This window comes from Schistocerca gregaria, chromosome 2 (assembly GCF_023897955.1).
Source record: "Schistocerca gregaria isolate iqSchGreg1 chromosome 2, iqSchGreg1.2, whole genome shotgun sequence".
Lineage (NCBI taxonomy): Eukaryota > Metazoa > Arthropoda > Insecta > Orthoptera > Acrididae > Schistocerca > Schistocerca gregaria.
Window position 1 is genome coordinate 381,890,691 of NC_064921.1, and position 109,192 is coordinate 381,999,882.

General features: G+C 41.3%; 1 protein-coding gene across 1 annotated transcript; it reads right to left on the reverse strand.

Annotated features, from left to right (window-relative positions):
- Window positions 1–36,756: 36,756 nt before the first annotated feature.
- LOC126320681 (esterase FE4-like) lies at window positions 36,757–105,164 on the reverse strand. The gene is made up of 11 exons (XM_049994087.1): window positions 105,076–105,164; window positions 102,722–102,859; window positions 95,415–95,534; window positions 94,445–94,595; window positions 93,545–93,730; window positions 77,563–77,762; window positions 66,793–66,958; window positions 56,793–56,974; window positions 53,853–53,982; window positions 41,393–41,513; window positions 36,757–36,949 (listed from the first exon to the last, which is right to left on the reverse strand). The coding sequence occupies exons 1-11, from the start codon at window positions 105,142–105,144 to the stop codon at window positions 36,793–36,795; spliced, it is 1,620 nt and encodes a 539-aa protein (XP_049850044.1). The 5' UTR covers window positions 105,145–105,164; the 3' UTR covers window positions 36,757–36,792.
- Window positions 105,165–109,192: the final 4,028 nt, after the last annotated feature.

The following is a 109,192-nucleotide window of genomic DNA, read 5'->3' on the forward strand; positions in this document are numbered from 1 at the left end:
TAAGAGTGAGATATGGTGACTAATGTGGCCAGGATAGATGCGACAACTCATCCTCAGTCTCAAAAAACCAATCCTGAACGATGCGAGCTGTGTACCAGGGGCCATGTTGCTTGGGAGACAACATCGACATCGGAGAACAAATATTGTAGCAGGCGATGGGCCTGATTATCCAAAATGGTCACATAAGCCTTGACAGTAAAATATCCTTTCAGAGTACCCACGGGGAGCCACAGAATACCACGATATTTCTGTCACAACAATCACCAAACTCACGCCATGTTTCACTCTTCGTACGTTAACTCTGACTGATCTTGGGAATAGTGTGCAGCAGATCTCATCCAAATGATTTTCTTCCATTGCTTCATAGTACTGGGGTTATGACTTCAGCACCATGCTTTCCTATTCAGGGCATTTTCATATCACTGATATTTTGTTTTGGAATTACATCTCGCACTGCAATTACCGCTTATGGAACTATATTCGCGTTGTTTTTGTGCTGACAAGGTTCTTAAGTGTGACATTCAATTCTACGATGACTTTTGCAGTTGCGGTCCTCTTAGTTTTCGTCACAATGCTCTTAATTGACTGTATGTCAGAATAGCTCAACAAATATTTTCGTCTGCGTTATGACTTAGTGGTTGATGTTTTTCTACTTCTCTGTATGTTGTAAAAATCTTCGAACTAATCTCTGTTGAAACACAAAACTCTTTGGCTCCTTTGGTTACCGAATCATCCTCACACGAGCACCACGTTTGCCCAAATTCTCACTTACCCCGACATAATGCAATCACAGCTACACAGATCACTGTTGTGACCACGGCTGACATTTACATCGTTCTAAGGGCATTGCACAGGTGCCATTCGTGGTCAAATACAATAGTGCAACCTGCAAGCTTGTCTAACACCGGCATTTGTGTTCAAGCAAGCATTTCTCGTTTTGTTTCCATATTTTTGTATAACCCCTAAACAGCTTTCCTAAACAGTAAATACATGTATGTTCGCTTGAGTACGATATCTAACTCTGTTCTATTCTTCTGGGTCTTGAACCATATTTCGCTCATCAATCTAGTGGTCACCATTAAGGTTTTTTCACTATTGGGACAATGTAAACTAATTCTTGTATATTATCTAGTCTTGTCGCAACAAGTCCTTCAAATGAGTACTTCTTTTTAATTGTTATTTCCTCCACCTTGCCCCAGAAGGGTTGAGGCAAGGCTGTCAGTGGTTACAATTCAACACTATTCAGTGAAACAGTTTGCAGAAATTTAGAAGATATTAAAATTGTTACATGACATTAGAAAAATGAGTGATTTCACAAAATTAAATACTTACGTTGAGTTGCGCTAGTTAAAATACAAACGGTTGATTTGTTGATTATTTAAAATATTTATGTAGATGAAATAAGTGGAGAGTGTATGTAGACTGCCAGTAGTTGGGGTATTATGAGGTTTGTAGGATTTTGGGTCGTGTTTAGGATTGGTTTTATGTGGGTTGATGTTCCGTTGAGAGGTTAGGGATGAGAGATGGTGATGGGGGAACAGTGGCCGAAACCAGCCTTTTGATGGGGTTGGTGAAGATGTTACGACGGGAATATCTCTGGGCATATTTTAGAATTGGATTAGGAGATATGGGGACGAGTATGGAGAGTGTATAGGTGTGATGTTGGAGAAATGTTTTGGTACAGGCGCGACATATCGTTACGACTGGAGGGCGTATGGTAAACTAAAGGGTGTTTAGTCTCAAATTTTCGGATAATATAGGATATAGTCCATAAAATCTCGGGCATGCAGTCTCGCAAATAAAATTTTATTTGCGCGGCTGCATGCTCAAAATTTTGTAGACTATTCATTACGGCGCGAGAAGTTGAAAATGCATATAATGTAGGATATATTCGGATATATGCAATATGGAAGAGAAGGGTGGGGGTATGTTACAAGCTGTGATAGGATTCGAGGAGAGTAAGTAGATCCGAAAGGCTATCAGAAGTCCGTACATCCTAGAATCTGTAGCGTGTGATAGAAATGATTATGTGCAGAACCTCATGCCATATTTGATAACAGAGCATGGATCGACTCAGGGGCTAATAAGTATGAAATCTGGTGGGAGGATGCAATGCTCACGTTCAGCCGGTTAGTGGCGTCAGTAATTTAAGACTGTTGTGGCCTTCCTGTTTAATGGTTAGTAGACAGATTTTCCGTGCCAACTGGCAGTCAAGATTTTTTTTTTCTCAGTAATCAGTCTTCAGACTGGTTTGATGTGACCCATCATGAATTCCTCTTATGTGTCAAATTCTTCACCTCAGAGTAGCACTTGCAACCTACATCCTCAGTTTTTTGCTGGATTATTCTAATCTCTGTCTTTCTCTGAACTTTCTGTACAGTGTTTACCTTCCGCAGCTCCCTGTAGTTCTATGGAAGTTGTTCCGTGATGTCTTAGCGGATGTCCCACCACCCTGTCCCCTGTTCTTGTCAGTATTTTCTACACATTTCTTTCCTTGCCGATTCTGCGGAGAACATCCTCATTCCTTACCTTATCGAATTTTCAACATTATTCTGTAGCACCACATCTCAAGTGCTTCCGTTCTCTTCTGCTCAGGTTTTCCCACAGTCAATGTTCTGTGCCTCAAATGTACATTGTCAGAAATTTATTCCTCAAATTACGGCCTATGTTTGATACCATTACACCTCTCTTAGCCAGTAATGCCCTTTTTGCCAGTCCTAGTCTGCTATTGGTGTCATCCTTCCGTCGCCGGCATCGGTTACAGAATCCTGAACATCATCTATTTCGAGATCACCAGTCCTGATGTTAAGCTCCTCGTTGTCCTCATTACTGTGGTCTTTCTTCGATTTACTCTCAATCCATACTGTGTACTCCTTCAGATTACTCATTCCACTCAGAAGATCCTGCAATTCTTCTTTACTCTCATGAGCACTTCGTTCTTGGTCTTCTACTCTTATTGTTCCCTGTTGGCCCCTGGACATATTGTATGTTACCCGTCTTTCCCTGTAGTTTATCACTATCTTTTTCGGAATTTCGAAAATCTTGCTCCACTTTCCAAGTCTACGAAACTTATGAAAGTTTCTTGATTTTTCTTTAGTCATGCTTCGATTATCAACTGCAACGTTAGAACTTTACCTTTTCTAAAGCGAAACTGATCGTCATTCTCAATTTACTTTTTCATTCTTCTGTATATTATTCCTGTAAGCAAGTTGCATGAGCTGTTAAGCAGTTGTCGGCTCTTGCAATCTTCGGGACTGTGTGGATGATGTTTTCCGAAAGTCAGATGGTATATCGCCAGACTCATACAGTCCACAAACCAACGTGAATAGTTGCTTTGTTACCATTTCTCCCAATGATTTTAGAGATTCTGATGGTACGTTATCTAACGCTTCTGCCTTATTCGACCTTAAGCCTTACGTAGCTCTTTTAAATTCTAACACTGGATCCCCTCTCTCTTCTATATCGAATCCTGTTTCTCCTTCTAGCATGTCATCGGTAAGTTCTTCCGCTCGTATATGCCTTCAGTGTACTCTTTCCACCTATCCGCGCTCTTCTCTGCATTATCATTGTTCTCTTAATGTTACCACTCTTGTTTTTAAATTCACTGCAGACTGTTTGACTTTTCTGTATTCTATGTCACTTTTTCCGAAAATAATTTCTTTTACGATTTCTTCACATTCTTCGTGAAGCAATTTCGCCGGAGCTCCCCTGCGCTTTCTACACAGATCACAAAAAGTTTTGCATCACCCCGCTTCCCACAACTCCTGAAGATAGTCGTTGACTGTGGATATTGTATCACAGACGCAGTCCCTTAGACTGTTCGGAGATGTCACTAAACCCGCCAAAAGATGTAAACAACCATGCATGAGCAGCGCCTATTAGAGCGAGGGGGGTTCGACAGCCGATCAGTTCCAGTCATTGCAGCGGGAAGGAGGTACACGGCTCGTATTTTATGTAGTTCAACCATTCCTAGACCGTCAATACTGCGGTTCGATCACGTCGCATTGTTACTTTATGCCAGGAAGGGCTCTCATCAAGGGAAGAGTCCAGACGTCTCGGAGTGAACCAAAGCGATGTTGTTCGGACATGGAGGAGATACAGAGAGTCAGGAACTGCCTATGGCATGCTTCCCTCAGACCGCCCAAGGGCTACTACTGCGGTGGATGACCACTACCTGCGAATTATGGCTCGGAGGAACCCTTCAGCAATAATGCTTTTCGTGCAGTCGCAGGACTTCGTGTTACGGCTCAAACTGTGCGCAGTAAGCTGCATGACGCGCAAATTCACTCCCGACGCCCATGGCGAGGTCCATCTTTGCAACCAAGACAACATGTAGAGCGAAACAAATGGGCCCAACTACATGCCAAATGGAATGCTCAGGATTGGCATTACGTTCTCTTCACCGATGAGCGTCGCACATGCCTTTAACCAGACAATCATCGGAGACGTGTTTGGAGGCAACCCGGTCAGGCTGAACTGCTTAGACACACTGTCCAGCGAGTGCAGCAAGGTGGTGGTTCCCTGATGTTTTGGGGAGGCTTTATATGGGGCAGACGTACGCCGCTGGTCGTCATGGAAGGCGCCGTAACGGCTTTACAATACGTGAATGCCGTCCTTCGACAGATAGTGCAACCATATCGGCAGAAGATTGGCGACCATTCGCGTCCCCATCGTGCTCTTCTTGTGAATGACTTCCTTCAGGATAACGACATCGCTCGACTAGAGGGGCCAGCAAGTTCTCCAGACGTGAAACCTATTGCACATGCCTGGGGTAGATTGAAAAGGGCTGTTTATGGACGACGTGCCCCACCAACCACTCTGAGGGATCTACGCCGAATCTCCGTTGAGGAGTGGGACAATCTGGACCATCAGTGCCTTGATGAAGTTGTGGATGGTATGCCACGACAAATACAGGCATGCATCAATGCAAGACGACATTCTACTGGGTATTAGATGTACCGGTGTGTACAGCAATTTGTACCTCTGAAGGTCTCGCTGTATTGTGGTGCAACATGCAATGTGTGGTTTTCATGAGCAATAAAAAGGGAGAAAATGATGGTTATGTTGATCTCTATTCCAATTTTCTTTCATGTTCCGGAAGTCTCGGAACCGAGGTGATGCAAAACTTTTTTGATGTATCTGTTTATTTCTCTCCTAAGTGACTTGTAATTCCATATTCCAGAAATTCCTCGAACATTTTTGTACTTTCTTCTTTCATTATTAAACTGAAGTATTTCTTCAGTCACCCATGATTTCTTCCCAGATACCTTCTTTGTTCTCGTATCTGTGTTTTCCTCTCCAACTTCTGTGATTGCTGTTTTTAGAGATGTCCGTGCATCGTCAACTGAATTGCCTACTGAACTATTATTTATTGCAGTATCTATAGCCTCCGAGAACTTCAACCGTATGTCTTCATTCCTTAGGACTTCCGTATCCCACTTCTTTGATTCTTACTGGCTAGTTTCTCAAACTTCAAACTGCTCTTTATCACTACTAAATGAGGATCTGAGTCTATATCTACTCCTGAGTACACCTTACAATTCAGTATTTGATTTCGAAGACTCTGCCTAATCATGACGTAATCTAACTGAAATCCTTTTCCAAGTCTACCTATTCCCCTCGTGATTCCGTAAGAGGGTGTTTGTTATTACTAGTTAAAATTTATTTCAGAACTCAGTTAGCCTTTATCCTCGCTCATTTCTAGAACCAAGCCCATATTCTCCCATAATCCTTTCTGCTACTCCTTTCCCTACCATCGGATCCCAATCATCCATAACTATTAAATTTTCGTCTGCCTCCTGTTATTGAATTACCAGTCAAATATCCTCATACATGTTCCTTTATCTTCCGCTTGCGACATCGAACTATCGTTGTCGGCGTTGGTTTGCTGTCGATTCTGATGAGAACAATCCTATCACTGAACTGGTCACAGTAACTCTGCCCTACCTTCCTACTCACGGTGTACCGTTTTCTGCTGTTGTTAATATTACCCTCTACTCTTCTGTCCAGAAACCCTTATCTTCTTTACATTTTGCTTCACTGACCCCAACTACATACAGATTGAGCCTTAGCACTTCTCTTTTCAGATTTTCCAGCTTTTCTACCACGTTCAAACTTCTGACATTCCATGTCCCAACTCGTAAAACGTTATCCTTTCGTTCGTTATTGAATCTTTTTCTCATGGTCACCTCCCCCTTGGCGGTTCCCACCCACAGATCCGAATGGGGGCTATTCCGGAATCTTTCGTCGTTGGAGAGATCATCATGACACTTTTCTACTATGGGCCACATCTCCTGTGGATTCACTTTATGTGTTCGTAAAGCAGTGGTTTCCATTGACTTCTGATTAATCATGCCGTTAATGATTGCTTCAAGTATAAGTCCAAATTATTTTAGTGTGCTAGTTAATGGGACAGGATGATCGCAAACGGTAAGATAAAAGTTGTGTGGCGTAAGTTGTGGGCGGTTCGCCCTATAATTACTACCCGATTTTGGAATGGTTTATTTTAAAGATTTGGTGGTTGCACTAGGTGGTGAACTGGTTGATAAGGATCTGGTGGGACCGTTGAGAGTTTTGGAGGGTATGAGAGAGGTCAAAGTAGACAATCTCATCGACATATGGAAATAACTGTCTTAAGCATATTGGCTGCATATATATCTACATCTACATCGACATGGATACTCTGCAAATCACATTTAAGTGCCTGGCAGAGGGTTCATCGAACCACCTTCACAATTCTCTACTATTCCAATCTCGTAAAGCGCGCGGAAGGAATAAACACCTATAACTTTCAGTATGCGCTCTTATTTCCCTTATTTTATCGTGATGATCGCTCGGTGTAAACAAAATATTTTCGCATCCGGAGGAGAAAGTTGGTGATTGGAATTTCGTGAGAAGATTCCGTTGCAACGAAAACTTTTTTCTTTTAACCATTTCAAGCCCAAATCCTGTATTATGTCTGTGACACTCTTTCCCATATTTCGCGATAATACAAAACGTGCTGCCTTTCTTTGAACTTTTTCGATATACTCCGTCAGTCCTGTCCGGTAAGAAACCCACACCGCTCAGCGGTGTTTATAAGAGGACGGACAAGCGTAGTGTAGGCAGTCTCCTTGGTAGGTCTGTTACATTTTCTAAGTGTCCTGCCAATCAAACGCAGTCTTTACTTAGCCTTCCCCACATTTTCTATGTGTTCCTTCCAATTTCAGTTGTTCGTAATTGTAATACCTGGGTATTTAGTTGAATTTACGGCTTTTAGATTAGACTGATTTATCGTGTAACCGAAGTTGAAAGAGTTCCTTTTAGCACTCATGTGGATGACCTCACAATTTTCGTTATTCAGGGTTACCTGCCACTTTTCGCACTATTCAGATAATTTTTTCTAAATCGTTTTGCAGTTTGTTTTGATCTTCTGATGACTCGATTAGTCGATAAACGACAGCGTCATCTGCAAAACAACCGAAGACAGCTCCTCAGATTGTCTCGCATATACATAAATAAGGAACATCAAAGGGCCTATAACACTACCTTGGGGAACGCCAGAAACCACTTCTGTTTTACACAATAACTTTCCGTCAGTTACTTCGAACTGTGACCTTTCTGACAGGAATTCACAAATCCAGTCACATAACTGAGACGATATTCCCAAAGCACGCAATTTCAATACGAGCCGTTTGTGTGGTACAGTGTCAAAAGCCTTCCGGAAATCCAGAAATACGGAATCGATCTGAAATCCCTTGTCAATAGCACTCAACACTTCATGTGAATAAAGAGCTAGTTGTGTTTCACAGGAACGATGTTTTCTAAACCCATGTTGACTGTGTGTCAATAGACTGTTTTCTTCGAGGTAATGCATAATGTTCGAACACAATATATGTTCCAAAATCCTGCTACATACCGACGTTAACGATATGGCCCTGTGATTTAGTGGATTACTCATACTACCTTTCTTGAATATTGGTGTGACCTGTGCAACTTTCCAGTCTTTGGGTACGGATCTTTCGTCGAGAGAACGGTTAAGTATGGAGCTAATGCATCAGCATACTCCGAAAGGAACCTAACTGGTATACAGTCTGGACCAGAAGACTTAGTTTTATTGGGTGATTTAAGTTGCTTCATTATTCCGAGGATATTTACTTCTACGTTACTCATGTTAGCCGCTGTTGTTGATTCAAATTCTGTAATATTTACTTCGTCTTCTTTTGTTAAGGCATTTCGGAAGTGCTTTGGCAGCACTGTCTTCGATAGTATCTCCATTGCTATCGCGCAAAGAAGGCATTTATTGTTTCTTGCCGCTAACGTACTTCACATACGACCAGAATCTCTTTGGATTTTCTGTCAGGACTCGAGGCAATGTTTCACTGTAGAAACTGTTATAGGCATCTCGCATTGAAGTCAGCGCTAATTTTCGAGCTTCTGTAAAACATGGCCGATCTTGGGGATTTTTCGTCTTTTTAAATTTAGCTTGTTTATTTCGTTGTTTCTGCAACAGTGTTCTAACGCGTTTTGTGTACCAAGGAGGGTCAGCTCCGTCGTTTGTTAATTTATTTGGTTTAAATCTCTCAATTGCTCCCCACACTATTTCTTTGAATCCAAGCCACATCTGTTCTACACTTACATTATTAATTTGAAATGAGTGGAGATTGTCTCTCAGGAAGGCGTCAAGTGAATTTTTATCTGCTTTCTTGAACAGGTATATTTTTTACTTATTTTTCGGGGATTTGGGGATTACAATATTCAGTCTCGCTACGACAACCCTGCGTACACTAATCCCTGAATCGGTTTTGATGCTCGTTATTAACTCAGGCTTATTTGTTGGTAAGAGATCAAGTGTGTTTTCACAACAATTAGCTATTCGCGTGTGCTCATGAACTAACTGCTCGAAATGTTTAGCACAATTTCGGATGATATTTTATGCATACCTCCGGAATTAAACATGTATTTCCACCAACACGTCGAGGGTAATTTAAAGTCACCACCAACTATTATTGTATGAGTCGGGTACTTGTTTGAAATCAAAATCAAGTTTTCTTTGAACCTTTCAGCAACTGTATCATCTGAATTTGGAGGTCGGTAAAAGGATCCAATTATTATTTTATTCCGGTTGCCAACAATGGCCTCTGTCGATAGTAACTCACAGGAAGTATCTACTTCAATTTCGCGAGATGTTAAACTACTTCGGACAGCAACAAACACGCCACCGCCAACCGTGTTTAGCCTATCCTTTCGGAACACCGTTAGGTTCTTCGCAGAAATTTCGGCTGAGCATATGTCCGGCTTTACCCAGCTTTCAATACCTATAACGATTTGAGCATCAGTGCTTTCTATTAGCGCTTGGAGCTCTGGTTCTTTCCCAACACAGCTACGACAATTTACAACTGTTATACCAATGGTTCCTTTATCTACTTTCTTCCTGTATTCAGCCTGCTCCCTTTGGGACTGAAGCCCTTCTTGTGTTTTCCCGAGACCCTCTAACCTAAAAAGCCGCCCAGTCCACGCCTCACAGCCCACAGCCCCTGCTACCCGTGTAGCCGCCTCCTGCGTATAATGGACATCTGACCTGTTCAGCGGAACCCGAAACCCAACTACCCTTTGGCGCAAGGCGAGGAATCTGCAGCCTACGCGGTCGCAGAACCGTCGGAGCCTCTAATTCAGACCCTCCACTCGGCTCTGTACCAGAGGTCCGCAATCGATCCTGTCGACTATGCTGCAAATGGTCAGCTCTGCTTTCATCTTGCAAGCAAGACTGGCAGCGTTTATCACTTGTGTTAGCCGCTCGAAACCAGAGAGAATCTTTTCTGATACAGAGTGACACACATCATTGATACCGACGTGAGCCATCACCTGCAGTTGGCTGCACTGTGTGCTCTTAGTGGCATCCTGGAGGACCCATTCCACATCTGGAATGAGTCCACCCGGTATGCACACGGAGTGCACATTGGATTTATTACCCTTCTTGTCAGTCAAGTCCCTAAGGGGCCCAATAACGCGCCTAACGTTGGAGCTCCGAAACACCAATAGTCCCACCCTCTGCGTTTGCCCGGACCTTGCAGGCTGAGTGGTTTCCCCTGAAACAGGAAAGGCGACAGCATCTTGCTTAGCGACAGTGTCAGCCACAGACAGCACCTGGAACCTGTTTGTCAAACCGGGGAGGCCCTACATGCGGCCGCCTGGAAAGTCTTTCGCCACCTGCTTCACCGCGGGGCGAACTCCCACTCCACCACAGTTGAGGGGTCAGCCTCAGTGCGAGCAGTAATAGGGCTGGCCACCGGTGAGGACCGATCAGAGGACTCTGACCTTTATGACGTCCGTTGGATCTCCATAGCCAGCCCACAGCAGTGGTGCCCATCCACTGTAGCCTCAAACTGTGTAACAGAAGCCATCACAGCCTGAAGCTGAGAGCGAAGTGTCACCATCTCGGCTCGCATCTGCACACAACAATCGCAGTGCCTGTCCATACGAAATGCCGTGGAACACTAAGCTGTGCAGGTAAACGGACTATCGACTCGCGCTACGGGAATCTATCCTAGAACCTGACGAAAACGCACGAACTGTGTCTAGTAATACGCAAATATTCAAAAACCTAACTACCAAAGCACTCAGGCAAATGAAAACGCGAGAACTGTGGCGACTTAACATCAGTCGCCACATACATCCATGCCCGAGGCAGGATTCGAACCTGCGACCGTAGCAGTTGCGCGGTTCCGGACTGAGCGCCTAGAACCGCGAGACCACCGCGGCCGGCAGAGGCTTATCTCATGAGTGGTAAGATAGATACTGCCTACAGGAAAATGAAAGAGATCTTTGGAGAAAAGAGAACCATTTGCATTAATATCAAGAGCTCAGATGGAAACCCAGTTCTAAGCAAAGAACGGAAAGTAGAGAGGTGGAAGGAGTATATAGAGGGTCTATACAGGGGCGCTGTTCTTGAGGACAATTTTATGGAAATGGAAGAGGAGGTAGATGAAGATGAAATGGGAGATATGATACTGCGTGAAGAGTTCGACAGAGCACTGAAAGACCTAAGTCGAAACAAGGCCCCGGGAGTAGACAACATTCCATTAGAAGTGCTGACAGCCTTGGGAGAGCCAGTCCTGACAAAACTCTACCATCTGGTTAGCAAAATGTATGAGACAGGCGATATTCCCTCCGACATCAAGAATAATATAATAATTCCAATCCCAAAGAAAGCAGGTATTGACAGGTGTGTAAATCACCGAACTGTCAGTTTAATAAGTCACAGCTGCAAAATACTAACGCGAATTCTTTACAGACGAATGGAATAAGTTGTAGAAGCCGACCAGCTGAAACCTCTCAGGACAGAAACTTTAGATCTGGAGACGTATGGAACTTATACTATAGGTATACCCCTTTCAAGGCGTGAAACGGGGAGAAAAGGTTATTTTGAAAATATGTAGTATTAAGGCAATTTTGAAGATAGAGCTACGAAAATTGGTGTTTTCTGGCAGAAATTAAAAAAAGAAATCGAGGTTCAGCAGTTTTTGAAATTCAGCCGTGAAGTGGATAAAACACTGTGTGGAAACGTTTTTGGAAATAAATCATTATTAAAGAAGTATTAAAGACATCTGTTGCTATTACACGCAAATATTACAAGGTAGAATGCAAGTATGCTTCTGCTATTTTTGGATTCGTTTGACGTTCAATTTAATGCATTTTTGATGCAAGTTATTAATTGATTAATAAAGATTATTTACTATTGAATGACATTTCTATCGTTCTTCGTAATCATTAATCTTTTCAATCTACAATCTAAAGTGACACCTTGAAAATGCATATCCATAAGTAGAAAATATAGTGTTTGTACTAAAACGAGTATATTGCAAATGAACCATAAGAGACGCATACGTGCTAAACTGTCGTTAAGTGATCTTCGGCACAACCTTTGTGTTTGTAGGAGCAGTGTTTATGCTCTTAAGGCACATCTCGTACTCATTTGCGCGATCCTAAATCTCTTCACAGATTGCGAGGCGTAGGTGCTTCTGGTCTGGACTCATGAGCCGTGGGACGAAATTGGAGGCAGCACGATGCATTCCAAGACACTGTGTCAAGCCTTAATGAGATGATCGAAATGAAATGTTACGTTCTTCTCGTTGTCGGTAGACGTCGAAGGGTGTACTGAACCAGGGTCATCTTTAACTTCCGTCCGGCCATTTTTAAACCGTGTGAACCATCGTAACAGCGAGTACGGCTTAAGCATTCATCACATTAGGCTTCCAGCATCATTCGATGTGTCTCTGTAAAGGTTTTCCTGAACTTCACGCACAGTTTAACGCAGACACGCTGCACCTTTAACTCTGCCAACTCGAAAGTCGCAAACTGTACGTCACAACGTTCTACTTACAACAGCACTGAACAATAACTAACATAGATACAACAATGAAACTTTCGGAAGTTACACGTTAAACACAGGCGTGTACAGGGATGCCAAATGCACTTGGCCCCAACACACCATTAAAGCGAAATTACAAATGTTCTGGAATTTTTTGAACAGACCTCGTATGGTGTATCAAATAACAGTAAACATAAATATGATACCGAACGAAGTATTAAATACTGTGCGAAATTTATAATAAAAGCCTATGTAAACAGTTTATACGACGTAGATGAATTTACTATACGACCCTGGTACATAGATAAACTTGCTTATTATATTGCAAGGTGAGCGATTCTTACAACAAAGAATAAACCGTTGAAAAGCATACTTATTGCTTTCATCTATTGTCTTAAAATTCTTGTCACTGTTTATGTAAGGTATGCAATAATAAAAACTGAAATTTAAGAAACTGTCTGTAGAGAAACTCATGTGAATAATTTTGGTGTGAAATGTTGGAACAATCGATCCCAATAAACTATGAATTTGATTGGCTGACATAAGGATAAGAACTGCGAAACAACGTATGCCGACGAATACAATCTACTTTTCAATCCTGTATGAAAACTGCAGCGTAGTAGCTTATTAAGAAAACAGAGGGAAACATTTTCTTTTGCTTAGAAATAAGGTGACCATTTTTTACAGTAATTCTGGGGTTAGCTTAATTTTACTGCGTGGTTGTCGATAAAGATCTATCTGATCAGGCTGGCAGTATATCATTTTGTACAGGTCTGGGCATAGTTCTCGTTTAAGACACGCATTTTTCGCACATCCAAAGATTTTTATATGATTTTAAGCCACTGGTGAATAAAATCTTTAACGTATAAACAACGAAACGATAATCAACTGTAATTCCCAGTCTTCAATATCAAAATGTAGCCCTTGAAGTGCAACGCATTTCTACGCAACATAGTTTCATGTGCAAACAAGTCATTTTTTGGATGTAAAACTCGAACGATGAAAGATTTTTGCGAACACTTCATATAATTACAGTAAGAATACATTTTTATTATCATCAAATAGAACAATTTGCCTGGGCACTAGTTCCTGTTCGTCGTTCAACCTTTGCTTAATATACTAGAACAAAGCTACAGTAAGACAGATGTTGGAATGGCTATACAATTGGCCACGGGTCCGGGCTAAACTAAAAAAAAAATTTCCCGTGTTCCCTGCTCAAACAGGAACAGAGTAACGAGTCCCATCGAAACTACGATTCTGCGCGAGGCCGTTTCACACATACCAGTTACAGCGCTTCCGCGAAGTCATCTTTACCAAACTGGGCTATTATTTCTACCAAAAATCAAAACTATAAGGCCTTGCGACCAAAATCTTTGTATATAAAATATAAAATTTGTTTCTATGAAAGAAATGAAAGACGAAAAAGATATAATGGAGACTGCTGCAGTATTTGTACACAACGTCAACGCGTTAATCGCAAGCGACGGTTTGGTGGAAACAGTATTTTCGGTACAGTCAATAAATATTTGGATATTAGATGGCAAGTGGACGGTGTAACATTACAGGACATATTGGGACATATTGAATTATTCGATACTGTAGACTTTTAGGGGATGTCGATAGAGATATGCAAAATGTAAAGGGAAACTTTGGTGATGTTTAAATATTGTACTGTGTCAATATTAGGACATTTTGCACAGAAAGAACAAAAATAGAATTAATGTAAATATATATTAGTGTTAGTAACCTATTTTCATTCAATTTTGTAATTATATTTCATTTTGTAAAAGAAAGACTCACTGTTTGCTGTAGCTCTGATTAATTGTATAAATTATCAGTTTTGAGCTAAATTATTTCGTATAATATGGACAAGATACTTTTAAAAACTCACCAGCTAAAGAGAAAGTCTGTAAATGAACGTTTAATGCACACTTCTGGAACTTTCTATGGAGAAATTCTATATTATGATCGCAAAAATACGAAAACTTGTGAAAACGGTTTCATAACCTAATTTCGAAAGACGATTTGTATTAAGAAATATTGCTAAAAAGATTTATTTACGTTTTGAAACACGATTTAAATCATTTTACATATAAATAGTTGTCCTAAATCACTCAAGAAATATCCAGAATCAAACGTCAATATATTTCTGGAAACATCGTTACAAATCTGGTGAAGGTTATCCAGAAGCTGGTAGAAAAATGTTATAAAATCTATTTGGAAATTATGCTTGTAAGAATTTATATGTACTGATCCTTTTACTTACTTTAATCTGTACTAAAATTCTGTAATGTCTAATTTAGTTTTAAGTCGTGAATTTCTATCGTATTGTAAACAAAACATTGTCAAAGACTCTCATTGTTTGGAAAGATATTAATACACCTAGGAGTTGTCAGTTGCCAGTTCGGATATGCAGTGCGGTTAGCTCGGAGAGTCAGTTGTTGAGTCTGTGAAGTCTGTCAGTTCTGTTTGTAAATAAACGTCTGTAATGAAGAATTACTTGTTGTCGTCAATATGAACTCAAGACCTTTTGCACGAAGCAGACACCTCCTAATGCAACGTTTTAATTTGGTGTTGAGGAGCTGAAATGTTATAACGGGCTTTATCGAAAAGCACACGTATGCTGTGGTGAGATCCCTTTCATCTGCAACAGATACTTATACCGTCCAACTTCTAATGTCATTTCCTGGATTTATTGTCGCAAAGATTTGTTTGCAAGAACAAAATAGGCAGTTCGGAGCAATAGTGAGACAGCTAACACACTGGAAAGATAAAGAGCTTCACTGCTTGAGCTAGTCAATAAAGCGTTGGTCCTTATCTGGTCCCTAAGCAAGCAGTTATTCGGTTTGACAGAGTTGCTGGATGTTCTCCTGAGGCATATCATCCCAAATTCTGTCCAACTGTCGCGTTATATCGTCAAAAATCCCGAGAAAGTAGGAGTGTGCTGCCCATAATTCTCCAAACGTTCTCAGTTGGAGAGAGATCCGGCAACATTGTTGGCCAAGGAAGGGTTAGCAAAGCTCGAACTCGAGCAGTAGAAACTCTCGCCGTATGCGAGTCTGCATTATCTCGGTGAAATGTCAACTAACGGTGGCTTGCTTGAAGGCAGAAAAACGGGTCGCGTAGAATATCATCGACGTGACGCTGTGTTGCAAGGATGCTGTGGATGACAACCAAAGGGAACCTGGCACCACTGACCATAATTCCTCGTTGTTGGGCCGTACTGTGGGCGAACCAGCTGCGGGCGGACCATCTTCAGACACAATTTCACCTGTTGTCGGGAATCAGTTCAAAGGGACTCATCAACGAAGACAATTCTGACCCAGTCAATGACATTCCTGGCCGAATGTGCCCGTCACTGCTGCAGACTGGCTTGTTGGTGAAGAGAGGTCAATGGCAGTAGGGGCAAGGGACACCGTGAGCTCAGCTCCGTTTCTGTGAGCCACCTATTGATGATCCTTGTGGTCAAGAAGCACCACGCGCGCATCAGATCTATGACAAGGCTCTGAGTGCCTCTATGACGATGGCTCGGTCCTCACGTCCTGTCGTCTCTGTAGGTCGACCGCTTCCTTCTTGACGCTGTGATAGGACATGGTTTGTCCACGTCTGCCAACAACGTCGAATAATGGCATCGGTTCTATTCAAATGTAGAGCTATTACTCCAACTGGTTTCTTTGAGCGTAACTGCACGTCCTCTCTCAAATGTTGACATCTGTGTATAATTTTCACGCGCCTCTCTACGAGCCGTAGCTATCGTCCAACTGACCACACGAAAAGCAGACTTTATGCCCTGGTATCGACGTATCACCTGGACGGTGAAATTGAGCTGTAGTGTCACATATTTATCCATCGACAGCCGAAGTTTGCCGATAACTGTATGAATATCGAATGGCGACCAATTTGCTTAACTTCTTCGTCGTACGGCAACGGATTGCTAACGGATGTTCAACTGACTGTAACGAATATTCAAATGTAATATCAGCGCACACTCCGCTGCAGAGTGAAATTCTCATTCTGGAAACATCCCCCAGGCTGTGGCTAAGCCATGTCTCCGCAATATCCTTTCTTTCAGGAGTGCTAGTCCTGCAATGTTCGCAGGAGAGCTTCTGTAAAGTTTGGAAGGTAGGAGACGGGGTACTGGCGGAAGTAAAGCTGTGAGATCGGGGCATGAGTCGTTCTTGGGTAGCTCAGTTGGTAGAGCACTTGCCCGCGAAAGGCAAAGGTCTCGAGTTCGAGTCTCGGTCCGGCACACAGTTTTAATCTGCCAGGAAGTTTCATATCAGCGCACACTCTGCTGCAGAGTGAAATTCTCGTTCTGGAAACATCCCTCAGGCTGTGGCTAAGCCATGTCTCCGCAATATCCTTTCTTTCAGGAGTGCTAGTCCTGCAAGTTTCGTAGGAAAGCTTCTGTAAAGTTTGGAAGGTAAGAGACGAGGTACTGGCGGAAGTAAAGGTGTGAGGACGGGGCGTGAGTCGTGCTTGGGTAGCTCAGTTGGTAGAGCACTTGCCCACGAAAGGCATAGGTCCCGAGCTCGAGTCTCGTTCCGGCACATTTTTAATCTCCAAGGAAGATTCGTAGTGGAATTATTTTACCATTGAAATAAAAATATACACGCGGATAATGTTTCTGACTGCACGAGACCACCATCCTAGCTCCTCTATTGTTCTGTACCCAACCACAATTTAAACATTCTAGGAGCCCTTTGAATTTATGCATAGGTATCTACTTAATTGTGATCTTGATCGCAGTGTGCTTCATGTCAGAACAGGAAACTGAAAAAATCGGTGCTGTGCTACGTCTTGTAACCAGAAATCGTACGAAGGACTAACTTCGTCTATAATTTTTGAGCACGATAGCGACGATAAACTTGAGGAAAGACATCATTTCACAGGGCTATCCAATTTTACTCCATTCAGCACTTCTAGTTACTAGCAAGGTCAACTTTCAAAAGTATTTGCCACAGATGATGATGTGAAAAGGACTATGTATCCACATTTGTGCAAATGAAAATGAATCATGCGTAAAGCTAGTATGTCTGAATAGAGTACAATATTAAAATACAGCCCGAGGAAATTATATACAGGGTGTCTCAAAAGCTACGCTACAGTTTCAGTGGTAAATGACTCGACTTTCATTGATAGTCTACAGTAGCTCCACTTTTTTTTATTCGTTTCCAAACCTGTTTTGTACTGTAATGTACATTTGGCGGAAGTGTTTATCGCATGTAACAAACCCCTCGAGTACTTTGGAATATCATCGACATTACTGCTTCATGTCTCTTTACATTATTCCTCAGTTTCAAATATGTCATCTAAAAGCTCACATGTTATTGTTTTTACTAGGCCTACCACTGTTGCAGGTGTGAGGAAAGACATAAGTGGTCAAAGGATTGATATCTGATTCATTGTAACAATGACCTTCGGTTAAGTGGACTACTCTTTCTTTACCTACACCGAAAAGAATGTAGCTACGTTTGATGCATACGGTCTCTGAAATTCAAAAAAGACATTTTTGAGAAAATAGACAACCTGCACTTAGTACATTGAAAACTGATGAACTGGAAACTTGTAACTGTACTTTGAAGATTTTTCAACATTAATTTCACGTTCTTCGTTCATTTCTTTACGTACAAGTTACACTGTCCTGATTTTAGCATATGTGCTTAAACAGCGATGAAAGTGGTGAAGTACTGCTGAAATCAGTTTATGGATTTATGACAACCAATAAACTCGTCCTTTTTCTAGAAAGATCAAATGTGGGCCAGGGTACTTCTTTGGTGCGGAGAGACTGCGATCTGTCCCCCTTCCCGTAAAATCCATAGTCTCAAATGGTTCATTATTACCAGGTGTTGTTTTATAGAAGAGTAGTCCACAGACGTCGTTAGTGGATCTTAACCCTTTCACATTGCTCTGTTTGAGTGGTTTAGAACGACAGTCTACTTCACGTTGCTGTTGATGATTTATCATTAGCGATGCAAAGTCTAGAAAGTTTTCTTGAACCGGTTTCAAAACAAGGAACTTCTAGGGGTTAAAATCGTCTGGGTTATAAGGCCGCGTCATATTTCTACTAAAATGATCGACGTTTCGACCTCTGTCTTGGGATCTTCTTCAGGGTCTTATGGTGTCCACTACTGCGAGCAAAGATTTTAACTTCAATGACAACTGCCACGAAAGCCTGCAGAATTACGTAAGAAACTTCTTAACATTACCACACTGTCGAATCAGTTGCGTCCAATCATTGCGATATTCGCAGCAGAACCGTCGAATCATTTCTTTTTACTTTCATCAAACAGTGTGATACTTCAAACTCCATAAGTGTGCTTGCCGGCTATAAAAAGGTGTGATAAAATAGTTCCAGCAATCTTCTACGATAGTGATAAACGGAGAACTTGTATGTCTATAGTTCCCGCTTGCAGAAATCCGATGAATTCTGTAGAAGAAACGAGGGTAGACACTGCCGTAAATCAAACGTTGTTATATGTATTTATGCATTACCTTTCTCTGGCGAATTCTTACCTTTCATCTTCACATGTTAACGATGTCGGCAAGTCTGTGATCCTGGTCATGTTCTTTCTTTAACGAGTTTACAATGTGCAGTAGCACCTTGTCGCAAGTTGCATATATATAAACTTTTTAATAGTTTAATCATGTGGATTCATTACAGAAGAACATGTAAAATAAAGTGGTGATATCCTCGCAGCATTATATATCGCAGTGATACATACCAGCCCGGAGCAGTGATGTGTGTCCTTACGGGGTTGTTATTCTTATTTTGCATGTGGTGAGATATATAGAGGGGAAGAGAGTAAATACTTGCTCGGACGCCGTAACAAACTTTCCGTCATTGACGGTCTTCGTTGGAGACGCGCCGTTCCGAAGGAGAGCTGTATTAGCAATGGAGGTCAGCTAACGAAAGGCGTTAAAATGATCTTTGTTATCCATTATAATTCGGTACACTGAACGTAGGTTGATGTAATCTGATTAATGCAGATTTTGTAAAGACAATACACAAGTTGTTAAATGAACTGGAATATCTGAACTTATTTGCTAAAAATGTAGAGATGTGAAATAACCCTTTTAATGTGTAATGCTTCAGAGGTGGAGAAGATGTTCGAGATACACGCGCAACGATCAGTAGTAAAGGTAAAGAGGTTCTAAACTAAGTTAAACGTTACTCCTCACTATTCTTCATACGGCACAGCTATCGTTAGATGAGGCGATAACAACTGTTCACGGAACTTCTTCAGTAATAATGTACTTCTTATCGAAGATATCAGCAAAAAAAAAGGTTATTCTTGTAGTGTTCATTACATTTTATCTGAAACTTTTGCTGTGGACTGATTAATATTGTACATGTAACCCACTAGGAAAGGTCATGTGTTGAACGGTTACTCAATCGTGACCCTTGATGAATTTCCTTGGTGGATTTTACAAGAACTGTTACCTAACGTCTTCCTGTCGACGTATAAAGATGCATGTAGTGATCTTCAGTCGTGAGACTGGTTTGATGCAGCTCTTCATACTACTCTATCTTGTGCAAGCTTCTTCATCTCCCACTACTTACTGCAACCTACATCCTTCTGAATCTGCTTAGTGTATTCATCTCTTGGTCTCCCTCTACGACCTTTACCCTCCACGGTGCCCTCCAGTACTAAATTGGTGATCCCTTGATGCCTCTGAATATGTCCTACCAACCGATCCCTTCTGCTAGTCAAGTTGTACTACGAATTTCTCTTCTCCCCAATTCTATTCAATACCTCCTCATTAGTTATGTGATCTACCCATCTAATCTTCAGCATTCTTCTGTAGCACCACATATCGAAAGCTTCTATTCTCTTTTTGTCTAAACTATTTATCGTCCATGTTTCACTTCCGTACATGGCTACGCTCCATACAAATACTGTCAGAAACGACTTCCTTACACTTAAGTCTATTTCTCGATCGAAACAAATTTCTCTTCTTCAGAAACGCTTCCTTGCCATTGCCAGACTACATTTTATATCCTCTCTACTTCGACCATCATCAGTTATTTTCCTCCCCTAACAGCAAAACTCATTTACTACTTTAACTGTCTCATTTCCTAATCTAATTCCTGCAGCATCACCCGACTTAATTTGACTATGTTCCATTATCCTCGTTTTGCTTTTGTTGATGTTCATCTTATATCCTCCTTTCAAGACACTGTCCATTCCGTTCAACTGCTCTTCCAAGACCTTTGCTATCTCTGACAGAATCACAATGTCACCGTCGAACCTCAAAGTTTTTATTTCTTCTCCATGGATTTTAATTTCTTCTACGAATTTTCCTTTTATTTCCTTTACTGCTTGCTCAATATACAGATTGAATAACATCGGGGAGTGGCTACAACCCTGTCTCACTCCCTTCCCTTTCATGTCCCTCGACTCTTATAACTGGCATCTGGTTTCTGTACAAATTGTAAATAGCCTTTCGCTCCCTGTATTTTACCATTGCCACTATCAGAATTTGAAAGAGAGTATTCCAGTCAACATTGTCAAAAGCTTTCTCTAAGTCTACAAATGCTAGAAACGTACGTTTGCCTATCCTTAATCTAGCTTCTAAGATAAGTCGTAGGGTCAGTATTGCCTCACGTGTTCCAACATTTCTAGAGAATCCAAACTGATCTTCCCCGAGGTCGGCTTCCACCAGTTTTTCCATTCGTCTGTAAAGAATTCTCGTTAGTTTCACATCTATCAACACATGCTTTCTTTGGGATTGGAATTATTAGATTCTTTTTGAAGTCTGAGGGTATTTCGCCTGTCTTATACATCTTGCTCACCAGACGGTAGAGATTTGTCAGGACTGGCTCTCCCAAATCTGTCAGTAGTTCTAATGGAATGTTGTCTACGCCCGGGGCCTTCTTTCGACTTAGGTCTTTCAGTGCTCTGTTAAACTCTTCGCGCATTATCATATCTCCCATTACATCTTCATGTACATTCTCTTCCATTTCCATAATATTGTCCTCCAGTACATCGCCCTTGTATAGACCCTCTATATACTCCTTCCACCTTACTGCTTTCCCTTCTTTGCTTAGAATAGGATTTCCATCCGAGTTCTTGATATTCATACAAGTGGTTTCTCTTTTCTCCAAAGATCTCTTTAATTCTCCTGTAGGCAATATATATCTTATCCCTAGTGAGATAAGCCTCTACATCCTTAAATTTGTCCTCTAGCCATCCCTGCCTAGCCATTTTGTACTTCCTGTCGATCTCAGTTTTGTGACGTTCGTATTCCTTTTTGCCTGCTTCATTTACTACATTTTCATATTTTCTCCTTTCATCGATTAAATTCGATATTTCTTCTGTTACCCAAAGATTTCTACTAGCCCTTTTTACCTTTTTGATCCTCTGTTGCCTTCACTACTTCATCCCTCTGAGCTACCCATTCTTCTTCTACTGTATTTCTTTCCCCCATTCCTGCCAATTCTTCCCTTATGATCTCCCTGAATCTCTGCACAACCTCTGCGTTAGTCAGTTTATCCCACCTTTTTGCAGATTCTTCAGTTTTAATCTAAGTTCATAACCAACAGATTATGTTGAGAATCCACATCTGCCCCTGGAAATATCTTACAATTTAAAAACTGGTTCCTAAATCTCTGTCTTACCATTATATAATCTATCTGAAACCTTATAGTATCTCCAGGCTTCTTCTATGTATACAACCTTCTTTTATGATTCTTTAACCAAGTGTTAGCTATGATAAAGTTATGCTCTATGCAAAATCCTACCAGGCGGGTTCCTCTTTCTTACTCCCAATCCATATTCACCTACTACGTTTCCATCTCGTCCTTTTCCTACTATCGTATTCCGGTCACCCATGACAATTACATTTTCGTCTCCCTTCACTATCTCAGTAATTTCTTTTATCTCATCAAACATTTCACCAATTCCTTCGTTATATGCAGAGCTAGTTGGCATATAAACTTCTACTGCTGTAGTAGGCCTAGGCTTCGTATCTTGGCCACAATAGTGCGTTCGGTAAGCTGTTTGTAGTAGCTTACCCGCACTCCTGTTTTTTTATTCATTATTAAACCTACTCCTGCATTACCGCTATTCGATTTTCTATTTATAACCCTGTATTCACGTGACCAAAAGTCTTGTTCCTCCTGCTACCGAACTTCACTAATTCCCACTTTATCTAACTTCAACCTATCCATTTCCCTTTTTAAATTTTCTAACCTACCTGTCCGATTAAGGGATCTGACATTCCACGTTCAGATCCGTAGAACGCCAGTTTTCTTTTTCCTGATGACGACGTCCTCTTGAGTAGTCCCCGCCCGGAGATCCGAATGGGGGACTATTTTACCTTCGGAATATTTTACCCAAGAGGACGCCATTATTATTTAACCATACAGTAAAGCTGCATGCCCTCGGGAAAAATGACGGCTGTAGTTTCCCAATGGTTTCAACAGTTCGCAGTACCAGCACAGCAAGGCCGTTTTGGTTAGTGTTGCAGGGCCAGATCAGTCAATCATCCAGACTGTTGCCTCTGCAACTACTAAAAAGGCTGCTGCCCCTCTTCAGGAACCACGCGTTTGTCTGTCCTCTCAACAGATACCCCTCCGTTGTGGTCGCACCTACGGTACGGCTATCTGTATCGCTGGGGCACGCAAGCCTCCCCACAAACGGCAAGGTCCATGGTGTATGGGGGGGGGAGGGACATATAAATATATTGTACATGAATTACCTGGAAAGATCAAGTGTTATACGATAATTGAAAGGTGTTTGTTTTTAACCTATAGCCTAGCCGGTAATCTTGATGCGAATAACTTACTACTTCATAATTTTTTTGCTAACTCTTAATCTCAGATATCATATAAGGGCACCAGTTAAGGCTGTTAGTACAGCAACTGGATAAATTATATTAAAAATGTGAAACATTGAACCGGTAAAGAGATACATGCATGGTTTCACGATGTGAAATAATGGTAAGTGGGACGGAGATACAAACTTCTATAAGTTACAGATCATTTAAGTTTTACAATAGCTGTACAGGTTTGTCAACTAATACCATTGGGGTTCTAGAAAATGGTTATGTGAAAACTACAAGACATACAGGAAGCAGGCACACATCAGTGGACAGAGTAGATATCCAGCATTTTAATTTACACAACAGGTGCTGAATACGGGCACCGTTTGTGACGCGTCAAACGCTAATACTCGCATAGAGTTCATCGAAATCGGTTGTGCGAATTAACCTGACGCCGGACAGCAGCCCGTTTCGGAAATATGTTTATTGGGATGCCTACGAGCAAGGCGCAGACTAATTCGATTCGGTAACACGCAGCAGATAATTTGTGTATATGTTCTGATCCGGCTGTGTCCTAGTGCAGCTACACCACGGCACGTACTGCGATTCTAAACTTGCAGAGATGCTCTAGCCACTGATAGGTGTAATTTTCTGCACATTTTATAGTTTTCACACACTCATCTTGTGGAACGCCGGGAGCACTTACGAATAACCCTCAGTTGTATAATGGGTGTAGATACGCCAGATATACTGAGAAATAAATTCTGAGTTTACCCAGTCAATAACTGTAGAATGGAAAAGATTATTCAAATCTTACTCAATAGTGAAAGAACATTTCAAACAAGGAGGTGTCACCACTTAAAACAAAAGTATCCTTACAAAGTGTGTGCTTTGTTTGCTATGTGTTTTGCGTAAAAATATTTGAAACCTATCATGACCCCTTAGCACCTAGCAACAGACGTTTGACTAGGAAACGGTGCTTGCGCGAAGAGCAGTTTACTTAGGAGTTGTAAGATAGCTCTCGTTAGAGAAAATTACAAAAAGGAAAAATCCTCCAGCTAAGCGACATTCAAAAATACGAATCATTTAAAACATTCGCGTGTGTTATTAGCCACTTTGTGAAAACACATTCCAGCAGTTCGAAGTGCATTCTACAACAAATATTGAATTACTTCAAATTTTAAAAAAATCAGCATATCCCCATCGCCCATTATCTATATTTCATCGATGAGCAGGTCAGTGTATCGTGGAAAGCTTAAGCCATTTTAGTGACTTTTTGGCGTGTAACTTAAGTGAAATTCTTACACCTCAAAAAAAGTGAGATTAATGTATTTGGACTTCGGTTTGTAACACCATAGCTCTAAAGATGTACTGATTTACTTAGCTTTTTTGTTTTGGTTTAATGTTATAACATTGAGTATCTGCAAATTTGTTTGAATCGCTAACACAAAATTGTATACTCCTTTCTTTGTAAAAACTTTGGATGTCATGATTTTATTCTAGGCAATGTAGTATATCTGGCATTTAAATTCTTTGTCCAATGTGGAGGGATCAAAATTTACTATATATAATTGTAATTTCTGTGTGAATAATTTTTTGTAGAAATGTCAGTATGTGCAAATGTTCTGTGTTATTTAATACGTTTCGTTGCTGTTATGTAAATTGCTCACCTTCACTTAGGGTTCTTAGTTATTCTGTATGTAAAAGATGTTGTGGTTCCCCTTGGGGACGGAACTGTGTAGCGCGCGCAAATTGTGGTTGGCCTAAGTAGAAAAGGTGGAACCAAGAGTCAGTACGGGACGAGCTACCAAACTGTGCACTGCCAAGTGAAAGTGGCATATTGTCATGGTTCCGAGAGAGGCTTTTCCTGCTACTTTCCAATGCCTTGGATGGATGGATAAATAGCTGGAACGATTCTGGAATTGGTATTCATCCTCGTCACCAAGAAGGGCCAAAGTCCAGCAACTCTGTCTGCAAATCCGCCTACCACATGCAGTTGCCACCACATTGCGCAATCACTGAAAAGAACACTATAATAATGTACAGTGAGGGATCAGCTTATTGGGCGATTTAGTGTGCACAAATATAAGGTAACTTATAACTGAATTTATGTACCTACCTTGATTTTTTCGTATCACAACACCTCTCAGGTTCTTCTCCATTAGAATTATGATTGCCACGTGTTCTATTTTGTGGAAAAAAATGAAAGCCTCGAAGTTATACAGTTAATTACATAATGTTATTTGATCTTTGATGAGAAGGGCATATTCATATTTACTGTGGATTTAGTGAAATTGTGGGAGGCAGTAAATGTAGTTTTGTGAAGTTTCAAAGTCACCTATTTAATCATTTACTTGAGAGTAAAATTTGCTGTTCCTTCTATAAATTAAAGTTCTTAAAATTGAGGCTTATAAAGTTTTGCTTAGTTAATGATCATAGTGCTACCGGTAGTAAATTTTAAAAGGTGAGCCAGTTTCTTGCAATTTTGTCAACATTGTGTTTCACTGTAGTAAAAGTGGGAAACTGCAATAGTAGAAAATTGTATGTTCATGATTGCTAAGTGTTTGCCTGTCTTGTGTGTTGGAAGTGCATATTAATAGTACAACAGGATCCACAGTTTGTCTATTATGCTCGTGGTAGGTAACAAGTAATGGGAAGACCACTACTTATGAAAACCATAATTTCTTTATTCAGAAGATAATGAGAAGCAACCTGTTAGTGGATTACAATTAACTTCCATTTCAAATAGTAGAGTATTTAACTGAGAGAGACTTAACCTATGTCCAATTTATGATCCGGCAGTGAATGTTAATAGTAATGTTATAAAGACCATTCAGTTTGAACAAGTCCTGAAAGTAATAGAGTGTTTTGGTATCTGTTATATTTTTGCAAATAGTTGGTGCTGCTCTAGCTGCTAGCTTCAATCTTACCGTAAACATATGAATGTGTCAGAGTTCATTGCACTCGCGTGTGGTCAAGTATAGGTTGTGTTTATCCATTAAAGTTACTCATACCTACTTTCTTAAACAAGAACGTTAATCTTTCTCTTGCCTAATTAGGCTGGTGACCGTTTTCCTTATTCTTTAAACAGTATAGCTAGGCAGAAATATTGTTTGTTACTGTTAGAATATTTACGTAATTCTGACTTTCATTTCCGATAAGCCATTTCCGTTAGGTACAACACGGTCAACCTAGCAAAAATCCCCTCAGAGGGTAACACTGTTCTGTTGCGTTATACCATAATTGCTTTAATAAGATTGTTTTATTTCACAACCTGCCTCGAGCTTCGAGGTTATGGTATAGCAGTAGCAGACAATAGTGTTATAGGTTCTGATGGTAGGTTCATTCTCTAATACCGGCAAGGTTATGGACAGAATCGACATAAGCGTCAAATCGGTTGGTCATTGAACAATTACAGTTGCGATCCTATTGAAGATGGCCTCGTGTATAATAGTAACATACACTTCTGATTAATTAATCACATGATGCAAGGTAGTTTTAAATACTTCTGCTGAATGTAACATCGTTATTTAAATAATTTTTGGTCATTGGTCGATAAGCAGGGTACATAACACAACTCACATCATGCTTCCTCATAGTACGAGATTGAACAAGAGACTGAATTAAACTTGAAGTCACAATTTACAAATACCTGAAAGATCGCATAGGCTGATTTATAATATACAAAGAAAAACTTTGCTTAATTAATTACTTCTATAGCTTCAAAATATGCAAAGGAAAATTTTACTTACTTAAATAATTTAATATACTTTGGGCATTAGAAGTATAAATCTGCGTTTCGAATTTAAAAAACCTAATACTATAAGAAGCAGTTCCCAAACTAATAGTGAGATCAGTTTGTGACGACAGGTGGCGAGAGGATTTCAGTGAGCAACTAACACTACCATTTAGCAATTACAGGACCGTGATAGTTTAAAAAGAAATTTGGGTGTCTGGAAACCGAAATAACAAAATTAAGTCGTCATCTACGTATGTCAAAAGGCAGCGGATACACCATTTTCAAGGTCTCAGAAAGGAACTAAATTCTATTAAAAGAGATATGTTGTGCAATGAATGGATAAAGAGCTAAAGTAACTAGAGTAATTAATTACAATTCGATTAAATTAGTAACGCTTCTGGATGCTACAGAGCAGTCGCATAATAATAATGTTCATTTCGACAGTCTCACAGAACAACTAAAACTTCCACCTAATTATTCCGAGAAAAATAAAGTCACAAGAGTGAACTAACGTTGACTTATGCTTTACCAGACAGATTGTAATACGGCAGTACGCAATAAGAAATGACAGTGAACTATTGCTTATTATAGAGCAATTTCAAGTAAAAATCACCAATCTGGAATGCTTGGTATTACCCACTGCAAGGAATACGCCGCTAACAGATGTGTCATTTCCTCCTTATAAAGCTGTGATGCGTTTCCTCAATTTTAATCAAAGTACACAGACGAATGTAACTTTAGTGCACGTACTAGTCCACATAATTAGAGCCCTAACTTTGCTGACCAGACTTTTTGGAGGTTGTTGGTGTAGAGCTCCACATAGTTCAATCCAAGACTTTATTGACTGGACTTTCTGGAGGTGGTTGTTGTAGAGATTCGGCATCGTAATACGAGTGGACTGACTGTTTAACGTGTAACGCTGGCTTTCATGGCCGTTATTTACACTCTTTGGTGATTTATGTTTCATGGGCTTTATTTAGACCGTGGTCTGAGGCATTTTTCAGTGTCTAACGTTTCGTGTCCTAATGACGTAGGAGACATGTCCTGAGGTTCTGCATATGCCTCCATCATTATGAGACCAAACTTTAGGCAGTCAAACATGTCTTAGATCACGACATAATTTCCAGAATCAAGAAATCAGCAACTGCTTAACAACTAGGATTTGCTTTTTATTCAATGGACTTTGATGCAAAGTGCACGATGAACCATGGAAAGGGCAAAGACAATGCAGGTACTGCAAAATCAGCAGCGACATTTGCGTAAAAACAGGCTATTCCTTCACAGCGACTAATGTAATTTTCTTTGATACAAGAGAGGCAAATCTCCATTTTGAATGTTAATAACTAGTTTTAGACATTCTGCCCAGAATATTTTAAATGTCCCATAGCGACAGGTAAGCAGCGTGATAGAAGGCGCAAACCTGTTCGCTGTCAACCATAAACTCTTGCATCCCTATTTAGGAAGCAGGAACGTTTTAAACGACAACCAGTCTACACTCAGTTCTACGCGCGTTTGTCGATCTGGGAATTCTTCTTTCTATAGTGATGCGTTATCACCAAATATAAGTGATACCGATATTCTGAGAAAACATTTGTCAGCAACCGTCAACTTCGTCTTATCAGCTATGGATAAGTTGTTCCTGAAAAACACAACTGTTTTTAGGTGCCACAAGTGTCAATTCACGAAATTATCTAGAATCAGAAAAACAGTTTGAAGTGGCATGAGAAAAGCTCTTTTAACCTTTTCATACTTTACTCTAGTTACGTTATCTACTTCTTACGGTGTGAGTCTAGTACTGTGAGTTACAAACGCAGAAACGAGTTTTTTCCTGTTGTTGCTATGTCGTCATATTTAATAGCGAGCCTACTTATTTCCTTTTCTTTTTTTCTTTTGTAAGACTGTTGAAGGATTTTCGCTCAGCTTAATTGACGAAGAGACATTCATATAAGACTTGTTCTTCATTTGTAGTGTTGTGGGTGCATGTAACTTGTCACAAAACTATACTCTTCTTTTTTTCCCTTAAACTGACTAACATAATTAAAATATGAATTTTTACTGTGTTTTTTGCTACACCAATTTCAAAAAAGCTTAACGTGAAACACAAAATTCATACAATTAGTGCATTATCTGAACGTAGAGAAAAATTAAATGAGAGCTATTTATTCCATTCAACAAATTAAAAGCAATTTCAGAAATCCCTAGATCTGGGCAACAAATTAAAGGAATGTAAATCTTCTAGCTGTGATGATGAAGATACATTCACATAAGACTTGTTCTTCATTGGTAGTGTTGAGGGTGCATGTAATTTGTCACAAAGGTACACTCTTCTCCTTTTGACATTAAACTGACTACAATATTAAAAATATGAATTTATAATGTTCGTATGTTACACCAGTTTAAAAAAAGCTTAATGTAAAAAACAAAATTCATACAATTACTGCATTATCTGAATATAATTAGAACTATTTATTCCATTTGACAAATTAAAAGCAATTTCAGAAATTCCTAAATCTGGGCAACAAATTTAAAGGAAATTATATATTGAATATCTGCCTCCATATCTAAGCTTCGGATGTCACCTGACTGTTTGGTTGAAGGGTATTTCACGTACCACCACTCTCATTCTCTCCCTTTCTTTCCCACTGGTAGCAAAAAAAAATTTCTATCTAATTTTCCCATCATGATAAATTTATGATATGCATGTGCCAGAAAGTAAATGATTGAATGACTATTTTCAACATCTGCTATGGTTAGATCAGTACTGTACATCCTTTCTCCTGTGGTTTTTTGGGCTATCCTGTAACTCTGTTCTACAGGGCAGATTTCGTGTTAATAACACGTAATTACCTAGAAAGTGACTGTAAATCTCAGAATGTCAGATACTGTACATTTTTTCAGTCGTATTCTAGTTCTCCATCACTAATCCTTGTTACCGGCTTAGCATAACAGTTTCGGAAACAGCACGATTTGTCGGCTCCGAGGAGTGCTACGGAGAGTGTCTTCAACATGGGGCGTAACCAAGATGAAACCATGTTCAGACGTAGTGGGGTTGAACGTCTGCTCCTTTGAGATGTCGTAGGCTGGACAGACTGGTAAAACAGGACAGACAGCGAGCTGAGGCGGAACTAACATCAGACTTTAATACCGGCCAGAGCACAAGACACAGTGCACCGAACACTCCTAACGATGGCCCTCACAGTCGACGACCCACACATGTGCCAATGTTAAGGTCACATCGGTAACTGTGACTCAAATCGACGTGTTACCATCGACACTGGACATAGATGTACTGTTAAAGCGTTGCATGGTATGATAAATCCCGATACCTTCTTCATCATGCCTTTGGGAGGGCGCGAATCTGTCGTCTTCCAGGGGAGCAATCCTTGACACCTGTACTGTGGGACAGAGACAAGCTGGCGGTGGCTCCATTATGCTCTGGGGAACAATCACGTGGGAAATCTTGGGTCCAGTGGAGCTCGTGCAAGGGATCATGATGGTCAAGGTGTATCGTGTAATGGTTCCAGACTAACCCTTCTTGAGAATTACGTTTCCCGACGGCAGTGTCATTTTTCAGCAAGATAATGCGCCATATCACACGACTATAAGTGTGATCGAGTAGTCTGAGGAACAACGATGCGAGTCACAATTGACGTACTGGCCCCCCAACTTTCCAGATCTGAACCCAATCACACATATATGGGAGGTGATGAATGTGGCGTTAGTACTCATCACCCCATCACCCCGCTCCACGGAATTTACGAGCATTAGCTGAACTGTGTGTGCAGAAGTGCTGCCAAATCCCTCCAGCGATCTACCAAGGCCGCATTGCTTCCGTGCCACGTGACGTTCCTGTCCAAAGGTGGAAATACAGGCTATAAGCTAGGGGGTCTTAATGTTCAAGATGATCAGTGCACATGTGAAACCATGTCAGGAAACGGTTCGTTTCCATGTTAGAAGGAAAACAATAGCTACTCAATCGCGCTGTAAGTTTCTTACACAGTTCACCTGTTACACTAGGCTACCCACATTCATTAATGGTACGTTGACGTGATGGTACGTGATGTCCTGTTTCCATCTGCCTTGTGATAATGCCTCATCGTGATGTGTCAATTCTACTTCGACATCTACATCTACATCATACTTCCCAAACTACGGTACGGTGCATGGCGGAGGGTACCCTGTATCACTACTAGTCATTTCCATTCCTGTTCCACTCGCAAATCGAACGAGGGAAAACGACTGTCTATATGCCTCCTCATAAGCCCTAACTTCTCGTACCTACTTTATCTTCGTGGTCCTTACGCACAATGTATGTTGGCAGCAGTAGAATCGTTCGCCAGTCAGCTTCAGATACTAGTTCTCTAAACCTTCTCAATAGTGTTACTCCAAAATTAAGTCTCTTTGCCTCCAGGGATTCCAATTTGAACTCCTAAAGCATCTCCGTAATAGTTACATGTCATTCGGACCTACCGGTAAGAAATCTACCAGCCAGCCTCTGAATCGCTTCTATGTCTTTCTTCAGTTCCACCTGATATGGATCCCAAATACTCGAGCTATACTAAAAAATGGGTCGCACCAGTGTCCTATAGGAGATCTCCTTTATAGGTGAACCACTCTTTCCTAAAATCTCCCAATAAACCGAAGTAAACCATTCGCCTTCCGTATCACAGTTCTCTCATGCTCCTTCCATTTCATGTCGCTTTGCAACGTTACGCCCAGTTATTTAAACCACTTGACTGTATCAAGCATGACACTGGTAATACTGTAATCGAACATTACAGGTTTGTTCTTCCTACTCATCCGTATTAACTTATATTTTTACACATTTAGAGCTAACTGCCATTCTTTGCACCAAGCAGAATTTTGTCTGTTTCGTCTTGTATGTTCCTACAGTCACTCAACTTCGGCACCTTGACGTACACCAGAGTATCATAGCAAGCAACAGCAGATTGCTTTCCACCCTGTCCGCCAAATCATTTGTGTATATAGAGAACAACAGCGGGTTTATAACTCTTATCTGCGAGAATTCTGACGATACCCTTGTCTCTGATGAACATTCACCGTCGAGGACAACATACAGGGTTCTATTGCTTTAGAAATCTTCGAGTCACTCGCATATCTCTGAACCTATTCCACATACTCGTGACTTAATTAACATTCTGGAATGGGGCACGTGCCAATAGCTTTCCGTAAATCTTGAAATATGGAATCTGCCTGCTGACCTTATCCATAGATTGCAGTGAATCATATGAAAAAAGGGCAAGCAGAGTTTCGCTCGAGCAACGCTTTCTGAAACCTTGACATAAACGTCTCAGTCTCAAGAAAGTTTGTTATATTGGAACTGAGAATATGTTCAAAGTGCTTGCAGCAAACTGAAGTTGGGGATACATGTCTGTATTTTTACGGGTCCGTTCTTTTTCACTTCTTATATACTGGAGCCACTTGCGCTTTTTTCCAGCAGCGAGATATTAACGATAATTGCAAATCAGGCAGGGGGCCAGTGTCCTAGAGCACTCTTTGCAAAACCGAATTGGTATTCCATGCGGACCTGGCGATTTATTTGCTTTCATAACTTTCAATCGACACTATACGTTGACTAGTACTGGAGCACACGCTCGCAGCGTACACAGATACGGTGCAGCTCGCCGCAGTCGGAGACTAGCTCGACGTCTGTACCACGATTATTTTCCAAATCGTGTGATGTCATCTCATCCCATGTTTGAAGAGTAGACTAACAGCTCCGGGTAAAGTGGGAACGTCACAAGCGATAGAACGAACTTTGGTTTTAAGTTTTAGTTATGTTATGTTCCGTAGATCATTTTCCCGATTATTTTATCGATATTATGTAGAACAAGTCAGATCACAATATATATATAAACACATGAATAGTGCTAATATTAATATTACTGAAATTTTTACTTCTACACATGCAACTACATTTAGAGGAACACTGTCTTTGTTTTTTTTTCCAGTTCTGAAATAGAAACTCGTCCATAGAATAGAAGGAGTTGTCCAAAAGAAATGATTTTAAGCTAGATTTAAAGCTTGATCTGCTACCTGCCAGACACTTTATGTTGTTGCTGAATAATGTACTCCTTTTTGAGCTGTAGTCCTTTTTCAGCAACTGACTGCTTCAATAACGGATAGGAAAGGTCATTTTCCCCTCTAGTGTTGTACGTATGAACATCACTGTTCTTCGCAAATTGAGATGGATTATTTGTAACGAATTTCATTAGCGAATATATGTACTCCGATGCTGCAGTTAAAATACGTAACTCCTTGAAAAGATGCCTACATGGCGTCCTTGGGTGAACACCACAAATTATTCTCACTGCTCTGTTTTGTGCAATCAATACTTTATGTCTAAGAGGTGAGTTGCCCCAGAAGACTATTCCATAAGACTTTATTGAGGGAAAATATGCAAAGTAGGTTACAAAGCTGATCTGTTTATTACCAATACTAGGGATTATACGAAGAGCGAAACAAGCTGAACTTAATTGTTTAAGAAGCTCAGTAATATGCTTCTTTCAGTTGAAGTTGTCATCAATGTGAACACCCAAAAATTTGTTAACTGAGCCTTGTTCATATGCTACATCAATTGTCGGTATGACTCTATTCGCTGTACAGAACTGGATATAGTGAGTTTTTTCAAAACTAAGGGAGAGTCCATTTTCTGAAAACCACATAATAATTCTTTGAAAGACATCCTTAAAAATATCTTCAGCTGCTTTTCCTGTAATGGGATTTATTATAACGCTCGTGTCAACTGCAAAAAGTACTAGTTCCGCTTGCTGAACCTTAACTAAGAGATCATTCACATGAATAAGGAACAGCAGAGGACATAAAATTGAACTCTGTGGGACTCCCTTTGTGATAACTCCCCATTAACCAGAATTTATCACCCTCCCACCATTATTTGTGCTACTCAACACAACTCTTTGCTTTATGGTCCTCCAAGAAGGCGGTGCCCTGTCGTATCGGAAGAGGAACTGCTTTTTCAAGTTGAAGACAACCCATCGACAAGTACTCGAGCCATTTCAAGTGACTTACATGTGTCTCACTCTTCTGTCTGGCGTGTTCTGCATGAACACCAACATCACCCATACCACCTTCAGAAGCTACACGCCATGCTCCCGACGTATTTTGTGCCACATCTCAAATTCAGTACTTGGTTTTTACACCTTTGTATAGGTTTTCCTGTTGCCAATTCGTATTTTGTTCACTGACCAAGTGCATTTCAATAGGAAACATGTCCTGAACGCTCTAAATAGCTAAATTTGATATCAAGAAAGCCCTAAAGCCACTTGTACAAATTTCAGCACACCTAAGATATCAGTTCTGGGTAGGTATCTGTGATGATCATGTGACTGGGCCGTATGTCCTTCCTCCACACCTAACGTGTGCCAGCTACTTGATTTTCCTACATCAAGTGCTGATGGAGAATTTGGAAGATGTGCTGTTGGACATTCGGCACGAAATGTGGTTCCATCATGATGGCATTTCACAGGTCGCGTCCGAAACCACACGTATGCAGTCTATGGGGACAATTGGATCGACTGAGGTGGACCACATGCTTGGCCACCAATATCCCCAAATTTAATCTTGTAGGGTCACCTGAAGAGTCTTGTTTACGTGACCCCTGTCCAGTCGGAGGAAGATCTAATTGCACGGATCATGGCTCCTGCAGCAGTGATTAAATATGCATCATGCATAATGTACCGAGTTTATGCCAACTTGCTATGCAGGTGCACCAAACATCGTGGTTGTCATATCGAACTGCTCTTGCAATATTACAGAAAATAGGAATGAAATCTGGACACATTGTTTTCCTTGTAAAGTGGAACCTTTCCGGACATGGCTTCCTTCGTAAAACTTGATTTACTAAGTCCCCTCCCCAACCTCTTGAAGCGTGTAACATGATTTGTGAAACACTCTGTATATAAATCTATGAATAAGTTGAGAAAATCTGCGAACTATTTGCAGTTATAATATTAACAACCCTCGAGGTTGATTTCAACAGTTATAAAATTATCCTCTTCAGACGTACATGGATATGTACAATCACGACAACAATCTAAGAATTTGAGCAATTAGAGATTGTTGTTGCGCAAGTAAATACAATGAGAGAAGAAATCGGAATACCAATAGATGATTAATGTACAGTAATGTCATTTCAGGAATACATTTGTCTATGTAACATATTTAAGAAATTAACTTTGCAAGATGACATGTTAATGTAGCTGTGAAATAAGCCACTGCAAATGTGAAATGCTGGTACATTAATATCCCATGTGCCATAACCACCAGACTGTTGAAAGCAAGCATGCAAAGATGCATTCATTGTGTTGTACAAGTGTCGGATGTTAGTTTGTGGGATGGAGTTCCATGTGTTTTCCATTTCGGTCAGTCAATAAAGGGACGGTTAACTCTGTTTCTGGATGGCGCAGAAGTGTCATCCGATGGCGTCCCATATGTGTTGTATTCGAGACAGAGAGGTGTTCGACCATTCCGAGGTAATATGTGGGGCTCCAACTGTGGTATGTGGCCAAGCATTATCCTATTGGAAAAAGCCCTCTGGAAAGCTATTCATGAACGGCAGCACAACAGATTGAATCACCAGTTAGACATACTGATTTTCAGTCAGAGTGACTGTACGAGAGTGCTTCTGCTGTCGTTCAAAGTCGTTCAAAGTCGGACCTCATACTTTAACCCCAACTGTAGGTCCAGTGTGCAGTGTGTCTAGCACGCAGACAGGTTGTTTGCAAGTCATCAACTGGCCTCCTCCTGGCCAGCACACGACCATCATTGGCATCAATGTACAATCAGCTTTCACCAGGAAACACAACAGACCACCAACTTTCCCTCCGGTGAGCTTTCACTTGACACCACTGAAGCGACAAATGGCGGTGGTTTGGGGTCAGTGGGATGTACGCTACAGGGCGTCTGGTCGGGCTGTCCTTGCAGTAAGCGATTTGCAACAGTTCGTTGTGTCACTGTGCTGCCAAGTGCTGCTCAAATTGCTGTTGCAGGTGCAGTACGATGCGCCAGAGTCATACTCGAACACGATGGTCTTCCCTATCGGTAGTTCTACGTGGCCGTTCGGAGCCCGGTCTTCTTACAGCCGTTCATTTTAGTGACCACCGCTGCCAGCAGTCATGTACATTCCTGCCAAGTCTTTCTGCAATGTCGTAGAAGGAACGTTCAAATTCTTATAGCCCTATTACACAATCTCGTTCAAACTCAGTGTCGCATTAAAGACATTCTTGACGAGACCTAGTCACCACGTTCAATCTCAAAGGTGACTAACGCTCATAACCGCTACACCATGTAACTGAAGCAAATCTGATTTGTGTTTTCATAGTGACACTATTAGAATATAATCTGACTATACATCGTCTGTAGAAGCTATCCTAGCAACATTCGTTCATGTCTCGCAATTCCTTCTTGGTGTTGAGATTTTTTTCCGTCGGTGTATGAGTGCCTGAATTCTCTTTATGTTAACGATCCTCGTGTAAAGATACTTACATAAGCGCTTATATACTTCTACAAACATATGCATCTGAACGGAAGGAAACATTTTCGCGTGAAACGGTACTTACTTGAGCACTTATATTTCTAGAAATATGTTTATGTGAACGCAAGGAATTAATCCTTATATTATTATGTGGATCAGAGACAAAGATATTTGAGGAATTAATCTGTTCTGCTCATTTCATGTTTATCTTACTGCAATTGTTGTATGACAGGGTTTTAGTTCAAATAAGCAGTGGAAGAATAAGTGTGTCTTCTATAATGCTTTAATAGTAAGAAAATGGAGTATTACACTGGGTGATGGTGAACCAAACGTGTACACTGTAGCACAGTGTTCGGTGGTTATCACAGATGATCAATTCAGAATGAGTAATGTACCACAAAATTTTTATTCAAGTTGTTGCACCTATTGTGGCAATAGACTGTGCCAGAAGTTCATATAGGACTCAAATAATCTCATTCGTGGCTTCAGAGGAGCTGCTAGTTCTAAGTAGAAAGCCGACGATTCGTTGTAAGTCTCCCATTTTTCCGTCAGAAGTGAGTTCAGCTCTGGAGTCGGATCACTGGAACAAAAGCAATAACATTAACGAATCGTGAAGTTATGTTTCGCATCGGATGTACGCGGTGTATCTGAAATACACCGCCCGACAAAATAGTTAAGTATAGAAAAGAAATCAATGGATTTCAAAGTAACTTCAAACACATCTACACCATCGGCGAATATGTAAATTCTCTGTTACACGTAGAATGACCACCAGGGTGCATTAGTTTTGATCGTAGTCAGTGTTGTCACCAATTCAGACAGGGTATACGCAGAGATTGCAAACGTCATAAGCGATAAGCACTAATACAAATGGCAGTAGTATCGCGAACAGAGGGTATAAAAGGGCAGTGCATTGGCGGAGCGGGAATTAACGGACTTTGAGCGCAGAGTGGTAGTTGGGGCTTTACGCTAGAGACACTCCATTTCGAAAATCGTTTGTGAATTCAATATTCCGAGATTTACAGCGCTAAGAGTGTGCCGAGAATACTATATTTCAGGCATTACCTCTCACCATGGACAACACAGTGGCCCATGGCCTTCACTTAACGACCGAGAGCAACAGTGCTTGAGTAGAGCTATCACTGCTAACAGAGAAGCAACACTGCCTGAAATAACGGAGAAATCAGTGTGAGACGTACAATGAACGTATCCGTTAGGACAATGCGGCAAAATTTGTCTTTAACGGGCTGAGGCAGCAGACGATCTCCCCTAATACCTGCGCTAACAGCGTGACATCGCCTGCAGCGCCTCTCGCTTGTTGACCACAATACTGGTTGGACCAGAAACGACTGAAAGACCATAGCCTGGATAAATGAGTCTCGATCTAATTTGGTAAGAGTTGATGGTAGATATCGAATGTGAAGCAGACTCTACGAAGCCATGGAATCAAGTTGTCGACAAGGCACTGTACAAGAAGATAGTTGCTCCATAATGTTGTGGGCTGTGTTAACATAGTGCAACTGAACCAATCATTGACTGGAAATGGTTATGTTCCGCTACCTGGAGACCATGTGTATTCACGCACTTCATATTCCCAAACAACGATTTAACTGGGCAACATTTCGCCATTGATTTGAAGGACATTCTGGACATATCGAGTGAACGATTTGGCCACCTTGATCTCCCAACATGAATCTCACTGAACTTTTAAGAGACATAATCGAGAGGTCAGTTCTTGCACAAAATAGTGCACTGTTAACACCTTCGCAATTATGGATGGCTATAGAACCAATATGGCTCATTATTTCTGAACGGGAGTTCCAACGACTTTTTGAGTCGATGCAACGTCGAGTTGCGGCATTATGCCTGAAAGAGAAGGTGCTACACAATATTAGGAGGTATCACATCTCTTTTGCCTCTTCAGTGCATGAGCGACGTTAAAGTCACATGTTGAGTGATCACTGTGAAAACTCAGAGATGTGGTGCACTCGAGCAAGCAGCTTTATGATCAGTCAGAGCTTGAAAGGAGCTTCACTGTGGGTCTCCATTTGGACAGCTGGTAGAATCATCCAATATCGAAATTTGTGGGGCGTTCCGATGTAACAATTGCCAGAGGTTGGAGTGCTTAGGAAGGTGGGGATAGGCAAACTCGTCGTAAAAGTTGCGGTCGCCTATGTCTCATCACCACGAGTGAGCATAGGTGTATAGGTGTATTGGGTGCCGAAGATGTCGTAACTTCCTCACGGCTGCGTATTCCATCCGATAGCATTCTGTGTCAGTCCGTACCATTGGTCAAAATCTAACAGCAGCCGGTCCTGGGAAGCACTGCCCCATGTGTACGTCACTGTTAACGCCACAAGCCAAACGGCTGCGTTTGCAGTGTGCCGTGACTGCCATGTATGGACTGCCGATTAATCGCGTCCCCTTACGTTCTACAATGAACGGCGGATGAGATTCATCGGCGGGTAGCGCGGTGACCTGGGGGAAAGTCCCAATCTTCCAGTGTTTTATGTTATTCCTGACTTCATGGCTTGAGAAGCATCCGGTACGACGGTAATGATTGAGGGAATCTGGACGACAGAAATGTGCTTTATGGACATCTTGTATGCTCACGTGTTACCTCTCATGCGATAAATCATGATGCTAGTTTTCAACAGGGCGTTGCGCACCTTCTCATGGCACGTTTCTCTAAGAACTGTATGCGTTATGCTGAGCTGCTGCCGTGACCAGCAAGATCTCCACATCTAATTCAGACGGAGCATGCGTGGGATAATACCGGACGTCAACTCCGTCTCAACGCCAGTATCCAGGATGTCTGTGAGCAGATACATCAGTTGTGGGCGACCTATGTCTCAGGAGGGGGTTCAACGACTTCATGACTCTCTTCCCAACAGAATCAGTGAATGCTTTCACGTTAAATGGGGTAGGTCGTCATACTGACAAGTGGGCTCATACTGCATTCGTTCTAAATTTGACTCGATGTTCAAATCAGCGAAGCATTATCACCCTCTGAACCCGTGGAGTTGCATTTCATTTCCTCCTCACGTTCTTTTATCAGGCAGCGTATAGTTTCTTACTTTACAGTCAAATTCCTCATGCCAAAATAAGAAAAGTCTTCAGTATAAGCATACGTGGAAATATTCCTTGTTTTTAAGTGTTTTTAGGAAGAAAATATTACAATGTTCTGTAGATAACAAATGTTCAAGATATCCTTTGTTCCCATCTACACTCATATGCCCTTACAGACCATGCGCTGATGGACTCTTTGAATGCCGCGCAAACGGTGTCAAATGGTTTCTAGGGCTTCCTCCGTAAGTTGAAGTGTCTCTTACTTAGAAGTGTACTCCGTTAGTCCAAAAAGTTTCAAGACTGGATTAACGAAAAACACAGAATAGGTAAGCAGCAACTCTAACACTTTAAATGTTCTAAATAGTGTCCCTCTTCTTGAGTATAGCGCACAGAACGTTCACACAACCATGTGAAGCTCTCAGAAAAGAACACTCTTGACATGCTGTTCAACTCGCACTTCACAACTGGCTCAAATGTCGCTTACGTCGCCAAATTGTTGATCCTTCATGTGAATTTCTGCATAACGTCGTTTTGTGGTAGGTTTGTACTGACTACTAAAAGTCTATCCACCCGTGATTGTAATTGTCCAGAAAAAATTGTCTGCATTTTGAATTTGATTCAAGTCGCAGCACGCATCTGCACGTCGTTGTTTTTGTTCTGGAGTCAACTTTCCACACACTTTTCTCGTCTTCCAAAGATTCTGAAGAATGTCTTGAAGTCCTGTTTTGCAGATGTTGCTCCATTCTGAATAATGAGAAACAGTGTTCACACTCTATGGTCACACGTCCGCTACTTACCTTTGCCTTGTCATAAGCGACTGATCGATTGCACGCCTGTTGTTTGTACTTATTAGTTCAAGCTGCCAATGCAGTTACTAGGCTGACGCCGATCATACTCCAGGAATGATGTCAGCCTCAAAAATTTGTGGACAGAAAGTATATTTTTAACGTAACTCCACAGTTAACAATCTAAACGGCTGATTTCAAGTTCAGTGCAGCCAATGGGACTGGTTCCCTCATCCGTATCCATTAGTCACGGCACATGGAGCCTAACGGATATGTTCCTCGCACGTTTCACATTCATTTCTGCGATTATTTCACACATGACTGTTACCACTGACAACTCTATGCAAACGCCGCTGCTCTCGGTCATTAATTGAAGGCCATCGGCCACTGTGTTGCCCGTGCCTTGAGGTAATGCCTGAAATCTGGTATTCCCAGGATATTCTTGACACTATGGATATCGAAATATTGGATTCCGTAACGATTTCCGAAGCAGAATGTTCCATGCATTTAGCTCCAACTACCATTCCGCCGTTCAAACTCTGTTAAAATTACCATCGTGCGGCCATAATCAAGTCGGAAACTTTTTCATATGAATCACTTGACTACAAATGACAGCTCTACCAATACGCTGCCCTTTTATACATTGTGTATGCGAAACTGCCGCCAATTGTGTATGTGTACACCGTTGTCCTACGACTTGTGTCACCTCAGTTTAGTTGTTATGCAATGAACGTGAACCAGCGGTATATGTTCCTACAGATTTTTAGAAATTCTTATCAAAACTGACATTAGTACTATAGAATACGGTATTTGTGCCCTTCTGGAGCTTGTGTCCTCGGATTCATACTTGCCGAAGAACGCAACTATAGCATGCTGATGTTTATGGTGCAGAAATGGTTCAAACGGCTCTAAGCACTATGGGACTGAGGTCATCAGTCCCCTAGACTAAGAACTACTTAAAACTATCTAACCTAAGGACATCACACACATCCATGCCCAAGGCAGGATTCGAGCCTGAACCTGCGACCGTAGCAGCCGCGTGGTTCCGGACTGAGGCGCCTAGAGCCACTCGATCACAACGGCCGGCTATGGTACAGATACCTATTTGTTAATGACATATTCATAGTATTGCAAGATGCTAAAAATAGACCAAAGAAACTTATACTTACTCGTACTTCGCAAAATTAGACCACATTGCAGTCATCTGGTCCCTGAGAACAGCCGCATCCGATGTAGGATCAAGTATAGTCGTAAAGAACATGGTCACTAAGTCGGCAAGATGGCCTGCACCTGGAGGATATTAACATAAAACATAAAAGTTAGATATCTTTTTATAATCTCTTCGGAACAAAGTGTACCGTGTAGTCGAAATTTCGTTTCGGTTAATTGTAATAAATCGCACCCTCAGATAAGAGTTTCCACTCACAAATGCGTATATTTTAGCAGATGTAATAAAACGGACAGCACTATTTAAAAATAAATACGGAGGTCTTTGTAAAGCCGCTTGGCAATGAATTTATTTAGAAGTGTTATATAGCTGGTGTATGAATAAGTAGCGTGTGATGCATTACACTCATGGGCATAGTTATCTAATGTAACTGTGGATAACGAGTTAAGACTGAAAATCACAACATTTACAGTTGTGAGTTAGAAATGATGGGAGGACAGCCAATACAAGTGATACAGTTACTGTTTGCGATGAGGTGTTCGAGAATATGGTCGTTGGCTACATGCACTGACTGCCTTTGCAACATATATTAATTGTGGTTCGACTATATTCTCACTTGTAAATGGAGTGTGTAGCTAGTAGAAGAAACTTTTATCGGTGTTATATAAAATTTTGATGTTATTTACGAGATGTGTGATGAAAGTAAGGAGACTTATTTTTTTATCTACCAATTTTTCTATTTTTTTCGAAGAACCGTGTTGTCACCTTCAAAGTCGCTCGCTTCGGCACATATGTACCGGTGGATTTGTTGTTCCCAGTCTTGGTAGCAGCACTGAAAGGTATCAGCTTTTAGGACATTTAACATGTCGGTCACATTCCTTTGAATATCCTCCAGAGGCCAAAAACGACGTTCTTTTAAAACATTTTCCCATTTCGGGAGAAGAAAAAAAGTCACAAGATCACAGATCAGGTGAATAGGGCGGTGTGGGGGTGAAGGGGGAAGGGGCTGTGCGACAACATGAACACCTTTGAACGTCAAAAATTCCGTGACTGAAGTAGAAGTGTGACATGAGGCGTCGTCATAAGGCAGCAATATCCGATCTCACTCGATTCACCCTTTTCCTAAGTCTTTTAAGGATGACTTTGTATAATACTTGGATTATAGTTTGTCCACGAGAAACAAATTCTTTTTGCACGATACCCCTACTGTCAAAAAAGCAAATCAGCATTGTTTAGTTCCTTGATTTGCTCATTCGAGGTATTTTCGTTCGAGAGGATGTCTCAGAATGCCACTCCTCATTTTGTTGCTTTGTCTCAGGATCGTAGACAATAATCCAGGATTCATCAAATGTCATCACACGACTGAACCATTTTCGGTCATTAGCAATCCGCTCAAGATCAACGCACAGGTGTCTTCGACTGTCCTCCTCTACAATTGTGAGGTTTTTCGGCAGCATTTTTGCTCAAACGTTTCTCATGTACAATACTTCTGTTGGGAGTTGATGTATACGGTAAAGTGTTTAAGTTTAATAGATCACTTGTCATCGTTATTATTAAATGTATGTCTGATCTCACAAAAGCATATACACGTCCGATCGCAAGGATTCTCTGGGCGAGGTATATCTTCAACGGGTTCTCGGCCTTCCAAAAATGAGTTGTGCAAGTGAAAAATTTGCACTCTTCATGAGGAATATTCTCCGTAGGCCTGTTTCGACTTACCAAAGGTAGCAATGTTGTCAGTATCATTAATGTTCTCTCACACATCGTGTAATTAGGGAGACTACGGACAGCATGCTTATTACTGATTTATTTTGCTTTTCCCGCTCGTAATACCCTGCGGCTGAAGGATGAAAGAAAGACGAACATTTAACATACAGTCAACGACGAGGGCTTCAGAGGCAAAATGTGGAAGTGTGGGTTTGAAATCGACATTGTAATTTCAAAGAAACCATCTCGATGTTTAGGGACATCACTGAGAACTTAAATCTAGATTACTGCGGTGGGACTTCTAGGATGCGTTTTTGTGTGCCACCGCACCATCTCGCCAGATACTAACAATGGTATGTGTGAATGAGGTCTCTATGACAGGACAGCATCATAACAATCCAGAATGAGATTTTCACTCTTCAGCTGAGTGTGCGCTGATATGAAACTTCCTGGCAGATTAAAACTGTGTGCCGGACCGAACCTCGAAATCGGGACCTTTGCCTTTCGCGGGCAAGTGCTCTACCAACTGAGCTACCCAAGCACGACTCACACACCGTCCTCACAGTTTTACTTCTGACAGTATCTCGTCTCCTACCTTCCAAACTTTACAGAAGCTCTCCTGCGAGCCTTGCAGAACTAACACTCCTGAAAGAAAGGGTATTGTGGAGACATGGCTTAGGCACAGGCTGGGGGATGTTTCCAGAATGAGATTTTCACTCTGCAGCGGAGTGTGCGCTGATATGAAACTTCCTGGCAGATTAAAATTGTGTGCCGGACCGAGAGTCGAACTCGGGACCTTTGTCTTTCGCGGGCTTTCGCGGCTCTACCAAGTTTCAATCATAACAGTCGTATTTATCTTAGGTGCTGACAGACAATCTACTTGTTACTTGCTATTACTGAAATAAGGAGATACGTCCATGAAATTGAGCGAAAATGTCAATTTTCAATTTATTTTTTATATGTTAATAGAATTCGTGGACTGTAAGTTCCCAAAGTTCCATTGATGAAAGCACATCCAAAGTGAATGAAAAGCAATTGTGTGACGCGACATTCCTGCCACGCACACTTTTTGAAGCAACAATTCAATACTAGCTCGGTGAAGAACGATTCCGTGGATTACTTTGAAGGAAACTTGGACAGGTACTTCTATAAGGAGATGGCCAATTGGGGTTCCAGGGGTCTGAAATTCCCCCCCCCCCCCCCCGTATCATCTAAATGAAATTACACACGACCTACTTTCCATGTACTGAAGCTGGAAGATATTTTGATTCTTAATCATACTACGAAAAGGGATACTCAAAATCCATAGTCAGCAAGGGCAACAACATATATAAACTGTCTATTCATCCGTAGCACTATCGGCTATCGCCAACCCTATATCAACCAAGATCACTTGTTGGCCTTGCTTGAATTCTGCTGCTTTTTTTTAATTAGTTCAGTTCTTACTTGCAGCTGATTTTTTATGTAAGTGCTACCATTTACTGTTTTTGTGCTGTGTGCTGTTGTGATAGTTTCTAATCTTGTATAAGTTTGTAACAAGAACGCAGAAGAAAACCAATGTTGATCCGTCTGCTTGCGTTATGGTATGTTAAAACTATGTATGCACTACTATAACTGCCTAATTATCGGTCTCTAGGAGTTTAATGTTAACACTGAATTTGTTATGTGGGAGCTGGTAGAATTTTAGGGTTGCAATATTTCAGTATTTCACAAGACAGCGTAGCGGTAAATATCATACAAAAAGCATTAAATTAAAACCACTGCATAAAAAAAGTCTATATTTGCCTGCTTCGTTCAAAAATCACGTTGATCAGGGAAAATATTGCCCATACAGCAATAGTTGAATTTCTTTAAGAAAATTGCTCTATATTTTGTCATTAGTAGCCCACATGCCAAAATATCACCCAACCTGGTCCATAGTGATGGATGTGTTCAGTTGTGAAAACTAGTTGCGACACGTAACAGTGGCGAGGTATTTGTAGAGAGCAGAAGCAGTATGTGACGACAGCACATTGTATAGTTCGTTCGATTCTAAAAGATTTTTTTTTTTCAGCGGACGGCTAGAATTCGTCTGAGCCAACTGCACTCTGCATCCCTCCCTCGACCTTCCGCCCAAAATCTATTTAGGCTCTAGTGATACTGTAATAACTGAACAAATCAATTCCCAGCACAATTAAATATTTAAATATGCATACATTCATGTACTGTCAAATAATGATTGAACATGCACAATTACAGGAAAAACGTGCAGTGTCAGAATGCAATCTTTCGTTGTAATACATTTTATTTTATTTTAAAATAATATACAACAACCAGTTTTTTTCAAATTCCCCACCGAGTTGTGGTAGTCTGCATGCCGAGGCACTGACCTAGCAATCCCTTGATGGGGAAGGCGACATAGTTTGAATCCGTCGGCTGACAACCTTGAAAATGTTTTTCTGTGGTTTCCCATTTTCAGTTTATGCAAGTGCTCAGTTTACGCAAATTTCACGGCATGTACCTTACTCTACGGCACAACCAATTCCTTCCAAGTACCTTTCTTTCCTGAAGATTCCAGTACATTTAAAGATGCAGCTTCTCTGCTTAAATGAAGAAAGATATATCGAAGGGGAGCCGAACATCACTTCAGAGGCTGCCGCCACTAAAAACCACGTGATAAATAACTAATAGTCCAAATTGTTCTCATTTAGGATCAAACATTAGTCTGTCGTGACATTCTGAAAATGATCTTTGTTACATTACAAGAATTAACAGATGCATACTTAAATGAGGAAATCTGGGAAAGCGTAAGATTGAATAATTACAGATCCTCTGCATTTTCGCCTCTAAAAATTGTTCTAGCTCGTCTATCGAACAGATATCTCTTTATCCCAAAATCCCTGCCGGTAACAACCACGGTCTTCCAAAAAATTAGCGCTGTTTCATTCCTAATCATTTCATCTCAGACTGGGAATGAAAGAATAAAAGTGTAAAATGACATTGGAATGTGAAGGTAGATCAGAACTTGACTGATTCTTAGTGGGTTCCCAAAATGTAGCATTCCCAAGTAACGAGACTATATTTTCGCTTGGTGAAAACTCTGAGATCATTGTCGAATAAAATAATTTATCATTCCTTACGGAAATTTACAGAATAAATGAAAAACATGAGTCTTTTTAAGGTCCTCTTTAACGAATCGGACCCCCGCCCCCTCCCGCTTTCGTAAATTCCTGGCTATGTCCTTGATATCTAGAAGGTTATGATTTACACACTTTGGTTTTAAGGATGCTGTGTGACTCTGTTCCTTGTCTTAAAGAGGATAACAATCCAGTTGCTTTGTTTATGAATAAGCTGTTCTTCTTTTGCAATTTTTTCATCTGCTATAGCTGTTAGGATTGCGAGGTATGATTCAGTTCTTGTATTTAATGATGGAAACGTAAGAAGGATCAAGGCATTAGAGACAATGGGCTGAAAGATATGAAATTTCACACAAGAATCTTGAGAAAAATTGATTTACAGCGCCTCTCTGCAGCAGAAAAATCAGTTGAAGACCCGGTAAAGGAAAGAAGGCAGTAAACAAGAAACCAGAACAGAAGCCTTGAAGGGAAAGAGGACCCTAAGTACAAATCTTGGGCCTTCTGAAGAAGTGACAGAAGAATAAAACATTAGTTGGCTTTAAACTGCATCCCCTGAAAATTATTATTATTTTCTTTTTACCTCAGATACTATGAAGGCTAGAATTAAGAAGTTTATACAGTTCTTCTATAAACTCAATAAACGTTGTCTCAATAGTAAATTCTGAAATTATGAGGGTAAGATGAGATATGGGGCAAAGTGTTTCGAATTTTGCATGAATTTTGTATTATACTTAAGTAATTTTAATTAAAAATTTGTTAAAATTCTCCTACTCGATATAATCAGAAAAACATGATGAGAGATTATTACGATAAGCAAACAGACTAAAGAGAGAAAATTTTGACGAAATCTCTTGAATAGTTATCGATGAAAAGGAAAATATATTATTTTTTAAAATAAAATTTTTAAATTTCATAAAAATGTTAAATATCTTATAAACAGTTAAATATCTTTTAAGTTGCGTGTGCTTTTCAGGAACAATCCTCTGTAACAGCTAACTGTTTTCGTTGTTTATTTAATTATTCGATTACAGAATAACAATTGATAAACTATATTTGTATCTTATCTCACACTGAAAAGGTCTTGTTTGCACAGAATCACTCATAATAACAGGGCTACGAAAATCAACTGAAGGAAGCGCCCATTACAGTGTAATGGAACAGTACGGCGGTAACTGCAGTAAATCGTTCAAGTGTTGGTTTGGCAATGCCTTTTCAGATTTGTCAATGATGAATAAAGCGACGAATAAATATTTTGAGATACATGGTTCAAATGTCTCTGAGCACTATGGGACTTATCATCTATGGTCATCAGTCCCCTAGAACTCAGAACTACTTAATCCTAACTAACCTAAGGACATCACACAACACCCAGTCATCACGAGACAGAGAAAATCCCTGACCCCACCGGGAATCGAACCCGGGAACCCAGGATGAGACACATATTAGTGGTCTGAATACTGTACAATGATTTCTACACACATATGTGGTTCTATATTTCCGTCCTCTGAAACTGCGTACTTATTGCTACAATAATTTGTTCTTGGTGGATTTCTGATAAACACTTATGCTCATCAAGAGAGTAGAAGGTTTCTGTCAGCTTTATTGCCAGGGTTAAACTCTTAATAAAATCGATCATATTCCTGCATGTCTTGAGTATAAAAGGTCACATTAACATTATAAGAGTGAATTATATATGCTACAATTGTGGCTTTCACCTTTTTAGCTCAGACATTTTCTTCTACTTTCAATTTTCTTTTATTTAAATTGAGAAAAAAATGTAGGGTGATTTTGCTAAATGGAGAAGAAAGGAGGAAACGATTCCGGAGAGTATCAGGTGTACAAAAAGGTCATACGGGCATATGACCGTAAGTGCTTTCCGATGAAGGTTCACCCACTTGGAGTTGAGATAAGAGATCTTTTACAGCAGGGCCGGTCACGGTGTTCCAAATCGCAGACGCGCCGGATGCGCGAACGACATGCGCAGCTCGGCTCGGCATTGCTCATACATTCTCGGAAATACCCGGTACAGCAAGACATATCATTCAGTATTGCTGTAAGGTATATTTCACTCGGCGAAACTCTCTTTAGTTTGGCTGAATCGTGGTGTCAGCACTTTTTTACCCATCGCTATTTGTTCACGGTATCAAGGACGTTCAAAAGTCCATTGGCTGTCGACACATAAGAAGGCAGTCTAGCGATCTATCATCAAGAACCTTTAAAAATGAATGGGAATGACAGGAGGGTGGACTCAGTATCTGTTACTCAGTTGCATAATCGACGGATACTTCAAATTTGCTGTGATAAAAAGCATTACAATACTATGCTAAAAGAATTTGCAGCTTCAGTTGATAACGAAAGAGCAAAAAATTACAAACACCGACAGACAGGATTTATTGTTCTGTACATCACAAAGCACTTTGTACTAAATTTGGAGTCAGGGATTTTCTCTGCCTTATGATGACTGGGTGTTGTGAGGTGTCCTTAGGTTAGTTGGGTTTAAGTAGTTCTAAGTTCTAGGGGACTAATGACCATAATGTTAAGTCCCATAGTGCTCAGAGCCATTTGAACTAAATCTGGAGGCATGTAGCACGTGAAGAAATTGATGGTGCGAAGAGAAAAATTTACGAAGTCACACGCATTATTCCTCTGTTAGCTGCAACAGTTTCCGATGGAAATGAGCGAGGGGTGTGAAGACTTTATATATTACTCCAAAGTACCTCGGTTAAATCAAGGGGCATGCTTGGAACGTTTTTCCAGTTTAAAAACCCGAAATTCTAGAATTTATGAATGTGACAAGAAATCAGACAAAAAAAAAATAGAACATCCAGAATGGATTGCCGGCCCGTTATTTTAAGTGGACTTTATTGAACACTGCCCACCGTAAGACATTCCAAGGTAAGAAGTAACTTATTTGTGATCTGATGCGGATGCGTTTCAAAAGAAAATCGCGTTATAGAAAGATCAAATTCAGACAAAAACCGCCAATCTTACATCTGCCTGGCCTGAAGGGCCACTGTGCATGTGCATATGCAGGTGTAACTGACTGATCTGCAATTTGATACCTGTCTTAAAGACAAATCCTTGTACGCTAAAACTATCCGATACCTCTACATTGCTTCCTTCTTGGAGAGTTCATGCATTTTCATAACGAGTTTGCAAATGTGATGAAATATTTCGATCAGCATATGTGCATGAAAAACCTTTTTCCAACTAAACGAATCAGGGTTATGTGGCAAACTGAGTGCGAAACTCTGTGAAATCGTCTGTAACTGTTTGTATGCCGTCACTTTGTACCAGATAAAAATTGTTATATGTCTTCAGCGTGCCAAAAATAATTAAGTAATAATAAAATTTTGTTTTGATTGTGATCTATGTTGAGAAATACGAAACCAAGTTGCAAGCAGTGCGGCTGCATTGCCATCTAAATAAGGCAGATTCACAGTTTCCGCCTCCTCGAGCTCACACAGTGTGGCATGGTAGTGGGGGAAGTGTGCAGCCGGGCTGAGCACTACGGCACACGAGACAGGGCATAGCTCGCTAGCCGAATTCTTGGCTGCCCTTGTTTTACAGTGACTCCAGTATCAACAGCAGACAGGTTGCTAACAGCAAAGGGTAGGCTAGATGACCATATTGAACATTATCCGTGTAAACTCCTACTACCCAGATCACTTACAATGTGTGCTGGTCTTACCACCTATGGACTTCCCTTGTGGCGATGGTTTTGTCACTGACTCGTCGCACAGGCAATCACAGTGCTGGAATTGCTGTCTCGCATCATATTCTCAGACGAGGTTATCTTTATGAGAAGCAGTATTCTCAACATTCACCAGTGCTCTATGCAGAATCCTCATGCAATGGTGGCGGCGACCGTCAGCACCGGTTCAGCCTCGATGTGTGGGCACAGAAAATTACCGATTGCCATGTGGGACTGGTCATCCTTCCACAACGCCCGGCAGACACTTCCATCAGGCCACTCTGCACCCACTGTTGGCAGACATACCTTTGGTGGTACAGAGGGCAATATTGCTCTTACGTGATCGTGTTCCAAATCAGTACCACCTTAAGCTTGGACGTAAGAAGCTAGAACAGACAGCACATTCCCACTTACGTGTCGCGTTGCTCTGCATCTGTATCCACAACCATGCATATTTCGCATACCAGCGTACGGTGCATGGCGGAAGGTACCTTATACCACCACTTACCATTTTCCTTCCTGTTCCACTAGCAAGTAGAGAAAGGGAAAAACGACTGTTTATGAGCCCCTGTATGATCATTAATTTCTATTACCTTATCTTTGTGGTCCTTAGGCGAAATGTACGTTGGTGGCAGTAGAATAGTTGTGCAGTCAACATCAAATCCCGATTCTCTAATTTTCTCAAAAGTACGAGGATTGGAACTTTAATAGCGGCAACTATTTATTTACAGCTCGTACAAAATAGATGGGTGTTTCAAAGTTTTACTGACCTTCAGAGTAGTAACCAGCATTGCGTATAATCCGTTGTCAGCGTTGTGGAAGTCGTAGGATACTCTTAGCAGTGCCAGTTGTGTTGACAGTTCGAGCAGCACTCTCTATTGCCAGACGAATTTGTAGCGGTACTGAAGCGAATACCGTGAAGTGTTTCCTTCAGTTTGGAAATCGAGTTGAACTCTAAGCTGGTCGTAGGTTATGTTCCAAAAATGAACAGCATAGAGACAGAAGTGATGACACTTTCTGCAGGACCTGACCATTACTTTGCAGGAGAATGCTCAAGCACGTACAGTGCAAACTGTAACTGATTTGTTTCACTGATAGGCCTGCTAAGTGCTATATCACCTACTGCACTCCCCTAACTTGAGCCCTCGTGAGTTCTACTCGATTTCTAATGTGAAGGAAACAGTTCACGGCATTCGCTTCAGAACTGCTACAAATTCGTCTGGCAATAAACCGCGCCGCTCAAACTATCAACACAACTGGCACTGCTAAGAGTATCCTACGACTTCCACCTCGCTGGCAACGGGTTATACACAAAGCTGGTGACTACTTTGAAGGTCAATAAAACTTTGAAACACCTATCTATTTTGTATGAGCTGGCCGGGCGCTGTGGCCGAGCGATTCTAGGCGCTTCAGTATGGAACCCCGCTGCTGCTACGGTCGCAGGTTCGAATCCTGCATCGGGCCTGGATGTGTGTGACGTCCTTAGGTTAGTTAGGTTTAAGTAGTTCTAAGTCTAGAGGACTGATGACATCAGATGTTAAGTCGCATAGTGCTTAGAGCCATTTGACCCTTTTTGTACAACCTGTAAACAAATAGTTCCTACTATTAAAGTTCCAGCCCTTGTATTTAGCATAAAGAACGTCGCCTTTCCCCCCTGGATTCCCATTTTAGTCCACGAATCACATCTGTAATACTCGATCGCTGACCAATCTTACCAGTAACAAGCATGGGAGCCCATCTCTGAATTTCTTTAATATCTCCCTTTAATCCGACCTGGTAGAGATACCAAACACTCGTAAAATAATCAATACTGGATCGCAGTAATGTTCTATACGCGGTTTCCTTTAGAGCTGAACCACACTTTCCGAAAATTCTCCCAATAAATCGAAGTCAACCATTAGCTTTCCCTACTACTATCCTTGCGTGCCCGTTCTACTTCATATCTATCCTTGCGTGCCAGTTCTACTTCATATCTATCCCTGCGTGCCCGTTCTACTTCATATCGCTTTGCAACGTTATGCTTAGGTATTCGTATTTAATCGGTGTGACTTTGTCAAGCAACACGCACGGGATTGTTTTTCCTACTCATCTGCATCAGCATACTTTTTCTACATTTATAACAAGCCGTGATTCCTCACAGCAACTATAAATTTTGTCTAAGTTACCTTGTATCCTTCTGCAGTCATTGGAAGGAACCTTCCCGTGCACCACGATGCCGTTAGCCGACAGCCGCAGATTGCTGCTCACCCTCTCCGTCACATCATTTGTGTATATACAGAATAACGGCGGTCCCATCACATTTCCCTGGGACACTTCTGACGAGACGCTTGTCCTTGATGAACATTTGCCGTCGCTGACAAAGTGCTGAGTTTTATTACAGATAAATTCGTCTAGCCACACACATATCTGAGAACCTATTCCGTACACTTGTATTTTCCTTAACAGTCTGCAGTGAGACACCGCGTCAAACGCTTTCTGGAAATCTAGGGATATGGAATCTGCCTCTTGCACTTCGTCCATGGTTCGAGGGTATCGTGCGAGGAAAGAGCAAGCTGAGTTTCGCACGAGGGATGCTTTCCAAAAACGTGCTGACTTGCAGATAGAAACTTTCCGTCTCTAGAAAACTTCTTGTAATCGAAGTGACAATATGTTCAAGAATTCTGCACCAGATCAATGCTAAGGATATTGATCTGTAATTCTACGGGTCAGTTCTTACAATCTTCTTATCTACAGGAGTCATTTGTAGTTTTTCCAGTCGCTTGGGACTTTGCTTTCAGTTGCTGAAACCTAAAATTTCAACATTCTTTTATAACCACATTCAAATGGGTGTACTTCACTCGGAGCGCATTTCTGGCCACATGTCCAGAGGACCATTTCTCTCCTTATCTTCGCAGAGATCGCTTCCTGTAGTTTGCTTCCATTTAGCAAAATCACCCAACATTTTTTTAAAAAAATGTGTACTGCAAGCCTGTAATGCTGTTAAAAATTTGGAGAGAAAAGACGCCATTCACACGTTTCATTGAAACTGCTCATCGAAGTGGCTGCGCTTATCAAGAAAATTATTGTCTCAAAACAAGTTAAAAAATCACGTACTTGTTAGTGTCTAGAAGTATACAGTCCAATCCCTGTACACTTGTTGAGTACATACCAAACGTATTAATCAGCTCATATGACACTTTCGCTCATTCTCTCTGCGTCTTTCAATGGAATCACACAGGTTACTTCTTCGTTTCACAGGCCACCTTACTGAGAAAATATTTTCTTATTTTAATATTTTCTTGAAATTTCTTGTGAGCAGAGATCAAAAGGGCTGATCTGTATTTGCTTTAAAGACAGTTTTAAGAGATATGATTTTATTCAATACTCATTGTTCATGATGACCTGTTGCATGCGTCCTGTTCCATTACGACCGTACAATACGTGCCATGTTGATGTCACAGTGAATGGTATGTAGAACATTACACAAAAGTTTGTTAAAAATAAAAACAGGTCTGTTACAAATAAAACAGCACAGTTAAAAAGCGCATTATGTAACTAGGTATGTCCAAATACATAACAACAAGATTTTTGAAGTTCAGAATAAGACTGTCTTCAGAGTTAAAATCGTCCATTAAAAATAAGTAGCACTGAATGCAACCTTGGCTGTTAAAGGTTTCTTCAAAGTTAATATATTATGTACTGTTCTCCCCTTACACCTTTTCTTGCCATTGCAAAAATCTTCTTATTTTGAGGGTGTAACATTGAACTCAATTAGGCCGTAAGTGACTTATGTTACGGAAAATGCCACTTTCTTCACATTTGATCGTGTTCTTTACATTATTACATTTGATGTTCTAAATTGTTTGTGGGACAAATTTCGAGATTGTTTGTTTCTTCTTTTAACAGACCTGCATCCTATACAGACATTCAAGATGTTCATTTGGTATAAGGAGTATTTCTCATACCTTCAGGAAATAGACTGAGAGGTCCGTCGTTGTAACTATATTCATAGTAGTATACGGGCTCTGAAGAATATCTGCCCATACTTCTTACGACAGCGTCAACTCCCTCGACGAAAGACAGATGAGAAGCAAACTGAAAATTATAATTAAAAATATGAGGATGTTAAACCTGGTGCCAGTCCAAATGCGAGTTCCTTTACATGAAAACTAAACAAAAGAGCAAACGCTTTATCCACAATTACATTACCTTTAATAATAAATGAAAAAGAAAAAGTGCTACTCAACTGTGAATTGAAAATTTTATACGGTAATCTGGAACAATATCTGTACAAAATGAATCGAATATTTAAACTACGCAATAATGCAAAATACGTGTACAGTTCTTCTTTAACTGTATAATATGCATAAGGTACATATTTTGTGTTAGTATATATTTACACATAACATAGTGGTGTGAGTAACTAGGTGTTGGACGCAGTTCCCGTTTGATAATATTTAGTGCACAACAAGTTCTACTTCACATCTGAAATATATTTAAGACAGTTGTTGTAATAGGAACCCTCTGATTTGGATAGGTGTAGCCAGCAGATTTGTTTTAATAGTCATTTTCGACTATGTTCAGCTCTGTTACATATTGTGTGTAGCTGTATGACAAACAAATCATGTCGTTTTCATTTCTCTTCGTGCGTGGTCGTGAACATTTGCATGCACGATGAGGAAAATCCCTGAAATGCTTGGTGCCGTCAGTATACAGAACATTTTAATGATATTAATACCACAGTTATCTGCTACTCAACTTAAAGTACCTGTTCAGAGTGTAGCAAAAACGTTGACCATTACATTTTGCTATCCTATAAGCTGGACGTCAGAAAAAAATGTGAAAACTTGTGAAATGCCTCAGCATTCGTTTCATCACTTTTGTTATCAATTTCAGGCAGTTTCTAATATATCAAGAGATAACAGAGAAAATCTACACGTGTCTCATGTGCTAGTTAATAGGAAGTTTAACGTTTATTTATCAGCAATGCCACATTTTTTACATCAAATGTCCGTTCTTGCAGTTGTCATTGTCCCTGTAAGTTCGCAATAGGTGGCCTGCAGCCCTTGCACATACATTTCAGTCTCCCGGCGGGTCGAGGTCAGAAAACTGATTCAGAACTGTTTGTACGAGTATCATCTTAAAAACTGGGCAAGGACTACACGACGGTACGAGTGAGAACATCATGAGAGTTTGGAGAAACGTAGGAGCCAAATAAATACCATGTCAGACTGGAGCCAGTCCGTTGTTTCATTTTTGTTACTATTAATTTCTAGGCGCTTCAGTCTGGAACTGCGTGACAGCTACGGTCGCAGGTTCGAATCCTGCCTCGGACATGGATGTGTGTGATGTCCTTAGGTTAGCTAGGTTTAAGTAGTTCTAAATTCTAGGGGACTGATGACCCCATATGTTAAGTACCATAGTGCTCAGAGCCATTTGAACCACCATCGGATTTGTTTTTATTTTCCTTCTTAAAGTGCTGCAAGAATTTACGTGCAATTTGGATACAGATGATTCTAGCGGACACAACATTCCTCTAATAATGTAACTCCGATTAATTTTGTATTGTGTCTACGTGTTGTATTAAGCTGGTAAAATATCAGTGTCAAGGCAGCCATTGCAGCAAAGGATATCTGTTAGCTGGAGCCCTAGCGACAGAATTTCTCGTGTTAATAAGAGCTTTGTCGCAGCCACAGGGAAGCCCCACCTACATCTGTCGGTCACCACCCCACCGACCATTTGTGCACTGGACGTTACTTTGGGAAAGCCGCGTGACTCTAATGCAGACGATACACAGGTATCTGACACTCTACACAAAATAGCTTGCAGCATTATGGAATAAGAAAATTTCTGGAAGCGCAGGAGACATTCACACTTCTGTACTCTGTGTCCTATTCAACAAAATTACCCCCTGTTGTGTCTGGTGACACAAAGGCCGGATGCTGGTGATAAGTGAACGGAGTGCGGGACGTCTGGATCAGCAGATAACATCTTGCCAGGCTGCGAGAGAATAAAAACTTGCGTGATGTTCATCCTGGTTATGAAAAAAATCCAGAGTGACTTGGTGTCACCAGTACATGGAGATTGTTGATCGAATACTGATGGAGAGATTATCACATATAATGATTGAATGGTACTTAAAAATGTAAACTGAGTGAGAGATCAGGCACAGTTTACCAAGAAAAAGAAGAGGCGGTTTCGTCGCATCGATGTAGGCCATATATTTTTCAAAAGTGAGAGTCCGCTAGCAATTGTTAGCAATTTTTTAACTTGGAAAAATCTTTTAGGAGGGGAGAGGGCAAGGTTTGTTACGTAGCACCTCATGAGCAGCGCTTCCCGTTTTGCCAACCGGTGTTTCATAGTGAGCTTCTCCACGGAGTACTTGGGGAAGTTTCAGTTGTGAGGTACTTCTGTTTTGTCTGCAGTCTGCATTTTTGCAACAATAAACTATGGTCAAAGCAGAGCTATCTTTGATTTCAGTAGACAGATGAACCCAACAACTCCATTTTTGGCAAGGAATACACCCCCGACGTTACGTGGGAGAACATCATGAGAGTTTGGAGAAACGTACGAGCCAAATCAATACCAGTCCCTACTTGTTAAACGACCTCTAGAGTAATTGTAAGCACACACTTTCCCACTATGCAGCAGAAAATAAATATACCAGAGATAGAAATGTCGCTACTTTATTATTGATTTTATGTAATCGTACTGAAGTAATCAGTATATCTTTCATATAAACTGCTTTTAATACCTATGTCGGTACTAAAAATTAAACTTCACGTAAACAGGCCATATTAGTGTATTTTTCAATTACATTTATGCATTAAGCCATTGTCAGAGCTGATGTCTTTGCACAGACGTTCCATAGCTCAGGAGCTGAGCCTAGTACCCCTGCTACTTACCAGAGCTGTGGTGTAGTTGTCCTGCACCGTGATCTCGCTGTCGTTGTAGTAAAACAGTCTCAGCGAATGAGCACCACTCAGCTGTTCCTCTCTGGTTGGAAGTCTCAGATCACACCCAACAATTTCATCGAAGTTTGCGTTCAGATTACTAATATCTTCTTCTGTAGCCAGTGATCCGATAGCTGCAACGACAATCAAACGGGCTTTCTTTGATATAGTAACATTCATAGTTAATAAGAAAAAAGAAACAAGCACAACATTTCAGATATGATTTTTGTTACGAAAATGAAATACACATCAGCAGTAGGAGATCTTATGTTAATCAGTTTTGAGCAAAATACGAACTAGTATCTGTGGCCTTGTCACAATTACGTGTGAACGACATGTTAAAGTGTCTTTCAAAATCTACCGCAAATTAGTACTCTTAAATCAAATATGAGTTACCTTACCCAACTCAGAAGTGCGTAGCCATGAATTTAACAGGAGTCAGTAACTCTTCTAGAAATTTCATTCACACTAGTGTTCTGCAAGCCATTAACATTCAAATTATCTTGATTCATCCACTACAGAATTACATCTCTTCACACAAATCACAAAATTTCTCTTTAGTATTACCCAGGTTGATAGTAATTTTACCACCAGAAGAAATCCAAGGTTAGTGTTATGACACATGCTGATGTATAATTACGAAAGTCATCGAGTTGGTGGTTGTTTCTCACTATTGTAACCCGCAGATACTAAGCAAAACGGGGAAAATGAGAGGAAAAAGGAATATATGAAGTACCACAGGAGTGAAAATAACTTGAAGGCAATGATATAGAAGGGAAAGAGGAAGCAGATAAAAGTGACTGTGGAAGTGTCATATTGCGAGAAGAATTTGACAGAACGCTGACGAGGAACCCCTTGAGCGCTACGTCGCAATAGGAAAACGATAAATGATATTTACGGCATTCGAAGCCACATATGTTGTCTACCATTGAACCACAATGTTGGCTGCTAATGGTGACATGGAGTGGGACTGGAGGTAGCCAGTGGTGAGCAGTTGAGCTGCGTAGTCGGTGAGTAGCTCACTATAGTGCTACACTGCTGGTGGTGTTGACAGAAAGCAGAATAATGACAACTACAAACAAAGCAAGCATTCAATCATATCTGCACCCGAAGATGAAATTTCGTCAGAAAGGAACTGAGGAAATTCCGCAGAATGAGAAAGAAGTGGCAGATGAAATCTTAGTGTTTCTGCAAGATGAGTCAGTGGAATGTGTGGTGTCGTACAGTCTCTATAGTGCAGGCAACGTACATGAGTAGTGGAATGATGACGATACGTGCTCAACAAGTAAAGGTGGTACTGAAACGGGTGCGGAGCCGTGTAGTTCATCATGCTTCTCGGACAGGGAGCCACAAATCCCGTCTCTAGTGAAACGTATTAAACGTCAATGGTTGTCCAAGGAGTGGGTACTGAACATAATCACGGGTATGATGCAAGACCATCCGCAAAATACACTCCTGGAAATGGAAAAAAGAACACACTGACACCGGTGTGTCAGACCCACCATACTTGCTCCGGACACTGCGAGAGGGCTGTACAAGCAATGATCACACGCCCGGCACAGCGGACACACCAAGAACCGCGGTGTTGGCCGTCGAATGGCGCTAGCTGCGCAGCATTTGTGCACCGCCGCCGTCGGTGTCAGCCAGTTTGCCGTGGCATACGGAGCTCCATTGCAGTCTTTAACACTGGTAGCATGCCGCGATAGCGTGGACGTGAACCGTATGTGCAGTTGACGGACTTTGAGCGAGGGCGTATAGTGGGCATGCGGGAGGCTGGGTGGACGTACCGCCGAATTGCTCAACACGTGGGGCGTGAGGTCTCCACAGTACATCGATGTTGTCGCCAGTGGTCTGCGGAAGGTGCACGTGCCCGTCGACCTGGGACCGGACCGCAGTGACGCACGGATGCACGCCAAGACCGTAGGATCCTACGCAGTGCCGTAGGGGACCGCACCGCCACTTCCCAGCAAATTAGGGACACTGTTGCTCCTGGGGTATCGGCGAGGACCATTCGCAACCGTCTCCATGAAGCTGGGCTACGGTCCCGCACACCGTTAGGCCGTCTTCCGCTCACGCCTCAACATCGTGCAGCCCGCCTCCAGTGGTGTCGCAACAGGCGTGAATGGAGGGACGAATGGAGACATGTCGTCTTCAGCGATGAGAGTCGCTTCTGCCTTGGTGCCAATGATGGTAGTATGTGTGTTTGGCGCCGTGCAGGTAAGCGCCACAATCAGGACTGCATACGACCGAGGCACACAGGGCCAACACCCGGCGATCTCCTACACTGGCCGTACACCTCTGGTGATCGTCGAGGGGACACTGAATAGTGCACGGTACATCCAAACCGTCATCGAACCCATCGTTCTACCATTCCTAGACCGGCAAGGGAACTTGCTGTTCCAACAGGACAATGCACGTCCGCATGTATCCCGTGCCACCCAACGTGCTCTAGAAGGTGTAAGTCAACTACCCTGGCCAGCAAGTTCTCCGGATCTGTCCCCCGTTGAGCATGTTTGGGACTGGATGAAGCGTCCTCTCACGCGGTTTCTTCACGTCCAGAACGAACGCTGCTCCAGCTGAGGCGCCAGGTGGAAATGGCATGGCAAGCCGTTCCACAGGACTACATCCAGCATCTCTACGATCGTCTCCATGGGAGAATAGCAGCCTGTATTGCTGCGAAAGGTGGATATACACTGTACTAGTGCCGACATTGTGCATGCTCTGTTGCCTGTGTCTATGTGACTGTGGTTCTGTCAGTGTGATCATGTGATGTATCTGACCCCAGGAATGTGTCAATAAAGTTTCCCCTTCCTGGGACAATGAATTCACGGTGTTCTTATTTCAATTTCCAGGAGTGTAGTACAAAAACGACTACCAACAGACTTCGAATAAATTCGCAGCAGTATGGCTGTGTAGTGGTTAAGAAAAACTACGAATATTCAAGGGAGGACAAAGAGAACTTGTTAAAAAATCTTGTATCTGCACGTTTCAAGGATGCTCGATAGAATTTATAGAATGCGCATTATAGTAACCTACTAGGTTATGCACATAAGATTGCGAGAGACATAAATTACAATGATTTCAAGGGAAACAGCAGATGGTTGCATAACTTCAAACTGCTACAGAATTGTAAGACGTGAAATAACGAAATTTCAAAGAAGCATCAACTCGACGATGCACGGCGAACTGCGAAATTGGCTAGAAAATTTGTTGATGAGATAAACAAACTTATCTCATTGTTCAGTAAGGAATTTATTTTCAACTCCGAATCATCGGGATTTGAAGGGGAAATATATTTTAAAGGAACCCTGAAAATTGCAGGTACCAACAGAATTGTATCAAGATCAACCAACATCGATGTCTAACGCATTTGAATACAGTTATCACCATTGTTAAGCTGGATGGTAAGATGGCTGGAATGTTTTTATTGTGCGAAAAGTTGGAGGTGTTCTGTCCCCTACGATTTTCTGGCGTGTCTGACCTTGCAAAGACAGTGGGGTACATTTACGTCACAGTAAGCAAGCGTGCGAAGATGGACGTAAGAGAACTACAGCTATAGTATGATCACATCTGTTAGCCAATACCTGTTCAAAATAACTTGCTTTTTCTCGATTCATAGTGTGTGTATAAAAATCATGCTCCTTTAGAGCAAATTATCACTCCTGAAAAGTGTGTGCTATTGCAGTTCATATCACCTGGAACCACCAGACAAATTCAGTCTCTGGATGTTTGTTTTCTGTGCCTATAAAACATATTATCGCACTATCTGCAGCTACGCCCTAAAGGATAGCCATGAAAAAATGTTTCGCATTCCATTGCATGTCATCACTTCCATCAGTTCTCATCACATCGTTTCACCAATACGATTCTATGCGCATTATTTTTGAATGGATACCTAGCTGAACATCCTGCAGGCATTGTGACTCCCAAAGGGTTCCCTTCGATGTTGATGGTGCGAACGTTTGTGATCACTGTGGTGCGACATTTTTCATTCAGTGTTAATAGTGTAAGTTAATGGTTTGTTTTTAACATATCTTGAATGTCGACTATGTCCATTATATGAAGTGTAATACATACATCCCATAGAAAATTGATCTCTACACTTCCCGGACACTCATTTTCTGTCAGTCTCCTGATGCACATGTTGAGTCATTAGCGGCTAATACTTTTCTTGTCATAATTGTTAACACAACATTACCAATCGAGCCTTATTAAAGACTGAACTTGCGAGCTCTTACTTAAAGTGTTCATTGTAACCAAAAGGGGAAAAAATGAAAGCTGAAAGCAATGTACAGACGTACTTACAGGGGAAAAGAACTTAAAGGCATCGTTATAAAAGCGAATAGCAAATTATTGAAGATGAGAGCACTGAGAGACTTGAGTTGCAACTCGCCCCCTGGAGTAGACGACATTTTCTCAGAATTATTGCGTTAATCATGACAAAACTGTTTCACCTAGTGTGCAAGATACATAGAACGGGGGAAATACCCTCAGACATCAAGAATAATGTAATAATTCCAATTCCAAAGGAAGTTAATCTCTAGAAGGGTGAATATTACGCAGTTATCAGTTCTGTAAGTCATGCCTGGAAAATACTGACATGAATTATTTACAGAAGATTGAAAAACTGGTAGAAGTTGAAATAAAGTAAGATGAGTTCAGGTTCCAAAGAAATACTGAAACACACTAGGCATCACTGACCCACTGTTGGAAGGTCGGTTAAAGAAAAGTAAGTCTACGGTTACATCATTTGTACATTTACAGCAGGAATTTGACAATTTTAACAAATACAGGGAGTGAAAAGTTGTTTATAACTTGTACCGAAACAAGACTGCAGATACGAATTGATTGGGATGAGACAGTAGAAGGGACCGAAAAGGGAATGAGAGAATGTTCTAGCCTAACCCTAATGTTATTCGATCTGTACTATGAGTAAGCTGTAAAAGAAATCATGGATTAATTTGGAAACAGAATTAAAGTTCAGAGACAAGATATAAAAATTGAAAAAATTACCGATGACATCGTGTTTTTGTCAGACACAGCAAAACAGTTGAAGAACAGTTGAATAAATTGGGTAGTGTCTTGAAAAGATGCATAAAACGCATATTTGAACCATAAACTGTTTTTATTTTACACCCAGTCATTTACCAGTCTCGGTCTTAGACCATCTTTGCGAATGAAGGGTTAAAATCTGTATAATGATGTAGGTTTATATTTCGAGCCTGTCGCGTAAGACTCGCTAGTAGCGCCTATTTGAGGATGCTGATCAGATTCGATTTATATACATTCTGTAATGGTTGTAAGCGCTAGTTACATTTAAAATTGTATGTGGTGAGGTGATGCTAGCCGAGAATGCCTCTAACGCGACAAAAACTCCATTTCGAGCACCTCACTGAGTTTGAACAAGATCGTGTAAAAGTGCTATGAGAAGCTGGATGTTCCTTCTGCGGTCCTCCAGAAAGACTTGGCAGGCATGTAGCCACTGTACACGACTGCTGGAAGCGGTGGTGAAGAAAGCAGGCTCGCAAGAAGACTGAGGTCCAGACGGCCATGTGGTACTACGGAAAGAAAAAGGCCATCGTGTTCGGCGTATGGCTCTGGTGCATCGTACTGCAATTCGAGAAGCAGTTGGTATCACACAGACACAAGGAAGCGTTCCAAGTTGGTCACTTCTAGGACAGCTCCAATCTAGTCGCCTTGTAATGTGAATTCAACTGAAACCCTAACTTCATTGGTGTCAAGGAGAGCACATTGGATGGCAGGTTGGAAGTCTGTTGTGTTTTCTGATGAAAGCTGGTTCTGCCTCGATCCCAGTGATGGCCATATGTTGGTCAGATGAAGTCCAGGTGAGGACCTTCAACCAACCTGTATGCGTCCTAGACACACTTGGACCTACAAAAAATTGCTCTGAGCACTATGGGACTTAATTTCTGACGTCATCACTCCCCTAGAACTTAGAAATACTCAAACCTAACTAACCTAAGGACATCACACAGATCCATGTCCGAGGCAGGATTCGAACCTGCGACCGTAGCGGTCGCGTGGTTCTAGACTGTAGCGCCTAGAACCGCTCGGCCACCCTGGCCGGCACTTGGACCTACAACTGGAGCTGTGGTCTCAGGTACGATTTCGCACGACAACAGGAGCAACCAACATCGATGTCTAACGCATTTGAATACAGTTATCACCATTGTTAAGCTGGATGGTAAGATGGCTGGAATGTTTTTATTGTGCGAAAAGTTGGAGGTGTTCTGTCCCCTACGATTTTCTGGCGTGTCTGACCTTGCAAAGACAGTGGGGTACATTTACGTCACAGTAAGCAAGCGTGCGAAGATGGACGTAAGAGAACTACAGCTATAGTATGATCACATCTGTTAGCCAATACCTGTTCAAAATAACTTGCTTTTTCTCGATTCATAGTGTGTGTATAAAAATCATGCTCCTTTAGAGCAAATTATCACTCCTGAAAAGTGTGTGCTATTGCAGTTCATATCACCTGGAACCACCAGACAAATTCAGTCTCTGGATGTTTGTTTTCTGTGCCTATAAAACATATTATCGCACTATCTGCAGCTACGCCCTAAAGGATAGCCATGAAAAAATGTTTCGCATTCCATTGCATGTCATCACTTCCATCAGTTCTCATCACATCGTTTCACCAATACGATTCTATGCGCATTATTTTTGAATGGATACCTAGCTGAACATCCTGCAGGCATTGTGACTCCCAAAGGGTTCCCTTCGATGTTGATGGTGCGAACGTTTGTGATCACTGTGGTGCGACATTTTTCATTCAGTGTTAATAGTGTAAGTTAATGGTTTGTTTTTAACATATCTTGAATGTCGACTATGTCCATTATATGAAGTGTAATACATACATCCCATAGAAAATTGATCTCTACACTTCCCGGACACTCATTTTCTGTCAGTCTCCTGATGCACATGTTGAGTCATTAGCGGCTAATACTTTTCTTGTCATAATTGTTAACACAACATTACCAATCGAGCCTTATTAAAGACTGAACTTGCGAGCTCTTACTTAAAGTGTTCATTGTAACCAAAAGGGGAAAAAATGAAAGCTGAAAGCAATGTACAGACGTACTTACAGGGGAAAAGAACTTAAAGGCATCGTTATAAAAGCGAATAGCAAATTATTGAAGATGAGAGCACTGAGAGACTTGAGTTGCAACTCGCCCCCTGGAGTAGACGACATTTTCTCAGAATTATTGCGTTAATCATGACAAAACTGTTTCACCTAGTGTGCAAGATACATAGAACGGGGGAAATACCCTCAGACATCAAGAATAATGTAATAATTCCAATTCCAAAGGAAGTTAATCTCTAGAAGGGTGAATATTACGCAGTTATCAGTTCTGTAAGTCATGCCTGGAAAATACTGACATGAATTATTTACAGAAGATTGAAAAACTGGTAGAAGTTGAAATAAAGTAAGATGAGTTCAGGTTCCAAAGAAATACTGAAACACACTAGGCATCACTGACCCACTGTTGGAAGGTCGGTTAAAGAAAAGTAAGTCTACGGTTACATCATTTGTACATTTACAGCAGGAATTTGACAATTTTAACAAATACAGGGAGTGAAAAGTTGTTTATAACTTGTACCGAAACAAGACTGCAGATACGAATTGATTGGGATGAGACAGTAGAAGGGACCGAAAAGGGAATGAGAGAATGTTCTAGCCTAACCCTAATGTTATTCGATCTGTACTATGAGTAAGCTGTAAAAGAAATCATGGATTAATTTGGAAACAGAATTAAAGTTCAGAGACAAGATATAAAAATTGAAAAAATTACCGATGACATCGTGTTTTTGTCAGACACAGCAAAACAGTTGAAGAACAGTTGAATAAATTGGGTAGTGTCTTGAAAAGATGCATAAAACGCATATTTGAACCATAAACTGTTTTTATTTTACACCCAGTCATTTACCAGTCTCGGTCTTAGACCATCTTTGCGAATGAAGGGTTAAAATCTGTATAATGATGTAGGTTTATATTTCGAGCCTGTCGCGTAAGACTCGCTAGTAGCGCCTATTTGAGGATGCTGATCAGATTCGATTTATATACATTCTGTAATGGTTGTAAGCGCTAGTTACATTTAAAATTGTATGTGGTGAGGTGATGCTAGCCGAGAATGCCTCTAACGCGACAAAAACTCCATTTCGAGCACCTCACTGAGTTTGAACAAGATCGTGTAAAAGTGCTATGAGAAGCTGGATGTTCCTTCTGCGGTCCTCCAGAAAGACTTGGCAGGCATGTAGCCACTGTACACGACTGCTGGAAGCGGTGGTGAAGAAAGCAGGCTCGCAAGAAGACTGAGGTCCAGACGGCCATGTGGTACTACGGAAAGAAAAAGGCCATCGTGTTCGGCGTATGGCTCTGGTGCATCGTACTGCAATTCGAGAAGCAGTTGGTATCACACAGACACAAGGAAGCGTTCCAAGTTGGTCACTTCTAGGACAGCTCCAATCTAGTCGCCTTGTAATGTGAATTCAACTGAAACCCTAACTTCATTGGTGTCAAGGAGAGCACATTGGATGGCAGGTTGGAAGTCTGTTGTGTTTTCTGATGAAAGCTGGTTCTGCCTCGATCCCAGTGATGGCCATATGTTGGTCAGATGAAGTCCAGGTGAGGACCTTCAACCAACCTGTATGCGTCCTAGACACACTTGGACCTACAAAAAATTGCTCTGAGCACTATGGGACTTAATTTCTGACGTCATCACTCCCCTAGAACTTAGAAATACTCAAACCTAACTAACCTAAGGACATCACACAGATCCATGTCCGAGGCAGGATTCGAACCTGCGACCGTAGCGGTCGCGTGGTTCTAGACTGTAGCGCCTAGAACCGCTCGGCCACCCTGGCCGGCACTTGGACCTACAACTGGAGCTGTGGTCTCAGGTACGATTTCGCACGACAACAGGAGCATTCTCTTAGTTATTCTGACAGCAAATTGTACGTCAGTCTGGTGACCCGACATGTTGTGCTGCATGCCAGGTTGTTTTTTCCAATGGGATAACGCTTTCCCACATAACGCTGTTGTAACGCAACATGCTCAGCAGAGTGTCCAAATGTTGCCTTGACCTGCTGCTCGATCACCTGATCTGTCTCCAATCGAGCACATATACGACATGTTCCTTCACTCCTGCGTCGTCCGCAAACAGCAATAACCGTTCCTGTACTGACCGACCAAGTGCAACATGCACGGAAGACCATCTCACAAACTGACATCTGGCACATGTACAACACAATGCATGCACGTTTGCATTCTCGGATTCAATATATTGGCGTTTACTACCTTTATTGATGTATCAGCATTTCACATTTGCAACGGTTTATCTCACGATTACATCTCTGTGATCTTTAAATGTTAATCACTTAAATATGCCACCTAGACGTATGTATTCCCGAAATTTCATTACTCTATATTAGTTACTTTTTGGTGTTGCAAATTGTTTTTGTCAGTGTATTTTCCACGAGTGTAGCCTCTTATCGAAGTGAACAGTGGATGATAAACACTTGCAACATGAAGAGAATAGATGGTTTTGAAACGTGGCGCTGTAAAATAATGCGAAATAAAATGGAGGAACGAGTGGGAAACGGAAAAAGCGAGTTATGGCATACATCGAATAAAAGAAGGGTTTAGTTGGTTGGACACATCCTGATGCACGAAGGAGTCGTCGATTTAGTAACAGAGGTAAGTGTGGGAGGTAAAAATTGTAGAAGGGACGAATACAGGATGCTGATTCAAATGTGTGTGGGTTGCAATAGCTATGTGGAGATGAAGAAGCTTGCCCAGGATACAGAATTGTGGAGAGCTGCATCCGACCAGTCCTCCGACTGAAGACTATAAGAAAAACAATGCTTCCAATTTGTATAAGTAATTGGTGTTGTCATATAAAAGAAATATGTGAATCCTTATCATACAAACCGTGAATCTGGGCAACTCTTTCGAGGTCCGTAACTCCTGACATGTACGGGACGGGATTGAAGCGACCTTCAGCCATCAGCCGCCATGGTTCCTCAGTGAGAAACGCTGATTCGTGATCCGGTTCGACACTGGGTACCCAGACGCATGAGAGTAAACTCTGGCTGTCCTGTCATTGAAGAAAGATAAATTATTTTCACGTCAGTACAGTTTCGAAGCAAATTTCAAAGATTACCTGAAAATATAGACGACCAAGGCGTTGTAAAGAGGTTAAGGCCACACTAAGGAAGAAACGAAGTTCTAAACTTCTTGACCACAGGATGTCAAGATCTCAAAAGATTATGGTCACGTTTCATTTGCTTCCAATTAAGTTGATTTTGATTCAGTGATGAACATTAGATGTAATGCTTCTACTGCTATACGGCTGCTCATTGCTTGCTATTAATATTTTTATAGGCGAACATTCTATCGTCAAAAGTAACCTTTGGATATTGGTAGAACCATAATTTTGTAATCTGTACAGCAAAGTTTAATAATAGATGTACTTTACTTCACTTGTATAGTACGTGAAATGGTAATTGAACTGAGTCCTGCGGAAAGATTCGTGGTACATGTAACCCTGTATCTTTCAGTTCTCCCAACTGAAATAAATGGATAAACAAACGAAAAAAAAGATACAGATGTTTATTTCTCTCAGTTTCTTATCGCATGCTCTACTGCTTCTTTGATCCCATGCTTCAAGACTTCTTCCGGTCTCATCTAGACGTCCCACTAGCGTGGCTTGAGTTAATAGTTGGGTTCTATTGCCACCTTCTGTTAAGTCATCTGTCACGTCAAATCAGCTCTTCGTATATTGGGTCCAAGCTACCATTTTCACTGCAGCATTCCCCAAACGTACGGGACAAATGTTCCTCCAGGAACCATCAAGAACATCTAAGGAAAAGGTTACCTCCTTATCTCTGGGGTCGGTATCCACCAGGGTCACTGTCCTGAGGTAGTTGTCCTCTTTAACTTCAAGGCCAAGGGTTAATGACCTCTCTGAGGCAAATGGAACAAGTCGGCCAGTTTTTCTTATTGCTTTTATTAATGACCTGTCATAATTTTTTTTTAATCTGTGTAGTTAATAACATATCACATTTATCACCATTATTAATGATTTGTCCCTTTTATTATCATTATTGATAAACCAGTTACAACGATTTATCAACCAAAAATAATTTTCCCCACCCACCCAAAAAAAACCTCACTACTCTGGTCCTACTAACCATCATACTAACTCATCACTGATGTTCTGTTCACTACAATGGAAGGTTCATGATTAACCGTCAGATAGTACCCTCACTTGCCTCCTGTCGTGTGCTCCAACCATTTACACAATTCCGTTTTTCTGCAGTCAGCAGAAGAGTATACTGCCCACTGATATTTCAAAAAGATACATCCAGAATAGTGTTTGGAGGTGGATCACTCAGCATTAGTTCCAGAGTGGGGTCTGACGATGCCCACGAGTAAGATAAACATCCACACACAAACACACACACACACACACACACACACACACACACACACAACAGCACAATTGTGGTATGTGTAAAGAATAAAGCCTTGTTTCCAACGAACATTATTTCCACCTGTTACAGACATCTGGTATCTTTAGAGTATAAACGTTGCCTCAACAGCTCTGGCAGCACTGTATGTTATTAACAATGAGTAAGTACAAATGGATGTCATCATTGTTATGTGGCCTTGGAGCGAGATACAGTAAGAATAAATAGGCATAAAGCTGTATTTAAGATATGAACAGCGAGCATGCCACCTCCTCTGCAATCTATGTGTGTCTTACTACATATACATGAGGATTGACTTTTTCAGTTAGCATTGGGTGTTGGCAGAAGTAGTTCCTTGATTGACATTTGGAAGAAGAGGAACAAGTGGTCTTGAAGACATTTTGTAGATTGTCTCTGGCTTGCTGGAGGAATCCTATGCTGGACGCTAAAGAAATATGGTAGTGTGAGCAACAAGAGCACAAATGTACTTGCATATTTAGGCACAGAATACGAAAAAATTGGAAAATATGGGAAAAATATGCAAAATATGGGAAAAAATGTGGAAAAAATGTGGGTACGAAATGGGAATACAGGGTATCTGTGTTTAGTGTACATACTAAAGGAGAGTGCTCGTATGTTGAGATACTTACAGAAAATCATATGTCAACAAGTGCTTTACAGTGTGAGAATAGCATGTCAGAGGTATCTCGTTCTGCACACTCCACTATACTACTAGGGAATTAAATATATCTGAGTCTGCTACCACACAGACCATCTGTAACATTTAAATTAGAATTCCTTCCGCACACTGGCCACCGTTAAGGAATCGTGATTTTAGTGATAGAATGTGCACCATCCACTTTCTATGTAGGCACTCGTCCGTAGGGTTCAAAACAACATTTTACTCTCCGTAGAGTACTATTAGGACCAGCTGTAAGATCTGTTAAAAGGTTCTTTGTGAAATGGTAATGGCACTCCACAGGCCAATTGCACACTACCTTAAGCTGTATATGTGTGTGTATTGGTGGGAAGAAAAATATGTACCATTCCGTTAACAAATACCGTTTATAATTCGTTGCCTACACTAATTTGTAAACACACTTTAAAAAAAGCATTACGCCATGGAAGCAATGGTGATTTGCGGCTGAAGCTGTAAACATTACACTAAACAAACGAGAGAGATTGTAATATTATTCTAAACAAGTAGAAAAGTTCAAATACAGGATAAATATAAATAACAAATACATACGTTAAATCACAAGGCTCGGAGTAAACGAAGTTAATGTAGCAACATTTTCGACTTTATATTCTGCCCTAATACACGTGTGGCAGACACTTTTACATCAACTGCGACTAAATAATATTGTTTTAAGCGGTAATTTGTTGTTATTGTGGTCTTCAGTCCCGAGACTGGTTTGATGCAGCTCTCCATGCTACTCTATCTTGTGCAAGCTTCTTCATCTCCCAGTACCTACTGCAACCTACATCCTTCTGAATCTGCTTGGTGTAGTCATCTCTTGGTCTCCCACTACGATTTTTACCCTCCACGCTGCCCTCCAATACTAAATTGGTGATCCCTTGATGCCTCAGAACATGTCCTACCAACCGATCCCTTCTTCTGGTCAAGTTGTGCCACAAACTTCTCTTCTCCCCAATCCTGTTCAATACTTCCTCATTAGTTATGTGATCTACCCGTCTAATCTTCAGCATTCTTCTGTAGCACCACATTTCGAAAGCTTCTATTCTCTTCTTGTCCAAACTATTTATCGTCCATGTTTGACTTCCATACATGGCTACACTCCATATAAATACTTTCAGAAATGACTTCCTGACACTTAAATCTATACTCGATGTTAACAAATTTCTCTTCTTCAGAAACGCTTTCCTTGCATTGCCAGTCTACATTTTATATCCTCTCTACTTCGACCATCATCAGTTATTTTGCTCGCCAAATAGCAAAACTCCTTTACTACTTTAAGTGTCTCATTTCCTAATCTAATTCCCTCAGCATCACCCGACTTAATTCGACTACATTCCATTATCCCCGTTTTGCTATTGTTGATGTTCATCTTATATCCTCCTTTCAAAACACTGTCCATTCCCTTAAACTGCTCTTCCAAGTCCTTTGCCGTCTCTGACAGAATTACGATGTCATCGGCGAACCTCAACATCTTGATTCCTTCTCCATGGATTTTAATACCTGCTCCGAATTTTTCTTTTGTTTCCTTCACTGCTTGCTCAATATATAGATTGAATAACATCGGGGAGAGACTACAACCCTGTCTCACCCCCTGCCCAACCACTGCTTCCCTTGCATGTCCCTCGACTCTTATAACTGCCATCTGGTTTCTGTACAAACTGTAAAAAGCCTTTCGCTCCCTGTATTTTACCCCTGCTACCTTCAGCATTTTAAAGAGAGTATTCCAATCAACATTGTCAAAATCTTTCTCTAAGTCTACAAATTCTAGAATTGTAAGTTTGCCCTTCCTTAATCTAGCTTCTAAGATAAGTCGTAGGGTCAGTATTGCCTCACGTGTTCCAACATTTCTACGGAATCCAAGCTGATCTTCCCCGAGGTCGGCTTCTACTAGTTTTTCCATTCGTCTGTAAAGAATTCGCGTTAGTATTTTGCAGCTCTGACTTATTAAACTGATATTTCGGTAATTTTACATCTGACAACACCTGCTTTCTTAGGGATTGGAATTAGTATATTCTTCTTGAGGTCTGAGGGTATTTCGGCTGTCTCATACATCTTGCTCACCAGATGGAGAGTTTTGTCAGGACTGGCTCTCCCAAGGCCTTCAGTAGTTCCAATGGAATGTTGTCTACTCCGGGGGCCTTGTTTCGACTCAGGTCTTTCAGTGCTCTGTCAAACTCTTCACGCAGTATCGTATCTCCCATTTCATCTTCATCTACATCCTCTTCCATTTCCATAATATTGTCCTCAAGTACATCGCCATCTATATACTCCTTCCACCTTTCTGCTTTCCCTTCTTTGCTTAGAACTGGGTTTCCATCTGAGCCCTTGATGTTCATACAAGTGGTTCTCTTCTCTCCAAAGGTCTCTTTAATTTTCCTGTAGGCAGTATCTACCATACCCCTAGTGAGATAAGCCTCTACATCCTTACATTTGTCCTCTAGCCGTCCCTGCTAAGCCATTTTGCACTTCCTGCCGATCTCATTTTTGAGAAGTCTGTATTCCTTTTTGCCTGCTTCATTCACTGCATTTTTATATTTTCTCCTTTCATCAATTAAATTCAATATTTCTGCTGTTACCCAAGGATTTATACTAGCCCTCGTCTTTTTACCTACTTGATCCTCTGCTGCCTTCACTACTTCATCCCTCAAAGCTACACATTCTTCTTCCACCGTATTTATTTCCCCCATTCCTGTCAATTGCTCCCTTATGCTCTCCCTGAAACTCTGTACAACTTCTGATTCTTTTATTTTATCCAGGTCCCATCTCCTTAAAGTCCCACCTTTTTGCAGTTTCTTCAGTTTTAATCTACAGGTCATAACCAATAGATTGTTGTCAGAGTCCACATCTGCCCCTGGAAATGTCTTACAGTTTAAAACCTGGTTCCTAAATTTCTGTCTTACCATTATATAATCTATCTGAAACCTGTCAGTATCTCCAGGTTTCTTCCATGTATACAGCCTTCTTTTATGATTCTTGAACCAAGTGTTAGCTATGATTAAGTTGTGCTCTCTGCAAAATTCTACCAGGCGGCTTCCTCTTTCATTTCTTTGCCCCTGTCCATATTCACCTACTACGTTTCCTTCTATCCCTTTTCCTACTACCGAATTCCAATCACCCATGGCTATTAAATTTTCGTCACCCTTCACTATCTGAATAATTTCTTTTATTTGATCATACATTTCTTCAATTTCTTCGTCATCTGCACAGCTAGTTCGCATATAAATTGTACTACTGAAGTAGGTGTGGACTTCATATCTATCTTGGCTACAAGAATGCGTTCACTATGCTGTTGGTAGTAGCTTACCCGTATTCCTATTTTCCTATTCATTATTAAACCTACTCCTGCATTACCCCTATTTGATTTTGTGTTTATAACCCTGTAGCCACCTGACCAAAAGTCTTGTTCCTCCTGCCACCGAACTTCACTAATTCCCACTATATCTAACTTTAACCTATCCATTTCCCTTTTTAAATTTTCTAACTTACCTGCCCGATTAAGGGATCTGACATTCCACTCTCCGATTCGTAGAACGCCAGTTTTCTTTCTCCTGATAACGACATCCTCTTGAGTAGTCCCCGCCCGGAGATCCGAATGGGGGACTATTTTACCTCCAGAATATTTAATCATACAGTAAAGCTGCATGCCCTCGGGAAAAATTACGGCCGTAGTTTCCCCTTGCTTTCAGCCGTTCGCAGTACCAGCACAGCAAGGCCGTTTTGGTTATTGTTACAAGGCCAGATCAGTCAATCATCTAGACTGTTGTCCCTGCAACTACTGAAAAGGCTGCTGCCCATCTTCAGGAACCACACGTTTGTCTGGCCTCTCAACAGATACCCCTCCGTTGTGGTTGCACCTACGGTACGGCTATCTGTATCGCTGAGGCACGCAAGCCTCCCCACCAACGGCAAGGCCCAAGGTTCATGGGGGGGGGGGGGGAGCTGTAATTTATAACTATGGGATCGACTGCATGTGTTTGTGGAGGACAGCCTAACTGTATTACACTTTAGCAAAACAGAAGGACTAATTAAAGGAGATGGAACGTTTCTGACATATCAGCATCAAATATAGAGATATTATCAAACTAATATTAGGGCCTACTAACTGTGTCATTCCATACAACAATACAACGGATATCGTTTTTGGTTTAGCATGCAAGGGACTGAGAGTTCGATTCCGGGTAGGGGGATATTTGTGTTTATCTGCCAGCCTCATCTTTTCGTGTAATACCTTAGTAGTATACACCATTTCTTAAACCACATGCGTCATGCATTTTCGTAGTATATGCGTCTGCATTCCTGTTTCTCTGCTACTTCTTTCATGAATTCTTTCTTAATAACTGACCAGAAGGGTTTATAAAATTCGAAGCGAATTTTTTTTTTAATTGGAAGTTTGTGTAAAGTCTTATGGGACCAAACTGCTGAGGTTATCGGTCCCTAAGCTTACACACTATTTAATCTAACTTAAACTAACTTACGCTATGGACAACAAACACACCCATGCCGGAGGGAGGATTCGAACCTTCGACGCGGGGAGCCGTGCGAAAATTCGAAGGAAATATTGTCCCCTACACCAACTGTACAGCACTATTTCTAAATGCTGATAGCTGTAGTTATAGTACATGTGTTACAGTGTTGCCAGACTGATAGTCTTTAACTTCCATTTACTGCTGGAAATATGCATAGGACGAAATTTTGCGACAGACATATTTTATTCGTAGTATGTGAGGAATCGCGTTGCGCGAATGTTTCATCACAGGGTGTTTCAAAACTGACTGGACTTTTTCAAACGGCAATACAAACTAAACGAGCAGCGATAGAAATACACCGTTTGTTGCAATATGCTTGGGACAATAGTACATCTCCAGGCAGACAAACTTTCGAAATTACAGTAGTTACAATTGTCAACAACAGATGGCGCTGCGGTCTGGGAAACTCTATAGTACGATATTTTCCACATATCCACCATGTGTAGCAATAACATGGCGTAGTCTCTGGATGAAATTACCCGAAACCTTTGATAACGTGTCTGGCGGAATGGCTTCACATGCAGATGAGATGTACTGCTTCAGCTGTTCAATTGTTTCTGGATTCTGGCGGCACACCTGGTCTTCCAAGTGTCCCCACAGAAAGAAGTCACAGGGGTTCATGTCTGGCGAATAGGGAGGCCAATCCACGCCGCCTCCTGTATGTTTCGGATTGCCCAAAGCAATCACACGATCAACGAAATATTCATTCAGGAAATTAAAGACGTCGGCCGTGCGATGTGGCCGGGCACCATCTTGCGTAAACCACGAGGTGTTCGCAGTGTCGTCTAAGGCAGTTTGTACCGCCACAAATTCACGAAGAATGTCCAGATATCGTGATGCAGTAATCGTTTCGGATCTGAAAAATGGGCCAGTGATTAATTTGGAAGAAATGGCGGCCCAGACCAGTACTTTTTGAGGATGCAGGGACGATGGGACTGCAACATGGGGCTTTTCGGTTCCCCATATGCGCCAGTTATGTTTATTGACGAAGCCGTCCAGGTAAAAAAAAGCTTCGTCAGTAAACCAAATGCTACCCACATGCATATCGCCGTCATCAATCCTGTGCACTATATCGTTAGCGAATGTCTCTCGTGCAGCAATGGTAGCGGCGCTGAGGGGTTGCCGCGTTTGAATTTTGTATGGATAGAGGTGTACACTCTGGCGCATGAGACGATACGTGGACGTTGGCGTCATTTGGACAGCAGCTGCAACATGGCGAACGGAAACCCGAGGCCGCTGTTGGATCACCTGCTGCACTAGCTGCGCTTTGCCCTCTGTGGTTGCCGTACGCGGTCGCCCTACCTTTCCAGCACGTTCATCCGTCACGTTCCAAGTCCGTTCAAATTTTTCAAACAGATCCTTTATTGTATCGCTTTTCGGTCCTTTGGATACATTAAACCTCCGTTGAAAACTTCGACTTGTTGCAACAACACTTTGTTCTAGGCGGTGGAATTTCAACACCAGAAAAATCCTCTGTTCTAAGGAATAAACCATAATGTCCACAGCACACTTGCACGTTGTGAACAGCACACGGTTACAGCAGAAAAGCGACGTACAGAATGGCGCACCCACAGACTGCGTTGTCTTCTATATCTTTCACATCACTTGCACCGCCATCTGTTGTTGAAAATTGTAACTACTGTAATTTCGAAAGTTTGTCCGCCTGAAAATGTACTGTTGTCCCAAGCATATTGCAACAAACGGTGTATTTCTATCGCTGCTCGTTTAGTTTCTATTGCCGTTTCAAATATACCGGTCATTTTTGAAACACTCTATATATATATATATATATATATATATATATATATATATATATATATATATATATATATAAGTTCCGTTCTTTGTAGTTTTTAGGTTTGACGCTTATTTCGTGACCTATTTGGCCCGATCACGATCCAACTACAAAGAACGGAACTTGTCTAGCTGGAAGGGGGAAACCAGATGGCGCTATGGTTGGTCCGATAGATGGCGCTCCCATAGCTCAAACGGATATCAATTGCGTTTTTTAAAAATAGGAATCCCCATTTATTATTACATATTCGTGTAGTACGTAAACAAATATGAATGTTTTAGTTGGACCACTTTTTTTCGCTTTGTGATAGATGGCGCTGTAATAGTCCCAAACATATGGCTCATAACTATGACGAACAGTTGGTAACAAGTAGGTTTTTTAAATTAAAATACAAAACGTAGGTACGTTTGAATATTTTATTTCGGTTGTTACAATGTGATATTGTACCTTTGTGAACTTATCATTTCTGATAACACATGCTGTTACAGCGTGATTACCTGTAAATACCACATTAATGCAATAAATGCTGAAAATGATGTCCGTCAACCTCAGTGCATCTGGCAATACGTGTAACGACATTCCTCTCAACAGCGAGTGGTTCGCCTTCCGTAATGTTCGCACATGCATTGACAGTGCGCTGATGCATGTTGTCAGTCGTTGCCGGTGGATCTCGATAGCAAATATCCTTCAACTTTCCCCACAGAAAGAAATCCGGGGACGTCAGATCCGGTGAACATGCGTCCCATGGTATGATGCTTCGACGACCAATCCACTTGTCATGAAATATGTTATTCAATACCGCTTCAACCGCATGCGAGCTATGTGCCAGACATCCATCATGTTGGAAGTACATGCCATTCTGTCATGCAGTGAAACATCTTGTAGTAACATCGGTAGAACATTACTTAGGAAATCAGCATACGTTGCACCTTTTAGACTGCCATCGATAAAATGGGGGCCAATTATCCTTCCTCCCATAATGCCGCTCATACATTAACCCACAAAGGTCGCTGATGTTCCAATTGTCGCAGTCATCGTGGATTTTCCGTTGCCCAATAGTGCTTATTATGCCGGTTTACGTTACCGTTGTTGGTGAATGACGCTTCGTCGCTAAATACAACGAGTGCAAAAATCTGTCATCGTCCCTTAACTTCTCTTGTGCCCAGTGGCAGAACTGTACACGAATTCATGCAATTCCTGATGCATAGAAATATGGTACGGGTGCAATCGATGTTGATGTAGCATTCTCAACATTTTTGAGATTCCCGATACTCACGCAATTTGTCTGTTACTGATGTGCGGATTAGCTGCGACAGCAGTTGAAACCCCTACTTGGGAACCATCGTTTGTTGCAGGTCGTGGTTGACGTTTCACATGTGGCTGAACACTCCCTGTTTCCTTAAATAACGTAACTATCCGGCGAACGGTCCGGACACTTGGATGGTGTCGTCCAGGACACCGAGCAGCATACATAGCACACACCCGTTCGGCATTTTGATCACAATGGCCATACATCAACACGATATCGAATTTTTCCGCAATTGCCAAACAGTCAATTTTAACAGGGGTAATGTATCACGAAGCAAATACCGTCATCACTGGCGGAATGTTACGTGATACCACGTACTTATAAGTTTGTGACTATTACAGCGCCATCTATCACAAAGTGATAAAAGTTGTCCATGGTCCAACTAAAGCATTCATATTTCTTCACGTTATACAAGAATATGTAATAAAAATGGGGGTTCCTATATTAAAAACGCAGTTGATATCCGTTTGACCCATGGCAGCGCCTTCTAGTGTGCCAACCATAGCGTCATCTGGTTTCCTCCTTCAAGCTAGGCGAGTTTCGTTCTTTGTAGTTGGAGAGAGACATAGCAGTGCTAGATGCCTTCTCGGCCCTATATCGACGACTTGTTATTCTTATCAACAATGACAACAGTGAGTGCCATGTGCGTAGAAAGCTAGCAGATCTTCTAACACAAGTGTTCCGCCTGGACACGTCACGTGATGCACACCTTGAACTTAGCGCTGTGGGTGTCACGGCTATGGGTTAACCCAGGTGCTCGATAGTGTATTAGCTGCTAATAAAAAGTGTTCAACCTAATGCTAATAGCAGGAGTACTTTTTCATTGCGGTTACACTACGGCGCTCAATAGATACGTTCGTTTCTGACGTAAGTGCATGTAACTGACTGTAAGTACATACCTCCTCTGACAGTGCTTTGTCACTGTCTTTGGCTAGAGTGCGTGCATCCACGGTTTTCAAAAAGCCTACTAGATCTGTGGAGTTCTGTCCCGTATATCCCAAGTAGTTAGCGAAGCGTATTGCTCTGTCTGTGGCGTTTTTGGAGAATGCCCAGGGGTTCAGAGCTGACCCGCTCATTGCTATGCCGTTATTGTAGAGACCTGTCAAGGAGTTAAGAGTTGTATTAGTCATAGTGAAAACTTAACGCTAAATCATAGATACCATTAGTCTAATATAAATGAAATTTATGTTATTACGATTCTAAAGGAATGATATTATATGCATTATCTAGGAATTCCGTACTTCATATGTAGTGGAATTGTTTATTTTAATTTGATTTAATTTTTTATTAACGTAAGTCAGCGAGTAACCTCTGTGCTCTGATATATTATCAAGTTTCAAAATGTCGCTCTTACCTTAAAGTGCCGTATGGAGTTAACCAAATTATCTGCTAGCGTATGTATCAATATACTGTATGTATGGAGAACACAAACAGCCTTAACCTCTGTCAGTGGATTAAACAGGTATCATATTAAATATGACTATGGGGCAAGAAGTCTGTATAAAGCAGTACAGTAAGTGTGGGACGTGTTTCAAGGCATTTAATACCAGTTAGGAAACCATCAAATTACAGAAGCTGTTTTTCCTGCTGTCCATTAAATTCAAACATCATGAAATTGGAGTGCAACAAAAGTGAAGCTGAATGTTCAAATGATTAGTTCTTCAGCGCATTTGCATGAAGTATTTCGCAGGAAAGTCATCTACATTTTGTGCATATATATTTTTACTGCTCATTACAATATTTTAATACTACATGATTGGATTTAATTTTGATTCAAGATACATATGAAACGCTTCTAATTATAACGAATTACAATAGTATGAAAGAAAAGTATACAGTTAATAATATTCACAATACTAAATTTATGTAGATATAAGGTTTTCAGATAGAACATTTTTATTCTGATTTTGATGAAATTTTGCACAATTCACATTCAAAACAAGGGAAGATCATCGTCTACATAAGTTTCGTAATACTGAAAGGTGGACATATATAGGCGGACTGGACATTTACTTGCGGATAGTTTCAGAATGAATGGAAATTTCATATTACGAGAGCGAAACAGCCGCGAGTGGTATCTGTGGAATCGTTGACTTACGGCATTGACACTAGTATCTATGAACTTGTTTATCTTTGGCTCAGTTGTAGAGCGGAGAGAAGTCGATTGTTGAACATGGAGTAAGCTGGCAGAACTTTTAGCGTAGTGCATTTGGAGGAGGATTTTGCTGAAGAAAATTGCTAGGAATTATTAATCCGATGGAAACTCACAGACGCTTCATTTACGAAACGCAGAGAATGGATTTGCATTATGGATATGTTTTTACGGTAATAATTTTTGCTGACACGTTAGTGTTTTTTGCAACAGAACAGTTCATCTCCCCACCACAGTTTAGGTCATACCAATTTAATTCATTTCAATTTGCAATATCGTAAAAGCATTGCCTTGTAAGACTTTGTGAAGAAAGTAAAGTTTTTGGTTTTCTGGGCGTGTTATGTTCTTGTGAAGTAAGACTTTAAAATACAGCCATTGTCGTTACAGTGAACGGATTAGTATTTTCATTTCAAGTAAGGGCTTCTTTTTACTATGAGAAAATCACACCAGTCTTTCTCTCAGTAGTTTAGTTTTACTTTAGCATATTTTTTAGCTGACACGATTTCTCCATGCTGTGCTGTTGATGCTGTAATTTTTCAGGTGAGATTCTTTTCATATTTTGTTGGTTCCTTCGTTTCTCATCTCACGTTTCCACTGCGCAAATTTAAGCGTTTTCATTGGTATCCAGGTTTTTAATGGGCCAATGAGCAATGTGTGTTTCACAGTGTTCTAAATATTTGCAGTGTTTCAATTTTTTGGGCAGTGCACAGTTTTCTTTTGGTAGCGGTTTTTGAGTAACAATTTTGATTTAAGTTCTTGCACAACCAACACTAGTTAGTTTTGTTTTTATGTAAATATGTGCACTGAGACCGCTGTTCGCAATAGTAATTTCAGTTCAAACTCTTTATAACAGAGGACAGTACATTCAGATTTGATAAAAAAGCAGACAAACATTTTAATGCATGAACGAACGAACGATAGAGTCAGAGCAAATAACTTCCGAAATGACTTGAAACATATATTTATGTAATATATAAAGTACATACAGCATATAAAGGTTGTTACCAACAATCTCTAAAAGTTCTTCTCCCATTTGCTTCAGATTTCTACACGACACCCTAATGAACATTTGGGTGGACTAAACCTATATAGGAGAAACGTTGTTACCAAATATCTCGAAAAGCACTTGACCAATTTATTTCAAAGTTCTTGGCCGTTTTATTTCAGGTTCTAGGCGCGCAGTCCGGAACCGTGCGACTGCTACGGTCGCAGGTTCGAATCCTGCCTCGGGCATGGATGTGTGTGATGTCCTTAGGTTAGTTAGGTTTAAGTAGTTCTATGTTCTAGGGGACTGATGACCACAGCTGTTAAGTCCCATAGTGCTCAGAGCCATTTGAACCATTTTTTTTTATTTCAAATTTCTGTCCTCAGGTGAAACAATGAAGAAATTAATGAAAAATTAAATGCGTGACGAGCGAGACATATAGCGGCAAACTGAATGTAACTCCTATTGTGAAAATAAATTACAGTGACATGACCAGTCTCGCGGGTAGCACTAGATCGCGGGACGAGCGACAGCTCGAGAATTTGACAGAAACGTGATCGCAAACTCTTATTTATTGATTAGTTGCCATTTTTACGTATTACATGTACTCTAGAAGACATTTTCGACCGTGTTTCACAGTTATCTTTATTGCGAAAATCCAGTGCCATGGAAACGTTATAACATGTTGTGGGTATAGTAACAAAAAAAGTCACTAGATCGCGGACCGATTTAAGATCGAACAGAAGACGAGATATCCCGAACTATGACGTATACTGTTCGAACAGTTCGAGTCGTGTTCAAACTGCTTGAAATAGTGAAAACTGAGCTGAAACAACAGGAGACGAAATCCCGAACAGATAATGAGATATTTACCGCAAACTGTAACAACACATGGCCCAACAATCGCTTTCTGTGGCACATATTAAACACCTCGTGCAACTCTGGACACTGGAGCTACTTATTCATAAGATGAGAAACGTAGCTGCATTCCAACAGTTGTGAAGATCATTCAAGTATAGCTTTACTGAAATTGGTTTATCGGCGGGATAGCTGCATTCCTTTCCTGTAATATTCTGCCTTAATGCACGTCTCTCATTAATAAGTTCACGATACGCTCATTAGAGATGATCGACTGTTTGACCAACCAATGTGCGATATTCATTTTCCACATCCGGCTAACATAGTTGTAAGGTTTGGTGCCTACGATAACTTTATGATATGACGATATCGAACCGTCGGAAAATTTGTAGTTTCAGCCATTCTTCTTCCCATTTTTCTTTTGTTGAGCATCATAATTTGATCACAGACGGAGGAATCCGCTTGAAACTTTCTGTTGCGTTTTCTCTAACTGTTTGATTGGCAAGGGCGTTTGTCAGTTCATTCTCAGGAGTCCCTATACTGGCTTCTGTCCATTCGAAATTAATATGCCATGTCATCTGATGCAATACCTTAATTTTGGTCTTGATCTCTTCTGTCAAACTGTAATGATTCCTGGAAAATTTTAACGGATGTAATGCAGTAAATAGTCTTCAAGGATTTGCACCGGATTACCTTGTGCAAATTCTGCAATATTTCCTTGGAGCAATTGCCCGACATCTTCAGGTGATTCAACTTTGCTGGTAGCTAGGTACGACTGACGGTATCCGTGCATCGACGCCCCGTTTCTAGAACACGCCCGCGAAGAATGGGCAGGAGCGCAAATTATTCATGCTCAATGATTTCCAAATAGGTGGTGTCATACGCAAACGGCCTCTCCGAAAATCGCAGAGCGGCTCTCCTCCGCGTGCGCTATACGTTGTGTTTACTAAAAGTGCGACCAAACTCACTAGAGACTCTACTAGACCAATGTTATCGAAAAATCTTGATTTTCGCGTCGTGATTGAGTAACAGCCAATGCAGGGTTCCACGCTGTCCTCAGTTGAAATCACGCATCCCTGATGATGACATTATCGGCTGTACAAATATGTGTTGCTTCATTAACGACGCAATCCCAGAAAGATAATGCCGGGGATAAAACTTCCGTCTTTTCATAAATCATACGATGTCCTGTAATCACATAGTGTTCCGCAATTGCCAACTTTTCCAGTTGACGAAGGCGTGTGTGACGCTGATGTTCATCGCAGCACTCTTGTACTGTGCGGCATGAGTGGCTTATATATGCTGCCCCACACTGACAAGAAATCGTGTACACACCACATTTCCTCAGTCCAAGATCATTATTAGCCGAACAGGTTTCCCAGTTTTGCAGATGGTTGAAAAACACACTTAATGCCATATCTTTTGAGGACTCTTCCGATTCTTGACGACATGGCACCAAAATACGGCAAAAAGGCCATAGTGGTCGGCGTCTTCGTATCTTCATACCGCTCCATGGACTGAACTCACTTGGGCCTGAAAGCATTACGTATCTGCCTCTCAGTATAACCGTTTTGTCGGAACAGTCTTCAAATGTTGTATTTCCCTCGACATGCTTTCAGGATCTGATACCACATATGCTCCATTAACTAATGTACGTAATGAACTATCGCACTGTGCAGGATGATGGCAGCTTGAGGCCTGCAGATATAGATCTGTATGCGTTGGCTTGTGGTAGACGCTGTCCCAACGTTCCATCTGCTTTTCTTCGTGCCAAAACATCAAGAAAAGGTAAAGAACCATTTTTCCACTTCCATTGTGCAGTTTATATTCGGATGGAGCGAATTCAGATGCTGAAGAAACGTAAGTAGAGTGTCAAGTCCATGTGACCGCACCACAAATGTATCATCCACATAACGCAGAAAACAAGGGGGGGGGGGGGGGTAGAGAGTGGCTGACTGTAGTGCTTTTTCTTCAAAGATCTCCATAAAGTAATTGACCACCAGGCCACCAAAGCAGACAGAGGGCTTCCAATGGCGACACCGTCGATTTGTCAAAAAAAAAAAATGGTCATGAAATTAAAGGGTTGTTGAAGTAAGCACATGTTTAAATAATGGTACCATGTCCTCCACAAACTTGTTGCTGATGAGCTCTAAAAGAATACTGCAAGAGCATCTTTGTAAATAAAGACACGACATCGAAACTTACTAAGAGATCCGAGGATTGCAATCGAAGAGTTTTCAGGCGACCTATGAAATCTTCAGAGTTTTGAATATGATGGTGGCTCTTGGCTACGAGAGGCCCTAATAGTGATATCAGATATTTTGAACAAAATAAGTAGGTGCTTCTATGTTACTTACAATGGGACGGAGAGGCACCCCATTCTTATGGATCTGGGGTAAGCGTAGAGCCTAGGGGGAACTGCAGCCTGTTGACGCAGACCCTCGGAGTGGGTGGGGGGAGGGGTTCCTGTGGAAGCCAGCTTTTCCTGATGAGTTCCAAAGTGTTCCTCTGGATTCTACCGGTCGAATAATTGGGATTTTAACGTTTATTTCTCCTAAGTAATCTAGTTTTTCTAAAGGTCGCAAGACTGCTAATTCTTCTTCTTGTTTAACCCACCCATTCTACACCGCGTATCTTCATTTATAGGAAGGTGTGCCATTAATGATTATTGCCATTCCTGAACTCGTTCGGTTCTCCAAATAACTCCCGTCGGTATAAACCTCTGTCGAATACCTGTATTCCTTGAGTTTGTAATTCTACTCTAGTGTTATTGCACTTGTCGGATAGGTCTACTATTTGAAATCTAAAGGAGTGTACTTAGAATGTACTGGGTGTTCAGTTTTGATAATTTTATATTCACCTTGTATTGCCTGGATTCCGAAAATTTGTGGTGTAAGACCCGTTACAACGCACATCTCTTCAGCACACGTCGTTCAGTAAGCCTTAGCAGCTCGTCGCAAAACTTTGTTGTTTAAACTGTTCTAATTGTTGCTTAGTCTTTACGCTTTCCTCTCATTGTTAGCACTATTTTCGACTTTTGGTTATGAAATCGATTTGTTCACAAACTATAATTTTTTCTTTTTTTCATTTTTCTGTTGCTGATCTCCTCAGAGACAATGACAGTATTTTCTCCGGTCAAAGTGATTAAGTTATCTGAAAGCGCTACCCATTTTGTTTGCTGTGTGATCCAGCAGCAGATAATTACGTTGGACATTCCAAAAGGCAGAACTACAACAGGACCTCTGCGGGCACTCTTTCGTCGCCTTCTTTTCTAGTTTGATGTTGTTAAACGCCAATATTGCTGTTCTCTCACTAAAGTAGTTTTAGTTAGATTACGTAAGTTCCTAGGACACTGAAATTCTTGTAGCAGATTTAGGATCCTGGGCCACCAGGCTTTGCCAAAAGCTCCCTGAACGTCAAGGCTCATCATTATTACATACTGACCCTCTGATAAACTTCCCTCGGTGACGTTCTGAACAGCCAAAAGCACATTAATTGTCCATTTTTGTGGAATAAATCCGTACTGATTAATACTTAGGAGATCGTTAGAGATGACAATTAATAACTTTTCCAATACTTTTTCTTAAGCATACAGGAGGCTGAGGGGACGAAACTTGGCACTTCCGTTGTTTATTGTACCAGGTTCGAGAATGGGTGCTACTCTGCCGGTTTTACACAATATCGGAAAGCAAGGCAACTGTTATAAAGCGGTGATACAGCTGAGAAAAAGCTGTACTCTCGACGAAGTAGATTAATGGTAACATAATTTTCATCAGCAGTCTTGTCTACAGGGTAGTTCATTACTATTTCCTCTATTTCTGCCCGCTACACCATCTACCACTCCGTCGCTCAAAATGGTTCAAATGGCTCTGAGCACTATGGGACTTAACTTCTGAGGTCATCAGTCCCCTAGAACTTAGAACTACTTTAAACCTAACTAACCTAAGGACATCACACACACCCATGCCTGAGGCAGGATTCAGACCTGCGATCATAGCGGCCTCGCGGTTCCAGACTAAAGCGCCTAGAACCGCTCGGCCACCCCAGCCACTCCGTTGCGTCACCGCGTTTTAGACCTTATTAGTTAATTGTACTCCGTGCCTTGTGTTAGATGGACCTCAGGCACAAAATATTCGAGCGTATAGGTGGCAATTTCGGTTAAATTTGCTGAGTTTGTACTATTACTTTTCGTTAGAGTTGTATAATTTCTGATTTTCCGTGATGCGATTCCAAGGGTTATTCGTTGGTGTCAGGACGTAGCATTGCTTCCAGGACTACGTTTTACAATAGCTGTGCTTTATTCCTTCTTCTCTTAACAATACTGTTGCCTTCGTAAACGAATTATGAGATACATACGGGAATGAGCGCGTTCTATCAATTTCCAAATGCAGTGTCTTGCCAAGGATATGCTTTCAGGCGAATGTGGCATTTATCACAGTTTTATCCCATTTCAAGTGCTAGAGATATTGTCGTTGGACAAGGACGCCCTTACGATCGTTTGTGGGTGGGGATCCGTAGACCTGGGTTTATGGAGTATTTTCAATGTTCTGGAAAACGAATGGCGACTTGTTATTGGCCATAAAAGTTGGAGTTATTATCCTGTTAGTAACCTGCACAATACCGACTTTTAAATCATTTTCTAGAAAGAAATACATCTGAATATACTATTTTTTTTCCTTTCGGTTAGTGGTAGGGGAAGGGGCGCCTCCCCCCTCCACCCCCCTCCCCACTCTGTTCCTGGGTATGAGCGCCCTTATCGTTTGGCCTAAAAACAAACCTCATTACGCAGTCGTGTTAGAAAGAAATACTCCTCACGTAATGATATGGGCAGCGATGACCTCACAACATCTGTCTGAACCGTACTTTTTGAACGGCGCAAATTATTTACTCATTTTACGCACACGGTAAATACCTCAGCTTGAGGAAAGTGGCCTCACAGAACTCATGTCGTTGCAGCAAGACGAAGCGCCTCCTCACTTCGCCTTTGCAGCGTGCCAGTTCCTAAAGGGATTCTTTTGAAGACGGTGGATAGGCTATGATTCATCAGCAACCTTAGATCCTTGAAAATGGCCAACAAAAACTCCTGACCTCACCACGACTGGCAAATTATTGTGGGAAGTCATTAAGGCGCATGTATCTGCACGTGGTTACGCTACAAACGAAGAACTATGCAAGGTTGTTGAGGATCTATATCGCACAGTAACACATGACATGCCTAGAAATATGTAAAGCTCTGCAGTAGACCACCCCTACATGTTCACATGTTGACCCAACGACATCGTCAATTACGATTGCAGTGGGCAAGCGAAGATTGGGATTGACCATCGATCAATGGAAACTTGTCTGTGTGTAATGCATATGGAAACGTGTTTACAGCGTGATAGGAAACATACCGGTATGGACACTTAATAAGTAAGTACTTGTGTTAAAGCAAATCATATCAATTAGCATTCGATACTAAGGGTGTGAGTACTTCTCGCCCACCGTGTGCACTACAGTGCCAATTTTTATAGGGTCAACTTTCATGGCTTTGTTATTGTCTAAGTACGTGCCAGATATGAAATATCGCAGCCTTGGTTTTTTACTAGTTGGCGCTCCGCGCTCGTCACCTCCTCCTTTTTCCAAGTTACTGTTTCACATGAGTCAGTTTTCGCTAGTGATTGTGCCACACCCTGCAGAGAAATCTTACAGCTGTGGCTCCTGTGTCGCCCCTCTCGGCTAAGCTCACCAAGCGGCGGCTTGAGCCGCTTGGCCTTTAAACCTGCCCTGAACACTGATTCTTTTTCAGATAAGTGACTAAATAACTGCCAATGAATATCTTCGTTTGACGTCCGTACTGCTACTCTTTTCCTTCTTCTATCTGCTCTAATTATCTTGTTGCTTCTAGTGATTCCGATTACGTTTTGTTGATAACAATATGGTTCTTGGATGAAAGCAATGCTATCTGATATTGCATACTAAGGTGCATTCGGGTTGTTGTTGCAGCTTTGGATCGCTGTAAAAATGGTTCAAATGGCGCTGAGCACTATGGGACTCAACTGCTGTGGTTATCAGTCCCCTAGAACTTAGAACTACTTAAACCTAACCAACCTAAGGACATCACACTCATCCATGCCCGAGGCAGGATTCGAACCTGCGACCGTAGCAGTCGCACGGTTCCGGACTGCGCGCCTAGAACCGCGAGACCACCGTGGCCGACTGGATCGCTGTAGATTTATTTATATGGGTCTGATTTGTTTTGGAAGAGCTAAAGCTGTTTGGCTTGTATTTTGTGTTGCCATTAGTGATCATCATTATTCTATCTACGTCGTTTGCTGTTTACTTCGGACGTCCGAATACAGAGATGACGAACATGTTTCTCATTTAGCAACGGTTGCTTTTTAATTTCGCTTAAGCTGTAGTTCGTCGATCGATTTGGTTTTTGTGAATTGTTTATCAATTAACTGTTGCAGAGCTACAAAACTAGTAGTGATAGTGAAAACATCTGGTCATCGGTTGCTGAGGGACTGGCACACCACCACTCCTCAGCCATTGTAATTTACTATTCCAGGCATAGACCTGGCGCAGCATCAAATGTCATGCCTGTATCTGTCCCCCAGTTGCAGTACAGTTTGACGTCCAGACGAGCTAGAGCCGTTGTTGCTAGCAGAAATGACAGCTCTGTGTACTGAATTTCGTACCCTGTATAACCTCGAATCATCCATAAATTTAATCATGTATTCTGCCATCTATGCTACTATATAAAGAGAAGACGTAGTTTAACATTGTTACCTAAAATCTCGAAAAGTTCTTGAAGGACGTACTTCAGGTTTTTACTGCAGGATTCGCATAAACTTACTTTGGCTTACACCATGTTGGCGGGCTACTTGCCTGGGGGGTGTATTAAGCTTCGCCGACCGGGGTGGCCGAGAGGTTCTAGGCGCTACAGTCTGGAACCGCGCGACCATTTGCGGTCGCAGGTTCGAATCTTGCCTTGGGCATGGATGTGTGTGCTGTCCTTAGGTTACTTAGGTTTTAGTAGTTCTAAGTTCTAGGGGACTGATGACCTCAGAAGTTAAGTCCCATAATGCTCAGAGCCATTTGAACCATTTGAAAAATATCTTCGCTAGGGTGATCCCTCGTCCGTGTCTGATCCGCTTACACCACTCCGTTACCACATCACGTGCCCGCAACGCCTCCAAGCAGCATCCTACGTCGCGGTAGGCAGTGGTTATATACATATCGTAAAAAAAAAGTTTCGAGTCACCTCGGTTCCGAGAGTTCCGGAAACTGTACGGAAAATTGGAGTAGAGAACAACAGAAACATCATTTCCGCCATTTTTATTGCTCATGAAAACCACATATTGCATGTTTGTACCACTATACAGTGAGATCTTCAGAGGTGGTGGTCCAGATTGCTGTACACACCGGTATCTCTAACACCCAGTAGCACGTCCTCTTGCGTTGATGCATAACTGTATTCGTTGTGGCATGCTATCCATATGTTTATCAAGGTACTGTTGGTGCAGATTGTCCCACTCCTCAATGGCGATTCGGCGTAGATCCCTCAGAGTGGTTGGTGGATCGCCTCGTCTATAAACAGACGTTTTCAATCTATCCCAGGCATGTTCGATAGCGTTCATGCCTGGGAAAGATGCTTCCCACTCTAGTCGAGCGATGTCGTTATCCTGAAGGAAGTCATTAACAATATGTACACGATGGGGGAGCGAATTGTCGTCCATGAAGACGAATACCTTGCCAATATGCTCCCGATATGGTTGCGTTATCGGTCGGAGGATGGCATTCACGTATCGTACAGAGCCATTAAGTCGCCTTCCATGATCACAAGCGGCATAAATCGGCCCCACATAATGCCACCTCAAAACAGCACGGAGACTCTATCTTGCTGCATTCGCTGGACAGTGTGTCTTAGGTGTTCATCCTGGCAGGGTTGCTTCCAAAACGTCTCCGATGATTGTCTGGTTAAAGGCATATGCGACACTCATCAGTGAAGAGAACATGATGCCAATCCTAAGCGGTCCATTAGGCTTGTTGCTAAGCCCATCTGTACGGCGCTGCATGGTGTCGTGGTTGGAAGATTTACCTCGCAATTGACGTCGGGAGTGAAGTTGTACATCATGCACCCTATTGCGCGCAGTTTGAGTCGTAACATGACGTCCTGTGGCTGCACAAAAACCATTATTCAACGTGGCGGCTTTGCTGTCAGTGTTCCTCCGAGCCATAATCCGTAGGTAGCTGTCATCCACTTTAGTAGTAGCCCTTGGGCGGCCTGGGCGAGGCATGTCATCGACAGTTCCTGTCTCTCTGCATATCCTCCATGTCCGAACAACATCGCTTTGGTTCACTCCGAGGCTCCTGGACTCTTCCCTTGTCGAGAGCCCTTCCTAGTACACAGTAACAATACGGACGCGATCGAACAGCAGTATTGTCCGCCTAGGCATGGTTGAACGACAGACAGAACGAGGCGTGTAGCTCCTTCCTGGCGAAATGACTGGAAGTGATCTCCGGTCGGACCCTCTCCGTCTAATAGAAGCTGCTCGTGCATGGTTTTTTACATCTTTTTAATCTGTAAACAGTCAAAGGGACTGTGTCTGTGATACAATATCCACAATCAACGTCTATCTTCAGGAGTTCTGGGAACCGGGGTGATGGAATAGGGTGTCCCATTTATCTTAACCATCCTAAATAACTGTTTGTCTAGATGAAAATTACAAAATGTTTCAAGAAAATATCTTTAGCTGTCATGGTGACATCAATCATCATGATTGCCTTCGTTGTAGCTTTTTTTTTTACAAAGATATGAACAGAGGTATGACCTTTTAAAATGACACCCTGTATTTTTTATTCGATAATTCATTTCCTCTTGTAAAGAGGAAAGTATTGGAAAAGTACTGGAAAATCACAGAGTACCATTCACTGAAACACAGCGTTATTAATTACATAACACAACATTGACGCTGACGTTCCCAGCGCTTATCACAGGCACTCGGGTTAATGGAACACACCCAAGTGCTGATGTTGACAGGGGACAGTTGTAAACATAAGTAGAATGCCCACCCGTCATTCCGTCAATCATCGTCAGTTGAAGAGTTATGTGAGAAGAATGTACACCAAGGAAGAGGAGGTAGAAAAAAATTGTTCAAATGGCTCTGAGCACTATGGGACTTAACATCTACGGTCATCCGTCCCCTAGAACTTAGAACTACTTAAACTTAACTAACCTAAGAACATCACACAACACCCAGTCATCACCAGGCAGACGGTTCCCTGGCCCCGCCGGGAATGGAACCCGGGAACCCGAGCTTGGGAAGCGAGAACGCTACCGCACGACCACGAGCTGCGAACGAAGAGGAGGTAAAATGCTACTCATCTATAGGGAATGTAAGTTAGCAGAACAGTAATTGCAATACTGTTTTCTTATGTAATGGTACATTTAGTACAGTAGTTTAGTCCTAAATAATGATGCGTAGAGCAGCCTTATAGTAAAGGCTGTTCGTCCTACAAACTGCACCGACATAACGTTTCTTTTATTGTTGTTGTTGAAGGTAGGCGAAATGCTACTCAGGCAGCGTAACTGTCCACAGAGCGATATCCTGACAAGAACCCACCTTCCCTACGGATGTTTTCTCATCTTATTACGACGCTTCAGGAAACGGGAAGTTTCAACCCATGACAACGCAATCGTCGTAGCACTCGCACAGACGAAGCTGTCGTAGTTACTGTTCTCCCTTCCGTTGCCATGGATCCACAAGTTAGCACACGACAGCCTCAACACGAGATTGGCATTCCTAAAACCAGAGTATATCGTGTTCTTACACGCCACCGGTTCAATCCTTACCTCCATCTTCTGAATGACTGCCCCCTTTTAGCCCCCTTGCGGCAGTTCTTCAATTTACCAGCTGCACTTCCTTTAATTCCTAGGTGACGATGCCTCTATAGCTGACACAGTTTTACGTCTTATCCGTGCAGCTGGGTTTTATCACTCACTCTAGTGTGGGCGCTCTCGCATGCTTTCTCAGGCTACACCCACTCCAGTGACTTTTAATTGTGACGTGGATACCAAAATAGTGTCTTTTATGGTAACAAGTTCTGTTGGTATCTCTATAAACGTTTCCCAGCTGGAGATACTTCGTTTGTGGTTGAGTGGTTGACCTTTTACCTGATCCATCAACCCCTCTAGTCTATTTTACTCTAGTCAACTGTTTGCTCTGCTCCTTTTAAGTGTCCTCTATTTTGTGTTATTGCGGTATTCATTTTAGTTATGTACCCCTTGGTGTTCCCTCCCTCTGGGTGCAGTGGATACGCTTTTACTGTATAGGCCTTTTACAAGTATGTCTGTTTGGAACTCGACCTCGATGTTTAGCCCCCATCAAACCCCAAAACCAACCAACCAATCCTTACCATGTACACCTACATCAAAAATTGCATGGGAATGATTGCCAGAATCTTCTACAGTTCTGTCAGTGGGCACAGCAGCAAATTCTCGCCAACCCGAGCTTCTTCTCCAATGTTCTATTTACCGATGAATGTCCCTTCTCAAACAAAGGACAGGTAAATACAAGGAACATGCATTATTGGTCCAGCGACAACCCACGATGGCTTACACAGGTGGAACATGAGCCTCAGTGGAAAGTTCACGTGTGGTGTGGGATGAATGGTACTACAATTATTGGTCCTCATTTCATAAATGGTAGTCTAAATGGAACAGCGTATGCCAACTTCCACAGACAAATTTTCCTCCTCTTCTGGATGAAGTGCCGCTAATAACCAGAATGCTTATGTGGTGTCAATACGATGGATGTCCAGCACGTAATGCCTTGCGTGCAGGTCGTGTTCTGAACAGAAGGTATTCTGCCAGATGGATTGGTCGATGAGGAACAGTTAACTTGGCCTGCTAGGTGTCCTGATATAAATCGTCTGGATTTTTTTCTTTGAGGATGCATTAAAGACGTTGTCTTTCGCGATATTCCAACACCTCCAGAGGACATGCAGGAACGTATCGTGCTTGCTTGCAATTCTCTTCAGCAGGCAACACTGGAAGCAGTAAATACTTATTTCATTCAACGAGTGCACCAGTGTATCGGTGTCCGGGTTCACCATTGAGCACCTTTGAATGTTCTGCTCATGGGCAATGGTACAGGAGAGTCAAAGTCAATTTTGTGTTATATGTGGTATCATTTGTTTTCTAACAACCCCAGCAACTGGACGAGTTTGTCATCCCGGGCTCGAAGTCAATGTTGTGTTATGTAATTAATAACGTTGTATTTCAGTGAACAGTACACCGTGAAACATTTTTGAATAGGTGTTTAGGACAGGATATGTATTACTGAATAACAAATACAGGGTGCCATTTAAAAAAGTCATACCACTGTTCACATCTTTGTAAAAAGCAAAGCTACAACGGAGGCAATCACGTTGATTGATGTCCCACGGACGGGTAAAGAACATTTGCTTGAAACATTTTGTACTGGCCGTTGTGGCCGAGCGGTTGTAGGCGCTTCAGTCTGGAACCGCGCGACCGCTACGGTCGCAGGTTCGAATCCTGCCTCGGGCATGGATGTGTGTGAAGTCCGTAGGTTAGTTAGGTTTAAGTAGTTCTACGTTCTAGGGGACTGATGACCTCAGATGTTAAGTCCCATAGTGCTCAGAGCCATTTTGCCAAACATTTTGTATTTTGCATATGGACAACCAGTTGTTTAGGGTGCTCAAGATAAATGGGTCACCCTGTATACATAACGAAATATTTTTATTAAAAAATTTCATCTCATATTTCACCTTCTTAAAGGTTGCATTACCAACACCACAGGAACACCTAATTTTCAATTTTTAAGTGAGAAGACAAATTCAAATTTTTCATTGATTTAGCTTTAAAATAGTTAGCCTAATGAAATTTTTTATAACACAATTCATCTCCTATTTCACCACCTTAGGGTTTGAATTTCCAAATATGCTGAAAGACGTATTTTTTTACATGCAACAAAGACATTAAATGCTAATTTTCTTAGATGTAGCTTTAAATTTTTTTGATAGTTCCTAATTAATGATTTATTTTCAAAAAAACATTTAACCCACTATTTCACCCCCATAGGGGTCAAACAGATAAATTAGATACCAGGTTTGGTAGTTCTAGCTTCAGAATTGGCTTAAAAGTAATTTTTTTAAAAAAAATTCCATCCACTTTTCCACTCCCTTAGGGGCTAAACTACGAAAATTCCCCTGTTAAACGATGCTTACAGTGTACGATTAACTCTCTATCCCAATTTCGAATTTCTGTCCGTAGCGGTTTGGGCATAGCGATGATGACTGCGTCAGTCAGGACATAGCATTTTACACATATAGGTGAATCAGTGTGTAGCTCAGCTTTTTGGAACTTTTCTCTCGAAATTATAAGAGCATTCCGCAAAACCTCTCTTGCATCTGTCATTGAAGTTGTATAGCGCATCTCCCACTTTCCACGATTGCTGAATGGAACCCGAACTAAACGCAGTGGATCTCCGTTACCAATCGTTCTTTATAAAGGTTTTAAGCTATCGATCAGTATTAAATAATCAATCGAATGAGAGTTGCTGCGTTAACGAACATTCCTTGAAGGTCAAGTGTGCAAGCCGTATGACCCTTAACGCTCCAGCAGGTACAATGCTGTACTATCGACGAAAATCACATCTCACAGTTGCACCTGTAGAAGCGAACAACGTAAAACGCACTTTCTTGCTTTGATATCGAAATCTCGATTCGGAACACATGGGGTAATAAACAAGCGAGCTAACTGCAAGAGGGAGGCTACTGCTGGCAACAAAGTTACACAGCGCAAAAGGATGAGTGGAGAACTTCGAGTGTAAACTCTGTGAAGATTAGTAATGCTTCTTAAAAGTTAACTCTAATTTACCTTTGCTAAGTGGAGATAGGCCGTGATAATGAATGGAAGCTCCTCCTGCGCTTTGGCCGAAGAGAGTCACTCTCTCTGAATCGCCGCCAAAGGCCGCTATGTTCCTCTGGATCCACCTGAGGGCCTCCACTTGATCCTTGAGGCCCATGTTTCCAGGGACGACGTCGTCTCCCGTGCTGAGGAAACCTAGACAGACGATAAATAAGTAATCCGTTGGCCGCCCACGTAAAATAGTATGTAAAGCAAGATGTTTAAAATTAGCTGTAAATTGAAGTCTTGAGATCTGGTTTAAATTCATTTTCCAGTACACGCGGACACTAAACATGGCACATAAGCAGAGATGAACACACATCAATTTCTTCAATCAATCGCTGCAATACAAGAAAGTACAAAAATGATCACTTTTGACTAATTTAATTATGAAACTGTTACAACTACTTTTTAAAACCGTAAAATAAATTGTCTTCGTCAGTAACAAATAATAATAATTGAAAATGTTTAGAGTTTTCCCCATCATGGATTACCTGTAGAGGATTCTGTTTGAGATTTATCCTTATTATTTGGTACAGAAAACTAGCCTGTCTTACTTACAGGAAAATAATACCCTGCTCTCGATATAAGCTTTCTCAAAGCTTCCTTTAAAATCCTGCGGAACCACTGTGGGTCCCTTTCTCTCTGAGAAATTTCATTGGAAACACCTTAATAAATATTCAGCAATCGCCATCAAGATAAATACTGAAATACCAGCATCAACACGTGTCGTACGGCCACTGAAATCGTCTTAGGATAAAGAGGCACACTCACGAAGTGATAAAGAAAACTTCAACATGATGCAGAGCACCGAAAATTTAGTCTTTGTCAGTAGCAAACAAGAAAGATATAAAGACTCGTGCATATTACCTAGTAGTCCTAGGCGATAATTAATACTGACAAATACAACGTCGTTGTCCACGAAGTAGCGAGGCTCACTTATAGCACCGCTTCCTCCAGTGAAACATCCTCCGTGAATGTACACCACGACGGCTTTCAGTGTTTCAGTCTGCGATGAGAGCTGTATAGAAATTGAGAATAATGCTGTAGAGAATGCAAAAATCTTAAAAACGATAGTAATGGTAATAATAATAATAACAATACATATATCTAATTGTAATTATTTCAAGATCCTGGTGTTCTTCAGCATGAAACTGCCAGGAAAGAAGTACTGTAATGTATTAACTAATAGATGATAAGGTTCCACTGGGGCTGTGCGATGTTGAAAAAAATGTTTTATTCACGAATGCTGAACAATTTCAGCTTGTCGATCACATGTACATATGCTCATGAATATGTTACTAGCCGATTGTACATAAGTAGCAGAAAATGACAAAGCTTGTTCAAAATGAATAGTCGATGCAATTTAATGTTACCGTACATCATATTACAGAATACAATACTGACTAACTGTACTCGTATTTATTGCTAAGTGATTTGTACAGAAAAATGTGTTATCCTATACGAGTGTGAGCATAGACAGTTATGATCTAATCATTATGCTACGAGCACAGTTATCGGTTTTTATATTCTGTAATGTGATTTGTACTGAACAGGATAGTCGGTGTATTTGGACAATGTCTCGACATTTTCTCACTGCCTTTAACTTTATGACAATCTGTTAACAATTTATACATGGTCATTTTTGGACATGCAGTTGAAAATGATCATTAACAGTGACCAGTAGTTATGAATAAAACATCTTACTTAAATAATATAGAGTTTCGATGGACCCATGAATTTTTAGTCGGTCTTTGATGGCTGTGGGTCCTAGAACAAGGAAATAGTTAATGTTATTAATTACTTAAAAGACAAAGCCTTATTCCTGGTATAGACATACTATCGGGGAATACACGTTGAGATACAAGCAGTCCTCTTCGCCAAACAGAGACTGAGTGCAGGCAGGTCCAAACTGGAGAGCATCTCGAACTCCTGTCCAAGCAGCTTTCCTCACGGGCGGCTGTAGAAAGTAAACATTACATTTCAGACAGCAGTCCAGGCGATGTCACACAAAAGATAACAGATTTACCATGTTATCATGAACAACGTTTTTCTGCCTCTCTCACTCCCTCTCTCTCCCTCCTTCCTCCTCTCTCTCCTCTCTCTCTCTCTCTCTCTCTCTCTCTCTCTCTCTCTCTCTCACTCTCTCTTAAACGTTTCAGCGCAAATACCTCTGCAATAATTATAGATACTGAAAAACCACTTTCATGAGTATGCATATAAGACAGGGCCCATGAAACTAAATACTATGATCCATTCTAAAACGTAAGCAATTATTATTTTCTATATAAACTTATTTTCAAATGGACTCCCACTATTATTTCTTACGCAATAAATAACGAGAAAAATAAAAAAAATAATGGCACTGGTTGCATCGCAAATACAGCAATTACATCCCGAGCAATTGCAAAGCCTAATTGTCTCTTGAAATAAACGAAACCCGACGCTATTTCACATCCTAAGATGCAAGCTTGAACCTCAGGTTACTCGTAATTTGACGTTATTCACGTACTACGACTGCACAGACGCTGTGTTTATTGCTATTGACTTTACTATTGAGTGGACTGGAAACAGTACAGATGTTCAGACCCAAACACTGAAAAATAAGTGAAGGGATTATCGTTCGTGCTTTATTCATCTTTAATATGGTGTTAGAAGGGACACGATAGTAACGAAATGTGGAATTGCGCCAGAAAGGGTAGGCATAATGGCATAATGAAGGGCTGATCAAGGATTTAACAGAGGGGTAAATGGTAGTTGTGCATACTTGTGTTGTACGTACTTGTGCGACTGGATATCTGTAGTGTTCCCAGTTCATTTAATAACTGTGTAAATAGCAATAAGTAAGGCGATTTTTGCATCATAGTACGTCAATCACATCTCCATTATGAGATATATGGGTTCGCACTTGCATCTCCGGATGTGCAATATCGGCGTGTTTCGTTTAGTACAAGCGTCAACTTGATTTTGCAATTTCTCGGGATGTAGTTATCGTATTGGAATGCAGCCAACGCTATTCCTTTTGTATTTTTTCCTGTTATTGACTGTGTAAGAAATAATACGGGGCTGACCGTTTAAAATAAACATATGTCTGAATTTAAACTACGAGTAATAATCGCTTACGTTCTAGATTGTCGGATAGTATTTCCTTTCATGACTCCTGTCTTTCACTGATACTTCTGAAAGTCGTTTTCCATTACCACTAGGAATCCCGAGAGGCAGACCGGCCAGTACAACATAATAAAACGAATACTGCGTTGCCAGCAGCGAAACAGTAAGAGCAGAATGGGTAGGTCACGAGAGCTCAATGGCTTCGACTAGTATTTGGGTTCCATATGAGTAGCAGATGCAGCAGGAATATTTCAAGCATTCTAAAGCTACCCACGTCGACTGTTGGTGATATGACAGTGTAGTGGAAACGCGAAGGAACTACCATAGCTAAGCAAGGCGAGGCAGACCTCATGTGCTGATGGACAGATGCCGTCGTGCGTTGCGGAGGACTGCTGCAAAAAATCGTAAGCAGTCAGCAGAAGGAATTACCCATGACTTCCAAACTGCTGGCAATAATACAGCTAGCACAGTGACTGTGTAGTGAGACTAAAAAAATGGGGTAGAATGGTCCAACAGCTTCTCTTTCTGTAGCCAAAGCCAAGCGACACTTGAGGTGCAGTTGACTGGAAGCGAGTGATTTGGAGTGAAGAATAATGCTATACACCGCGGCAATCCGATGGTAAGGTTTGAATTTGACAAATACCTGAATAACGTAACCTGGCTTCCTGTGCGGTGGCGACAGGGAAGCACGAAGAGGTGGTGTTACGACATGGCGGTGTTTTCGTGGTTACGGTGTGGTTCGCTTATTGAGCTTAACAGAACGATAAACGTGGAAAGAAATTAACACATTTTATGGCATTGTGTACTGTGGGCAGTAGAGGAGCTGTTCGGAGACTACGATTCTTTGTATCAGCTTGATAGTGTAGCCTGCCGTAAAGCAACTTCTGTGAACCAGTTGTTTGTGTACAGTGACATTCCTGACATTTATTAACCAGCTCAGACTGTCGTGCTGAATCCAATGCAACAAATTTTCGATGAGTAAGATCTTCCACTTTGCTCCAGACCTGCAGCGACCAACATCGCTACTTCTTCCGGTTTCGGCTCTTTAGCAATAATGAAATGTTATTTTTCCACAGACATATAGACATCACATTGAAAGTTTCCCCAGCATAATTCAGGCCATCATAAAGACGAAGGGGGGACAAATACCTTCTTATAGTTCACTAATAAGAGTTCAGGTACACGAGCGAAAAGTGTGACTATTATTTTCTGACGACATAATATTGCCTTTCTATGTGTCAATAATTGCGTCCTCGTTATCAAATCCGCACGAAAACAAAATCACACTAACAATGCACTTCAGATAACATAAAAAAATTAAGTTTTATGTTAAGAAAATGACAGGTTTTGATTTGTTGGTGTGGTTGTCTGATAATGTAACTGCTTGAAAAACACACGCCGGCCTCTGTGGTGGAGCGGTTCTAGGCACTTCGGTCCGGAACCGCACTGCTGCTACGGTCGCAGGTTCGAATCCTACCTCGGGCATGGATGTGTATGATGTCCTTAGGTCATTTAGGTTTAAGTCTTCGGGATTGATGACCGCAGATGTTAAGTTCCATTGTGCTTACAGCCATTTGAACCATTTGATTTGAAGAACACACAATTTAGCACAGTTGTAATAAGTGAGATTCGTATCAAGACTGACTAACAGAGGACATCCCGTCTATGCAAAGGATGGATTCATGTAGGCTTTCACGGCCGACGTCTTCTTCAATTAAAACATCGATGAACGACCACGTCCTCTCAGCCTGGGAATTGTAACCGAAAAAGAGGGGTCTGCTTGCATCGCGAGGTAGTGTAACGTAAATGCTATTAATATTTTAGTTAGTAGCATTCGAAGAAAGGCATTGTATATCTCGTGAAATCCAACTTATAAAGTAACAAGAACACATTTCCAAGCCAAAAGTTTTGGACCCGTAGAGACATTAACCATAAATAAATGGACAAATGCGAGAAGGACTTCCACACTGAGGGTTCCGCACAAATTTATCTGTGTGCATACACTGAGGTGACAAGAAGCCATGGGACATATAATACTGTGTCGGACCCCATTTGCCTGGAATAGTGCAGTAGCTTGATGTCGCCTGGTCATTGGAACTCCTCTGCAACAATATTGAGCCATGCTGTCCCTATAGCCGTTTGTTATTGCCGAAGTGTTGCCAGCGAAGGATTTTGTGCACGAACTGACATCGATTATGTCCCAAAAAGTGTTCGACAGGATACACGACGGACGATCTGTGTGGCCAAATCCTTGGCTCGAACTATGCAGAATGTTCTTCATATCGTTGAAATGTCATCCATAAAAATTCCATCGTTGTTTGAGAATGGCTGCAAATTGTCTCCAACCATTTCCAGTCAATGAACCATAGATAAGGACCAGAGGGCCCAGTCCATTCTACGCAAACACACCATTATGGAGCCAACACCAGCTTGCATAGTGCCTTGTTGACAACTTGGACCCATGGCTCCGTGGGATCTGCGCCACACTCGAAACCCACTGTCAGCTCTTACCAGTTGAAATCAGGTCTCATCTTAGGCTGTGAGTAGCGACGGAAAATTTAGTTTTAGAGTTGCTCAGCCATAACTGTGTACCCGTACACAGGTAACCAGGAGAGATGGCTATACTATCATCAGGATAGACGACCATCCCATAAACATATCATATATTAAATTATGATGGCATCGCTATTTCTTTCTTCTTTTTTTTTTTTTTTTTACAGATGCCAAATAATTATTTCGAAAGACTGGCTCTTCTATGGAATCATGGAAGGCAAGAAGACCTTAAAAATACTATTGATAAAGTAAACGACGATGGTTGTTCTGTGAGAAAATCCTAAATTCTCAGGAAAACTCTTTCAAAAAAGTTAAACATCGGCTGTGATTCCAAAATTCCAATAAGTCCTAGTTCTTTTTTTGGTTTAGCTAATAATGTCCATCACATAAAGAAAAAATTCTGATCCATTGTTTTCCTTAAAGAGGGACCGTGTATTGAACCTTGCTTATGATTTTGCTGTGCAGTTTGGCCTAAAAGATAAATTCAGTAATTAAAAAGGAAAAGCAGTTTACCATTGGTTACAGCCGTTCTTTCCTTGACATTCAGATCTAAGTGTGCAAAATCTGGAGCCGTATTTTTGTCCAGAGTCCAGGAAATGAATAGTAATGAAGTCAAGGAATATTTCAACTTGCTTTCAATCCTAAAGGAAGAAAATCTTTTTCTGAATAAACTGGGAAGTATTTTTAACGTGGATGAGACAAGCCGTTAGTTAAATATCCGGCCCGGTTCTGTTGCAGCATGAAAAGGGGTCAGAAATAGTTCCTGTGATTACTTCTTCAGAAAAAGAAGATACTATTACAGTACCTGAATGCTGCAATGCTGAAGGGACGTCTCTTTCTCCTTACGTTGCCATGAAGGGAGTTAAGAAAAATAAAAAATAAAATGAAGTGGGAGGACAACATGCTACCGAGAAGTAAAGTTATCATGTCAAAGAAGTCTGCATACGCTAATGCTTCAATGAATAAGGGATCATTTTGAGCGCCACAAACCACTTGGAACAGTTACGCTGATTGTGGATGGTCATACTTCACACTCTAGCTCGTACAGATGTTGGAGCCCGCCGAAACGAATGGTGCCGTTGTAACATGCCACTCCAGCCATACTACCCATTATCTGCAGTCGCTGGACCGATAATTCTTCAGATCCTTAAAGCTTCATTTTTGCAGTGCCCTTGAATAATGGCAAACGGACCACCCACATCGGCAACTAGGAAGACTGCAATTTGGCGAGATACTACAAGATTGTTGGGGAAATGCTGCAACACCACGGAACTCCGTCTCGCGATTCAAAGCAACGGGAACCTGTCAGTTTAATTCCTATGCAGTTCCAGATTACGGTTTTGAAGTTATTCAAACAGACTTACAGGAAACCAAAACGCAAATGTACCTGGGCAAACACTCCACGAATGATCTTCGCCACCCGTGCCATGTTCCCCTGCTACAGCAGATATCATCGTCTCATCTAGCCAGAAATTCACTGAAAGGGCTCTGTTACCCAAGCCGCAGTCCACTACTAGATCCACCAACTCTGCTTCAGCAGCCTGATGTCACCAAAACTGCCTGAAAAAAGAGCAACGTCACCTCTGCCAGGACCTTCTTCAACACCAGACGACAGGTCTATTTGTTCTGTGATTTGAAAGGAAACGAACCAAGTTGACCCTGCAGAAATTCTGAACAATATTTCACCTTTGTCAGGTAGACCCCAACCTCAAACAAACACACATAGGGCTGGAAAAAACGTGACGTCGAAAGAAAATATTAAAAAGTTAAAATTGAAAGTTGATGCAAAAGGAAGAAAACTAGGCTTACTGCAAAAAATCTAGTGAGAAAGTCTCAGATCAGGAAGGTTAATGGTACTTCAGACAATTCAGACTGGTCAGATGACGTTCACTACGAGGAAGAGACAAGTGACGAAATTCTTGAAGAAGGGGACGAGTGCATTGTATGCGGGGAAGAGTGTTCTAAAACAGACAAAATTGTTGTTGGATACATTGTGTCAGGTGTAAGAGTTGGTTACATGAATCCTGCACATCATATGTTGATATGTGCTTCCGATGTATTAATGCAATTGAAAACTAACTAAATCCATACCAGCAATGTAAACATTCCTTTTTATAAATCAGGCTTAGTTCTAAATTCAACTGACTGCATAATTGAGACGATTTCTCATTATTTTCTATATATACAGATAGCAGGAAACTAACCAAGCTACCCTTGCAGAAATTCTTAACAATCCTCCAACGAGTTAATAAAAATGTTAAAAAATTCAAGAATTGTTAAATGCTTTTTACGAACGAGGTGTCACTTTAAGTTAGAATTTACGCACAATTGATATCTTTATAAAATAGTTTTCGCATCGGGAGATTCAATAAAACATGTTTAAAGTGTTACAAGCTTTTTATAATTTTGTCTTTGATTTTAAAGTGTTTTGTCCAATTGCCAACTATTTCTTACACATCTGGCAATCTATCCCTGATACTCAGGTACTATGGTCAAGTACGTAATGTATTTTTTAAGAATGGTTAGCTATTATGAAATTTAATATATAGTTGTAAATGAATTCCACTTCTGTTTTTATTGATTTAAAAGTCAATTTGTTGAAAGTTTCAGGTTGCTCTTGTGTATGAGGTTGTGAAAGAGGCATTTGAAAAAAATCATGGCATCAATCCCGGATTTATCCCACTATTGTGCATGTAAGTATTTGAACTGAAATAGCAATTATTCTGCTGTCACTGGCATAATCTGAATGGTTTTTCATAATGTATGCACATTCACCTTGCGTTGTAAATAGCCTTAGCGTCTTGAGCTGCCATTAGGTGCCGGTACTGATACTGCGATGTAGGGTTGAAACACAAGCATCAGTGTGCACTACACCACACGACATTTCATTTACGGCATGGGTCAGGACAAGGTGCGAGGGCTTTACCCGCCAAGCAGTCCCCGGGCTGTGTCATGACAGTTGAATGTTCCACCGTCCGCCGTTCGATAAGTACTGCAAACAGTTGTGAAATGATATCTCTAGTGCGGATCAAGGTTTCGTGGATGCAGATTGTTGTCACAATGAGCAAAGTTTGCCGCTTGGATGTAAATATAGTACAGAATGAACAAATGTTACTCTCTTACGTGGAAATCGAAATGTTTTTTCTTTAATGGTTTATTCGTCATCTCTCCTCCATATGTCCTCACAAATGTTTCCACTAAGTTTCATTGTCCTAAAATCACTTGTTTTTCATGGAGGTTATCTCAAGTAGTGAAAGTTAGCTGCAACCACACCGTACATTTGCTGTAATTCCGTGATTATTCTGTGTTTACACAAGATACATGAAGGCAGGGATGTTTAGAAGTAAGCACAGTCTACAGTTTCCCATCAAAATAACTATCTAACGTTTTTTCTTTTATTTATCAGCTAACAAGTATTATCACTGTGCAGCCCTATACAAAAACTGAAAGAGAACATAATACGCGTTATAATGAGTGACTTGCCTGGAATCTGAGGTCACCAACTGGGGATTCTGCATAGGGGATGCCTTTGAAACTGTACATCGTCATATTGGTGTAGGTCCTTTTGATTTGACCTCTCAGATCTCCTTCTTGTATGCTGACTGTCACATATTCCTGTGCCTGCAAAAAAGTGTTACACATTTCATTCATTAGAGTTTAAAATTTACCAAAGAGAAATTATATCTAGCACACTAAATTCAATATATCGAAGAAAGACGTAAATTCAACTTGATCAGCTTGATCAACTAAATATCTTTTGTGACAGAAACTTTCTTCCATGATTTACTGTAGATGATGGACAGGTCTACGGAGATAGAGATCCTTAGAAATACACGTAAAACTCTCAGTGGTTACAAATTAAATGTATGTTACTTCTGTATAGCTAGATAAATTATGCATACAAATGAAGTATAATTTACCATTTGTGTGGTTTATTTCATGAAAATTTGTTATAACGCTGCAAAATGAATATATAATAGCTAATAACTGTTATGGCTATCTTAGGCTACTATGCATTTCTGTACTCGTTTATTGACTACGGAATATGCAAATTGTACTAAATGTCTGCGTCTGCGAAGGGATATCCACTTCTTTCTTCCAGAACTTGATGACTTGTTTTATCACCCAGTCGAGAAGTTCAATTCGCGTACACACAAACGTCCTGAATTTTTCAACTGAAAGTTTTTTTGCTGGAACTTACGGAAGTTTTATCTGGATGACGAGAAAGAGATTTGGAGATCTGTAGGTCAAGGTGAGTAAAGTCACACTCCACCACAACTAAAATAGTCGATATGCATCTAAATTTTTAATTCACTTGCATCGTCACTGTTGAGACGTGCGTGATGGAGACTTGCTCACCAGTACATTGTCTGGCATTCTTTAAAGATGATATTAAATATGCCTTATAGAGCAACGAATTCGCCCTCTACAGTTCTCAGCGAACGGGGTGTGGCTGTGGTAAGGACGGGAACCACCTTCAGGATAATGACGGTTCGTATCCCTGTCGAGGCAATCCAGATTTGTCTTTTTCGTTGTTCCCTAATTCGCTTTAGGTAAATGTCAGGAAGGCTTCGTTGATAAGAACACAGCAGAATTCCGAACTCATCCTTCGCCATGCCTAGAACGTCGTCCTACCTACCCCAATGACTTCGTCGCCGACGGGACGTAAAACCCCCTAGAATTCACCAAGAGATAACTCTCGTCAAACAAAGTCAATTGTTTGTAAATTACATTTTCTCTCGCAGAGTGTGAAGTCAGCAAAAGATGTAATAACCTCAAATAAATCATACAAATGTATCCGCTTATTCAGAAATCTTCGAAATCTACACACACAAAATGTAGAGCGAGAGGCAATTACCGGTCACATTCTCTCTCAGTTGATAAGGATTTTCTTCAAACGAATAGCTCTGCTTGCAACAGGTTAATGAACTCACACTGCCTCGCTCATGAAATGCTCTAGTATTCGTAATCAGGAGATAAAGAATCTTTTACAAACGGCTGATATTGTTTGGGTTCTTCATTTATTGGATGGAAATCAAGTCATTTCACATATTTTGCAGTGACTAGCGTGGTAACTGTAGCACTTACTTCTTTGCACTCATAAATATCGTGATTAAATATCATTAATGGGCAATGTGGAAAGTTGTCTAGGGACGTGGTTTTATTTTAAGAATGTCTGCTAGAAATCACTTGAAAAGTTTTAGAGAAACCATGAAAAACACCAACGGGCGTGGGGTTACTGGCATCTGAACACCATTTCTCTGGAACCAATTCAACACGAACTCTGGTGCAAAAGGATAATAGATCTACTACGTCTATTGATCTGCGTTATTTGCGCTTAAAAGGACTTGAACAGTAACCCCGTTTCTAATAAATATTGAGATGTCACGTTGTCCCATAATGCTCATCAGCTACTCCGCATGTTTCTTACATTGTTTCAGTATGTGTAGCTGTATCTTTCACCTGCAGAGTAGCTGGTGCGAATTTTCGTGGTGGAAGACATTTTGAGTGTCTCACTATACCATCAACAAGAGATACGGCAGAGATGCATAGAAACTGTTAACTTGCGTCAACTTCTTCATTCTGCTTAATGTAACATTTGCCTCTTTCAAAACCGCACATTGTTTTGAAAACCGTTTTATTCCAACTATCGTCTTCCAAAAACGTTACATTCTAATGTTAACCACTTTCTAAAAATAAAATTTCACAGTGAAACAGTAGACCCAGTAAAAGATGTTGTTCCACTTAGTTTGTAGTACATTTCATGTTATCTACAAAACTAGTAAAAATAGAAGTATTACAAAAATGACAGTCCTCTGTGAGGCTGGGAAACTTACATTTATGAAGCATGGTGAAAGGCAAGAATGCAGTATTGTGCTCACAAATACCAATGTGACGCAGTTCATGTTGCTTCTGAGATGGTCGCGTTTCTGTTTAGTTATAGGTGTCTGTGTTTATATACCACTTATCTACATAGGATACTCAGCCTTATCGGGAAACTCTTGACTATGTAGTATCTCCTGTGTGACTCATACGAAGCGGCTGGTGCACGCTACTACACCGACCTTCCCGTGACGAGTCAACGTCGTTCAGTTACCAGGTCAACGTCTAAAGTTCTGCTAGATCCAAAGATTAAGAATAAGGATGATGAGTAGATAAACTGTCCATTACTCTGGCCTTTCGGTCACTGACTCGTTATTCGGCATGGATGGCGTAATTTTGTTCTCTCTCCAGTTTTCAACTTCCAAGTGTCATGGAAGCACACGAACTGTGGGAAACAGTAAGCCTGTATATACCCGTTGGCTTTTGAAAAGGGTGACGTATTCTGTAATATTTGCTATTGCAAGAGGCCTTCATCAGTATGAGAAGTACAGCTAGAACAACGCAAATTATCTCTGATGTTCTGTCTCCACGCCTGCTCCCGTTACTCCTATAAAGGAATGTAAATAAATTAGCTCAAATGATAGTATGTCTGAGATGGGGAACAAAAGAGCCTACGTTGGAGATTGACAGTGATTTAGGATTTTTTTGTCTCACACTGGTGTCACAGCAGGGAGCTGCTTTTGTGACGTTGTGTTGTTACCGCGGTTAGGTTGGGCAAGCCAAGCGTGGTGTAACCGTCCGTCCGTCCGTATATTAGCTACTGCTGGCAGCCAAGACGACCGAAGGTTGTACCCATCGCCGTGGTTCGTGTTGGTGCACTGTTTTCTGACCTCGATGGCCTCTAGTATCTATCTTCTGAAGATGCTTGCCTAGAGATGAGGCCACTCACTTTGAACTTGTGCGTCTGTCATGATATTTGAACAGGAGCCATCTTTCAAATGTAGAATCACGCCCACCGACTTTCGTTTATGTCGCACAACAACTTCTTGGTACTATGTTTTTTTTCCCGTCAGTGCAGTTTCCATTTGTCGTAAGTGAGTATAAGCAGAGACATCTCTCCACTTAGCCAATTAGTTACACTGTAACTCTTGACCGTATCTTGTTTCTTTTAAAGTCACCCCAAGATGGGTCAAATGGATATTATACAAATGGTGTTAGTCATATGTTTTCTTATTTTGCTTTTCATGTTTCAAATTGAGTTTTATAACATGTTTGCAGTCGTTCTCTCTGGATTCACTCAGAGTTTAGTGTCATGTTTTGTCGACGAAAGTTATTAATACTTGCTTTTAAATTAAACTTCCGGCACTCTTCTGAGTTATCGCTCCCTGTCCATTTGTCGTACGAAGTTACGCTTTACAGATACGGTACTTGCATCAAATGTAGGGTAATCTTTAGGGAATTTAGACTTTGTTCCGAAGACATTTCGTTTCAGTTGTCTCTGGAGTTCACTGACTATCAACAGTCGCATACGTGTTGACCTGTGATTAAATAGCACTCGTAGTCACTTTTGTGTGTACAAACTCGTGACTGTATGAAATCCCACAGAACCATTTATAATTCCTCCTTGCTGAGTGCTACACGCCTCAGAAGCTGGAAGCGTTTCGATGCAACATCGCCCCTTTATCGCCCGATAACAGCAGCAGGGTCGTAGACAATAGCGACTGCCAGAATGTAATGGATGTTGCGCAAGGCCCTCGCTGTCGGGTAAAAATGACGCTCGCTACCTTCCGTTATTACTGTTATTATTATTATTACTGCGGAAGCGGTGTGTAGCGGACCCCTAGTGACGTTTGTTGCTTACAACATGCTTGCAAATATGTATCATATGCTTTGACAGTGGCGTCTGAGGTGTTGGGTTAGTCTGCTGCAGATGCAGCTCGTGTTGCGTAGAGGCCTCAAAGTCGATAAATTCTTCATATTCTTTGAAAAGCGGTTGCGGATGCCACATGATGGACCACTGCGCCCACCTACACTGAAATATTATCCTATACTTAAAACACCAGACGAAGTGCTGTGTGATATTGGCGCTTATGCTTAGCTGAAAGCAAGCTCTATCATGCCTAGAATCACGTGAGTAGAGAAACGAGTCATTTCAGTGCGAGAAGTGTTTCCAGTCTGAGACTTGCTAGCAGCAACAATAACAACGCCGGTAAAATCACTAGTGATAAAATGCTATAATGAAAATCATGGCTCGTCGGAGGCTAATTAGCGTCCCGAACTTGACTCCAGTAATCCTACAGAAGTGACGATCGTTTTTTGTTTTTAGCTTATTTGTATGTGCTCTTTATAGCTGCATTTTCATGATTAATATCTTTTTTACTGTTGCAGATGTGATGGACGTGGTCGGACTCAGCGGACTCAAAGATGCACCTGCAACTGCTTCACGACGCGACGGGTTGATGATGTGCTCCAGCTCGGTTCGTCTACGATGTATTCACTGCATCTACAAAACCCGCCGTGGTATGGTCTGACGATCGCTGCTCGTTTCCCAGTATAGCAGTGCCCAGGACCATCTCGCAATCATCGTGGACTTTCGTTTCTAAATGCACTCAAAGCTAATATTGGGACGGATCGCAGGATATGATATTACATCACTGCAAATAAGGATCTACATCTACATTTATACTCCGCAAGCCACCCAACGGTGTGTGGCGGAGGACACTTTACGTGTCACTGTCATTACCTCCCTTTTCTGTTCCAATCGCGTATGGTTCGCGGGAAGAACGACTGTCTGAAAGCCTCCGTGCGCGCTCGAATCTCTCTAATTTTACATTCATGATCTCCTCGGGAGGTATAAGTAGGGGGAAGCAATACATTCGATACCTCATCCAGAAACGCACCCTCTCGAAACTTGGCGAGCAAGCTACACCGCAATGCAGAGCGCCTCTCCTGCAGAGTCTGCCACTTGAGTTTGTTAAACATCTCCGTAACGCTATCACGGTTACCAAATAACCCGTTGGCGAAACGCGACGCTCTTCTTTGGATCTTCTCTATCTCCTCCGTCAACCCGATCTGGTACGAATCTCACACTGATGAGCAATACCCAAGTATAGGTCGAACGCCGGCCGGAGTGGCCGTGAGGTTCTAGGAGCTGCAGGCTGGAACCGAGCGACCGATACGGTCGCAGGTTCGAATCCTGCCTCGGGCATGGATGTGTGTGATGTCCTTAGGTTAGTTAGGTTTAATTAGTTCTAAATTCTAGGCGACTAATGACCTCAGCAGTTAAGTCACATAGTACTCAGAGCCATTTTTTTATAGGTCGAACGAGTGTTTTGTAAGCCACCTCCTTTGTTGTCGAACGAGTGTTTTGTAAGCCACCTCCTTTGTTGATGGACTACATTTTCTAAGGACTCTCCCAATGAACCTCAATCTGGTACCCGCCTTACCAACAATTAATTTTATATGATCATTCCACTTCAAATCGTTCCGTACGCATACGCCCAGATATTTTACAGAAGTAACTGCTACCAGTGTTTGTTCACCTATCATATAATCATACAATAAAGGAACCTTCTTTCTATGTATTCGCAATGCATAACATTTGTCTACGTTAAGGGTCAGTTGCCGCTCCCTGTACCAAGTGTCTATCCACTGCAGATCTTCCTGCATTTCGCTACAATTTTCTAATGCTGCGACTTCTCTGTATACTACAACATCATCCGCGAAAAGCCGCATGGAACTTCCGACACTATCTACTACGTCATTTATATATATTGTGAAAAGCAATGGTCCCATAACACTCCCCTCTGACACGCCAGAGGTTACTTTAACGTCTGTAGACGTCTCTCCATTGATAACAACATGCTGTGATCTGTTTGCTAAAAACTCTTCAATCCAGCCACACAGCTGGTCTGATATTCCGTAGGCTCTTACTTTGTTTATCAGACGACAGTGCGGAACTGTATCGAACGCCTTCCGGAAGTCAAGGAAAATAGCATCTACCTGGGAGCCTGTATCTAATAATTTCTGAGTGTCATGAGCAAATAAAGCTAGTTGGGTCTCACACGATCGCTGATTCCGGAATCCATGTTGATTCCTACAGAGTAGATTCTGGGTTTCCAAAAACGACAT

What these genes read in the sequence shown, in the direction of transcription:
- LOC126320681 (XM_049994087.1), bottom strand. Translation starts at nt 105,144, where the DNA reads ATGAACTGCGTCACATTGGTATTTGTGAGCACAATACTGCATTCTTGC. An exon ending in ACAAAGCACTGTCAGAGGAG is followed by an intron (nt 66,959 to 77,562) that starts GTATGTACTTAC and finishes CTTCAATGACAG; the next exon opens with GACAGCCAGAGTTTACTCTC. An exon ending in ACAACTACACCACAGCTCTG is followed by an intron (nt 53,983 to 56,792) that starts GTAAGTAGCAGG and finishes TATAATTTTCAG; the next exon opens with TTTGCTTCTCATCTGTCTTT.